Source organism: Doryrhamphus excisus, chromosome 5 (genome assembly GCF_030265055.1).
Source record: "Doryrhamphus excisus isolate RoL2022-K1 chromosome 5, RoL_Dexc_1.0, whole genome shotgun sequence".
NCBI lineage: Eukaryota > Metazoa > Chordata > Actinopteri > Syngnathiformes > Syngnathidae > Doryrhamphus > Doryrhamphus excisus.
Window position 1 is genome coordinate 3150396 of NC_080470.1, and position 117038 is coordinate 3267433.

General features: G+C 40.1%; 3 protein-coding genes across 4 annotated transcripts; 2 read left to right on the top strand and 1 right to left on the bottom strand.

Moving 5' to 3' along the window:
• Positions 1-1376: 1376 nt before the first annotated feature.
• Positions 1377-74859, bottom strand: adamts10 (ADAM metallopeptidase with thrombospondin type 1 motif, 10). The gene is made up of 26 exons (XM_058072326.1): positions 74764-74859; positions 61586-61971; positions 52601-52743; positions 52312-52521; positions 46391-46559; positions 45923-46125; positions 42022-42105; positions 36695-36840; positions 30465-30508; positions 30184-30289; positions 27884-28030; positions 27608-27749; positions 26690-26797; positions 25263-25408; positions 24895-24958; positions 23543-23645; positions 18961-19094; positions 14021-14141; positions 12541-12621; positions 10382-10545; positions 10172-10298; positions 8508-8637; positions 8218-8422; positions 5883-6059; positions 5643-5808; positions 1377-3238 (listed from the first exon to the last, which is right to left on the bottom strand). Exons 2-26 carry the CDS (start codon positions 61677-61679, stop codon positions 3129-3131), a joined length of 3324 nt encoding a protein of 1107 aa, XP_057928309.1. The 5' UTR covers positions 61680-61971; positions 74764-74859; the 3' UTR covers positions 1377-3128.
• Positions 74860-81963: 7104 nt separating this feature from the next.
• Positions 81964-99383, top strand: LOC131129141 (tyrosine-protein kinase ZAP-70). Of its 2 annotated transcripts, XM_058072341.1 has the most exons (13): positions 81964-82042; positions 88487-88929; positions 90318-90478; positions 90564-90702; positions 90811-90889; positions 92382-92404; positions 92487-92526; positions 95523-95727; positions 95807-96013; positions 96083-96275; positions 97669-97809; positions 97901-98013; positions 99045-99383. In XM_058072341.1, exons 2-13 carry the CDS (start codon positions 88525-88527, stop codon positions 99160-99162), a joined length of 1824 nt encoding a protein of 607 aa, XP_057928324.1. In that variant the 5' UTR covers positions 81964-82042; positions 88487-88524; the 3' UTR covers positions 99163-99383. The 2 variants fall into 2 exon arrangements, with proteins under 2 accessions (XP_057928324.1, XP_057928325.1); XM_058072342.1 differs by lacking the exons at positions 81964-82042; positions 88487-88929; positions 90318-90478; positions 90811-90889 and having other exon boundaries at positions 90613-90702.
• Positions 99384-102092: 2709 nt separating this feature from the next.
• Positions 102093-108228, top strand: mob3a (MOB kinase activator 3A). The gene is made up of 4 exons (XM_058072366.1): positions 102093-102321; positions 103043-103539; positions 106165-106367; positions 107849-108228. Exons 2-4 carry the CDS (start codon positions 103122-103124, stop codon positions 107876-107878), a joined length of 651 nt encoding a protein of 216 aa, XP_057928349.1. The 5' UTR covers positions 102093-102321; positions 103043-103121; the 3' UTR covers positions 107879-108228.
• Positions 108229-117038: the final 8810 nt, after the last annotated feature.

Genomic DNA, 117038 nt, shown 5'->3' on the forward strand with positions numbered 1-117038 from the left:
ATAAATCACTATTATGCTGGGTATTAGCATTCTAACATTAGCATGTTAATATTACTAGCATTCTGTAAGTCATTACATATCAAATCTAATCAATTATTATTAATTGGAGACTGTATATGTTTGTCATGTGGAACACCAGATAGACACATTATAATGACACATTATAATGACAATGTATGCACAGCTTGTTGTTCCAACTGTGTACAGTAGATGGCATCATAATTCTGCTTCTTAACCCACCTCATACATGGATACCACAGATGACTTGGTGGAGCATGATGAAGCATCTGTTTATCAGTTTAGTGAGGTATTACTTCTACAGTGATGTGTACGCCATTTTTAAAACCTTTAAAACAGTGGTCTCAAACACGCGGCCCGCATGTTTGAGACCCCTATCCTCCCTATCCGTGTGGAAGTGGTAGGTTTTTGGTTTTTTTAAGTTTAAAGGAAATAACTTGAAGGCTACCGTTTAGGTCAGGGGTCTCAAACATGCGGCCCGTGGGCCAAATGTGGCCCGCAGGACACTAGTTTGAGGCCCCCGCCTTGATATGAAAGTTTATTGTTAGTGCGGCACCGCGCAAGTTTGATATGGATGCTGTATGGTATCATGTACCCAGAAAAAATTATTACGTTTGATTAATGTTCATGTTAAAGGTTAAATAACTGTTAATAGTTATCCTCCCTATCCGTGTGGAAGTGGTAAGTTTTTGGCTATTTAAGTTTAAAGGAAATAACTTGAAGGCTACCGTTTAAGTCGCTAGCTCTCTAGTTTGCGAGTCAGCATGTGTCTCAAGAGGCTGCAGTTGCGCAATATGTTGTAAATAAAGAAAGTATAAATGTGACTATAGTCGTGTTTTGTCATGTCTACAGGGCTCTAATAATGCTTTGTTCATTTTAATCTGAAAAAAATAATTTGTCTACCCACCAACTGTATGTGGCTTCTTAAGTTTTTATTATTTGCTGTTTTATTATTATTATTATATTTATTTATTACTGATTGATTTTCTTTATTCTTGATTTGTTTATTTATTTATTTTTCTTATTTTGTGTAGAAAAATAAAAAGTAAGATATTTAAGAACAGTGGAATGTTTTATCAGAGCTTTTCTAGTAGAAAATTGGAAGTTTTTAAATTTTTTTTGTTTTTAATAAATGCGTTTTTTTTTTTTTTGTAAAACCCGATGCGGCCCAGTCTCACCTAGACCCGAGCTCCAGTGCCCCCCCAAGTAAATTGAGTTTGAGACCCCTGCTTTAAAATCATCATAAATGAAAGAAATAATTTCCCAATTAATAACACTGACGCCCAGAGAGCTCATTTTGAACCAACGCCATGTTTAATTGATTTAATATTTTCCATTTTAAAAACAATGTACAAGGGAAGAAGCTGATGAAAAGCTACCAAAGCATTCCTCCGACTTGCTCTTCACATATCGATTTTTGTGCTGGAGCAGGGAGGATAGGGGCGATTTTCAAATGATAAAATGATAACTTGGGACACAAAATGTAACAAAACAATAAATGAATAGCACCCTTCCAGATGAGAAAGCACCACAAAAAGAAAGAAAAGGACAGTCCCACGTGTACATTTGCATACATCTGTAAAAGGCCCGCAGTGGAATGATTGCGGTCAAACATGGTGACTAAATCCTCAGCAGCGTCTCCTTCATTACAATACAAACCCAATTTGACTAGTAGAAGTTCAGAAGTGTTATTAAAAAGAAGAAATGACGCACGTAGATGACTTTTATGTGTCTGCGAAAAAAAAAAAATACACTATATAAACCAGGAGTGGGCACATTAGGTTAAATAATTTGAGGTGTCTTCTATATAAACAGACAAAAACGAAAACATACACAAGTTAAGGCCTCACATAAATCAACTAAACGCTAAAAAAAAAAAACACGTAACTTAATTTTTTTTTTCAAACACCCGCAAAGCATGCTGGGTAGTCCCGCTTGCAACAACAATGTCAGCTACGAACAATAAAACTATTGGATATGACAACTTCCTCTGCGTATTTTGCAATCAGTCGGGAAAAGGAGTACCGCGAGCTACCCGGCATGCCTTGCGGATGTACTATATTGTGTATTGTAGAAAATGTCAAGTTGTTGCTACAACAGGAAGGTACCTGTGGGGGATTTTCATTCAGAAAGACAATAATGTTGGACCTGAGTGAGGGTCTGCTGGCTCCCTGCTGTTGTTCACCCTAAAGGACCAAATTGAGAGGGAAAGTAAAAAAAAAAAAAAAAAAACATTGGCCCAATACTTTTGTCTGTTTACATGTATGCAAGAAGTCCTCTCACCCGCGTTTGAATCCGGTCATTAATCATGAGACTGTGCCACAGCGGAGACAGTGTATATAATTAGACAGTGAGTCACAATGGCGCCCTCCACTCTTGACACTGAATTTCCGCTTGTATTTAAAGTCACTCAAACTGTCGACCAGGTGCTTTAAAAATAGAGCGCCTCTGCAAAAAAAAAAAAAAAAAAAATTAAAAAAAAAATTCTTTTTTAAAGGTTCCATTAAAAGCTGCCAAACACGGAATAAGCATCTCGTTAAAAATATAAAGACGCTAAAAAACGCTACAAAACGCGGCAACTTTTTACATGTGAAGCTTCACAAACACGATACATACAAGTCATGTGACTGATGACACTTAGCATAAAATAACATGTGATCAAGTAAAAACTATCAGGTAATTTTTCTTTCATAATGGAAGAGATTCCTTTTTTCCCGTGGAGGATCTGTGGAAAGTGAATTTCTTCATAGCTAAAAAAAAAAAAAAAAAAAAAAAAAGATATTTTAACATCAAGCTTAACAATTAGGCCAAAGTAAACACAAAGCGGCCATTGCGATATCCAACACCGCAACCCCCCCGTTCTGTAGCCAAGGAGCGGCTGCGGAAGTAGCACCAAAAATATTACAAGAATAGAATACTCCCTCCAGTGGAATGTAGAATTCAATTCGCTCTCACATGACAGTCATGGCATCACTGGGGTGTCTGACAGCATCCCAATCCCCCCCCCCAAAACTCGGGGTGCTGCCACAAGGCTCATTTTCGATACATATATATATGTTTATGTGTGTGTGTAGATGCTGTGAGGTTCCACCATGTCCAAGAGTCCAAGATCAGTGTCCCTGGCAGGTTTTGCAGCACATCTGCCTAAAATATGGTCGGCTGCAGAACTTGAACCTGAGCACCAGGGGGCAGTAGGCCACAGTGTTCACATCTTTGCACTCTGCAGGGAAAACAAAAATAGATCATTTTTTTAAAATGAATATTCATTCATTCATTTTCTACTGATTTTTCCTCACAAGGGTCGCTAGGGGTGCTGGAACCTATCCTAGCTGTCTTTGTGCAAGAGGCAGGGTCGCCAGCCAATCACAGGGCACACATAGACAAACAACCATTCACACTCACATTCATACCTATGGACAATTTGGAGTCGCTAATTAACCTAGCATGTTTTTGGAATGTGGGAGGAAACCGGAGTACCCGGAGAAAACCCACGCATGCACGGGGAGAACATGCAAACTCCACACAGAGATGACAGAGGGTGGGGAAAGACACAATAAGAAGCCAAAAAGTTACCACTTCCACACAAAATAGGAGGAGAACCCATTCATTCATTCATTCATTTTCTACCGCTTTTCCTCACAAGGGTCGCGGGGGTGCTGGAGCCTATCCCAGCTGTCTTTGTGCGAGAGGTAGGGTACACCCTGAACTGGTCGCCAGCCAATCACAGGGCACATATAGACAAACAACCATTCACACTCACATTCATACCTATGGACAATTTGGAGTCGCTAATTAACCTAGCATGTTTTTTGGAATGTGGGAGGAAACCGGAGTACCCGGAGAAAACCCATGCATTCACGGGGAGAACATGCAAACTCCATAAACAGATGGCCGAGGATGGAATCGAACTCGGGTCTCCAAGCTGTGAGACCATCCATTTATAGACTTATGGTGATAAGCCTGCTTGCACTGTACACAGAACACATCAAGGACATAAAATAAAGTAATAAAACACTACTATGCTTAGTTATTAGGAGTAGATCCTTTAACATGCTCAAGGATATCGTAGCAGATATTGTAATATTGGCCTTAATAATAATAATAATTATTATTATTATTGATTTGTCTTGCTCAACAGTCAAAATATTATCTTTAAAGATCCTGTATTAGAAAAACCACGCATGCACGGGGAGAGCATGCAAACTCCACACAGAGATAGCCGAGGGTGGAATTGAACCCTAGGCTCCTAGCTGTGAGGTCTGCGCGCTAACCACTCGACCGCCGTGCATGAATATTGCATTGTACAAAGTTACTAAGTGATGCTAATACTTTAGCATAACAGCACAAATCGTGTAGTCGAGTGGTTGGCGCGTAGGTCACACCAGGTCTGGAAGACCCTGGGTTTGATTCTCCGCTTGTGTTGCATGGGTATACGAATCAGTTAACTCATTAGTGCACATTTATAGGAATTGATGTAAAACGTCTTTCTTCTAAAGACAAACAACATGATGTCATATTGTTATGGGAATCAGAGCGAGCGGACCTCCGCTACGGTCCAACTCCTCAGGGGAGCATTACTCTGCTTATTATGGCGTTGGCATCGAAACAGTCGCACACAAAACGCCGTGTTCCCACACGGGCTCACTAAAAGTACTTTTAACAAGATTATGAGTAACACACTCAGAATACTCTGTTCCGAGACCTTTGACGCTAATACAGGATCTTTAAAGATAATATTTTGACTGTTGAGCAAGACAAATCAATAATTATTATTATTATTAAGGCCAATATTACAATATCTGCTACAATATCCTTGAGCATGTTAAAGGATCTACTCCTAATAACTAAGCATAGTAGTGTTTTATTACTTTATTTTATGTCCTTGATGTGTTCTGTGTACAGTGCAAGCAGGCCTATCACCATAAATCTGCATGGTGGACAAGTGGTTAGCACGCAGGCCTCACAGCTTGGAGACCCGAGTTCGATTCCATCCTCGGCCATCTCTGTGTGGAGTTTGCATGTTCTCCCCGTGCATGCGTGGGTTTTCTCCGGGTACTCCGGTTTCCTCCCACATTCCAAAAAATGCTAGGTTAAACGCCAAGTTGTTAGGGTTAGCATGGTAGCATTGCGAGCATGAAAGGGTTTGAATGACTTAAAGAATGTTAACATGCCAATGTTAGCATGCTAACACCTAGCATGATAGTGCTATTTATCTGCTTAAGTTAATATTCATGAAAAATTGCAAAAACTTAAAAATTTAATTTAAACTTAAATTTTAGCTTTAGCTTTGGTTAAAAAAAGCTAATTATTACTATGAACTTTTGCTGTCATTTCTGTAAATTTAAACTTAATTTTAATTTTAATTTTAATTTTAATTTTAATTTTAATTTTAATTTTAATTTTAATTTTAATTTTAATTTTTAATTTTAATTTTAATTTTTAATTTTAATTTTAATTTTAATTTTAATTTTAATTTTAATTTTAATTTTAATTTTAATTTTAATTTTAATTTTAATTTTAATTTTAATTTTAATTTTAATTTTAATTTTAATTTTAATTTTAATTTTAATTTTAATTTTAATTTAAAAAAATGATTAGTCAAGGCTAAGATTATGAGCACTGACCTTCGGTGTTGTCCGTACTGATAGGCAGACTGAGGTCACATTTGCTCTTGCACTGCTGCATGGAGACGGGCCGTAGATGTTCCGGACACTCATTGGATGGCATGCTGGTGTGAGTCAGACACTGCACCGATCTCATCTCTTGACCAAGTCCACACTTTGCAGAACACTGCAAGACAAAAACATACCGTATCTGAAAATACCAACATGGACGACAATATGGTTAAGTCCCATATTACCTACCTCTCCCCAAGGACCCGTCACCCACTGAGGCGGAGGGCAGCGTTTCAGGTTACAGCGCACTCTAGAGGTGGGTCTGCCGTACTTGGGGCACTTGGATTCCGGCAGCGTGTCCCCGCTGTCCCCACTCTTGCACAAAACCGCTCGGCGCCTGTAGCCGGGACCACAGCTGGGCGTACACTGCAGGCAGAGCACATGAGGACAAAAGGGAGAGAGAGAGGAGGAAACTAAAATTGAGCAAAAGGGTTCACTGCGGTCACCAGCAACACAAAGCTTTGTCCGACTGGGTTTGAGTAAATTGGTCGGTCATACATTTTTTATCGTCTCAGTAAATTACAAGTTTAGAAAAAGGAAAGGATGCAAGGGCCACCTTGATATTTTGGAAACTAAAACATAGCTAGAAGTTTTAAAAAACTGTCTTTGGGTGAGAGGCGGGGTACACCGTGGACTGGTGGCCATTTTTGTGAGAATTAATTGGTAATATTATGAGAAAATATAATAGATAGATAGATGGATAGATAGACTCCCTTTATTGTCATTGCACAAAAACACAGTAGTGAAATTGCCAACGAAATGTCGTTGCCTGGCTCCCATATAATAACAGACACAAAAGAAGATAAGTAATAATAAATAATAATAATAATAATAATGTGGAGAATAAATAGACACCAAATATGAACAACATAATGTAAAGTGCAGTGTACTTTACATTTACTACTTTATTACTACAAATTGTAATGTACTTTTAATAGAATGGAGTGGAAATATTAAAGGATTTTTTATTAATTAATTTATTAATTTTAATTAATTAAATAAATATTAAAGGAAAAATACATTATTTTTCATTGTAATATGATGAGAAACTATTCATTCATTCATTCATTTTCTACCGCTTTTCCTCACGAGGGTCGCGAGGGGTGCTGGAGCCTATCCCAGCTGTCTTTGGGCGAGAGGCGGGGTACACCCTGGACTGGTGGCCATTTTTGTGAGAATTAATTTGTAATATTATGAGAAAATATAATGTCCTTTTAATAGAATGGAGTGGAAATATTAAAGGAAAAATACATTATTTTTCATTGCAATATGATGAGAAACTATTCATTCATTCATTCATTTTCTACCGCTTTTCCTCACGAGGGTCGCGAGGAAAGCTGTCTTCAGGCGAGAGGCGGGGTACACCCTGGACTGGTCCGCCAACCAATCACAGGGCACATATAGACAAACAACCATTCACACTCACATTCATACCTATGGACAAGCTCCACACAGGGATGGCCGAGGGTGGGGAAAGACAAATTAAGAAGCCAAAAAGTTACCACTTCCACACAAAATAGGAGGAGAACTCATTCATCCAGTCCAGGGTGTACCCCGCCTCTCGCCCGAAGACAGCTGCGATAGGCTCCAGCACCTCTCGCGACCCTCGTAAGGATAAGCGGTAGAAAATGGATGAATGAGTTCTCCTCCTATTTTGTGTGGAAGTGGTAACTTTTTGGCTTCTTATTTTGTCTTTCCCCACCCTCGGCCATCTCTGTGTGGAGTTTGCATGTTCTCCCCGTGCATGCGTGAGTTTTCTCCGGGTACTCCGGTTTCCTCCCACATTCCAAAAACATGCTAGGTTAATTAGCGACTCCAAATTGTCCATAGGTATGAATGTGAGTGTGAATGGTTGTTTGTCTATATGTGCCCTGTGATTGGTTGGCGATCAGTCCAGGGTGTACCCCGCCTCTCGTCTGAAGACAGCTGGGATAGGCTCCAGCACCCCCCGTGAGGAAAAGCGGTAGAAAATGAATGAATAGTTTCTCATCATATTACAATGAAAAATAATGTTTTTTCCCTTTAATATTTCCACTCCAGTCTACTAAAAGGACATTATATTTTCTCATAATATTACAAATTTATTCTCACAAAAATGTGACTTTTTCTCATAATATTTTGACTTTATTGCTGATTTTTTTTTTCATTTTTGCTGTTTATTTTAGAATATGACTAGTCATTTTAAACATCCCTCGTATTCAACTCTCACAGTTGTATTCTGTGATAGCTTTTTGGCGGGGTCTGAGCTCGTGACTTGCAATTCTCTACTAAAAACGCTCCTGTTGCTTAGTGATGAGGTTGTCGTTGGAATGTTGGGAAATAAAAAACAAACAACTAAAGCAATGTAACTACCAAACAAAGATTCTAAACAATATTGACCAAAAGGGAGTGGGCAATTATTTGGACTTGTGGGGCCACTTTGGGTTAAAAAACATTTGGGGGCCCCGGAATGTTTATGAGTTACCGAACAGAAACAAAGTAAACTGATGGATTTTTCCAGTTTTCCCAGATTTCTTCTACCTACCTCCGTCCAGTCCAGGGCCAGCCATTCTGGGGGGCAGCTGTGGTTGTTGCAGTGCTCAGTGAATGGGGGCCGCGAAGGGGGGCAGGCCGAGTCATCCAGGACTTTCTCCTCTAATGCAGAGAGCCTCCTTTTGCATAACACCTCGCGGGTCCTCAGGCCGCCATTGCAGCTGCGACTGCACTCCGACCACTCTCCAGTCCACCAGCTAAAGACGACGACAACAAAGCTTACTGTATAAGTAATATAATAAATAATATGATAAATAATATGAGATATAACCAAACGCTCACGTCGGGGAACATGGCTCGGTGTTGCAGAATCGGCGTCTCTCTTTGGGTTTGTTCTTCTTATCGCAGAAGTGGTTGTAAACGATGGAGTGATCTGATAGCTTCCTACACACCACCTGCTGGATCTGCTCACCTGGAAAGTCCAGGCAACACAAACACGTACAGGAATATTAAATATTAGCATCATGTTTTTTTTTTAGCCCTGAATCAATGTATGGATGATGTATTTTAATGCATCTGTTTTTTTACTCAACTTTATTTTTTTCTTCACTGTAAAGCGTCTTTGAGTACTCTGAAAAGTGTTATATAAATAAAATGAATTATTATTATTATTATTATTATTTAGTTAAGCAGTAGAACATAGGTTTAAGTTACAGGGAAAAATCTGTTCCCAACAAAAAAAAAAGAGAGTATCAAGCATAACTTTCACTTTGACACATTTGTTTTGATTTTGTGACAGCTCAAATACCGAGAACTATCTACAACAGGGGTCTCAAACACGCGGCCCGCGGGCCAAATGTGGCCCGCAGGACACTAGTTTGAGGCCCCCCGCCTTGATATGAAAGTTTAATGTTAGTGCGGCCCGCGCAAGTTTGATATGGATTCTGTATGGTATCATGTACCCAGAAAAAATTATTACGTTTGATTAATGTTCATGTTAAAGGTTAAATAACTGTTAATAGTTATCCTCCCTATCCGTGTGGAAGTGGTAAGTTCTTGGCTATTTAAGTTGAAAGGAAATAACTTGAAGGCTACCGTTTAGGTCGCTAGCTCTCTAGTTTGCGAGTTAGCATGTGTCTCAAGACCCTGCAGTTGCGCAATATGTTGTAAATAAAAAGAGTATAAATGTGACTATAGTCGTGTTTTGTCATGTCTACAGGGCTCTAATAATGCTTTGTTCATTTTAATCTGAAAAAAATAATTTGTCTACCCACCAACTATATGTGGTTTCTTAAGTTTTTATTATTTGCCGTTTTATTATTATTATTATTATATTTATTTATTTATTTATTACTGATTGATTGATTTTCTTTATTCTTGATTTGTTTATTTATTTTTCATCTTATTTTGTGTAGAAAAATAAAAATTAAGATATCTGAGAACAGTGGAATGTTTTATCAGAGCTTTTATTGTCGAAAATTGGAACCAAAGCGAAGTTTTTTAAAAAATTTTGTTTTTAATAAATGCGTTTTTTTTTGTTTTTTTTTTTAAAACCTGATGCGGCCCAGTCTCACCCAGACCCGAGCTCCAGTGGCCCCCAAGTAACTTGAGGAGTTTGAGACCCCTAATCTACAACTATAATATACCTATATAAAATAAAATAAAATAAAATAAAATAAAATAAAATAAAATAAAATAAAATAAAATAAAATAAAATAAAATAAAATAAAATAAAATAAAATAAAATAAAATAAAATAAAATAAAATAAAATAAAATAAAATAAAATAAAATAAAATAAAATAAAAATAATAAAATAAAAATAATAACATAACATAACGATAATAATAATAATACAATATAACATAACTACACCACATGCAGCTAATATATGGCTACAAATTATCATCATGAAGCAAGAGTTCAGCTCCAGCAAGTAGTGACGAATAAAGTGAAAGCTAATATCAATCAATCAATCATCAATTATTGGAAATTATTGTGTGTGTACCTCCAGCGCAGAGAGCCGAACAGTGCGACCAGGACGTGTGGTACCAGGCATAACCAATCAGGGGTTCCCGGTTGACGGGGGGGTTAAAACGATAGTGGATTCCAGGGTTCTCCTCCAGGACCATCACCTACGCACAGATATTTCCAACCATTTTAATTTCTGTTTATGCTAAACAGAATTAGCACATATATACGGTATATAAATATTTACCATAACAATCAGGGTCATATTTGTTGGTCCGAGAGCCTCAAGAGTTTCCGGTCCATCTGTAGGCTGTCTATAGTGGAATGTTGTTCCAGCAACATCCAACCTGTGGGGCGTGTCGGCGGTGAGCTTCCCATTGAGGAAGTACTGATCGCTTTTGCTCTTCAGCACTGCGGCACACAAGAGAGAGAAATCTGAAATGTTCATTCAATGGATTTGGTGTGGAAGAACTTGCACAGAACCCTGACCTCTTGCACAGAACCCTGACTCTTTGCACCCGACAAATAAGAGGATATGATATTGATATGCTACATGAAGCCTGCTTTCCATGCAGGCGTTCAGTTAATAATGTGATAACATGGAATACAAGCGTAAAAGTGACTATAGGGGTGTTATCTCATGTCTAGAGGGCTCTGATAGTGTTAAAAATGTGACTTAGAAGATGGTAAATACATTTTGTATGTTCTAACTATGAAAATATTCCATCAGGCGTCTTACTTTGCGGAAATTTACGGTTGGGTTATTACGTTATTATTAGTTATTAGTAAGGATATCAGCTGCATGGTGGATTAGCACACAGGCCTCACAGCTAGGAGACCGGAGTTCAATTCCACCCTCGACAATCTCTGTTTCCAGGAGCTCTGGAGAAATTAAGTCCGGCAAAATTGACTTTTTTCTACCGCTTATCTTCACCAGGGTCGTGGGGGTGCTGGAGCCTATCCCAGCTGTCGGCGGGCGAGAGGCGGGGTACACCCTGGACTGGTGGCCAGCCAATCACAGGGCACATATAGAAAAAAAACAACCATTCACACTCACATTCATACCTATGGACAATTTGGAGTCGCTAATTAACCTAGCATGTTTTTGGAATGTGGGAGGAAACCGGAGTACCCGGAGAAAACCCACGCATGCACGGGGAGAACATGCAAACTCCACACAGAGGTGGCCGAGGGTGGGGAAAGACAAAATAAGAAGCCAAAAAGTTACCACTTCCACACAAAATAGGAGAACTCATTCATTCATTCATTTTCTACCGCTTATCCTCGCGGGGGTGCTGGAGCCTATCCCAGCTGTCTTCGGGCGTGAGGCGGGGTACACCCTGGACTGGTGGCCAGCCAATCACAGGGCACATATAGACAAACAACCATTCACACTCACATTCATACCTATGGACAATTTGGAGTCGCTAATTAACCTAGCATGTTTTTGGAATGTGGGAGGAAACCGGAGTACCCGGAGAAAACCCACGCATGCACGGGGAGAACATGCAAACTCCACACAGAGATGGCCGAGGGTGGGGAAAGACAAAATAAGAAGCCAAAAAGTTACCACTTCCACACAAAATAGGAGAATTCATTCATTCATTCATTTTCTACCGCTTATCCTCGCAGGGGTGCTGGAGCCTATCCCAGCTGTCTTCGGGCGTGAGGCGGGGTACACCCTGGACTGGTGGCCAGCCAATCACAGGGCACATATAGACAAACAACCATTCACACTCACATTCATACCTATGGACAATTTGGAGTCGCCAATTAACCTAGCATGTTTTTGGAATGTGGGAGGAAACCGGAGTACCCGGAGAAAACCCACGCATGCACGGGGAGAACATGCAAACTCCACACAGAGATGGCCGAGGGTGGGGAAAGACAAAATAAGAAGCCAAAAAGTTACCACTTCCACACAAAATAGGAGAATTCATTCATTCATTCATTTTCTACCGCTTATCCTCGCGGGGGTGCTGGAGCCTATCCCAGCTGTCTTCGGGCGTGAGGCGGGGTACACCCTGGACTGGTGGCCAGCCAATCACAGCGCACATATAGACAAACAACCATTCACACTCACATTCATACCTATGGACAATTTGGAGTCGCCAATTAACCTAGCATGTTTTTGGAATGTGGGAGGAAACCGGAGTACCCGGAGAAAACCCACGCATGCACGGGGAGAACGTGCAAACTCCACACAGAGATGCCCGAGGGTGGAATTGAACTGGCGCTATGAGGTCTGCGCGCTATCCGCTTGATCACCGTGCAGCCCTTAATTTCATTTATTGTGCAATTATTAATTATGGTCGCATGCGTGGTTGCCCCATGAGACATTTTTTTCTGAACGTGTCGTGAGCCATTAAAACTTAGGACACCAACTCTAACATCATGACATCTTACCAAGATGGTTGAGGGAAACGTTGAGCTCCTGTATGTGAATGAACACTGACCCTTTTGGGATTCGGATGACCTCTTCATAACCTGCATGGGGAAACAACAACAAGTCAAATTACCAACAAATCTTGTCACTGGACCACACAAGCTGACACAAATTCTAAACTATCACTTCTATCACAACTAACACCTTTGCAGACATCCTGGTACACACGAAAGCGAGGATGATCCCTGTTCTCTGGGTTAAGAGTAGACGTGATGGATGAGTCGTGTTTAACTCTGTGGGATGCCGATGGACTGAGCAAAAGCTTCAGATTCCGGCCACATTCCCCGGGCAACGCGCCCCAATGAATGAACCGCCTCTTCACTTTATTCCCTCAATCTGTTTTCCTGACCCCTTTTTTTTTTCACCTTCGCTTTGCTTTAAATCGGCTCTACACTGCCAACCAGGCGGCCACAGCAGCCCTGCAAAAAAACACTCAAGTGTTACTTGATGATAAAGGAATGAAAATGGAGGCATATAATAATTCCTTCCAGTGCTTCGACCATGAGAGGAAAAAAAAGAGAGATTTGGCAGGGAACCTCTTTATGGGACAGGCAATGTTGTAAGTGTCTAGATCAGGGGTCTCAAACACACGGCCCGTGGGCCAAATGTGGTCCGCAGGACACTAGTTTGAGGCTCCCGCCTTGATATAAAAGTTTAATGTTAGTTTGATATGGATGCTGTATGGTATCGTGTACCCAGAAAAAATTATTACGTTTGATTAATGTTCATGTTAAAGGTTAAATAACCGTTAATAGTTATCCTCCCTATCCGTGTGGAAGTGGTAAGTTTTTGGCTATTTACGTTGAAAGGAAATAACTTGAAGGCTACCGTTTAGGTCAGGGGTCTCAAACACACGGCCCGCGGGCCAAATGTGGCCCGCAGGACACTAGTTTGAGGCCCCCGCCTTGATATGAAAGTTTAATGTCATTGCGGCCCGCGCAAGTTTGATATGGATGCTGTATGGTATCATGTACCCAGAAAAAAAATTATTACGTTTGATTCATGTTCATGTTAAAGGTTAAATAACTGTTAATAGTTATCCTCCCTATCCGTGTGGAAGTGGTAGGTTTTTGGCTTATTTAAGTTTAAAGGAAATAACTTGAAGGCTACTGTTTAGGTCGCTGGCGCTCTAGTTTGCAAGTTAGCATGTGTCTCAAGACCCTGCAGTTGCGCAATATGTTGTAAATAAAAAAAGTATAAAAGGTAGCATTGCGAGCATTCGAACATGAGCATACTAGCATGGGTCGAAATTCAATTATCACAGCAGGGTCTGGAACCAATTAACCATAACAAATTTGGGACTACTGTACTGTATATGTAAATATCCCTTATGTTGTGTATCTTGTATTGCAATGTTTTAACCAGCGTTTCATAAAAAAAACAATCCCGATGCTAGATGTCATGTGGCATCAAGGAGATGAGAATAGAAAAGTGCTTCACCTCCTGGTAAAGAGTCATTAAAGACTCCCTCCACGGACTCGCAGCTGCTCCCGTCGCCTCCGCAGATCCGACAGCGGTCCTCACGAACATCTGAGCCGAGAATGCGGTCGCAGCCGACGTGCTGCGACAAGAAAAGGAAAGAATAAGCTGCAAGGTCACGGGTGAAAGGGGGCACAGTCGGTCAGTGAGTCGAGAGGTGTCAAGAGGCCGGATACTGAGGGGACACCTCTAATGTCTTCCAGACCCCCTTTTTTCCAAAACACTGAGGGAATCAGATGACACGTCCAGATGTGTTTTCTGATCCTGGGGCAGACACAACGCGCTCATATTGCTAAAGTCATAAGCGTCGACATTAATATGCTTCATGATGAGCAAAACAGGTGGTTTTCTTCAAAATCTTCCATAGTAACCTAAACTGCTCTTGGCCTTTATTTGTCTATGTGACACTTGCTTATCGTTGAGCAGGGGGCTTAGGTTTATCACTCATTTCATATTGATTAGGTCAGCGTTTTTCAACCTTTTTTGTGCCACGGCACATTTTTTTACATTGGAAAAATCTTGTGGCACACCACTAACCAAAAATGTTCCAAAATGTCACCAAGACCTCACACGTGCATCAATAAGTCTATCGGAGGAACAAGGTAGGTGTTGCCACACGGACCAATATTACATTGCTATGCTAGTCTTTACACCACAGACACTCCACAGTAGCCACGTTTTTACATGACCACTTTTTAAATCTATCTCTCCATCTCTCCATCTATCCATCCATCTATCTATCCATCCATCTATCTATCTCTCCATCTATCTATCCATCCATCCATCCATCCATCCATCCATCCATCCATCCATCCATCCATCTATCTATCTCTCCATCCATCCATCCATCTCTCCATCTCTCCATCCATCCATCTCTCCATCCATGTCTCCATCTCTCATCCATCCATCTCTCCATCCATCTCTCCATCTCTCCATCTCTCCATCTCTCCATCCATCTATCCATCTATCCATCTATCCATCCATCCATCTATCCATCTATCCATCCATCCATCTCTCCATCCATCCATCTATCCATCTATCTCTCCATCCATCCATCCATCCATCCATCTATCTATCCATCTCTCCATCCATCCATCCATCCATCCATCTATCTCTCCATCCATCCATCTATCTCTCTATCTCTCCATCTCTCCATCCATCCATCTATCTCTCCATCCATCCATCCATCTATCGCTCCATCCATCCATCCATCTATTTCTCCATCCATCCATCTATCGCTCCATCCATCCATCCATCTATCTATCCATCTCTCCATCCATCCATCCATCCATCCATCCATCCATCTATTTCTCCATCCATCTATCTCTCCATCTCTCCATCCATCCATCTATCTATCCATCTCTCCATCCACCCAACTATCTCTCCATCTCTCCATCCATCCATCCATCCATCTCTCCATCTCTCCATCCATCCATCTCTCCATCCATCTATCTCTCCATCTCTCCATCCATCCATCTATCTCTCCATCCATCCATCTATCTCTCCATCCATCCATCTATCCCTCCCTCCCTCCAACTGTATTCCTGTACTCCTATTTTGTGTGGAAGTGGTAACTTTTTGGCTTCCTATTTTGTCTTTCCCCACCCTCGGCCATCTCTGTGTGGAGTTTGCATGTTCTCCCCGTGCATGCGTGGGTTTTCTCCGGGTACTCCGGTTTCCTCCCACATTCCAAAAACATGCTAGGTTAATTAGCGACTCCAAATTGTCCATAGGTATGAATGTGAGTGTGAATGGTTGTTTGTCTATATGTGCCCTGTGATTTGCTGGCTGGCCACCAGTCCAGGGTGTACCCCGCCTGTTGCCGGAAGACAGCTGGAATAGGCTCCAGCACCTCACCTGCGACCCTCGTGAGGATAAGCGGTAAAAAATGAATGAATGAATGAATCTTTTCTTCTCCAACGTTCCTCCTCTACTTCTGTTTCTACAACAGTCAGAATGTTGCTGCAAAAGAGATGACTAGTTGTACTACAGTACATCAACCTAGAGATGATGCAACAGAAGACACTAAACAACAGAATGGCCAAGAGATCGAAGAAAGGACAGAGCGGAAACAAAGGATTAGAAACGAGGAACGTGACAGAGAGCACAGCAATGCAGACTGCTGAGCTCCAAGGTCACCGAGTACGAGGGAAAAACAGAGAAGAAGGGGAGGAGGAGGTTGGAGAGAACAAGGATGCACATAAACAAACTCCTCTTGTTGGACGAGCGCAGAGACTGCAGCTTGTTAACTTTAGACACACTCAGCTAAAAAATGATGGGAACAAATGGCCGAAAAGTTACTTGGTCTGACCAACGAGGGAACTAACTAAGATACAGAAACAACACAATTGGAAAGCCGCCTACTGCTTTTATGTGACTCGTTTAGCCTCTCTACTGAAACCTGCAATGACTAAGGTCTTTGGCCACTTCCTTCTGAGAACATCCTGTATGAAGCCTCACAATGGCAAGGTGTTCTTCATCTTCAAAACGTGAAGATTTTCAAAGATCTTCAAAGAGCAAAGATCTTCAAAACGTCTTAATATCAATTGTAATTGAACCAACAACTGTATTGGACCGTTCATGGTTGAGTAAAATAACAGCAAGGTGTGCATAAAGCACCAAAACTAAGGCTGCATCTGTGATTAATTGGTTGATTATTTTTCCGATTAATCTGTTTTTCAAAAATTATTATTCAGAAATAGATTTGAAATGACATGAAATATTGTTTTCATGTTCAAATTTTTCATTTTGGCTGCGCAGAGGTCGAGTGGTTAGCGCACAGACCTCACAGCTAGGAGACCCGAGTTCAATTCCACCCTCGGCCATCTCTGTGTGGAGTTTGCATGTTCTCCCCGTGCATGCGTGGGTTTTCTCCGGGTACTCCGGTCTATCTCCCACATTCCAAAACATGCTAGGTTAATTGGCGACTCCAAATTGTTAAGGTTAGCATGGTAGCATTGCGAGCATTCTAACATGAGCATATTAGCATTTCTTGTTATTTTCATGGGTAGACATACTGTATATAAACACTTACCATTATCATGCTATGTGTTAGAATGCTGATGTTAGCATGTTAGAATTTCTAGTATGCTAAAATTAGCATACTAGCATTTTAGCCATTTTCATCGGTACACAATATCATTGTACCATGCTAATGTTAGCATGTTAGCATTGTGAGCATTCTAACATTTTTTGCAATTTTATGAACATTAACTTAAGCAGACAAATAGCACTATCATGCTAGGTGTTAGCATGCTAACATTGGCATGTTAACATTCTTTAAGTCATTCAAACCCTTCCATGGTATGTTTAAATAACCCAGGAATCTAAATATGTAGATATGTACATGTGTATATGTACGGTTTCCTCCCACATTCCAAAAACATGCTAGGTTAATTGGCGACTCCAAATTGTTAGGGTTAGGGTTAGCATGGTAGCATTGCAAGCATTTTAACATGAGCATACTAGCATTTCTTGTTATTTTCATGGGTAGACATACTGTATATAAACACTTACCATTATCATGCTACGTGTCAGAATGCTAATGTTAGCATGTTAGAATTTCTAGTATGCTAAAATTAGCATACTAGCATTTTTGCCATTTTCATCGGTACACAATATCATCGTACCATGCTAATGTTAGCATGTTAGCATTGTGAGCATTCTAACATTTTCTGCAATTTTATGAACATTAACTTAAGCAGACAAATAGCACTATCATGCTAGGTGTTAGCATGCTAACATTGTCATGTTAACATTCTTTAAGTCATTCAAACCCTTCCATGGTATGTTTAAATAGCCCAGGAATCTAAATATGTAGATATGTACATGTGTATATGTACGGTTTCCTCCCACATTCCAAAAACATGCTAGGTTAATTGGCGACTCCAAATTGTTAGGGTTAGGGTTAGCATGGTAGCATTGCAAGCATTTTAACATGAGCATACTAGCATTTCTTGTTATTTTCATGGGTAGACATACTGTATATAAACACTTACCATTATCATGCTACGTGTCAGAATGCTAATGTTAGCATGTTAGAATTTCGCATTTTAGCCATTTTCATCGGTACACAATATTATCGTACCATGCTAATGTTAGCATGTTAGCATTGCCAGAGACGAGAGCTTCCTACTTTTGGGGCATTTTTGCTGAACTTTCAAGACCCACAGAATCTTGATTTTTAGGACTACATCAAGATTGTAACCATGTAAAGACTCTTCTTTGATCACAAACGAAAGTTTGTTTCTAGCCTTTTAGTGTCTTTATAAATCGGCAGTAGAACATAGTGTGGTTTCAGTGAAAACAGCTGCTTTTGAAACCAAAAACCAGAAAAGCAAATTCAAGCAGAACGGTGACGCATGTCCGTATTTTTTGGTTTGAGTGACACCCCAAACACAGGATTTTGATGACAAAATAACAGATTTAGAACATAACACAAAACATAATACAACATAATCATCTATTTCCAAATGTTTGCATGTGTGTAAACTATAGATAGATGCGTTTGTATTGCAGTATTGCACCAGGTCCTACAACAAGTAGTGGCCCAAGACTTTTGCATATTATTGGACAAGGAAAAAGAGCCCATGTGTAAAGCTTGTGACCACACTATTATGTCAAAATATACATCTGATGCCAAATGTCATTGTTAAGTAAACGACCGTTAAATGTTTTTATTTCATTACAAACCAAGACATAAATAAACCACTAATAAAAGAAAGCCGCCTTTCCTGCCAAAGGTCGTATTTTTAAGTTAAGCAGCTGTTGATGCGGATCGTCAGCAATGGCAGCTTTCCAAGGTCGGCAGAAAGTTAAGCGCGGATCCTCTCTCTTCAGCGAAATATACACAATGTCCGCTCACGACGAGTAGCTGTCAATCATAGAGAGAGAGAGCTCACCTTACACTCGCCGTTTACACACACGTCCAGGGAGTCATCTCGGCATGGCGTGCCATCCACCACCGCCGGCGCACGCTCTGTGTAGAAGTTGTATCCCTCCGCCAGGCAGTTCAAAGAACAGGTCTTCACCCCACCTACGCACCGGCACACATATTGGATTTCATTTGAACGTGCATCAGATTACAATTGAATGCATCACATAATCAGATCCCAGTTCCACATGTCCAAAAGGAGTAGGAAGAAGCAAAGCTTATTAAATCCTACCCCTCATTTCTGGTACTTTTACAATCAGTAACTGTTACATTTGTTCACTTCCTGCTTTCCTAATATAGTTTAAAGGTTTTTTTTTGTTTGTTTTGTTCTTTGTTTTATTTTTTTTTAATTAATTTTATTTTTACTATTTTTATTTATTTTTCCTCCCACATTCTAAAAACATGCTATGTTAATTGGTAATGATTTTATTTCATTTGAACATGCATCAGATTACAATTGAATGCATCACATAATCAGTTCACAGTTCCACATGTCCAAAAGGAGTAGGAAGAAGCAAAGCTTATTAAATCCTACCCCTCATTTCTGGTACTTTTACAATCAGTAACTGTTACATTTGTTCACTTCCTGCTTTCCATAATACAGTTTTTTATAATACAGACATACAGGACATATATGGACATGGAATATACCAAAATAAACATTAGACTCTCATCTTTAAACAGAAAAGTTTGTTTCTAGCCTTTTCTGTTCTTTAGTAATCAGCAGTAGAACAAAAAAGGCTTTTTTGGAAAAAAATGCATTTAAAGCATAACTTTCACTTTTGACACACATTTAGTGTGCATCGAAATTTCTCTTTGTGCAACGCGGCTAAATGGCTTTTCATATATAAACATTATTTTACAAATACAACACACACATTTGAAACCATTAAAACTTTGCAATCCAACCTACCTCATATTGGTACATGTTTGTATATTCCACAGTATACAATTCGGGTGTTAAGTTGCTGTGTGATGACTAATGACTGATGTTATTTGGTTCATTTTGAAGATGCATTAACAAGGTTCGGGGCTGCACGGTAGTCGAGTGGTTAGCGCGCAGGGCCTCACAGCTAGGAGATGAAAATGAAAAACTGCACCACATAGATGAAAAATAATGTATTTTTACTTTAATGTATTTTTCCTTTAATATTTCCACTCCATTCTACTAAAAGGACATTATATTTTCTCATGATATTACAAATTTATTCTCACAAAAATGTGACTTTTTTCTCATAATATTTTGACTTTATTGCTGATTTTTTTTTCATTTTTGCTGTTTATTTTAAAATTTGGCTGCACGGCAGTTGAGTGGTTAGCGCGCAGGCCTCACAGCTAGGAGATGAAAATTAAAAACTGCACCACATAGATGAAAAATAATGTAGTTTTTTAATGTATTTTTCCTTTAATATTTCCACTCCATTCTACTAAAAGGACATTATATTTTCTCATGATATTACAAATTTATTCTCACTTTTTTCTCATAATATTTTGACTTTATTGCTGATTTTTTTTTAATTTTTGCTGTTTATTTTAGAATTTGGCTGCACGGCTGTATGGATATTGAATTTTTTTTTTACTCAACTCTATTTTTATTTCCTTTTCTCTACTGTAAAGCGTCTTTGAGTACTCTGAAAAGCGCTATACAAATAAAATGTATTATTAACTCCGAATTGTATAACTTTAGGGGAATTCTACTTGTAATTTCCTTGTTGTGTTCATTATTTGCACTCTATAGACACGACGGAAAGGCACACACACATGAACCATGAATCAAACACTTTTGTACAAAAGCATTGAAATAGTAGTTGAGAGCCAAAGAGTATCGTAGAATTTTCATTTTGTGCAGCTCAGCGGTTCCTGTACGAGAGTGGTTGCTGACATCTGTCTACGCTGGGTTTGTTTGTACTGGCAGTGTTAAACATTTACAGTATGTATGTACCGGCACCTCGAAGAAAGTACTCAGTCCATGGAAAACTGCAATTGCCATAGTAATTTACTTGGGGGCCACTGGAGCTCAGGTCTGGGTGAGATTGGGCCGCATCAGGTTTTCCAAAAAAAGAAAAAAAAAACCAAAAAACGCATTTATTAAAAACTAAAAAATGTAAAAAAACTTCGCTTTGGTTCCAATTTTCTACAAGAAAAGCTCTGATAAAACATTCCACTGTTCTCAAATATCTTACTTTTTATTTTTCTACACAAAATAAGATGAAAAATAAATAAATCAAGAATAAAGAAAATCAATCAATCAGTAATAAATAAATATAATAATAATAATAAAACGGCAAATAATAAAAACTTAAGAAACCACATATAGTTGGTGGGTAGACAAATTATTTTTTTCAGATTAAAATGAACAAAGCATTATTAGAGCCCTGTAGACATGACAAAACACGACTATAGTCACATTTATACTTTTTTTATTTACAACATATTGCGCAACTGCAGGGCCTTGAGACACATGCTAACTCGCAAACTAGAGAGCTAGCCACCTAAACGGTAGCCTTCAAGTTATTTCCTTTAAACTTAAATAGCCAAAAACTTACCACTTCCACACGGATAGGGAGGATAACTATTAACAGTTATTTAACCTTTAACATGAACATTAATCAAACGTAATAATTTTTTCTGGGTACATGATACCATACAGCATCCATATCAAACTTGCTCGGGGCCGCGATAACATTAAACTTTCATATCAAGGCGGGGGCCTCAAACTAGTGTCCTGCGGGCCACATCTGGCCCACGGGCCGCGTGTTTGAGACCCCTGACCTAAACGGTAGCCTTCAAGTTATTTCCTTTAAACTTAAATAGCCAAGAACTTACCACTTCCACACGGATAGGGAGGATAACTATTAACAATTATTTAACCTTTAACATGAACATGAATCAAACGTAATAATTTTTTCTGGGTACATGATACCATACAGCATCCATATCAAACTTGCGCAGGCCGCACTAACATTAAACTTTCATATCAAGGCGGGGGCCTCAAACTAGTGTCCTGCGGGCCACATTTGGCCCACGGGCCGCATGTTTGAGACCCCTGCAGCTTGCAGCTGTGCTTGTACTCGTACTTGCAGGCCATCCCGTGGTGTCCGAGGGTTAAGTGTGAAGGATAATTGTTCTTAAAAAGAGCCCTCTCGGTGACGGGTCTTATTTAATGAGCTGTCCTTGGCTGTGTGAGCGGAGAGGAGACGGCTGTTTCTCGTGTGAGAGGGAGTGATTGCATAATAAATAGCGAAGGAGGTTCAGGAAGAGGAGCAACGAAGAAAACGTATCTGCAAATAGAGCCATGCATGACAATGACGGTGCGGTGTGACCTGACCTGAACACACCGCTCTCGGATTTGAACAGCTGTGAGATATTTGCATTGTAAAATCAGCTGTCATGCTACGTGTTATAATGCTAATGTTAGCATGTTAGAATTTCTAGTATGCTAAAATTAGCATAATAGCATTTTAGCCATTTTCATAGGTACACAATATTATTGTAGCATGCTAATGTTAGCATGGTAGCATTGCGAGCATTCTAATATGAGCATACTAGCATTTCTTGTTAATTTCATGGGTAGACATACTGTATATAAACACTTACCATTATCATACTACATGTTAGAATGCTAATGTTAGCATGTTAGAATTTCTAGTATGCTAAAATTAGCATACTAGCATTTTAGCCATTTTCATCGGTACACAATGTTATCGCACCATGCTAATGTTAGCATGTTAGCATGGCGAGCATTCTAACATGAGCATACTAGCATTTCTTGTTATTTTCATTTGTAGACATACTGTATATAAACACTTACCATTATCATACTACATGCTAGAATGCTAATGTTAGCATGTTAGAATTTCTAGTATGCTAAAATTAGCATACTAGCCTTTTAGCCATTTTCATCGGTACACAATATTATCGCACCATGCTAATGTTAGCATGTTAGCATTGCGAGCATTCTAACGTGAGCATACTAACATTTTTTGCAATTTTATGAACATTAACTTAAGCAGACACGTCGTGCTTACTAACATTTTTTGCAATTTTTCATGAATATTAACTTAAGCAGACAAATAGCACTATCATGCTAGGTGTTAGCATGCTAACATTGGCATGTTAACATTTTTTAAGTCATTCAAACCCTTCCATGGTATGTTTAAATAGCCCAGGAATCTAAATATGTAGATATGTACATGTGTATATGTACGGTTTCCTCCCACATTCCAAAAACATGCTAGGTTAATTAGCGACTCCAAATTGTTCATAGTTATGAATGTGAGTGTGAATGGTTGTTTGTCTATATGTGCCCTGTGATTGGCTGGCCACCAGTCCAGGGTGTACCCCGCCTCTCGCCCAAAGACAGCTGGGATAGGCTCCAGCACCCCCGCGACCCTCGTGAGGATAAGCGGTAGAAAATGGATGAATGAATGAATGAGTTCTCCTCCTATTTTGTGTGGAAGTGGTAACAGTGGTACATTGGTAAGGTCAGACAAAAAACCCATCATTCCATGCATTTTATTCCGATTATCCGCGGTCAAGCGGTCACTCACCTCCTCTGTAAGGCTTCCATGTGTAGAACTTCCCTCGAAATGGAACACTGTCAAAGGTAGAACACTGGATCTCCCGAAAGTCCCGTGAGCCTACGGGGCACTCCTGCAATAATGTGTAGAGCCAATATTTGAGTCAAATTAATCACAATTTTCAAACATCATGATTAACTCATCCACTCCCAAAGATCTATCCATCTATCTATCCATATGTCTTTTATGTCTTTTTGCACGATAGAGCCACTGTGGCGACTCTGTAATCCATCCATCCATCCATCCATCCCGTTTATGTCTTTTATGTCTTTTGTCTTTTATGTCTTATATGTCTTTTCCCATCCATCCATCCCGTTTATGTCTTTTATGTCTTTTGTCTTTTATGTCTTATATGTCTTTTCCCATCCATCCATCCCTTTTATGTCTTTTATGTCTTTTATGTCTTATATGTCTTTTATGTCTTTTATGTCTTTTATGTCTTTTCCCATCATCCATCCATCCATCCCTTTTATGTCTTTTATGTCTTTTATGTCTTATATGTCTTTTGTGTCTTTTGTGTCTTTTATGTCTTTTATGTCTTTTATGTCTTTTATGTCTTTTATGTCTTTTGTGTCTTTTGTCTTTTCCCATCATCCATCCATCCATCCATCCATCCCTTTTATGTCTTTTCTGTCTTTTCTGTCTTATGCCTTTTATGTCTTTTCCCATCCATCCATCCATCCATCCATCCATCCATCCCTTTTATGTCTTTTATGTCTTTTATGTCTTTTATGTCTTTTATGTCTTTTATGTCTTTTATGTCTTATGTCTTATGTCTTATGTCTTTTCTGTCTTTTATGTCTTTTCCCATCCATCCAACCCTTTTATGTCTTTTATGTCTTTTATGTCTTTTATGTCTTTTATGTCTTCCCATCATCCATCCATCCATCCATCCATCCATCCCTTTTATGTCTTTTATGTCTTACATGTCTTTTCCCATCCATCCATCCTTTTTATGTCTTTTATGTCTTTTATGTCTTTTATGTCTTTTATGTCTTTTATGTCTTTTATGTCTTTTATGTCTTTTATGTCTTTTATGTCTTTTATGTCTTTTATGTCTTTTATGTCTTTTGTGTCTTTTATGTCTTTTATGTCTTTTTGCACGATAGAGCCACTGTGGTGACTCTAATCAGGAAAAACCACAAAGAAAAAAAAAGAGGTGATGATGCAACCCCACAATAGAAGAGAGCAGTCTTGGTGCAGTTTTAAGCCGGAAAAAGCGTGTTGCGCAAAGAAGGAAAGGTATCTTTTCACAAAAAGGACCCATCTCTATTACGGACTGCACGAGTGATACAGCCAATGGGAAAGCAGACAAAACTCACATCAATATTGCAGGATCTGTAGCGTTTTCTCTCTCCAAGGCAGTACTTTCCACCAATGGTTGGCCTTCAAGTCAATCACACACAATCGGGGCCAGTCAGACACATCTGAGTACAATTTAACAGATTCTAAACTTTTCAAGCCAATGCTGGCTTCTCAACTCGGTGCTGCTTGTCTTCATTAAAAAAATAGTTTCATACGCACTGTCAATCAAAGGCCACAGACAGGCTATGTTACACGGCTGTATTAAACTGTCAAAAATACGCAGCCGATACAATACTCCTTAGCTTTTTCATAGCAGGAGAAGAAGTCATGTAGTCATCTCTAATAAAGTAGGTACTCAAAAGGAACATTGGACGACAAAAAGTACCTCGGGCTGTCGCAATATCTGATCGAGGAGGAGACGCCGCCTCCGCATGTTCTGCTGCATTCTTCCCAGGGCGACCACAATCCCCAGCCTCCATCGACACCTTCTGGACGGGTCCCATATGCCACGCAGACCCTCTTGTAGCACCACTGGAGCACATAAGACGCACATAAGACGCACATAAGAGATGTAAGAGACAAATATTCACATTTTACTATATTCTATATATTCGATATTCGCATTTTACTATAGTGATACATCATTAGTCCAAAAATGTATATTTAAGCAAATGTTATGTATTCTTGACCTAGGTTCAACATTTTCAAGCATAAAAATGTTCTAGGGGCGGCACGGTGGCCAAGTGGTTAGAGCGCAGACCTCACTGCTAGGAGACCAGGGTTCAATTCCACCCTCGGCCATCTCTGTGTGGAGTTTGCATGTTCCCCCTGTGAATTCTCGGGGAATTCTGGTTTCCTCCCACATTCCAAAAACATGCTAGGTTAATTAGCGACTCCAATTTGTCCATAGGTATGAATGTGAGTGTGAATGGTTGTTTGTCTATATGTGCCCTGTGATTGGCTGGCCACCAGTCCAGGGTGTACCCCGCCTCTCGCCCAAAGACAGCTGGGATAGGCTCCAGCACCCGCAGCGACCCTCTTGAGTATAAGCGGTAGAAAATGAATGAATGAATGAGTTCTCCTCCTATTTTGTGTGGAAGTGGTAACTTTTTGGCTTCTTATTTTGTCTTTCCCCACCCTCGGCCATCTCTGTGTGGAGTTTGCATGTTCTCCCCGTGCATGCGTGGGTTTTCTCCGGGTACTCCGGTTTCCTCCCACATTCCAAAAAAAAAACATGCTTGGTTAATTAGCGACTCCAAATTGTCCATAGGTATGAATGTGAGTGTGAATGGTTGTTTGTCGAAATGTGCCCTGTGACTGGCTGGCCACCAGTCCAGGGTGTACCCCGCCTCACGCCCGAAGACAGCTGGGATAGGCTCCAGCACCCCCACGACAGTATCACTCGGATACTGTGAACATCCAGCAGCAACACAACATTTTGGCATGACTACTATTTTGATAAAAAATATACTGAAGCAGGTTGCAAGGCGGCCGGGTGGTTAGCACACAGGCCTCACAGCTAGGAGACCCGAGTTCAATTCCATCCTCGGCCATCTCTGTGTGGAGTTTGGAGTTTACTATAGTGGGTTGTAGAGGTGTTAAGGTGACTATTATTGTGTATATTGTGTTATTGCATGTCTGGAGGGCTCTAAAATGTAATAATACACTTTATAAAACCATAAACAGGTTTTCTATTCAATTTATTAATATTTTATCCTTCCTGGCAGAAATTCACTCATCGCGGTCGGGTCTGGAACTAAATAAACAACGGCGGTATTTGGGTTTAGTAGAGATCATTAGTACATCAATTACCCCTTTCTCAATCGTGTTGGTCTGACAGATGGTTCCCTCTGCTGCTGGTATGCTGCTGGTGATGCATCGGTTGCTCTTGCTCATACACCAAAGCTCACTGCAGACCTCCTGTGTGGGTGTAAAGTCAAATTGTTAGAAAAAAGATTCATACTGTATGATATGATAATGATTATTTGTTTCCGACATACTTAAAGTGATTTTTTGTATATCAAAGAACATGCTGGAGCCTATCCCAGCTGACTTTGTGGGGAAGACAAAATAAGAAGCCAAAAAGTTACCACTTCCACACAAAATAGGAGGAGAACTCATTCATTCATTCATCCATTTTCTACCGCTTATCCTCACGAGGGTCGCAAGAGTGCTGGAGCCTATCCCAGCTGTCTTCGGGCGAGAGGCGGGGTACACCCTGGACTGGTGGCCATCCAATCACAGGGCACATATAGACAAACAACCATTCACACTCACATTCATACCTATGGACAATTTGGAGTCGCTAATTAACCTAGCATGTTTTTTTTGGAATGTGGGAGGAAACCGGAGTACCCGGAGAAAACCCACGCATGCACGGGGAGAACATGCAAACTCCACACAGACATGGCCGAGGGTGGGGAAAGACAAAATAAGAAGCCAAAAAGTTACCACTTTCACACAAAATAGGAGGAGAACTCATTCATTCATTCATTCATTTTCTACAGCTTATCCTCACGAGGGTCGGGGGTGCTGGAGCCTATCCCAGCTGACTTCAGGCAAGAGTCGGGGTACACCCTGGACTGGTGGCCAGCCAGCCAATCACAGGGCACATATAGACAAACAACCATTCACACTCACATTCATACCTATGGACAATTTGAGTATGAGGGTTTTTTTTTATCAGTCGTTTGTGAGGTTGGAATTAAGAATACACAGAAAAATACTCACTGCATATTTACATTGTCGAGATCTGACTCCATACTGGAAGCGGCACTGTTCGTCTGCATCATAGGCCTGACCCGGGGCTGTGGTGGGGTACACAAACTCCTGCTTGGGGGGGACGTTGTTCAGACAGGAGCCCATACCTGAGCTGAAAAAAATAAAAAATAAATACAGTAGTAAAGCTATCCAGTATCGCAAGAGTAAAAAGTGTACTTTTAACAGACATGGAGTGAGTTTTTCCACATTTTTGTGGTGATATTGATATCCGAGAGGCTGACTCACTCCAGAAAGCTGGTGATGTAATCCCTGCTACAGGCCGACCAGATGAACGGGTTCGTCTTCATGGTGATGTGGTCGGCCATCAGCTTGGCCGTCTCCTGGGTCCGGGGTCCACACGTGTTACCGATACCGTCATGGTTCATTCCAAACCTTAAGTTTGTGACAACAATGATAAAATTAATGACCCCCATGATGTGTTTGCAGCGGGTTAAGTAACAGCTTGATCGCCTCAGATTGCGCCTTCCTAATGAGCGTGATGTTGGAAGTGGAATTATAACAAGCGAGCAGTGTGGATTACGTAGAGGAGGGGAGGCTTGTATCGCCAGTAAAGATAAGTTATTCATATTTGAAAAAAAAAAAACCTGCATCTCAGCTATGTAATATACTGTTGGTCAAAAGGCACATTATTAGTATTTTACTCTTTTTTTCAACTTTCTTCTTAAATTATTAATCATTTTTCTATACATAAAATTATAACTTTTCTCCAACTTAATTTTTCCAAAAATGACTTTACTTAACAACTTTACTCTGTTTTGTTTGCTTCCTAATAACCAATTTTTTTCCTTTAATATTTCAACTCTATGCTCCTAAAATTACATTATTTTTTTATCATAATATCTTATATCTTATTAATAATAATTAATTAATAATCTAATTAATTAATAAAATATCTTATATTAATATCTAGTAATATATTTTTATCATAATATTATGAGTTAATTCTGGAAAAAAATTGCCATTTTTTTGGTGTTAGAATACAACTTTTTTCTCAGAATATTTTGACTTTATTATCGTAAAATTTCTGATCGCCTACCATTTCTGCCATTTTTTTTGTTTTTTTTGAAAATTTTCTTGAAAAAATTTTTCTTGAAAACTTTCTAATTATGATTTTATTATCCCATAATATTTTGACTTTATACTCTAGTCACATTATAACTTCTTCTGTAACCTAACCTGACTAACCTGTTAAAATTGTAACTTTATTTGTTGTTTTGTTATTTTTATATTATGCCTTAATAATATATTTTTTATCATATTTTTTTATCATAATATTATGAGTTAATTCTGGAAAAAAATGCTACTTTTTTTGGTGTTCGAATACAACTTTTTTCTCAGAATATTTTGACTTTATTATCGTAAAATTTCTGATCGCCCACTTTGTGAAAAAGTTTTTTTTTGGTGAAAAAGTTTTTTTTTGTGAAAAAGTTTTTTTTAAGACTTTCTACTTCTAATTATGATTTTATTATCCCATAATATTTTGTCTTTTACTCTACTCACATTATAACTTTTTCTGCAACCTAACCTAACTGTTAAAATTGTAACTTTATTCATTGCTTTGTTATTTTTATTATATACTTTATTATTTTTATTATTATATTATTATTACGCCTTGAAAAAATGTCTCTTTTCTTTCACATTTCAACTTTATGCAACTAAAATCATGTTTTTTTCCTCATAATGTTACATTATTCTCTTAAATAATGACTTTCTCTTGTCCGATTGATTTTTTTTTTGATGATTTTGACTTGATTTTTCAAGCCACATATACTTTTTTGGTTAGAATACAACTTTTTTCTGAGAATATTTTGACTTTATTATCGTAAAATTTCTGATCGCCCACTTTGTGAAAAAGTTTTTTTTTGTGAAAAAGTTTTTTTAAGACTTTTTTAAAGTCTTTAAAAAAAACAGCAGAAATGGTTCTGCTGATTTTTTTAAGACTTTCTACTACTAATTATGATTTTATTATCCCAAAATATTTTGACTTTATATTCTAGTCGCATTATAACTTTTTCTGCAACCTAACCTGAGTGTTAAAATTGTAACTTTATTCGTTGCTTTGTTATTTTGATATTACGCCTTGAAAAAATGTCTATTTTCTTTCATATTTCAACTTTATGCAACTAAAATGACACGTAATGTTACATTATTCTCTTAAATAATGACTTTTTCTTGTCCGATTGATTTTTTTTTTTTTTGATGATTTTGACTTGATTTTTCAAGCCACACTGATTATTGTGTTGTTGGCTATATCTGCATGGTATTTTGCAAAAAAAAAGATTAGAGAGAGTGAACAACAGCAATTGAAGAGAGAGGGTTCTGGAGCTGAATCAACCATATTGTAATCATACAAATTTCCAACAGTCACTTTTGTTGCAAATGTCGATCTAAAATTAGAGGAGAAAGATTTGGAATGGGGTAGGAACAAGCCATGTGTCAAAACTAGACATTTTTATCAATGTGATTTACGGTACTTAAGGTGTTTTCGCCTTATCAAACGGAGGGGTTGTGTGCATTTCACTAACGTATGTCCAATCTCATGGGCAATAGTGAAAGCAGTTCCCAGGCCAATGTCCTCGTTGATGCTGCAGCTTCTCTCCGGTTCACACATTCCTCCAACGGGAGCCAGGCCTGCAAAACAAACACCAACGTATGACTACGTACTCCTTGGGGAGTCATCATAAAAAGTAACAAAGCAACAGATCAGTCCAACTGTCTGAGTTATGCAACTAATGGATTTGAGACAATGAAATATGTTTTTATTTTAGAGTATATTTTTTTTAGACATAAAGTATCTTGGTGTTACCTAAGGTTTCACAGGGCTTGTTTTTCTGGATGCAGATGTCATACCTGCGGACAGAAAGACCAATCACTGGTACATATGACGAACACATTGGACGCCAATAGGGTGTGGCCAGCTCAATTTTCCGGAACGGCGCAGTTCGGCGCAGCGTGGCGCACCCATACCTCTGTCCCTTCTACCGGTACAAATGGCAAAGAGGGAGGCATGAGGCATGAATGGGACAATGAATACAAAAATGTACACGCTGGTTCAGACAGTTACATGAAATAGTGCTGTGATTGTTTATTGCATTGAAATGTGCCTGACACTCTGAAAAACCTGCCTGTGACACCTCTTCCTGGTGCAATGCCACGCTCATGTCAGCGCAGCCCCAGTCTACCAGATAACCAAATTGGCTGCGCACAGTGGTGCGCCTGATGGAATTATTACAGCACAGGGTGCGCCACGCTCCACCACCTTACGCTGCGCCACAAAAATACAAGTGGCAAAGAGGGAGGCATGAGATGGTTTATCACAGCCGAGTGTAATCCTAACCAGTCAAATGAACGCCTCTCATTGACTTTAAATACACATCAGAGGCCACAATACGCGTCACCAAGCGGACCACCTGGCGGGACACAGGTAATCAATTCCTGTGTTATGAATAAGAGTACAAAATGGAGTGACAATTGCATTAAACATAGTTCCCATTGGGAAACTATGAATACAAAAATGTACACGCTGGTTCAGACAGTTACATTAAATAGTGCTGTGATTGTTTACTGCATTGAAATGTGCCTGACACACTGAAAAACCTGCCTGTGAGTTTTTGGTGACGTGTATGCACTGTGCACGTGTCAGCTAATTTAAGGGTGCGCTTCGCTGGCCATCTTTCAGCGCACTTACGGCGCACAAAATTTTCACTGCATCAACTCCTCCTGGTGCAATGCCACGCTCATGTCAGCGCAGCCCAGTTTACCAGATAACCAAATTGGCTGCGCACAATGGTGCGCCTGATGGAATTATTACAGCACAAGGGTGCGCCACGCTCCACCACCTTACGCTGTGCCACAAAAATACAAGTGGCAAAGAGTGTTGTGATTGTTTATTGCATTGACGTGTATGCACTGTGCACCTGCCAGCTTATTTAAGGGTGCGCTTCGCTGGCGATCTTTCAGCGCACCTACGGCGCACAAAATTTTCACTGCATCAACTCCTCCTGGTGCATCGCCACGCTCATGTCAGCGCAGCCCAGTCTACCAGATAACCAAATTGGCGGCGCACAATGGTGCGCCTGATGGAATTATTACAGCACAGGGTGCGCCACGCTCCACCACCTTGCGCTGCGCCACAAAAATACAAGTGGCAAAGAGTGTTGTGATTGTTTATTGCATTGAAATGTGCCTGACACTCTGAAAAAACCTGCCTGTGAGTTTTTGGTGACGTGTATGCACTGTGCACCTGTCAGCTAATTTAAGGGTGCGCTTCGCTGGCGATTGTTCAGCGCACCTACGGCGCACAAAATTTTCACTGCATCAACTCCTACTGGTGCAATGCCATGCTCATGTCAGCACAGCCCCAGTCTACCAGATAACCAAATTGGCTGCGCACAATGGTGCGCCTGATGGAATTATTACAGCACAAGGGTGCGCCACGCTCCACCACCTTACGCTGTGCCACAAAAATACAAGTGGCAAAGAGTGTTGTGATTGTTTATTGCATTGACGTGTATGCACTGTGCACCTGCCAGCTTATTTAAGGGTGCGCTTCGCTGGCGATCTTTCAGCGCACCTACGGCGCACAAAATTTTCACTGCATCAACTCCTCCTGGTGCAATGCCAGCGCAGCCCAGTCTACCAGATAACCAAATTGGCTGCGCAAAATGGTGCGCCTGATGGAATTATTACAGCACAAGGGTGCGCCACGCTCCACCACCTTACGCTGCGCCACAAAAATACAAGTGGCAAAGAGTGTTGTGATTGTTTATTGCATTGACGTGTATGCACTGTGCACCTGCCAGCTTATTTAAGGGTGCGCTTCGCTGGCAATCTTTCAGCGCACCTACGGCGCACAAAATTTTCACTGCATCAACTCCTCGTGGTGCAATGCCACGCTCATGTTAGCGCAGCCCAGTCTACCAGATAACCAAATTGGCTGCGCACAATGGTGCGCCTGATGGAATTATTACAGCACAAGGGTGCGCCACGCTCCACCACCTTACGCCGTGCCACAAAAATAGAGCCCATCACAAAGTGAGCGATCATATAAAAGAACAATAACAGGAAATCAAGAACAGCGACTCGTAACTTTGAAGCGCCGCCTTGATAAGTAACACATTGCAAAAAAAAAACATATTTGACCTCTAATAAGCTGCAACATGAGATTCCGCACGTTCTGTTAGGAAGAATAGGAAAATATTTGTGCCAGCAGTGGTTGTGTTGTTTGCTGCAGCACATTCCTGAGGCAATAGCATCAGGTTTTTATCTGTTTAACATGCCATTGTCCTCTCGGTGTTCCTCTCGCAGTATCATTGCCAGAACCGGCTGGAAAAGAAGTAGTGAGGAAAGACAAGAAAAAGCAATAAAATGCATGTCAGTGCATTTTTACATTTTTCACTCTTTTCAATTTTCCCACCTTTATGGCTGTGCCTTTTATAAGAGAAGTTATTTTACAAGCTAACAAAAAAATACACTTACCTTGGTACAATAACACAAGAGATATTGTACCAGTACTAGGTATGAATGCGAGTGTGAATGGTTGTTTGTCTTGTTGTGCATGTAACCCACTATTTACATACACGGCAATACCTTTAACATTATTAGAGCCTTCTAGACATACAATAACACCCCTACAGTCACTTTTACACTAGAAGAAAAATCATGTAACATGTATGTAACATGTTCAATTCCACCCTCGGACATCTCTGTGTGGAGTTTGCATGTTCTCCCCGTGTATACGAAAATGCATGCATTCCAAAAACATGCTAAGTTAATTGGCGACTCCAAATTGTCCATAGGTATGAATGTGAGTGTGAATGGTTGTTTGTCTATATGTGCCCTGTGATTGGCTGGCGACCATTCCAGGGTGTACCCCGCCTCTCGCCCGAAGACACCTAGGATAAGCTCCAGCACCCGCAGCGACCCTCGTAAGGATAAGCGGTAGAAAATGAATGAATGAATGAGTTCTCCTCCTATTTTGTGTGGAAGTGGTAACTTTTTGGCTTCTTATTTTGTCTTTCCCCACCCTCCGCCATCTCTGTGTGGAGTTTGCATGTTCTCCCCGTGCATGCATGGGTTTTTTTCCGGGTACTCCGGTTTCCTCCCACATTCCAAAAACATGCTAGGTTAATTGGCGACTCCAAATTGTCCATAGGTATGAATGTGAGTGTGAATGGTTGTTTGTCTATATGTGCCCTCTCGCCCGAAGACAGCTGGGATAGGCTCCAGCACAACGAGCGACCCTTGTGATGAAAAGCGGTAGAAAATGAATGAATGAATGAAGTAGTTATAATGATATGAGAATAAAGTTAAAAATATTAGGGGAATAAAGTTACAAGAAGAAAGTTGAAATAGTTTTTTTAATATGTAAAAAAAAACATGCAGAAATAGAAAAACAGCTGTAATTTTGCAAGAATTATTAAAATTATTAAAAAATATATTAAAATTATTAAAATAATTATTAAAATCCACAACTTTACAAGAATAAAATTGTGAGAATAAATGTTATATTTTAGTAGCATAGAGTTGAAATATTAAAGAAAAGTGCTGTACTACTATGAGTAAAAAAACAAAAACATAATAGTTTGGGGAAAAAAATTATAATATTTGAATGAAGTAAAAATATTTTTTACAAAACTCATTTGAAAGTTGAAATATTTTGAAAATAAAATATGAATATGCGAATATGCTGTTTTCAATTGAAATATGAAATATGGATGCTGTATGGTATCATGTACCCAGAAAAAATGATTACGTTTGATTAATGTTCATGTTAAAGGTTAAATAACTTTTAATAGTTATCCTCCCTATCCGTGTGGAAGTGGTAAGTTTTTGGCTATTTAAGTTAAAAGGAAATAACTTGAAGGCTACCGTTTAGGTCGCTAGCTCTCTAGTTTGCGAGTTAGCATGTGTCTCAAGACCCTGCAGTTGCGCAATATGTTGTAAATAAAAAGAGTATAAATGTGACTATAGTCGTGTTTTGTCATGTCTACAGGGCTCTAATAATGCTTTGTTCATTTTAATCTGAAAAAAATAATTTGTCTACCCACCAACTATATGTGGTTTCTTACGTTTTTATTATTTGCTGTTTTATTATTATTATTATATTTATTTATTACTGATTGATTTTCTTTATTCTTGATTTGTTTGTTTATTTTTCATCTTATTTTGTGTAGAAAAATAAAAATTAAGATATTTGAGAACAGTGGAATGTTTTATCAGAGCTTTTCTTGTAGAATATCGGAACCAAAGCAAAGTTTATTAATTTTTCTGTTTTTAATAAATGCGTTTTTTTGGGGTTTTTTTTGAAAACCTGATGCGGCTCAGTGTCACCCAGACCCGAGCTCCAGTGCCCCCCAGGTAAATTGAGTTTGAGACCCCTGCTCTACAGTACTGTCTTATGTCGTTATCATGATGTCTTACTATTGCTATATTTCAGCATATAATAAAAATACAGGCCTAATGAATGAAAAAAATACATGTGTTTTTTATTCCCTCCATCCGCATGTTAAGTTATTGCCAGAGACGTTGAGCCAAGCAGAGCAGATCCAGCTGTTGTCACTGGAGAAAGGACAGGACCAGGCTAGATCTCTCAGACTTCGCTTCAGGAAAACCTCCTAGCCTCGTATAGATGCATTTGGAGACTTGTGCAGGTCTTTGACTAAGCCAAAACCAAGCAGGCTTCACTACGCTTTTTAAAGCCCTGCCAACTATCCACCAGTCAGTTAGTCAGACTTCAGCAAACAGGATAACTAAGCTGTAAGGAATGTTAGCAAGGTCGCTCTCCTAGTCAATACATATTTAATCCTTAGATGCATAAGTGGGTCAAAAATGTAATATTAGATGCTCATATCACCTCGTACTTCGGTAGGTGACAAAAAAATAAATAAAAAATAAAAAATAAAAAATAAAAAATAAAAAATAAAAAATAAAAAATAAAAAATAAAAAATAAAAAATAAAAAAATACATTTATTAATTAAAAAAATAAAAATAAAAATAAAAATAAAAATAAAAATAAAAATAAAAATAAAAATAAAAATAAAAATAAAAATAAAAATAAAAATAAAAATAAAAATAAAAATAAAAATAAAAATAAAAATAAAAATAAAAATAAAAATAAAAATAAAAATAAAAATAAAAATAAAAATAAAAATAAAAAATACAAAATACAAAATTAAAAATACAAAAGAAAAAATACAAAATTAAAAATTCATTCATTCATTCATTTTCTACCGCTTTTTCCTCACGAGGGTCGCGGGGGGTGCTGGAGCCCATCCCAGCTGTCTTCGGGCGAGAGGCGGGGTACACCCTGGACTGGTCGCCAGCCAATCACAGGGCACATATAGACAAACAACCATTCACACTCACATTCATACCTATGGACAATTTGGAGTCGCCAATTAACCTAGCATGTTTTTGGAATGTGGGAGGAAACCGGAGTACCCGGAGAAAACCCACGCATGCACGGGGAGAACATGCAAACTCCACACAGAGATGGCCGAGGGTGGAATTGAACCCTGGTCTCCTAGCTGTGAGGTCTAACCACTCGACCGCCGTGCCGCCCAACTGGTTATGTGATGCATTCAATTAAAAATTAAAAATTAAAAATTAAAAATTAAAAATTAAAAATTAAAAATTAAAAATTAAAAATTAAAAATTAAAAATTAAAAATTAAAAATTAAAAATTAAAAATTAAAAATTAAAAATTAAAAATTAAAAATTAAAAAAAAAACTTAAACTATATTAGGAAAGCAGGAAGTGAACAAATGTAACAGTTACTGATTGTAAAAGTACCAGATGGAGGGGTAGGATTTAATAAGCTTTGCTTCTTCCTACTCCTTTTGGACATGTGGAACTGTGAACTGATTATGTGATGCATTCAATTGTAATCGGATGCATGGTCAAATGAAATAAAACCATTACCATAACCAAAGCTACCGCTAGATCCATCCAACCCAACCATTCCATCCCATTAGGAACACCCCCCTTCCCCCCACACACCATGTTGGGATATTTCATCTGTTTGTGTCTCTGACCTGGTGATGAGCACTGCCGTGTCGTGGTGAGCGATGCCATTGTCAGGTATAGCGTTGCCGTAGCTGCTCCGGTGCTGGATGGATTTCTGCCACTTGCAGAAGCTGTCTAACGACTTCCCTGCATGATGATTGATCTCTAATGTGGGCTGATGGAGAGATGCACAGAGAACATTAGAACATGTAACAATGAATTTCAATATCATATTCCATCATGGGCGGCACGGTGGTCTAGGGGTTAGCGCACAGACCTCACAGCTAGGAGACCAGGGTTCAATCCCACCCTCGGGCATCTCTGTGTGGAGTTTGCATGTTCTCCCCGTGCATGCGTGGGTTTTCTCCGGGTACTCCGGTTTCCTCCCACATTCCAAAAACATGCTAGGTTAATTGGCGACTCCAAATTGTCCATAGGTATGAATGTGAGTGTGAATGGTTGTTTGTCTATATGTGCCCTGTGATTGGCTGGCCACCAGTCCAGGGTGTACTGGTCCCCGAAGACAGCTGGGATAGGCTCCAGCACCCCCGCGACCCTCGTGAGGAAAAAGCGGTAGAAAATGAATGAATGAATGAATATTCCATCATGTCAACAATAAAAACTGAACTGGACACATGATGACAGAAATTCATAATGAAAGTCAGCATGTGTGTCTTAAACATTTTAAGTGTACTCCGCGTGCCAATGTTTTTTTTTGTTTTTTTTAATGGCACGTCCTTGCCCGGGCCCACTTGGCACAAAGCAGTACAGTTGTAGTGAGCTGGACCATGTCGTTTGCAGTGGAAAAACCTAACCTGATCTGGAAGCTGCGTCGGCTAAAATAGTGTGACATCATCCCAGAACGACACGACGTAATCCACCAATGAATTATAAAGACAAGAAGAATGAGACCCAGTGCAAAAAAGGATAAAAACGGAAGACTTTCATATAGAAATAGAACAAGAATGTATAAATCAACATGAAAGACAATGTAGTGGGCAATTAGAGCAAGTCTATAACCGTAATTTACGATGTAAAACTTTTTCTCACGCTTATAATCCTGCTGGCACGTGCAGTATGATGGCTAATTTATAGCTAAAAACTACATTTGCCATGATGCTTAGAGTATAGTTTCAGAAAGTACTGAAATGGACAAGGCTAATGTTGGAGGCTAATATCACATTTGGAAATCTTACGCAGGGTTTGTTTGGATTGTTCGGACCGCAAACCGTCCACTATCGTCAGAAAGTTTCAAAAGGCTGGACTACTGTGTGGTGAAGAGGATAGCTCAAGCTAAATGGCTAATTTGCCGCGTGAATATGGAAGAGGGAGACTGACAAGGTGTGTGACAAAGGAATAATCAGGTTGTTAAATCGCGACAAAAAATAGAAAAAAAAGAAAAAAAAGATTTTTTTTAAAATGGGACCCAGAATTCCTAGAAAAAATTGGTAATTTTTACAAAATAAAAATAATTTTTTAAAAAATTAATATTAAAACAAAAAATGTAAGATTTTTTTTAATTTTTAAATCTCTACACTCTACAAGAAGCAATGAAGTCTGTAAAATTAAATAATTAAAAATAAAAAATAAAAAATCACAAAATTTTTAACTATAATGATGAAAATGGTAATATTAATGATGATTATAATGATGGTAATAATGATAAAGATTATAACAATAATGATAAAAATAATAATAATATTACAATGATAATAATAACAGGGGAAACAAGACAGTGGCATGAACATGATTATATCCTGCAAAAAGGGGTAGGAATTTATAATCTTTTGCTTCAGCCTACTCCTTTTGGGCTTGGGATCAGATAGTTGAATACAAATGTAAATAATATAAAGTTATATTTTGATTGATGTAAGAAATGCACTGTAATGTTTCACATATTTGCCCAAATAAAGGGAAAATTTTTTTTTTTTTTTAATTACGATTTTTTTTTTTTTAATGGGACTCAGAATTCCTGATTTTAGCCCTGCTATCGGCTCATGATATGAGAAATGGAACGTCTTCTTTAAGGAGACTTTGGGCCTGAGAGTACATTGGTGGAACTCTAGCAGGGGGCTCCAAGTAGGAGAACAGTCGGCAAACCCAGTGTCTTCCACCGCTGAGAGAGAGGCTGAATTCAATTATTTTTCACGTTCTGACTGCCGTCCAACCGTTTGACATCTCATCGTGAGCCTCGAAAACTTCCCCCATACTCCGTCAAATGTTTGTTCTTCAAATGCCGTAGTAAATTAAAGCTTTTTAACATGCTATATCCCTGCAAGATATTTTTCATGGCAAGTTTTGCAGGGTGTAAAATTTGGTTTGGCAGGCCCGCATAGTGTGAAGGAAAGAAAGAGGATGCTCTCTACGGGCTGCATGCTGGAATAGTACGAGTCACAGGTGATCGCGGTTGAAAGGCATTCAATGGTAATGGTAATGGTAATGGTTTTATTTCATTTGAACATGCATCAGATTACAATTGAATGCATCACATAATCAGTTCACAGTTCCACATGTCCAAAAGGAGTAGGAAGAAGCAAAGCTTATTAAATCCTACCCCTCCATCTGGTACTTTTACAATCAGTAACTGTTACATTTGTTCACTTCCTGCTTTCTTAATTTAATTTAATTTAATTTAATTTAATTTAATTTAATTTAATTTAATTTAATTTAATTTAATTTAATTTAATTTAATTTAATTTAATTTAATTTAATTTTATTTTATTTTATTTTATTTTATTTTATTTTATTTTATTTTAAAAATTAAGATATTTGAGAACAGTGGAATGTTTTATCAGAGCTTTTCTTGTAGAACAGGGGTCTCAAACACACGGCCCGCGGGCCAAATGTGGCCCACAGGACACTAAATTAAATTAAATTAAATTAAATTAAATTAAATTAAATTAAATTAAATTAAATTAAATTAAATTAAATTAAATTAAATTAAATTAAATTAAATTAAATTAAATTAAATTAAATTAAATTAAATTAAATTAAATTAAATTAAATTAAATTTAATTTAATTTAATTTAATTTAATTTAATTTAATTTAATTTAATTTAATTTAATGTAATGTAATGTAATGTAATTTAATTTAATTTAATTTAATTTAATTTAATTTAATTTAATTTAATTTAATTCTATTTTATTTTATTTTATTTTATTTAACTTTATTTTATTTTAATTTTTTTTGTCACGTACCGAAGTACGAGGTGATATGACCATTCATTCATTCATTTTCTACCACTTTTTCCTCACGAGGGTGCTGGAGCCTATCCCAGTTGTCTTCGGGCGAGAGGCGGGATACACTCACAATCACAGGGCACATATAGCCAAACAACCATTCACACTCACATTCATACCTATGGACAATTTGGAGTCGCCAATTAACCTAGCATGTTTATGGAATGTGGGAGAACATGCAAACTCCACACAGAGATGGCCGAGGGTGGAATTGAACCCTGGTCTCCTAGCTGTGAGGTCTGCGTGCTAACCACTCGACCGTCTTGCCGCCCGTGATATGACCATATATTTGTAATATAAGGTTTCCAGCTCATGTTTTCATCTGTTGTGATTAGGGATCGACCGATATGGGTTTTTTTTTCCGGCCGATGCCGATACCGATTTTTTTCCATCACTCTTAGCTGATGGCCGATTTTGCTTGGGCCGATATTTGTGGCCGATACTGCTTTTGCTCCCTCAATTTATATAAAAAATTACAATGATAACAAATATTACAGGTCTCATATATCGGCGAACCAACGCCCGTATCGGCCGATACCGATTCAAGTAAAGAATGTAAATATCGGCCCGATATATATCAGCCGGCCGATATATATGCTTAATTGTGATCCCCGGAAATGTATTTACCTTCACCTTTTCAATGTCTACACCGTCTATTTGTACAGTAAACCTGGGATATATCGGATTCAATTGTTCCCACTGGTTTTGTCCGATATAAGCGAAATCCGTTATATGCGTATACCGGAAAATGTCCGTTTTACGCATATATCGGATTTATATCCGGTATATGCGTAAATCGGATTTTATCCGTTATAAAAAGGCACTTCCTTGACTATGTTTCCAATGTACCTGGACTGGGCAATGAAAAGAGACGTAAGGTAATGAGAATTGAACTTTATTGGACTCTGAGCATAACAAATTGTTAATTAAGCTAGGCCCTGTTACGCCCGTCAGGCCTACGTTATTTCCAATAGTGAGGTTAAGATCTCATTCACTGCTGTGCTAGTATTATTGACGTCACTCACTTTTATATTTGTCCTAAATCTGGAGCCAGGAGAAAGACAATAGCCAGTGACATCAACAAGATTAGCATAACGATGCGGCCATCCGATATATGCCAGGGAAATTTAATGGAAATGCATTGGAACGGGACTGGAGATTTTGTCCGAAATATGCAAAATCCGTTATAAAAAATCCGATATATGCAATGAATTTTTATTGGAAATGCATTACAGAAAAATCGGTTCTTTTTTATCTGTTCGTTGTGAGCGAATTTCCGATATATCCGAGTCTGATATATCCGAGGTTTACTGTATTTGCTGGTACGTGTCCTTTCTGCTGTTAGCAAACTACATGATTTTAGTTTTATTTAAGTTCAACGACAATCTATTATCATCAAACTAATCTTTTTAGTGTGACCATTTCTTCTCTGACCTTTCTAATGATTTAGTCTGTACTCCCTCCGGAACAAAAATCAGTGGTATCATCCGCAAAATAATACCAGCTTTAAGTCTTTCGTAACTTTGGAGATATCATTGATGTACAAGTTGAACAGTTTTGGTTCCAGTATTGATTTATCGGTATATGCCGATCACGGTCCCCGATCAATGGGATCATTCCCGTATCGAAGAAATGTATGTAGTCACATAACTTGGAATGGTCTCATCCCACAGTACTTCCATTTTTAGACCCACTGCTTTCCTGATTTGACATTCCGGAGGCAAGAGTGCCTTTTTCCGACTTGGAAACAAGTCACAGTAGCTTTAACCAAGACTGCTTTCAATATCCTAAACCCCAACCTATCCTTGGAAGAAAGAAAGCAGTAATGATCCTAACATCTATGTCCTTACTCCAAGCCAAGTGGTAAGTTATGGAGCTAATTGCTAAGGCTTTAGGTAATGCATGAATCATTACTCTTCCGTTTTGGGTCAACAAGAGGAAACCCGCAAAAACCCCACAGTAATGACACTTTAATGCATCTTTCTAAAAAAAACTGTGAGAATGTCAACATTAGAATGCATCATCTCACCACACGCTGCTAACAGCTAGCTAATAAGGTCGTTAAAAAGAACTCAAAATGCTGGTAAGGTCATGCACAAGACAAGAGATTCCGTACCTGGTCCTCCATGAGCAGGATGAGCCGGGTTACTACGATGTTGACTGCATTCCCCAGGCTAGAATCCTGGAACAGTTTGGCAACCTGACCTCCAGGGAAACAAGAAAAGACCAGTCTTAAAAAGCTGTGGAAGAACTCCAAATAAAATACTCATTGACCACTTCAGTGGGCATCGGGATTTTTAAATGTCCTCCAATACAAAAGTGGATAAAAACAATTCAGCAATATCTTACTAAGAATCCTTCCTATCCAAGCAGGGGTGGGCAAACTACGGCTCGGGGGCCAAATGCGGCACGCTAAGCGTTTGAATCCGGCCCGCCAGTTGCGTCCAAAGTATTTAAACCTTTAAGATGCAAGCTAGCAACATGACTTTCTAGTAGTCAAGAGTCAAGTTGTAGTCAGGGATGTTCAAATACTCTTTAATAGTCAGTTTTTTATAGTATTTTGTTATTTCATGGGGTCTGATGTTTAAAGTAATCGTAATGGTAATTGCATCAGATTACAATTGAATGCATCACATTATCAGTTGAGCAGCACGGCGGATGAGTGGTTAGACCTCACAGCTAGGAGACCAGGGTTCAATTCCACCCTAGGCCATCTCTGTGTGGAGTTTGCATGTTCTCCCCGTGCATGCGTGGGTTTTCTCCGGGTACTCCGGTTTCCTCCCACATTCCAAAAACATGCTAGGTTAATTAGCGACTCCAAATTGTCCATAGGTATGAATGTGAGTGTGAATGGTTGTTTGTCTATGTGGGAATGTGGGAGGAAACCGGAGTACTTGGCGATGTGGTATTGGTGAAAAAAATTTTGGTTTTGTTGGTTTCTCATCATATTACAATGAAAAATAATGTATTTTTCTTTTAATATTTCCACTCCAGTCTACTAAAAGGACATTATATTTTCTCATAATATTACAAATTTATTCTCACAAAAATATGACTTTTTTCTCATAATATTTTGACTTTATTGCTGATTTTTTTCATTTTTGCTGTTTATTTTAGAATTTGGATGCACGGTGTTCGAGTGGTTAGCGCGCAGACCTCACAGCTAGGAGACCAGGGTTCAATTCCACCCTCGGCCATCTCTTGTGTGGAGTTTGCATGTTCTCCCCGTGCATGCGTGGGTTTTCTCCGGGTACTCCGGTTTCCTCCCACATTCCAAAAACATGCTAGGTTAATTAGCGACTCCAAATTGTCCATAGGTATGAATGTGAGTGTGAATGGTTGTTTGTCTATATGTGCCCTGTGATTGGCTGGCCACCAGTCCAGGGTGTACCCCGCCTCTCTTGTTCGAAGACAGCTGGGATAGGCTCCAGCACCCCCACGACAGTATCACTCGGATACTGTGAACATCCAGCAGCAACACAACATTTTGGCATGACTACTATTTTGATAAAAATATATACTGAATCAGGACTGCAAGGTGACCGGGTGGTTAGCACACAGGCCTCACAGCTAGGAGACCCAAGTTCAATTCCACCCTCGGCCATCTCTGTGTGGAGTTTGCATGTTCTCCCCGTGCATGTGTGGGTTTTCTCCGGGTACTCCGGTTTCCTCGCACATTCCAAAAAAACATGCTAGGTTAATTAGCGACTCCAAATTGTCCATAGGTATGAATGTGAGTGTGAATGGTTGTTTGTCTGTATGTGCCCTGTGATTGGCTGGCCACCAGTCCAGGGTGTACCCCACCTCTTGCTCGAAGACAGCTGGGATAGGCTCCAGCACCCCCCGCGACTCTCGTGAGGAAAAACGGTAGAAAATGAATGAAGTCCAGTACAACTTATGTATGTTTTTTTTCTACCTAAGTATGCATTTTTGGTCTTGTGCGACTCCGTAGCTACTTATAGTCCAAAAAATACGTTATAAACATCTCTGAAGAGGAATCCTCTGTGAGTCTGTGAAGTGTTAAAGTGCCAAGAGTGATAAAAATACCAACTGGCACTCCAAACTCCACTCTTGTCATTACGGGTGTCGACTGTAATTTGGCCCACTTTGCTCCACAACACTGAAAACAGCGTGGATAAAAACCTGCTTTCCAACAATAGCTGGTGAACAACCCTTCATTAGGTGCATTCCAAATGCAGTGTGTGTATTGCGAGGAACTACGTGGTGAGTGATTCCCAGTGGCAGAAATAGTGTCGCTGATGATACACAACCTCAGCCAGTCGGACCCAATTTTAGTATACATTTCATCATTTTGTGAATTATTGATTCTGTGTAGTTACAACATGAAGTAATATTCCGCTAGCGTTTAAGTCAGGTGGTCTCAAACACGCGGCCCGCTGGCCAAATGTGGCCCGCAGGACACTAGTTTGAGGTCCCCCGCCTTGATATGAAAGTTTAATGTTAGTGCGGCCCGCGCAAGTTTGATATGGATGCTGTATGGTATCATGTACCCAGAAAAAATTATTACATTTGATTAATGTTCATGTTAAAGGTTAAATAACTGTTAATAGTTATCCTCCCTATCCGTGTGGAAGTGGTAAGTTTTTGGCTATTTAAGTTGAAAGGAAATAACTTGAAGGCTACCGTTTAGGTCAGGGGTCTCAAACACGCGGCCCGCGGGCCAAGTGTGGCACGCAGGACACTAGTTTGAGGCCCCCGCCTTGATATGGAAGTTTAATGTTAGTGCGGCCCGCGCAAGTTTGATATGGATGCTGTATGGTATAATGTACCCAGCACGGCGGTCAAGTGGTTAGCGCGCAGACCTCACAGCTAGGAGACCAGGGTTCAATTCCACCCTCGGCCATCTCTGTGTGGAGTTTGCATGTTCTCCCCGTGCATGCGTGGGTTTTCTCCGGGTACTCCGGTTTCCTCCCACATTCCAAAAACATGCTAGGTTAATTGGCGACTCCAAATTGTGAGTGTGAATGGTTGTTTGTCTACGTTTATGTGCCCTGTGATTGGCTGGCCACCAGTCCAGGGTGTACCCCGCCTCTCGCCCGAAGACAGCTGGGATAGGCTCCAGCACTCCCGCGACCCTAGCGAGGAAAAGCGGTAGAAAATTAATGAATGAATGAGTTATCCTCCCTATTCGTGTGGAAGTGGTAAGTTTTTGGCTATTTAAGTTTAAAGGAAATAACTTGAAGGCTACCGTTTAGGTCGCTAGATCTCTAGTTTGCGAGTTAGCATGTGTCTCAAGACCCTGCAGTTGCGCAATATGTTGTAAATAAAAAGAGTATAAATGTGACTATAGTCGTGTTTTGTCATGTCTACAGGGCTCTAATAATGCTTTGTTCATTTTAATATGAAAAAAATAATTTGTCTACCCACCAACTATATGTGGTTTCTTAAGTTTTTATTATTTGCCGTTTTATTATTATTATATTTATGTATATTTATTATTTATTGATTTTCTTTATTCTTGATTTGTTTATTTATTTTTCATCTTATTTTGTGCAGAAAAATAAAAATTAAGATATTTGAGAACAGTGGAATGTTTTATCAGAGCTTTTCTTGTAGAACAGGGGTCTCAAACACGCGGCCCGCGGGCCAAATGTGGCCCGCAGGACACTAGTTTGAGTCCCCCGCCTTGATATGAAAGTTTAATGTTAGTGCGGCCCGCGCAAGTTTGATATGGATGCTGTATGGTATCATGTACCCAGAAACCCAGTATTATTATATTATTATTATTATTTATTTTTCATCTTATTTTGTGCAGAAAAATAAAAATTAAGATATTTGAGAACAGTGGAATGTTTTATCAGAGCTTTTATTGTAGAAAATCGGAACCAAAGCACTGAAAAAGTTTGTATATTTTTCTGCTTTTAATAAATGTGTTTGTTTTTTTTTTAAAAATCTGATGCGGCCCAGCCTCACCCAGACCCTAGCTCCAGTGCCCCCCAGGTAAATTGAGTTTGAGACCCCTGATTTAAGTCCATCTGTTGTGTAGTGAAACTTACAATATTCATAAGAGCCAGGATGTACTGTTCGATGTCTCGTCGACCGTGGTATCCCACCATCATCTTGTCAGCTACCACCAGCGTCTCCACGTAGCGCTCCCAGCTCACTGAACGCTTCAGTGGTAACTGGCCTCGGCCGACGTGATGCGGCGGCGTCTTCAGCGTCCTCTGCCACCATGATGAGCCTTTCATCGGCTTCTCATCTGAAGAACAGATGATACTCTCAAGTGAGATATTTCACCAGAAGACATCAGAAATCTTTCTGAAAAACACTTTAAGTGTCGCGGTTGGATACGGGCACACATGGATGTTTTTTTTTAACGTTTATTTGTCATAAAAAGAGCGCATATTTTCTCAGCAACGCCCTTGTAGCACAGACGGAGGACGTGGGGTGACAACCACATTCCATAAAGGAGCTAGCCATGTGGTCTGGACCAAAAAAATGAGCAGAATATTTCCAATTCTTACCAACGACTCCACAAGATTGGCCTTTGTACTGGTGGCGAAGCGATGAGCGCTTATAAACCACATGGGGGCGCCCCTCGGCTCTCTCCCCTCTCTCTGGATTGGATTGGTTAGCTGGCGACACCAGAGGTTCAATCAAGAACTCCTCTTCCCCAGCAACGATCACCCCGTGCTGCAGAGATACAGAATAAGAAGGGATAGACATACAATCTATCACAGGGGTCTCAAACACGCGGCCCGCGGACCAAATGTGGCCCGCAGGACACTAGTTTGAGGCCCCCGCCTTGATATGTAAGTTTAATGTTAGTGCGGCCCGCGCAAGTTTGATATGGATGCTGTATGGTATCATGTACCCAAAAAAAATAATTACGTTTGATTAATGTTCATGTTAAAGGTTAAATAACTGTTAATAGTTATCCTCCCTATCCGTGTGGAAGTGGTAAATTTTTGGCTTTTTTAAGTTTAAAAGGAAAAAACTTGAAGGCTACCGTTTAGGTCAGGGGTCTCAAACTAGTGTCCTGCGGGCCACATTTGGCCCGCGGGCCGCATGTTTGAGACATATACATTTCATCATTTTGTGAATTATTGATTCTGTGTAGTTACAACATGAAGTAATATTCCGCTAGCGTTTAAGTCAGGTGGTCTCAAACACGCGGCCCGCGGGCCAAATGTGGCCCGCAGGACACTAGTTCGAGGCCCCCAGCCTTGATATGAAAGTTTAATGTCAGTGCGGCCCATGCAAGTTTGATATGGATGCTGTATGGTATCATGTACCCAGAAAAAATTATTACGTTTGATTAATGTTCATGTTAAAGGTTAAATAACTGTTAATAGTTATCCTCCCTATCCGTGTGGAAGTGGTAAATTTTTGGCTTTTTTAAGTTTAAAAGGAAAAAACTTGAAGGCTACCGTTTAGGTCAGGGGTCTCAAACGAGTGTCCTGCGGGCCACATTTGGCCCGCGGGCCGCATGTTTGAGACATATACATTTCATAATTTTGTGAATTATTGATTCTGTGTAGTTACAACATGAAGTAATATTCCGCTAGCGTTTAAGTCAGGTGGTCTCAAACACGCGGCCCGCGGGGCAAATGTGGCCCGCAGGACACTAGTTTGAGGCCCCCGCCTTGATATGAAAGTTTAATGTTAGTGCGGCCCGCGCAAGTTTGATGTGGATGCTGTATGGTATCATGTACCCAGAAAAAATTATTACGTTTGATTAATGTTCATGTTAAAGGTTAAATAACTGTTAATAGTTATCCTCCCTAGCCGTGTGGAAGTGGTAAAATTTTGGCTTTTTTAAGTTTAAAGGAAAAAACTTGAAGGCTACCGTTCAGGTCAGGGGTCTCAAACTAGTGTCCTGCGGGCCACATTTGGCCCGCGGGCCGCATGTTTGAGACATATACATTTCATCATTTTGTTAATTATTGATTCTGTGTAGTTACAACATGAAGTAATATTCCGCTAGCGTTTAAGTCAGGTGGTCTCAAACACGCGGCCCGCGGGCCAAATGTATTATTACATTTGATTAATGTTCATGTTAAAGGTTAAATAACTGTTAATAGTTATCCTCCCTATCCGTGTGGAAGTGGTAAGTTTTTGGCTATTTAAGTTTAAAGGAAATAACTTGAAGGCTACCGTTTAGGTCGCTAGCTCTCTAGTTTGCGAGTTAGCATGTGTCTCAAGACCCTGCAGTTGCGCAATATGTTGTAAATAAAAAGAGTATAAATGTGACTATAGTCGTGTTTTGTCATGTCTACAGGGCTCTAATAATTCTTTGTTCATTTTAATCTGAAAAAAATAATTTGTCTACCCACCAACTATATGTGGTTTCTTAAGTTTTTATTATTTGCTGTTTTATTATTATTATTATATTTATTTATTACTGATTGATTGATTTTCTTTATTCTTGATTTGTTTATTTATTTTTCATCTTATTTTGTGCAGAAAAATAAAAATTAAGATATTTGAGAACAGTGGAATGTTTTATCAGAGCTTTTATTGTAGAAAATCGGAACCTGACAAGAACGGGTGACAACGCTTTCGATTCTGTTTAGATGTGCCGGCCTCCACTCGGTGCCAGCTTCTCTGTTCCATTCACCGCGGCAGCTTTCAAAGAGCATCTAATCCCATAATAAAGTTAGTGATGCTCCCCTGGACATACCACCCGCTCGCTGGTTGAATGTGTTCATGCTGGTCTGCCCAACAGTAATTAAATGCGCATTTTATTAACGCTTTGTGAACACATTTAATCCTCAGCTGCGCATGCAAGTGTTATTGCAGAGCCTGCTGTTTGCGCTGAGAGGATACATGGCTATGCTGAGATATGATTCGGACTAAGATTGATTCATTTTCTACCGCTTATCCTCACGAGGGTCGCGGGGATACTGGAGACGCTCCCATTCACACTCACATTCATACCTATGGACAATTTGGAGTCGCTAATTAACCTAGCATGTTTTTGGAATGTGGTGGAACGTTTGATTAATGTTCATGTTAAAGGTTAAATAACTGTTAATAGTCATCCTCCCTATCCGTGTGGAAGTGGTAAGTTTTTTGGCTATTTAAGTTTAAAGAAAATAACTTGAAGGCTACCGTTTAGGTCAGGGGTCTCAAACACGTGGCCCGCAGGACACTAGTTTGGGGCCCCCGCCTTGATATGAAAGTTTAGTGTTACTGCGGCGCCGCGCAAGTTTGATACCGATGCTGTATGGTATCATGTACCCAGAAAAAAATTATTAAGTTTAATTAATGTTCATGTTAAAGGTTAAATAACTGTTAATAGTTATCCTCCCTATCCGTGTGGAAGTGGTAAGTTTTTGGCTATTTAAGTTGAAAGGAAATAACTTGAAGGCTACCGTTTAGGTGGCTAGCTCTCTAGTTTGCGAGTTAGCATGTGTCTCAAGACCCTGCAGTTGCGCAATATGTTGTAAATAAAAAGAGTATAAATGTGACTATAGTCGTGTTTTGTCATGTCTACAGGGCTCTAATAATGCTTTGTTCATTTTAATATGAAAAAAGTAATTTGTTTATAGACAAACAACCATTCACACTCACATTCATACCTATGGACAATTTGGAGTTCCAATTAACCTAGCATGTTTTTGGAATGTGGGAGGAAACCAGAGAAAACCCATGCATGCATGAGGAGAACATGCAAACTCCACACAAAGATGGCCGAGGGTGGAATTGAACTCGGGTCTCGTAGCTGTGAGGTCTGCGCGCTAACCACTTATGCACCCCAAAGTGATGCATCTCCTTTCCAAATGTCCTCTTAGCAGCTTAGCAGTCCTATGTTGTGGTGTGTTGTGGGGATGACTTCATCACAATAGGAAGCAGGAGTTTAGAACATTCAGTCACCTCCTTTTTTCCTCACAAATCTTTGAACTTAATCCTGGTAGTGACAGTTGGGACTAAGAGCGGCCTGTAATGGTGATCGGTGATTAATTAATTTTCACTTCCATGATGGTGGCTTTCCTTTTCTTTGACACACTGTCGCTTGGGAGATGTAATGATGTCCAAAAAAGTTAACTATAAGTTATGATGTGGTGGTGGTGGCCTCACGGCTTGGAGACCCAAGTTCAATTCCACCCTCGGCCATCTCTGTATGGAGTTTGCATGTTCTCCCCGTGCATGAGTGGATTTTCTCCGGGTACTCCGGTTTCCTCCCACATTCCAAAAACATGCTAGGTTAATTGGCGACTCCAAATTGTCCATAGGTATGAATGTGAGTGTGAATGGTTGTTTGTCTATATGTGCCCTGTGATTGGCTGGCCACCAGTCCAGGGTGAACCCTGCCTTTCGCCTGAATTCAGCTGGGATAGGCTCCAGCATACCCCCACAATCCTAATGAGGATAAGCGGCATAGAAACTTACAAGAAGAAAGTTGAAATAGTTAACAAAACTGGAAAATTAGCTGTAATTTTGCAAGTATAAAGTCAAAATATTGAGAAAAAAATTGGCAATTTGACAAGAATAAATTTGTAATATTATGAAAAAAATAATGTCATTTTTAGAAGCAATGACTGGAAATATAAAAAAATATTCTTCAAAGTTGTAAAATTATGAAATAGATTTGTAATTTTTTGAAAATTAGGTTGGGGAAAATGTTCTAATATTATGTGAATAAAATCCTAATATTACTAAAAGAAAATTATTTCAAATATTTGGATTTTTTTTTTTATGTAGGCAGACCTCAATAAAAGCTATGTATTAAGAGTGGGTTTTCTCCGGGTACTCCGGTTTCCTCCCACATTCCAAAAACATGCTAGGTTAATTAGCGACTCCAAATTGTCCATAGGTATGAATGTGAGTGTGAATGGTTGTTTGTCTATATGTGCCCTGTGATTGGCTGGCACACATTGTATTCTTCAATGCCCAGCACGAAGGCACACAAAGCCTTCTTGTGCCGGTTTCGTGGCGTGGCGTTTCGAGTCACGTATTTACAGACCAAAATTACGTTGACTATTCATTTTTTGGTAGCCCGTTATTAACCATGAAACGTTGTAACACGGAACAGAAAGCGAGGACCATCTGTATACGCTTTCATAGTTACAACCAGCTGAGGGCAACCATAACACAGATGTGCCTCGCAATGGAAACGAGTGTGAGGCCCCTGAAGGCTTTGCTTTTTCAGTGTTTTCCGTGACGCCACCATAGAAGGGGAACCACTGATGGAATAATCCAATGATAGTACCTGTCACAGGAAGTCATTACAATATACCGTATAAACCGCCTGACTGCATGGTTGACTAGTGGTTAGTGCGCCACACAGCTAGCAGACCAGGGTTCGATTCCCCGTCTCTCTGTGTGGAGTTTGCACATTTTCCCCGGGTACTCATGGGCTCAGGGCCGCACTTTGGACACCCCTGCTTTATACACTCTTTGTAAATATCAAAAATCCATATTTAGTTAGGAGCATGTTTTGGTGTAATACGAATACAACGGAAAATAATTGTAAAATAACAAATTAAGGGCTGCACGGCAAATGTCTATACCCGACCCAAGTTCGATTCCAACGTCGGCCATCTCTGTGTGAAGTTTGCATGTTCTCCCCATTTTCCCCAGGTACTCATGGGCCCAGGGCCACACTTTGGACACCCCTGCTTTATACTTTCTTTGTAAATATCCAAAATCCGTATTTAGTTAGGAGCATGTTTTGGTGTAATATGAATACAATGGAAAATAATTGTAAAATAACAAATGAAGGGCTGCACGGCGGATGTCTATACCCGACCCGAGTTCGATTCCAACGTCGGCCATCTCTGTGTGGAGTTTGCATGTTCTCCCCATTTTCCCCGGGTACTCATGGGCCCAGGGCCGCACTTTGGACACCCCTGCTTTGTACACTCTTTGTAAATATCCAAAATCCGTATTTAGTTAGGAGCATGTTTTGGTGTAATATGAATACAATGGAAAATAATTGTAAAATAACAAATTAAGGGCTGCACGGCAAATGTCTATACCCGACCCGAGTTCGATTCCAACGTCGGCCATCTCTGTGTGGAGTTTGCATGTTCTTGTGGGTTTTCTCCAGGTACTGCGGTTTCCTCCCACATTCCAAAAACATGCTAGGTTAATTGGCAACTCCAAATATATTATAATAATATAAAATAAATATAATAAATAAATTAATAATAATAATTAATAATTATAATAAATAAATTATAATATTTTGACTTTATTGATGATTTTTTTCATTTTTGCTGTTTATTTTAGAATTTGGATGCACAGTGGACAAGTGGTTAGCGTGCATGCGTGGGTTTTCTCCGGGTACTCCGGTTTCCTCCCACATTCCAAAAACATGCTAGGTTAATTGGCGACTCCAAATTGTCCATAGGTATGAATGTGAGTGTGAATGGTTGTTTGTCTATATGTGCCCTGTGATTGGCTGGCGACCAATCACTCGTGGAAGTTGCACTCTTACCAGGCCGTTACAGTTGCTGAGAGCCACTTTGCTGGAGTGCGGCTGGTCCTGGAGGTGTCCTATATAATGGCAGTGGGGAGAGTAAGGGTGACTCCAGGCTAATCTGCCTCTTTTCCAGTACTCCACCCTGAACTGGCGGGAAAGCAGGCCTCCCTGCAGGGTCAGGTTCAGCAGAAAGTTGTGGCGGGACGTAGAGACCTGATAGTAGAGCTGAAAGAAGGAGGAATAGTTTCAATATCTGCTACATTTTATAGATATGCATAACTAAAAGAGACAAAAAATAACATACAGAGGTGTCGGCTGGTATTTTTTCTTCTGTGTTGCGTCTTTTTCTTCGATGCGGAGAGGGTCTTGTGTGCGGTGTCCCACCATCAGGTCCTAAGCGTACCGGAATTGCAATCTCATATTGGCCTAGACTGGACAGGAAGGCAGCTATGGAAAGAAACATCAAATTAAAATTAATCAAACATAGGTTGATATCACAGTGATTTTCAACCACTGTGCAATGCACGGCGAGAACATGCAAATTCCACACAGAGATGGCCAAGAGTGGAATTGAACCCTGGTCTCCTAGCTGTGAGGTCTGTGCGCTAACCACTCGACCGCCGTGCAGCACATGGCTGACTCCTATTCCTCTAAATCCTCCAGCTAGATTGATATTGAAGTTGTACTTGGATTTTGGATCAACATTTGCAATAAAACATTTGCAATATAAATGGCCGAAAATGAACATAATAGGTCCCCTTTAACACATGGCTGACTCATTCATTGAATTTCCACCGTCGCGGGGGTGCTGGAGCCTATACCAGCTGTCCCACCCTGGACTAGTGGCCAGCCAATCACAGGGCACATATAGACAAACAACCATTCACACTCACATTCATACCTATGGACAATTAAATAGTAGTCATACCAAAATGTTGTGTTGCTGCTGGATGTTCACAGTATCCGAGTGATACTGTTGTGGGGGTGCTGGAGCCTATCCCAGCTGTCTTGGGGCGAGAGGCGGGCTACACCCTGGACTGGTGGCCAGCCAATCACAGGGCACATATAGACAAACAACCATTCACACTCACATTCATACCTATGGACAATTTGGAGTTGCTAATTAACCTAGCATGTTTTTGGAATGTGGGAGGAAACCGGAGTACCCGGAGAAAACCCACGCATGCACGGGGAGAACATGCAAACTCCACACAGAGATGGCCGAGGGTGGAATTGAACCCTGGTCTCCTAGCTGTGCAGCCCTGGTTCAGTATATTTTTCACCAAAATGTTGTGTTGCTGCTGGATGTTCACAGTATCCGAGTGATACTGTCGTGGGGGTGCTGGAGCCTATCCCATCTCCCCACAGAGATGGCCGAGGGTGGGGATAGACAAAATAAGAAGCCAAAAAGTTACCACTTCCACACAAAATAGAAGGAGAACTCATTCATTCATTCATTTTCTACCGCTTATCCTCACGAGGGTCGCTGGTTGTGCTGGAGCCTATCCCAGCTGTCTTTGGGCGAGAGGCGGGGTACACCCTGGACTGGTGGCCAGCCAATCACAGGGCACATATAGACAAACAACCATTCACACTCACCATTCATACCTATGGACAATTTGGAGTCGCCAATTAACCTAGCATGTTCTTTGGAATGTGGGGTCTCATTTGGAATGAGACCTCACACAGAATTAAGGCTACAGTAACGACAAAAAAAAACAGTCATAAACAAAATAACAATGAACCCACTCCACATGGCAACAAACACACGTGAATTTAAAAGACTTTTTACATTTAACGCTATAAAAGAGTCCCATTAAAATTACAGTGTCTGTGTTGCTTTGATTCCTGTAGCGACAGATCCACACCAGATGGTCCGAGCATGAGAGTAACCATCGGGGCGGTGTTTGTTTAATTTTTTCCAGAACACCACCACCGCCGTGTCTTTATCGCGTTCAAACATTTAGTAGGAGACAAGACATTAACATGCGTGGTTAAACAGTGATGACAGCGCTGATGTTTATATATTGATGGCTAGCACATGATCCCCGAGTAAGACACCCCCCCCACCCCCTCCTGACTTCATTGCATCCATCTACAAAAACAGTGACAGTAGTCACATCTGCTGTTGTTTCTTTTCTGACAAAGCAGGGCGGCTGCGGTGCATTTTGCAGAACAAATAAACCCTTTTTGACCACAATTTTTAACAGATTTGACCGTAGAAGCATAGCGTTGGTACACAAAGTATTTGACCTCACCTGGAAAGGTTGCACATGCCAGTTAATTTGGGCCTAAATGCTAAATTGAGGTAATTTCATCTATGAGTGGAAGGGCATCTGTTAGAATAAAATGTAAATAGAATGAATATAGTATTAGTTATCACCCTTATATCCATTTGCTTAGACCAGGGGTCTCAAACACGTGTCCACTAGTTTGAGGGCCCCGCCTTGATATGAAAGTTTAATGTTAGTGCGGCCCGCGCAAGTTTGATACAGATGCTGTATGGTATCATGTACCCAGAAAAAATTATTACGTTTGATTAATGTTCATGTTAAAGGTTAAATAACTGTTAATAGTTATCCTCCCTATCCGTGTGGAAGTGGTAAGTTTTTGGGCTATTTAAGTTTAAAGGAAATAACTTGAAGGCTACCGTTTAGGTCAGGGGTCTCAAACACGTGGCCTGCAGGACACTAGTTTGGGGCCCCCGCCTTGATATGAAAGTTTAGTGTTACTGCGGCGCCGCGCAAGTTTGATATGGATGCTGTATGGTATCATGTACCCAGAAAAAATTATTACGTTTGATTAATGTTCAAGTTAAAGGTTAAATAACTGTTAATAGTTATCCTCCCTATCCGTGTGGAAGTGGTAAGTTTTTTGGCTATTTAAGTTTAAAGAAAATAACTTGAAGGCTACCGTTTAGGTCAGGGGTCTCAAACACGTGGCCCGCAGGACACTAGTTTGGGGCCCCCGCCTTGATATGAAAGTTTAATGTTACTGCGGCGCCGCGCAAGTTTGATACTGATGCTGTATGGTATCATGTACCCAGAAAAAATTATTACGTTTGATTAATGTTCAAGTTAAAGGTTAAATAACTGTTAATAGTTATCCTCCCTATCCGTGTGGAAGTGGTAAGTTTTTTGGCTATTTAAGTTTAAAGAAAATAACTTGAAGGCTACCGTTTAGGTCAGGGGTCTCAAACACGTGGCCCGCAGGACACTAGTTTGGGGCCCCCGCCTTGATATGAAAGTTTAGTGTTACTGCGGCGCCGCGCAAGTTTGATACCGATGCTGTATGGTATCATGTACCCAGAAAAAAATTATTAAGTTTAATTAATGTTCATGTTAAAGGTTAAATAACTATTAATAGTTATCCTCCCTATCCGTGTGGAAGTGGTAAGTTTTTGGCTATTTAAGTTTAAAAGGAAATAACTTGAAGGCTACCGTTTAGGTCGCTAGCTCTCTAGTTTGCAAGTTAGCATGTGTCTCAAGACCCTGCAGTTGCGCAATATGTTGTAAATAAAAAGAGTATAAATGTGACTATAGTCGTGTTTTGTCATGTCTACAGGGCTCTAATAATGCTTTGTTCATTTTAATGTGAAAAAAATAATTTGTCTACCCGCCAACTATATGTGGGTTAAATAACTGTTAATAGTTATCCTCCCTATCCGTGTGGAAGTGGTAAGTTTTTGGCTATTTAAGTTTAAAGGAAATAACTTGAAGGCTACCGTTTAGGGTTTTTTTTGGAAAATCTCATCCAGACCCGAGCTCCAGTGGCCCCCCAAGTAAATGGAGTTTGAGACCCCTGGTGTACACAAAAGATGCTCAAACTAGGGCTGTCAATCGATTCAATATTTGATCGTGACTAATCGCATTTTTTTGTCCATAGTTCACTCACAATTAATCACATTTAATCGCAGATTGAAATAAGTTTTTATCTATAATAAGTAGGGGAAATTTCTTTGTGGTAAACAATTTTGCCATTTTTTTATTATTATTATTATTATTATTATATGTATTTATTACTGATTGATTGATTTTCTTTATTCTTGATTTGTTTGTTTATTTTTCATCTTATTTTGTGCAGAAAAATAAAAAGTAAGATGTTTGAGAACAGTGGAATGTTTTATCAGAGCTTTTCTTGTAGAAAATCGGAACCAAAGCACTGAAAAAGTTTGTATATTTTTCTGTTTTTAATAAATGCGTCTTTTTTTTGGGGGGGCTGATGCGGCCCAGCCTTGCCCAGACCCTAGCTCCAGTGGCCCCCAGGTAAATTGTAGTTTGAGACCCCTGGCTTAGACAATAGAAAGTGTTTGAATGCGCTGAAGAAGAAATGTTCCTGTGACCCTAATCAGAGACCCCCAGCGACCCCAAAGGTCCTGGAGGTGCCTGGATGCGCCAACAGAAAACCCTTGCAGATGTTCATGTTAATCCTGCAAGAATGTGTCAAGATAAGAACTCGTAAAATAATAAAAGTAATCACTCTCACATATTCACACACGCATATAGACAAACAAATACAGCTCATGCAACTGCCCCCCCTCCGTTAGAGTTGCACGACCATGTAGTAGGGACCCCGGGTATGTGGTTTAACTCTCCTCGCTGCGAGTAACTTTGAATATTATTGTCTTTCTCTTCTGTATTTCTGTATTGAAGTGTTTTTAAAGTGTCACAGGAGTTTGAACCTGACAAGTTTCTCCTATCAGAAGAGGAAGGAAATACTTGACTTTGGATGGAAAAATGGTCCTCCCTACATGAGGATCATGAGGTCAGACAGACCTCAGACCGAAAGCCTCTTTTTGAAACAATTGACGAGAGGAAGATACAGTGAAAACTGATAATAAATTCATAACTATACACTTTTGTCAACATGCACTTACATCCTAACGTTAAACTATTCATGTAAAACTGGACATTACAGTATGTATGCAATGTAGGGTATGAATTACATTGTTTTTCTTGTTCCAAAGCAAACTAAAGCCCAACCTCTTGTTGAAAGCCATATTAGTCCTCTCAGGTCCCTACATAAACACACAGACACTCGGAAAATAAACCATATTCTCTGGACAACATTAGACCCTGTGATGCTGCTATTTATAATAAATAACTCCAATAATCACTGAAAAAAAATACCCATAGTACACAATAATACAGTAGTTACTGAGGAACTTGTGACAAACTAACAAGGTGAGGTAAGTTGGTTCCTAAGTCCCTAAGTGTTACTTATTTCGCCGAATGCTCTGCAAACATTCCGAAATGAGGGAAAAAAAAAAAAACAGAAATGCCAGCATCGCTGCGACGCCCGGGGCTTGTTCCTATCGCTGCGACATTATTCTCTAGACAATATTAGACCCTGTGATGCTGCTATTTATAATAAATAACTCCAATAATCACTGAAAAAAATACCCATACTGTGCTCTTGGTTCGTTACCGTGAACAAATCAAGCGTTACCATTTCTGCGACGTGCTGCAAAACGTAACTTCCCCTTAGCGTTGATCGCGTGGGACTCGTCACTTTCTAATTTTACGGTAAAGTACGGTAAAGTGTTAGCTATTTCGCCGAATGCTCTGCAAACATTCCGAAATGAGGGGAAAAAAAAAAAAACATAGAAATGCCAGCATCGCTGCGACGCCCGGGGCTTGTTCCTATCGCTGCAACATTATTCTCTGGACAACATTAGACCCTGTGATGCTGCTATTTATAATAAATAACTCAAATAATCACTGAAAAAAATACCCATACTGTGCTCTTGGTGCGTTACCGTGAGCAAATCAAGCGTTCCTTTCCTGCGACGTGCTGCAAAACGTAACTTCCCCTGAGCGTTGATCGCGTGGGACTCGTCACTTTCTAATTTTACGGTAAAGTGTTACTTATTTCGCCGAATGCTCTGCAAACATTCCGAAATGAGGGAAAAAAAAACAACATAGAAATGCCAGCATCGCTGCGACGCCCGGGGCTTGTTCCTATCGCTGCGACATTATTCTCTAGACAACATTAGACCCTGTGATGCTGCTATTTATAATAAATAACTCCAATAATCACTGGAAAAAATACCCATACTGTGCTCTTGGTGCGTTACCGTGAGCAAATCAAGCGTTACCGTTTCTGCGACGTGCTGCAAAACGTAACTTCCCCTGAGCGTTGATCGCGTGGGACTCGTCACGATCTCATTTTACAGTAAAGTACACAATAATACAGTAGTTACTGAGGAACTTGTGACGAACTGATGCTCTGCAAACATTCCGCAATGAGGGGAAAAAAAAAACATAGAAATGCTAGCGTCGCTGCGACGCCCGGGGCTTGTTCCTATCGCTGCAACATTTGTATAGTACAAAATGTTTGCAAAGCAATCTGTCATTCTCACCTCCATGTGTACGCAAACTACAATTGAATAAATTAAAACAGACCAATTTTGGAAATCTGAGGAAAATACAGCTGGAATAGGTGCAGATTCTGGAAGATTTAGAAAGCTTTCTGTGCGGATAATCATATGTAGCTGCTCTATAGGAGTCCACAACTCAATATAAGTGGCCAAAAATGAGGGTTTTCGGGGGTGCTGGAGCCTATCCCAGCTTCTTCGGGCGAGAGGCGGGTTACACCCTGGACTGGTGGCCAGCCAATCACAGGGCACATATAGACAAACAACCATTCACACTCACATTCATACCTATGGACAATTTGGAGTCGCTAATTAACCTAGCATGTTTTTGGAATGTGGGAGGAAACCGGAGTACCCGGAGAAAACCCACGCATACACAGGGAGAGCATGTAAACTCCACACAGAGATGGCCGAGGGTGGAATCGAACTCAGGTCTGTGCACCAACCACTTTACACCGTGCAGCCTGTATGTCATTTATTCATTTTCTACCGCTTATCCTCATGAGGGTCACGGGGGTGCTGGAGCCTATCCCAGCAGTCTTTAGGCGAGAGAGGCGGGGTACACCCCGGACTGGTGGCCAGCCAATCACAGGGCACATATAGACAAACAACCATTCACACTCACATTCATACCTATGGACAATTTGGAGTTGCCAATTAATCTAGCATGTTCCACACAGAGATGGCCGAGGGTGGAATTGAACCCTGGTCTCCTAGCTGTGAGGTCTGTGCGCTAACCACTCGACTACCGTGCAGCACATGGTTGACTCCTATTCCTCTAAATCCTCCTGCTAGATTGATATTGACGTTGTACTTGGATTTCGGATCAACATTTGCAATAAAAGAGTCTCTCTGAATCTGAATTAGATTTGATCAGCTCCCAAATCCTCTCTCTTCAATTGCCATTGTTCGCTAGTGACAGATGCTAACAAGCCTAAATGGAGAATCCAAGTTGTAGCCCTAAATGTGCCTCAGACACTTATTACATTCACATCTGTTGGAGGGGGTGACGGGGTCAGAGGTCAGGTTGAGGAAATACACAATCACATCCTTGTTCAGAATGACGAGACAGACACTAAGGGGATTTATGTCGTTGCCGTAGGGGATTTTTAGTCCTTCTAGCCTCAGTGCGTATACAAGAAAGGCACAGAGAGGCATGGATCCTGTATGGTAAGATCCAAGGTACCACGAAAGCATGATTTGTGGGGCGTGCAGGGGTTGGGGGTTGAGTTGCAAGTGTAGCCTAATTTAAGACAGGCAGCTCTGTGGTTTGCATGAGCTGCTCGATCAAGTGTTATTTATTTTCATGGGTGCGCTCACATTAGGTAATCTGTACCGTGCTGGGGTACGTTTAACGGGGAACTACCCAACCTGAAGCACAGTAGATGTTCTTGGCTCTAGGATGGTTTGAAAAGTTGAGCAATGTGATCGGTTTTCTGCAGCACATTTAGTGTAAAATACATGAACACACAAAGGTCGGTAGGTTGTAACTAAGGATCGATCGATACATTGGCCGGCCGATATATCGGGACGATATTTGCGTTTTTTCCTTGAATCGGTATCGGCCGATACGCACGTGGGTTCACCGATATATTTTTCCACCGCATGATTTACAGTCATGCGTCACGCTGCCGAGGAGCAGTCATCACATCGATGATGATAAAACTTAAACTAGGTAAGTCAATCACAGTCAGCCAATCACAGGACACATATAGACAAACAACCATTCACACTCACATTCATACCTATGGACAATTTGGAGTCGCCAATTAACCTAGCATGTTTTTGGAATGTGGGAGGAAACCCTGCAATGCATGGGGAGAACAGAGAACAGCAAACTCCACACAGAGATGGCCGAGGGTGGAATTGAACCCTGGTCTCCTAGCTATGAGGTCTGTGCGCTAACCACTCGTCCACCGTGCTGCCCTTGTTTAAACATGAACACTTGTAATATTTGTTATCATGGTAATTTTTTACATTTCATGTAAATTGAGGCATCAAAAGCAGTATCAGCCACAAATATCGGCCCAAGCAAAATCGGCCATCGCATCAAAAGCGGTATCGGCCACAAATATCGGCCCAAGCAAAATCGGCCATCGGCATCAAAAGCAGTATCGGCCACAAATATCGGCCCAAGCATAATCGGCATCAAAATCAGTATCGACCACAAATATCGGCCCAAGCAAAATCGGCCATCGGCATCAAAAGCAGTATCGGCCCAAGCAAAATCGGCCATCAGCATCAAAAACAGTATTGGCCACAAATATCGGCCCAAGCAAAATCGGCCATCGGCATCAAAAGCAGTATCGGCCCAAGCAAAATCGGCCATCAGCATCAAAAACAGTATCGGCCACAAATATTGGCCCAAGCAAAATCGGCCATCGGCATCAAAAGCAGTATCGGCCACAAATATTGGCTGAAGCAAAATCGGCCAACGGCATCAAAAGCAGTATCGGCCCAAGCAAAATCGGCCATCAGCATCAAAAACAGTATCGGCCACAAATATCGGCCCAAGCAAAATCGGCCATCGGCATCAAAAGCAGTATCGGCCACAAATATCGCCCCAAGCAAAATCGGCATCAAAAGCAGTATTGGCCACAAATATCGGCCATCAGCATCAAAAGCAGTATCGGCCACAAATATTAGCCATCGGCATCAAAACCGTATCGGCCACAAATATCGGCCATCAGCATCAAAAGCAGTATCGGCCACAAATATCAGCCATCGGCATCAAAAGCAGTATCGGCCCAAGCAAAATCGGCCATCAGCATCAAAAACAGTATCGGCCACAAATATCGGCCCAAGCAAAATCAGCCATCGGTTAAGGGTGATCCTTAGATGTAACCTCTGCTGTTCACATGGAACATGGGTTCATGTTTGTGTTGACCCAACCGACAACCATCCCCATCTCACCTTGTGACTGAGAGAACTCATCCCTGTGAACTCCTGCGACACCCATGACAACGACGACTGTGCAGATCAGAGCAGTCCTCCGTAGCGTTTCCATGGCTACTACGGTAGTCGCTAAAGTAACAGAATTCAGTGCACTGGTCCTCGGGCCTCTGTCCCAACATGTCTCCTGGCCTCTGCGGCGTCCCCACCCCCCCTCGCCTAGCAGTGCGACAGCTCGACGATCCGATGGACCATGGCGTGAGGAAGCGTGAGGACAGTCATAGCAGCTTTTTCTCTCTCTCAGCAAGTAATGACGATGAATCCGGGAGAAGTCTTCATAGATGTACACAGTACTGCGAGGGAACCAGCTCGGAAGCAAATGTAGAACCGGACTCGTCTCAGTAGACCTGTAGAGGAAAAAGTTGACTACATGAGAGAAATTGCATATAAGGGAAAAAATATTGCAGTATTTGTACATAAACCCAGACTAAATAAGGCACCGCTTTACCCAGATCTTAACACCAAGAGAAGGGCCACCTACTATAGTAAACCTCGGATATATCGGACTCGGATACGTATATCGGAAATTCGCTCACAACTGACAGATAAAAAAAGAACCGATTTTTCTGTAATGCATTTCCAATAAAAATTCATTGCATATATCGGATTTTTTATAACGGATTTCGCCTATTTCGGACAAAATCTCCAGTCCCGTTCCAATGCATTTCCATTAAATTTCCCTCGCATATATCGGATGGCCGCATCGTGGCGCTCCGATTCGCCGAATCGTGACAGGCCGCTATACGACGTCATTTGCAGCGTTGCCTGCGCGTCCAGATACATTGGAAACATAGTCAAGGAAGTGCCTTTTTATAACGGATAAAATCCGATTTACGCATATACCGGATATAAATCCGATATATGCGTAAAACGGACATTTTCCGGTATACGCATATAACGGATTTCGCTTATATCGGACAAAACCAGTGGGAACAATTGAATCCGATATATCCGAGGTTTACTGTATTTCATTGTCTTGCAGCTAATCAATGTAGTCTTTGGGCTTTCACTCTGATGGTCAAAGACAACAGCAAGTTCAAATCCGGGGGGGGCCTCACTCCTTAAGCCGGAAAGAGTTCAAACACAAAGGAAGCATTGATGTTGTAAAAAAAAAACTGTGTGCTTAATGCCCAAACAGGGACTTAAGTGGGTATTATGTCAGAGATCCAGAGGGGAAAATGAGCCAATTTGAGAAGAGCAGCAGGTTGCCATCACCGCTATGCTGGCTTGGTTGCATGGCTGACTGACTGACTGACTTGCAGGCTGAATGCTTGACTGTGCGGCTTATAATTTGGCTGAGATTCTGGCACTTTTTGACTGCTATTAGGGAATATTTGAGACTATTTGGGGGAAAATGTTAAGTTGTAATACAATCATAAAAAAGTCATCAACACCAAGGGGTAATTTGTATGGTTCTGAGAAGCCGCTGCCAAGTACAAAGGTGTCGTGTTTATTCACCTGTCGTCAGTTAGTAGGCTAATTCGCCGTTTTCAGAAGATAACAGGCCGGAAAAAGTGTCTTTTTTTTTTTTATCTTTTAAAGTGGACTGTTCCATTGACTCAAAAATACACCTGAATTTGTTCTTTCTTGGCTGCACGTTGTCCGAGTGGTTAGCACGCAGGCCTCACAGCTATGAGACCCGAGTTCAATTCCACTCTCGGCCATCTCTGTGTGGAATTTGCATGTTCTCCCTGTGCATTCTCAGGGAACTCCGGTTTTCCTCCCACATTCCAAAAACATGCTAGGTTAATTGGCGACTCCAAATTGTCCATAGGTATGAATGTGAGTGTGAATGGTTGTTTGTCTATATGTGCCCTGTGATTGGCTGGCCACCAGTCCAGAGTGTATCCCGCCTCTCGCCTGAAGACAGCTGGGATAGGCTCCAGCACCCCCGCGACCCTCGTGAGGAAAAGTGGTAGAAAATGAATGAATGAATATAGTGTTTGTACAGTATACAATTTGGGTGTTAAGTTGCTGTGTGATGACTCTCATGTTATTTGGTTCATTTTGAAGATGCATAACAAGGTTGGGGATGCGCGGCGGACGAGTGGTTAGCACGCAGGCCTCACAGCTAGGAGACCCGAGTTCAATTCCACCCTCGGTCATCTCTGTGTGGAGTTTGCATGTTCTCCCCGTGCATGCGTGGGTTTTCTCCGGGTACTCCGGTTTTCCTCCCACATTCCAAAAACATGCTAGGTTAATTAGCGACTCCAAATTGTCCATAGGTATGAATGTGAGTGTGCATGGTTGTTTGTCTATATGTGCCCTGCGATTGGCTGGCGACCAGTCCGGGGTGTACCCCGCCTCTCTTTTTCGAAGACAGCTGGAATAGGCTCCAGCACCCCCACGATAGTATCACTCGGATACTGTGAACATCCAGCAGCAACACAACATTTTGGCATGACTACATTCCAAAAACATGCTAGGTTAATTAGCGACTCCAAATTGTCCATAGGTATGAATGTGAGTGTGAATGGTTGTTTGTCTATATGTGCCCTGCGATTAGCTGGCGACCAGTCTAGGGTGTACCCTGCTTCTCGCCCGAACACAGCTGGGATAGGCTCCAGCAAAGCGGTAAAAAGCGGTATAAAATGAATGAATGAATGAGTCAGCCATGTGTTAAAGGGGACCTATTATGTTCATTTTTTGGCCATTTATATTGACTTGTGGACTCCTATAGAGCAGCTACACATGATTATCCGCACAGAAAGCTTTCTAGATCTTCCAGAATCTGCACCTATCAGTCCCGCAACGGCCAAGTGGAGTTTGCATGTTCTCTTCAATCCTTAAATGGGTTTTCTTCGGGCACTCCGACCTTCTCGGAGTGTTCAAATGTAATGCGAAAAGTTAAGCTATAGAGAATGACATCACACATTCTGAGTAATGGGATGTCACGCTGTTGACTACGTAATTTAAATATATGGTGTGGAGTTAAAAGCGATGCATATAACTGTCGGAGGGGTCATTATCATGATGTACGGCTTGGAATGTTAAGTTGAATGGCCGCAAAGCTGCACACTTAAATGCCGTGAAGCATGATACCGGCAACTTGAGCTTTTCAAATGCAGGAATCAAACGCCAATGTCTTAAGCCACAGACAATTACTTGTACAATTACTGTAATGCTTTATAAATACGAGTAGTATGTCTTCCAATGAGTCGATCGCATACTGAGGTTTATTCGTCATTTACTGCGCCTTGCCTTGTGAGGTATGGTTTCAAATGACCTGCTGCTTCACTCTGGGGCTGTGAAACATCAGGATTGATTTTGAAGAAAAATATGTGAAAATTCTTCAGATCTGCGGGACAATCGGGGGGGAAGGGGTAGTGGTTTTGGCTGAGACATGGAAAGGAACGCTGTTTTTTTTATGTTGTTTAGTTTGTAATAAAAGTACTTTGGTGACACTAAAAGGGTCACGGTAGTGCATGCTGTACTGAGACACCTCTAAAACGAGGGTCGCGGGGGTGCTGGAGCCTAACCCAGCTGTCTTCGGGCGAGAGGCGGGAGAAAAAAAAAAGAGTAATCTGACACCACGCTCGTTGAGATTGAGATTTTTGCAGCAGTATAAGAACAAAATAGCGGACTTAAAAAATTTACTTGTTGGTGTAATGGTACAGCTGCTGCCTTTTAAGGCAAAAGGTACTGGTTCAATCCCAGCCCTTAATGTCTTATCTTAAATATTCTATTAATTTGTTATTCATTCATTCATTTTCTACCCCTTAGCCTCACAAGGGTCGCGGGCGTGCTGGAGCCTATCCCAGCTGTCTTCGGGCGGGAGGCGGGGGGAAAAAAAGATGAGTAATCTGACACCACGCTTGTTGAGATTGAGATTTTTGCAGCAGTATAAGAACAAAAAACTTCAAATATTTACATGTTGGTGTAATGGTACAGCTGCTGCCTTATAAGGCAGAAGGCACTGGTTCAATCCCAGCTCTTAATGTCTTATCTTAAATATTATATTAAATTGTTATTCATTTATTCATTTTCTACCGCTTATCCTCACGAGGGTCGCGGGGGTGCTGGAGCCTATCCCAGCTGTCTTCGGGCGAGAGGCGGTGAAAAAAAGATGAGTAATCTGACACCACGCTTGTTGAGATTGAGATTTTTGCAGCAGTATAAGAGTGGCGGACTTCAAATATTTACCTGTTGGTGTAATGGTACAGCTGCTGCCTTTAAAGGCAGAAGGCTGGAGCCTATGCCAGCTGTCTTCGGGCGAGAGGTGGGGTACACCCTGGACTGGTGGCCAGCAAATCACAGGGCACATATAGACAAACAACCATTCACACTCACATTCATACCTATGGACAATTTGGAGTCGCTAATTAACCTAGCATGTTTTTGGAATGTGGGAGGAAACCGGAGTACCAGGAGAAAACCCATGCATGCACGGGGAGAACATGCAAACTCCACACAGAGATGGCCGAGGGTGGAATCGAACTCGGGTCTGTGCACTAACCACTTCACACCGTGCAGCCTGTATGTCATTCATTCATTTTCTACCGCTTATCCTCACGAGGTGTCGCGGGGGTGCTGGAGCCTATCCCAGCTGTCTTTAGGCGAGAGAGGCGGGGTACACCCTGGACTGGTGGCCAGCCAATCACAGGGCACATATAGACAAACAACCATTCACACTCACATTCATACCTATGGACAATTTGGAGTCGCCAATTAACCTAGCATGTTTTTGGAATGTGGGAGGAAACCGGAGTACCCGGAGAGAACATGCAAACTCCACACAGAGATGGCCGAGGGTGGAATTGAACCCTGGTCTCCGAGCTGTGAGCCGTGCCGCCCCTAAATTCAACTCAACTCAACTCAACTCAACTCAACTCAACTCAACTCAACTCAACTCAACTCAACTCAACTCAACTCAACTCAACTCAACTAAATTAAATTAAATTAAATTAAATTAAATTAAATTAAATTAAATTAAATTAAATTAAATTAAATTAAATTAAATTAAATTAAATTAAATTAAATTAAATTAAATTAAATTAAATTAAATTAAATTAAATTAAATTAAATTAAATTAAATTAAACACACGACCGCCGTGCAGCCCGCAAATCTGGGTAAGGGTACAAAAATAAAATTCAGCTGCTTTGAAGGTTCTAATGAGGACAGAGGCCTCCATCGACCTTAAATGGAAGAAGTTCTTCACCACTAGGATGCTGCCTAGAACTGGCCAGCCGTCTACACTGAGCATTCGGGGGAGGGATCAGAAGGGTGACCAAGAACCTCATGGTCACTTCATGGTCAATTTTCCAGTCGTAACTTAGAATATCTGACTATTGGATGATTCGATTCAGGAGTCCAATTCGTCGAATCTCACCATCCAATCATATAAAAATGTCATGTGATCACGATTGTACCAGGGATGCTCCTATAGATCGGCCATCAATAAAAAAAACAAAATCACATGATCAGCATACGCCTATAACTGTCTTTCCATGGCGATCACAAAAAGTCTATGCCCCGCACTATTTCAGCACGCAGCGATCCTTTCATGCGGTGTAGGGGGCAGCGCGGTCCTCCCATTTTCCTTCAAAACAAAAACAACAAAAGACAAAATGTCTCTTGTGTGAAACTTAACTGCCAACACATGCCACAAAAAAAAGTCCTTGAAGGGTAGCACGTTGAAAAGCTTTAATATGGCATTTGTAGAACAAAGGCATGATGGTGAGTATGGTGAGTTTTTTTTTTTTTTTCGTGGCTCACAGTGTGATCATCAGTCAAACGCCGGCTAACATTTGCAGGCTAAGCTAATAACACGAACATTCATTCATTCATTTTCTACCGCTTTTTCCTCACGAGGGTCGCGGAGAAAACCCACGCATGCAAGGGGGGAACATGCAAACTCCACACAGAGATGGCCGAGGGTGGAATCGAACCCTGGTCCTCCTAGCTGTGAGATCTGCGCGCTAACCACTAATCCGCCATGCCACCGCATTTTTATCAAATCTTGATCTTCATATCATGGAAGAGCTGGAAGATCGAGAAAGCTTTCTGTGCTAGTTATTGCGTGTAGCTGCTCTATAGGAAAATAAAATTAAATAAAATTAAATAAAATTAAATAAAATTAAATAAAATTAAATAAAATTAAATAAAATTAAATAAAATTAAATAAAATTAAATTATTCATTCATTTTCTACCGCTTTTTCCTCACAAGGGTCGCAGGCATGCTGGAGCCTATCCCAGCTGTCTTCGGGCGAGAGGCGGGGTACACCCTGGACTGGTGGCCAGCCAATCACAGGGCACATATAGACAAACAACCATTCACACTCACATTCATACCTATGGACAATTTGGAGTCGCTAATTAACCTAGCATGTTTTTGGAATGTGGGAGGAAACCGGAGTACCCGGAGAAAACCCACGCATGCACGGGCAGAACATGCAAACTCCAATGGAATCGAACCCTGGTCCTCCTAGCTGTGAGGTCTGTGCGCTAACCACTCGATCACCGTGCCGCCCCTAAATAAAATTAAATTAAATTAAATTAAATTAAATTAAATTAAATTAAATTAAATTAAATTAAATTAAATTAAATTAAATTAAATTAAATTAAATTAAATTAAATTAAATTAAATTAAATTAAATTAAGAAAGCAGGAAGTGAACAAATGTAACAGTTACTGACTGTAAAAGTACCAGATGGAGGGGTAGGATTTAATAAGCTTTGCTTCTTCCTACTCCTTTTGGACATGTGGAACTGTGAACTGATTATGTGATGCATTCAATTGTCATCTGATGCATGTTCAAATGAAATAAAACCATTTACCATTATCCATATATATATGTATATATATATATATATATATATATATATATATATATATATATATGATCCATATGCTGTATTTATCTACATTGGTAGTGGATACATGAATGAAAAATAACTGCTAGCCTGGTCTCTCGGTCTTCCCTCCTTGACATTGCAGCGTCAGCTAAACACCTATACTCCTCGAACTCCTTGAAATGTCAGTCCTTTACCTCCCCCTTCCTCCCTCCCTCCCTGAGAGCCGTCTGGGGGGAGAGAAGAGCGAACGGAGACGCCACACGAGCCCAGATGGCTGGCAGCTCACCAACTGCAGCCAAAGGTAATCGGAAGCAGATGGGAAACCTTTTGGTGACGAGAGAAGGGGAGCAAGTTTCCTTGTGAAAAAAAAAAGAGAGGGGGGGTGGAAGAAAAAAAAAAGAAGAGCAAAGCCCTGGGGAATGGAAGAGAGACAGAAGAGTGCGGGTTGCTGCAGCCAGCTGGGAGAGCCATTCGTCAGTGTTAATTGTTTAAATGGCGCACGGGTGGGGAGGGGGGAGTGGAGTAACGGTGTGTTGAAGGACAAATACATACATTAAAGGTCATCTATTCTAAGCAGGAAGTGGAGTGAGGGCAAAAACACTGAGTGTTCCTTGTGCTGTTTCTACTTCCTTTATAGAAGTTTGTGGAACAAGTGAAAGTCTTTCTCTCCCCCCCCCCGCCCGCCGACTTTCTCCCAGTCATTTCCTGCACAAGCCCAAGTCCTACGTTTCATTACCTCGACTCCCTCTCTCGATTTATGGTGGGGTTATTAAACTTGCAGCTTGATATCAAGTGCTTTTCATTACCTCCGACTCTCAATCTTGTTTGTTTTAGATCTCAAGGGGGAAAGATAGACCTCCCCAATGCAGACCCCCTCCCCCCTCTTTTTTTTCTATGGAAAAAAACTATGGAATGGATTGAGTAAGGAAATCAAACAATGCACAACGATGAGCCAATTCAAGAAACAATACAAGCAGTTGATGTTTGCTAAATACAAGGATGAAGAGTCTTGAACCAGTCATGATGTGCTATATATATCACTATATTGACACTTACTATGGTACCCATTATGGCATTGGATACTCATTTAAATAAAATAAAATAAAATAAAATAAAATAAAATAAAATAAAATAAAATAAAATAAAATAAAATAAAATAAAATAAAATAAAATAAAATAAAATAAAATAAAATAAAATAAATTATTCATTCATTTTCTACAGCTTTTTCCTCACGAGGGTCGCGGGCATAATGGAGCCTATCCCAGCTGTCTTCGGGCGAGAGACGGGGTACACCCTGGACTGGTGGCCAGCCAATCACAGGGCACATATAGACAAACAACCATTCACACTCACATGGGGCCGAGGGTGGAATTGAACCCTGGTCTCCTAGCTGTGAGGTCTGCGCGCTAACCACTAGACCGCCGTGCCGCCCCTAAATTAAATAAAATTAAATAAAATTGAATAAAATTAAATAAAATTGAATAAAATTAAATAAAATTAAATAAAATTAAATAAAATTAAATAAAATTAAATAAAATTGAATAAAATAAAATTGAATAAAATAAAATAAAATAAAATAAAATAAAATAAAATAAAATAAAATAAAATAAAATAAAATTAAATTAAATTAAATTAAATTAAATTAAATTAAATTAAATTAAATTAAATTAAATTAAATTACTCATTCATTCATTCATTTTCTACCACTTTTTCCTCACGAGGGTCACGGGGCATGCTGGAGCCTATCCCAGCTGTCTTCGGGCGAGAGGCGGGGTACACCCTGGTCTGGTGGCCAGCCAATCACAGGGCACATATAGACAAACAACCATTCACACTCACATTCATACCTATGGACAATTTGGAGTCGCTAATTAACCTAGCATGTTTTTGGAATGTGGGAGGAAACCGGAGTACCTGGAGAAACCCCCTTTTTTTTAAGTCAAGCTTCTTAAAAAGATTTGTGGAGACACAACAACACGGATGCACTATTTCTCCTCAGTGGGTGATAAATCCAGCGTACGGCGTCTTGAAAAAGGTGACGATGTCATCCGTCTTAAAATAAAAAAAACTATGTTTGTCACAAGGCCAAGACGGCACAGACGGCGATTCTTTACTCCAGGTTTTTTCCCTCACATGAAGACACCTGACAAAAGCTCGGAATAACCGTAGCAAGACAGGAAGTTGACCGAGCTGAAGACAGGTCACACTTTTCAGAGCAATCGCAATTTGACGAAAAGGGGAGAGAAGAAAGGGGTCGAGAGGGGGGAGAAAAGTTAGACCAATCGGGATAATTGGGTGGGAATTTAAGGCTGAGACCAGGGTTCAATTCCACCCTCGGCCATCTCTGTGTGGAGTTTGCATGTTCTCCCCGTGCATGCGTGGGTTTTCTCCGGGTACTCCGGTTTCCTCCCACATTCCAAAAACATGCTAGGTTAATTGGCGACTCCAAATTGTCCATAGGTATGAATGTGAGTGTGAATGGTTGTTTGTCTATATGTGCCCTGTGATTGGCTGGCCACCAGTCCAGGGTGTACCGCGCCTCTCGCCCGAAGACAGCTGGGATAGGCTCCAGCACCCCCCGCGACCCTCGTGAGGATAAGCGGTAGAAAATGAATGAATGAATAACAAATTAATAGAATATTTAAGATAAGAAATTAAGAGCTGGAATTGAACCGGTGCCTTCTGCCTTAAAAGGCAGCAGCTGTACCATTACACCCGCCCGAAGTCAGCTGGGATAGGCTCCAGCACCCCCAGCGACCCTTGTGAGGATAAGCGGTAGAAAATGAATGAATTAATGAATGAATAAAGCAGTGGTCTTCAAAGTGTGGCCCACGGGCCTTTACAAATTACGCAAGACACAAAAATAGACCAAAAAATAGCACAACGTCACAAGAAAAACCTGAAATATTGATACTAATGCATTTAATTGTAGCTTTTTTTACAATATGTAAGCATAATATCAAAGTGGGGTGGCATAGGCGGTCTAGTGGTTAGCGCGCAGACCTCACAGCTAGGAGACCAGGGTTCAATTCCACCCTCGGTATGGAGTTTGCATGTTCTCCCCGTGCATGCGTGGGTTTTCTCCGGGTACTCCGGTTTCCTCCCACGTTCCAAAAACATGCTAGGCTAATTGGCTAATTGGCAACTTCAAATTGTCCATTGGTATGAATGTGAGTGTGAATGGTTGTTTGTCTATATGTGCCCTGTGATTGGCTGGTGACAAATTCAGGGTGTACCCCGCCTCTCGCCCGAAGACAACTGGGATAGGCTCCAGCACCCCTGTGACCCTTGTGAGGAAATGATGAATGAATGAATAAATCAGTGGTCTTCAAAGTGTGGCCTAGGGGCCTTTACAAATCACGCAAGACACACAAAATGAGAAAAAAATAGACCAAAAAAAAGCACAACGTCACAAGAAAAACCTGAAATATTGATACTAATGCATTTAATTGTAGCTTTTTTTACAATATGTAAGCATAATATCAAAGTGGTACCCCCGATTATTTGATTTTTTTTTTGTTAGTATGGTGTTTAGACACCCCTGAAAAAACAGTGGCTCCTGTATTTTTTTTTTTTTTTTTTTTAGGAAGCCGGTGCAACATGTAAAGAGATGAGCTGTACAGTGAAGTTAGGATTTATTTCAGAAATAAAGCTAACTATGCTATCCTTGTCTTTAACTGCTGCCAGATAGTGTGCAGCTATCTGTAAAAAAAAAAAAAAAAAAACAGCTCGCTAATCAAAACCATACGACTGAATCAGAGTCTGTGTGGAGCAAACAGATGCTAAGTGCCCCCCCCCCCCCCCCTTCACACACACACACACACACACACTTTACTCTGATCAGAGAAGTCCATGAATGTGCTTTTGGTTCGGTTTATTATTGCATTAAAGTGGCGGCGCGGCTTCCTTCTAATAAGACCTTCAGGCTGCGGGATCAAATGGCACATGGGAATGTCGCAGAGCCTTTCAGACAGCTTCAGGAGCAATTATTCCCTCATAACTGTCTTAAAACACACACATGGAGATCTCCATATAAAAACCACTGAGCAGGTGATGGGAATAAAATAAAGCAAAGGTGGATTCATCACAAACTATAAACTCTGTGTCCGGAATAAAGACACAGGGAAAAGGAAGGGAAAGGCATTCCTCTCTCTCTCTCTCTCTGTCCGTTTTCCCCAAATAAACAGAGCGCAGATGAAAAGTGGGAACGTAAACAGGCCCGAGAAACTCCGACATGAACCCCTTACTCTGAAAATGCGCCTCTTAAATCTGAAATAATATTTGGGAGAGAGCGAGAGAAAGCGCTGACTCGACATGGGATCGAGTCAGTCGGCAGGTTTGCACGTAAAGTTTATTCGCTTCTGTACGGTATAATTATGTTATATTTTGTATGATTTTTAATAAATTTGTTTGTATAAATTTACTCTAAGGTCGCAACAAAATATGCGCCATAATTTCAAATAGTTGACTAAGCTTTTTCTGCAGCGTCCTCTAGTGGACAGCAGTGGCATCTCTGTTGATTTTCAATTGAATTAAAGCAGTGGTCTTCAAAGTGTGGCCCAGGGGCCTTTAAAATCACGCACGACACATAAAATGAGAAAAAAATAGACCAAAAATAAGCACAACGTCAACAGAAAAACCTGAAATATTAATACTATTGCATTTAATTGTAGCTTTTTTTTTTACAATATGTGAGCATAATATCAAAGTAGGGTGGCACGGTGGACTAGTGGTTAGCGCGTAGACCTCACAGCTAGGAGACCAGGGTTCAATTCCACCCTCGGTGTGGAGTTTGCATGTTCTCCCCGTGCATGCGTGGGTTTTCTCCGGGTACTCCGGTTTCCTCCCACATTCCAAAAACATGCTAGGTTAATTAGCGACTCCAAATTGTCCATAGGTATGAATGTGAGTGTGAATGGTTGTTTGTCTATATGTGCCCTGTGATTGGCTGGCCACCAGTCCAGGGTGTACCCCGCCTCTCGCCCGAAGACAGCTGGGATAGGCTCCAGCCTTCTGCCTTAGAAGGCAGCAGCTGTACCATTACACCAACAGGTAAAAAAATTATCTTTTGTTCTTATACTGCTGCAAAAATCCCAACAAGCGTGGTGTCAGATTACCCCCGCCTCTCGCCTGAAGACAGCTGGGATAGGCTCCAGCCTTCTGCCTTAAGAGGCAGCAGCTGTACCATTACACCAACAGGTAAAAAATTTGATCTTTTGTTCTTATACTGCTGCAAAAATCCCAACGAGCGTGGTGTCAGATTACCCCCGCCTCTCGCCTGAAGACAGCTGGGATAGGCTCCAGCCTTCTGCCTTAAAAGGCAGCAGCTGTACCATTAGACCAACAGGTAAAAATGTATCTTTTGTTCTTATACTGCTGCAAAAATCCCAACGAGCGTGGTGTCAGATTACCCCCGCCTCTCGCCCGAAGACAGCTGGGATAGGCTCCAGCACCCCCCGCAACCCTCGTGAGGATAAGCGGTAGAAAATGAATGAATGAATAACAAATTAATAGAATATTTAAGATAAGAAATTAAGAGCTGGGATTGAACCGGTGCCTTCTGCCTTAGAAGGCAGCAGCTGTACCATTACAGCGCATACATTGCAACCCCTGCGACCCTTGTGAGGAAAAAGCGGTAGAAAATGAATGAATGAATGAATGAATGAATAAACCAGTGGTCTTCAAAGTGTGGCCCAGGGGCAAGACAAACGCAAGACAAACAAAATGAGGAAAAAATTAACCAAAAAAAAGCACAACGTCACAAGAAAAACCTGAAATATTGATACTAATGCATTTAATTGTAGCTTTTTTACAATATGTAAGCATAATATCAAAGTGGTACCCCACATTATTTGATTTTTTTTTTCAGTATGGGGTTTTAGACACCCCTGAAAAAACACAAGCATCTCATTCAAATACAAGAAAGCTTAGAATAAATTAAATTAATTAATTAATTAATCTAACAGTGGCTCCTGTATAAAAATGAATTATAATGCCAAAATAAACAGAATAGATTTCCCTCTAGTGAAAGAAGTTGCTGGTTGCCCCCTTCACATGTGGACCAAATGTCAGCCACATCACCGGTCACACAAACACACACACACACACACACACACACACACACACACACTAAACCAACTAAAACAACTATCGCCGTATAATTGACTTAAAAGTACTACCTAGCCTAAATCTCGCGGTAATGCACCTTAGCAATATAAATACACCAACAGCAATATCCTACAAGAAGACACAAATCTTAGGCTAAATTAACTTCTAAAGTAACATTTGAGCAGTTTTTTGGTGTCGAGCGGTGCGTGGAGGAGCGTACCCGGGCTTGCTGACCTTAACTCCCGGTGTGAAAGGCGCAGGCTTCCGCCCCTGCTGCTCTCTGTGCTCGGTTCCCGGAGCGGAGGAGGCAGGCGCCCGGTGGCTGACTGAGGAGACTTGACTCATTCACTGTCGGCACAGCACCATTGAGCTAAACTCAAGTGGGCTATAATAACACACGAGAACTTCCGGTTGAGATTTCGAAATAAAATGTTGTCAGGAAGTACAATTTTGAAGCGAATATAACACGTTAAATCAGGGGTCTCAAACTCAATTTACTTGGGGGCCACTGGGCGAGACTGGGCTGCATCAGGTTTTCCAAAAACCAAAAAAACAAAAAACGCATTTATTAAAAACAGAAAAATGAATAAACTTTGCTTTGGTTTCGATTTTCTACAATAAAAGCTCTGATAAAACATTCCACTGTTCTCAAATATCTTACCTTTTATTTTTCTACACAAAATAAGATGAAAAATAAATAAACAAATCAAGAATAAAGAAAATCAATCAATCAGTAATAAATAAATAAATATAATAATAATAATAATAATAATAATAATAATAATAATAATAAAACGGCAAATAATAAAAACTTAAGAAGCCACATATAGTTGGTGGGTAGACAAATTATTTTTTCAAATTAAAATTATAAAGCATTATTAGAGCCCTGTAGACATGACAAAACACGACTATAGTCACATTTATACTCTTTTTATTTACAACATATTGCGCAACTGCAGGGTCTTGAGACACATGCTAACTCGCAAACTAGAGAGCTAGCGACCTAAACGGTAGCCTTCAAGTTATTTCCTTTAAACTTAAATAGCCAAAAACGTACCACTTCCACACGGATAGGGAGGATAACTACTAACAGTTATTTAACCTTTAACATGAACATGAATCAAACGTAATAATTTTTTCTGGGTACATGATACCATACAGCATCCATATCAAACTTGCGCGGGCCGCACTAACATTAAACTTTCATATCAAGGCAGGGGCCTCAAACTAGTGTCCTGTGGGCCACATTTGGCCCGTCATGTCTACAGGGCTCTAATAATGCTTTTTTTAAATTTTAATCTGAAAAAAACAATTTGTCTACCCACCACCAGTTTTTATTATTTGTCGTTTTATTATTATTATATTTATTTATTACTGATTGATTGATTTTCGATATTCTTGATTTGTTTATTTATTTTTCATCTTATTTTGTGCTGAAAAAAAAAAAAAATTAAGATATTTGAGAACAGTGGAATGTTTTATCAGAGCTTTTATTGTAGAAAATCGGAACCAAAGCACTGAAAAAGTTTGTATATTTTTCTGTTTTTAATAAATGCATTTTTTTTTCTTTTGGAAAACCTGATGCGGCCCAGCCTTGCCCAGACCCTAGCTCCAGTGGCCCCCAAGTAAATTGAGTTTGAGACCCCCTGCTCTAAATTCTCCTGAAACTAAAGCTACACAATAACGGAGGGAAGAAGCTATTCAAAGAATAATAAACCAAGGGACCAATATGTCCTTTTTGGCCGTCATTCCTAATAAAGTGTCTTCAATGTATGTGAAACCTAAGCAATTGACTTCCAGGTATGAAATGATACAGATGTTCCACATCTGTGAGGCTCATGGAGTTTAACCCCAACTTGATACTTACGTATTAGTGGATTTCAAGATTTAGCAATAGGCTGCGAGGTGGACTAATGGTTAGCATGTTGGCCGCACAGTCAGTAGAATCTCTGTGTGGCGTTTGCAGGATCTCTGGTTTCCTCCTACATGTCCAAAAACATGTTAGGTAACTGTCAACTAAATGGTGCATAAGTATGAACGATATTATAATATAATATTGTACTAAATGAACCTAAATTATCAGATAATGGAAGTGAACCTTTAAAGCAGTCCACTGATGTCAACGCAACCCAGACGTCCTTATATGGGCATGTCCAGATATAAGCTATGTGTGCTTAGAGTGTAGAGAGAATGGAGGGAGTGCTGCTCTATAGCTCTAAGTACAAAAACACAAAATAAGACAAAATAAGAAGCCGAAAAGTTACCACTTCCACACAAAATAGGAGGAGAACTCATTCATTCATTGATTCATTTTATACCGCTTATCCTCATGAGGGTCGTGGGGGTGCTGGAGCCTATCCCAGCTGTCTTTTGGGCGAAAGGCGGGGTACACCCTGGACTGGTGGCCAGCCAATCACAGGGCACATATAGACAAACAACCATTCACACTCACATTTATACCTATGGACAATTTGGAGTCGCTAATTAACCTAGCATGTTTTTGGAATGTGGGAGGAAAACCCATGCATGCAAACTCCACACAGAGATGGCCAAGGGTGGAATTGAACTCGGGTCTCCTAGCTGCGAGGCCTGCTCGGTAACCACTCGTGCAGCCAAGTACAAAAATATTCATTAATTAATTTTCTACCGCTTATCCTCATGAGGGTCGCGGGGGTGCTGGAGCCTATCCCAGCTGTCTTCAAGCAAGAGGCGGGGTACACCCTCGACTGGTGGCCGGCCAATCACAGGGCACATATAGACAAACAACCATTCACACTCACATTCATACCTATGGACAATTTGGAGTCGCTAATTAACCTAGCATGTTTTTGGAATGTGGGAGGAAAACCCACGCATGCAAACTCCACACAGAGATGGCCAAGGGTGGAATTGAACTCGGGTCTCCTAGCTGCGAGGCCTGCTCGGTAACCACTCGTCCACCGTGCAGCCAAGTACAAAAATATTCATTCATTTTCTACCGCTTATCTTCACGAGGGTCGTGGGGGTGCTGGAGCCTATCCCAGCTGTCTTTTGGGCGAAAGGCGGGGTACACCCTGGACTGGTGGCCGGCCAATCACAGGGCACATATAGACAAACAACCATTCACACTCACATTCATACCTATGAACAAGAGTCTCTAATTTAGCTAGCATGTTTTGGAATGTGGGAGGAAAACCCATGCATGCAAACTCCACACAGAGATGGCCAAGGGTGGAATTGAACTCGGGTCTCCTAGCTGCGTGGCCTGCTCGCTAACCACTCATTCACCGTGCAGCCAAGTACAAAAATATTCATTAATTCATTCATTTTCTACCACTTATCCTCGCGAGGGTCGTGGGGGTGCTGGAGCCTATCCCAGCTGTCTTCAAGCGAGAGGCGGGGTACACCCTGGACTGGTGGCCGGCCAATCACAGGGCACATATAGACAAACAACCATTCACACTCACATTCATACCTATGGACAATTTGGAGTCGCCAATTAACCTAGCATGTTTTTGGAATGTGGGAGGAAAACCCACACATGCAAACTCCACACAGAGATGGCCAAGGGTGGAATTGAACTCGGGTCTCCTAGCTGCGTGGCCTGCTCGCTAACCACTCATTCACCGTGCAGCCAAGTACAAAAATATTCATTAATTCATTCATTTTCTACCACTTATCCTCGCGAGGGTCGTGGGGGTGCTGGAGCCTATCCCAGCTGTCTTCAAGCGAGAGGCGGGGTACACCCTGGACTGGTGGCCAGCCAATCACAGGGCACATATAGACAAACAACCATTCACACTCACATTCATACCTATGAACAAGAGTCTCTAATTTAGCTAGCACGTTTTGGAATGTGGGAGGAAAACCCACGCATGCAAACTCCACACAGAGATGGCCAAGGGTGGAATTGAACTCGGGTCTCCTAGCTGTGAGGCCTGCTCGGTAACCACTCCTACACCGTGCAGCCAGTACAAAAATATCCCATTCATAAATAAGGAATTCTACTTTACGGAAATTCACTTATCAGGGCAGGATCTGGAAACAATAAACAGCAATAAATATTTGATGGCAATATTCTGATTTTATTGTATGGGTAGTAATAACTATATTCATACAATAGCAGTAGTATACTACATTTGGGGAACACCATAGTTATTGAAGGTTTTGCCACCATCTCATCCGAGTCTGAGGTCCTCACAGTCAAAACAAGAGCTATCGTCTGTTGATGTCATTTCTGGGCATAGAATTATGGGAGTATAACTCATATCTCAGATGATGCAACTTGACATTAACACCATTCCTCAGGTTTCATCACCCAACACACCCAACGAAACATATTGAAGTTTTAAGCCCTCGACTGAGACGCTTTACCATACCCAAGAAAAAGTCAGACAGGAGGAGTCCAGCTGGGATAGGCTCCAGCTCACCCGTGACCCTGAACAGGATAAGCCTAATAAAACAATGAATGAGTGACGGAAGATACCTAAAATTACACAAAGGGTGTCAAATCTTTTTTTTCCACTCGCACCCCCCCCCCCTTCATCACAGTGACTTGTTGAATGCAGCGAGTTCAAATGCAACAGCTCTTCTTCCTTTACAAAGACAACGAGAAAGCAGTCAAAGATGACATAACTTGCAGCTCATGTGAGGAAAAAGCCAGGTTTAATGGCTGAGATGATACTGTTTGATCTCACAGGAAATTTGATCTGTGGCGGGCGCATTTATTAAAAGGCTGCATATATGGAAATTTAGGGCTGCGGGAGGCCACTTTGATACATTGTGTACATCAGGGGTCTCAAACACGCGGCCCGCGGGCCAAATGTGGCCCGCAGAACACGAGTTTGAGGCCCCCGCCTTGATATGAAAGATTGATATGGATGCTGTATGGTATCATGTACCCAGAAAAAATTATTACGTTTGATTAATGTTCATGTTAAAGGTTAAATAACTGTTAATAGTTATCCTCCCGATCCGTGTGGAAGTGGTAAGTTTTTGGCTATTTAAGTTTAAAGGAAATAACTTGAAGGCTACCGTTTAGGTCAGGGGTCTCAAACACACGGCCGCGGGCCAAATGTGGCCCGCAGGACACTAGTTTGAGGCCCCCGCCTTGATATGAAAGTTTAATGTTAGTGCGGCCCGCGCAAGTTTGATATGGATGCTGTATGGTATCATGTACCCAGAAAAAATTATTACGTTTGATTCATGTTCATGTTAAAGGTTAAATAACTGTTAATAGTTATCCTCCCTATCCGTGTGGAAGTGGTAAGTTTTTGGCTATTTAAGTTTAAAGGAAATAACTTGAAGGCTACCGTTTAGGTCGCTAGCTCTGTAGTTTGCGAGTTAGCATGTGTCTCAAGACCCTGCAGTTGCGCAATATGTTGTAAATAAAAAGAGTATAAATGTGACTATAGTCGTGTTTTGTCATGTCTACAGGGCTCTAATAATGCTTTGTTCATTTTAATCTGAAAAAAATAATTTGTCTACCCACCAACAATATGTGGTTTCTTAAGTTTTTATTATTTGTTTATTTGAAAATAAACTTAAAATGCTTATTTATACCCGTATAATCAGATATATAGCTGATGGTGAAGTTGGTACCTTGCAAAAACCTTCCTAATTTGGATGGTAAACTGTATTTTTTTTAAGAAAACACTTTTCTAAACAAGTGTGTACAACTTTCCCCCTTCTAAACCAAGTCCCCCCAAGTCAAATGTTTATGTACTGGGCTACTGCCACCATGTGGCCTAATCAGGTAACAATGGCTTTTCTCAGCCATGACAATATTTCAGTCACTAACAACTGTTTTGATCAGGAAATGTGCAAAATCAGCCATTTTTACTTCAGAAAATATTTTATAAATAATAAATAAATAAATAAATAAATATAAATAAATTACGACTTTTTTCTCATAAATTTACAATTTTTTTCTCATGAACTTACAACCTTATTCCTGTAAAATTATGACTTTTTCCCATACATTTACAACGTTTTGTGACATTTTTACTTCAGAAAATATTCAGAACAATTGGAATCATAGAGGGAATTTTTTCAAATATTTCTAAATATTTATCATAGTTTTTTGTGACTCTTTCTGCACATGACTGCTATCTGACTGTTTTAAAGAAACAAAAAATGAACATAACATAACAACTTTATTCTTGTTAAATTACGACTTTTTTCTCATAAATTCACAACATTTTTCTCATGAATGTACAACTTCATTCTTGTAAAATTACGACTTTTTTTCTCATAAATTTACAATTTTTTTGTAATGAACTTACAACCTTATTCCTGTAAAAATACGACTTTTTTCTCATAAATTTACAAATTTTTTTCTCATGAACTTACAACCATATTCCTATAAAATTAAGACTTTTTCACATACATTTACAACGTTTTGCGACATTTTTACTTCAGAAAATATTCAGAACAATTGGAATCATAGAGGGAATTTTTTCAAATATTTCTAAATATTTATCATATTTTTTTGCGACTCTTTCTGAAGAAACAAAAAAAGGAGCATAACACAACAACTTTATTCTTGTAAAATTACGACTTTTTTCTCATAAATTTACAAATTTTTTCTCATGAACTTACAACCTTATTTCTGTAAAATTACGACTTTTTCTTATACATTTACAACGTTCTGCGACATTTTTACTTCAGAAAACGGGGGGCAGTCGTTTAGTTAGCGCTATGCTAACTAAACCGGTTTGATGGAGACTCAAAATATTACAACCACTAATAATCCCAGATAAATATATGATTAATTAATCCCACAATAAATGAAAATAAACTTTATCATTTTGCCATTTTGTTTTCCTAAACCCTAACCTCCAAGCAGGAAGAGATTTCAGCACCTGGTATGTTTGCTCCACAGAACAACGGCATGAACGGAGTGAGCCCTTTTGTCAGTCATACTGTGGGGGAGGGCGGTGGCGCCGCTAGCGTAGAGACACACAGAAGCAGCAGAAGAGTGCAGCCTTATGAGGAGCAATACAAGGTATTGACACACCTGTTGTCATGCGAGATGCTTAAGAGGCTGAAGTCATCGCAGCAGACACAAAGCATTATGGAAAATCCCGAAAAGGGTTTTTTTTGTTTCATTTTGTTTCACCTCGTATCGGTGCATGTTTGTATCGTTCTCAGGTGTTGACTGTTAAGTCGCTGTGTGATGAGTTTAGTGTTATTTGTAAATTGACTGATTTTTATATTGTTTTTAGGCTGTATTTTTCCTTAAAATTTAAGTTGAATTGAGAGTGTAGATTTATGTATCTGTTCCTCCATTGACAGATTTTATTTTCAATCCTTCAAACCTTCAATTTTTAAAATTGCATTCGGTTATCGCACAGGCTCGAAGCAACCATCTGGGAATTTTTCTACAGACCGAAGTCCTCATAAAAATAGTCTAGTCTTGGCGCGTTTGTAGGTTCCACGTCATTCGACTCTGCACCTGACACGGCTCACATCAGCAGTTGCATCTCGTCCCAGAAGCAACGACCTTGGTCTACTTTGAGGGAAGAAGTGAAACGTGAGTAAGCTTCATCGCTCGACGCGTTTTTCATGGCAACTTAAGTTTTATCACGTGAATCGCAAAATAAATATGTAATCCAGTTATGCTATATTAGGCATTATATTTTGTCATTGTACGGTATGGCAATTTAGAATTACATATTACATTATTATTGCTGTTGTTATTCTTAGAATAACGCTACATTAATTTAATTAATACATCAATTTATTAAGCAATACATTTAATTCAAGGATTTTTACTCATCAACAGAAATAAATTAAAACATTTTTTGTAAATATATTTATTCTCAAAATATTTGCTTTAGTTGTCTTTATATAAGCTCTTTATTTATTCCTATTGAATCTCTCCATTTATATTGTTGCTTTTATTTTCACCCTTTTTTGAAACATTTTCATCTTTTTATTTTCCTTAAAGCAACACAAGTAATGCGCCGTTATTTATGAATTCTAAATTGCATGTTGATATCTTTATCTTTATTTTTCACTTTTTTTATGTTGAAAATGTGACCATGTGTCGTTCCATAGCTTATGAAGCCTTACTGAAGTCAATAAACTGTAGCGTACATAATAATATTACAAATATTCTTAGTTGTGAAATACTGTATGTGCTGATATATGCAAATTAAACCTCTAACATATTTAATAGTGTTGAGGTCATCAGAAAAGCAGCCGTTTTCAGGTTTTAAGGTCAAATCCCGACATCGTCATTGAGCTGTGTGTAAAAACCCAACCTAAGTCAAATGGCTTTACTATTCATTTCTTTGTATTATTGTATTTATTTTTAAGGTGTTAGTATTATTATTATTATTATTATTATTATGAGAAAATTGACTCTATTTATCTGTAATTTATTTTAAATGTGTTGAAATATTTAGTTGAAATTTATGTTCCTCAAAATTGTATAAACAGGAACAAAAATCACTCCTATTTCAAGTAAGGTTTAGTAAAACGATGACCTTTGACTTTTGAAAACGAGGCCTACATGTCGTTGTCAGAGATATCTTTTTTTTTTTTTCCATTGACGTGTTTCATGCTAAAGGATTTGCAGGTGTTCTAATGTCACGGTTCCTTCATTGTCGGTGCAGTTATGGAACACAATAAAAAAACATAAAATTGCTGAGCTTATTTGTAGCTTTAATGGTTTTATGTTTTCATAAATTAAGCATTTAAAAAAACGCAAACGCCGACACGATGGAAAATAACACGACTGTAGTCAATAACAAGATTTTTATTGCAAACGATAATGACTACTCTTCGGCCGTAATCGCACCCCCGTCCCTTGGTGCATTCATGGCCACCCGGAATGGTCAGACACTCGAGAACTGGGGCCGATTAAATATTAATACTGTACAGATTTAATTGATCTCGTTCATTTGTTTTCAATAATAAATCAAATCCACTCACAGTTTAACAAGCTAAAACCTCAATAAAGTTGAAAGAATGATAACATTTTTATTAAACCTATCTTAACTTTTGCTAATAATTTATGAAACAAATCAAGCAATAAAAAATGTCGGGCTTATTAATAAAAAAGGCTAATATTTGGATTTTACTTTTAACAAAAAAGGGAGTCAGAATAAAAATCAAAAACTCAAAAATCAATCAAAAAAATAAAATCACTCAATCAATAAAAAAATGTAGTGATAAAATAAATACATTCAAAACAATATTTTTAAATTAAATAAATAATCTGTAAATAAAATTTAAATCAAGTGCAAATAACACAATAGCCTTATACCCACCAAATTAATTTAACAATTGTTTCAGCATTCTTCATTTTGTCCGTTTTAAAAACTTCTCCATTGCTAGTTGTAGTTGAATGTCTTCTTCTGATCGAGCTTGTTAAACAACTGACTGACTCATTACCGCCACCATGTGGTTGGAAGCTGCACTGTAATTTAATTTAATTTAATTTAATTTAATTTAATTTAATTTAATTTAATTTAATTTAATTTAATTTAATTTAATTTAATTTAATTTAATTTAATTTAATTTAATTTAATTTAATTTAATTTAATTTAATTTAGAAAGTAGGAAGTGAACAAATGTAACAGTTGTACAAAAGTACCAGATGGAGGGGTAGGACTTAATAAGCTCTGCTTCTTCCTACTCCTTTTGGACATGTGGAACTGGGAACTGATTTGACAAAAAAAACAAAAAAAAAACCTTAAACTATATTAGGAAAGCAGGAAGTGAACAAATGTAACAGTTACTGATTGTAAAAGTACCAGATGGAGGGGTAGGATTTCGTAAGCTTTGCTTCTTCCTACTCCTTTTGGACATGTGGAACTGGGAACTGATTTGACAAAAAAAAAATTAAACTATATTAGGAAAGCAGGAAGTGAACAAATGTAACAGTTACTGATTGTAAAAGTACCAGATGGAGGGGTAGGATTTGATAAGCTTTGCTTCTTCCTACTCCTTTTGGACATGTGGAAATGGGAACTGATTTGACAAAAAAATAAATAAATAAATAAACTATATTAGGAAAGCAGGAAGTGAACAAATGTAACAGTTACTGATTGTAAAAGTACCAGATGGAGGGGTAGGATTTAATAAGCTTTGCTTCTTCCTACTCCTTTTGGACATGTGGAACTGGGAACTGATTTGACAAAAAAAACAAAAAAAAAACCTTAAACTATATTAGGAAAGCAGGAAGTGAACAAATGTAACAGTTACTGATTGTAAAAGTACCAGATGGAGGGGTAGGATTTAATAAGCTTTGCTTCTTCCTACTCCTTTTGGACATGTGGAACTGGGAACTGATTTGACAAAAAAAACAAAAAAAAACCTTAAACTATATTAGGAAAGCAGGAAGTGAACAAATGTAACAGTTACTGATTGTAAAAGTACCAGATGGAGGGGTAGGATTTAATAAGCTTTGCTTCTTCCTACTCCTTTTGGACATGTGGAAATGGGAACTGATTTGACAAAAAAAAATAATAATAAACTATATTAGGAAAGCAGGAAGTGAACAAATGTAACAGTTACTGATTGTAAAAGTACCAGATGGAGGGGTAGGATTTAATAAGCTTTGCTTCTTCCTACTCCTTTTGGACATGTGGAACTGTGAACTGATTATGTGATGCATTCAATTGTAATCTGATGCATGTTCAAATAAAATAAAACCATTACCATTACCATTACCATTACCAAATAAATGAAGGTTTTTTAATACATTTGGTTCATTTTTGCTAGCAATAATTTCCCGTAAATCCCAAACACATGAACCATGTTGATTTAAAGTTCAATATATGATAAATTTGTGGTTGAATTTGCGGTTTTGGCTTCTTATTCTTCTTCTTCTTTGTCCATGTTGTGGCTTCTGAAGACGTTTGTTGTGGTAAAAGAGTTCAGGTCACAGTGGATCCTTTCTGCTTTGTGGCCACTTTGTAGTTTTCTCAGGTTTGTCCGATGCGAGTGTGGGCAGACGTTCATGCAGGTTGCCAGGAAAAGCATCGTCATTTCCTTAAATGTAGACATAAATATTATGTTGATTTAAAAAAAAAAAAAAAGGAAATGGAAAGTGACGCAAATAGGTTTCTTATAATCTATTTTTATGGAATGAAGTATTTTGTACATATATCCACTGCTTGTTATATTATAATATACGTATATTTGCAGTGCTTTACTGTCTGTGCAGAATAACTATTATTGATGTAACATTTGGAGAATTATTGGAGAATTATTCATAACCCAAAAAGCACCTGCTCAACTGAAGAATGACATGTTGGAGAAAGGAGGCTGTGAGAGCAGGCCGCAACTTCCTGTTGTGGCTTTTGTCACCAGTTAGTTGCAGTCATGTGACATGTGGGTGTTTTTTTTCTTTTTGCAACACTGGCGTCTCTGGGAAAATATCTTCAAAATTATGTATTTCACTTCATGTTTATTGAACATATTATGGATATATTTCATTATCTCAATTAATTAGGGCTGACAGTGCGAAAGCCCTATTGTAATGGTAATGTTTGTTATTATTATTATTATTTTTCTCCCAAAATGATCGCGATTTTGAGGGCCTTAACATGCCCGAAAACTCACCAAATTTGGCGAGCGCATCAGGTCTGGCGAAAAATTTGATATTTTATGGGTTTCAAATATAATGTTGCAAAATTGTCTCTCTAGCGCCACCTTGAAATTAAAAAAAAAATTAGCCCCCGCCACCAGTTTCACCGATCGTCACGAAACTTGGTGGATACGTCTATCATGACAGGACGCACCAAAAAGTCTCAAGAACCCATATTGCAAAACCAACAGGAAGTCGGCCATTTTTGATGGCGTCGGTGATTTTTGGGCCAGAAATTATGTATTTCACGTCATGTTTATTGAACAGATTATGGATATATTTCATTATCTCAATTAATTAGGGCTCGAGCACTGACAGTGCTAAAAGCCCTATTGTAATCGTAATGTTTGTTATTATTATTATTATTTTTCTCCCAAAATGATCGCGATTTTGAGGGCCTTAACATGCCCGAAAACTCACCAAATTTGGCGAGTGCATCAGGTCATGCGAAATATTTGATATTTTATGGGTTTCAAATATAATGTTCCAAAATTGTCTCTCTAGCGCCACCTTGAAATTTAAAAAAAAATTAGCCCCCGCCACCAGTTTCACCGATCGTCACGAAACTTGGTGGATACGTCTATCATGACAGGACGCACCAAAAAGTCTCAAGAACCCATATTGCAAAACCAACAGGAAGTCTGCCGTTTTTGATGGCGTCGGCCATTTTCGGGCCAGAAATTATGTATTTCACGTCATGTTTATTGAACAGATTATGGATATATTTCATTATCTCAATTAATTAGGGCTCGAGTACTGACAGTGCGAAAGCCCTATTGTAATCGTAATGTTTGTTATTATTATTATTTTTCTCCCAAAATGATCGCAATTTTGAGGGCCTTAACATGCCCGAAAACTCACCAAATTTGGCGAGCGCATCAGGCCTGGCGAAAAATTTGATATTTTATGGGTTTCAAATATAATGTTCCAGAATTGACTCTCTAGCGCCACCTTGAAATTTTTAAAAAAATTAGCCCCCGCCACCAGTTTCACCGATCGTCACGAAACTTGGTGGATACGTCTATCATGACAGGACGCACCAAAAAGTCTCAAGAACCCATATTGCAAAACCAACAGGAAGTCGGCCGTTTTTGATGCCGTCGGCCATTTTCGGGCCAGAAATTATGTATTTCACGTCATGTTTATTGAACAGATTATGGATATATTTCATTATCTCAATTAATTAGGGCTCGAGCACTGACAGTGCTAAAAGCCCTATTGTAATCGTAATGTTTGTTATTATTATTATTATTTTTCTCCCAAAATGATCGCGATTTTGAGGGCCTTAACATGCCCGAAAACTCAACAAATTTGGCGAACGCATCAGGTCATGCGAAATATTTGATATTTTATGGCTTTCAAATATAATGTTCCAAAATTGTCTCTCTAGCGCCACCTTGAAATTAAAAAAAAAAATTAGCCCCCGCCACCAGTTTCACCGATCGTCACGAAACTTGGTGGATACGTCTATCATGACAGGACGCATCAAAAAGTCTCAAGAACCCATATTGCAAAACCAACAGGAAGTCGGCCATTTTTGATGGCGTCGGTGATTTTTGGGCCAGAAATTATGTTTTTCACGTCATGTTTATTGAACAGATTATGGATATATTTCATTATCTCAATTAATTAGGGCTCGAGTACTGACAGTGCGAAAGCCCTATTGTAATCGTAATGTTTGTTATTATTATTATTTTTCTCCCAAAATGATCGCAATTTTGAGGGCCTTAACATGCCCGAAAACTCACCAAATTTGGCGAGCGCATCAGGCCTGGCGAAAAATTTGATATTTTATGGGTTTCAAATATAATGTTCCAGAATTGACTCTCTAGCGCCACCTTGAAATTTTTAAAAAAATTAGCCCCTGCCACCAGTTTCACCGATCGTCACGAAACTTGGTGGATACGTCTATCATGACAGGACGCACCAAAAAGTCTCAAGAACCCATATTGCAAAACCAACAGGAAGTCGGCCGTTTTTGATGCCGTCGGCCATTTTCGGGCCAGAAATTATGTATTTCACGTCATGTTTATTGAACAGATTATGGATATATTTCATTATCTCAATTAATTAGGGCTCGAGCACTGACAGTGCTAAAAGCCCTATTGTAATCGTAATGTTTGTTATTATTATTATTATTTTTCTCCCAAAATGATCGCGATTTTGAGGGCCTTAACATGCCCGAAAACTCACCAAATTTGGCGAGCGCATCAGGTCTGGCGAAAAATTTGATATTTTATGGGTTTCAAATATAATGTTCCAAAATTGACTCTCTAGCGCCACCTTGAAATTAAAAAAAAAATTAGCCCGCTCGAGCCCGCTCATCACTGCTTGCAGTTTTAATTATTTCTGTTTCTCTTACCCCTATTTTCCAAGTTTCTCCAAAACCCATCTGAGATCTCTGAGATTCCACCATGTCCACCGACCCAGCAGCAGATCTCCCTTTCTTTTACGGCAGCATCAGTCGCTACGACGCTGAGAAGTATTTAAAACTGGCCGGGATGGCGGACGGCCTTTTCTTGCTGCGTCAGTGTCTCCGAAGTCTGGGTGGATATGTCCTCTCTGTGGTGTGTGACCTGGAGTTCCACCATTACTCCATTGAGAAACAGCTGAATGACACGTACTGCATCGCAGGAGGTAAACCCCACTGTGGGCCCGCGGAGCTTTGTGAGTTTTACAGCAAGGACCCCGACGGGTTGGTGTGTGCCTTGAAGAAACCTTGCTTACGCTCCTCGGATACCACCATCAAAACCGGTGTGTTTGACAGCCTGAAGGAGAACATGTTGAAGGAGTATGTGAAGCAGACATGGGGACTTGAGGTGGGTGGAAGACTCACACTTCAACTAATTATGTTTATGTGGATGTAGTTTTCCATCCATGTATTTTCTATGCCGCTTATACTCAATAGGGTTGCAGGGGGTATGCTGGAGCCTATCCCAGCTGTCTTTCGGGCAAGAGGCCCTGGACTGGTCGCCAGCCAATCACAGGGCACATATAGACAAACAACCATTCACACTCACATTCATACCTATGGACAATTTGGAGTCGCTAATTAACCTAGCATGTTTTTGGAATGTGGGAGGAAACCGGAGTACCCGGAGAAAACCCACGCATGCACGGGGAGAACATGCAAACTCCACACAGAGATGGCCGAGGGTGGGGAAAGACAAAATAAGAAGCCAAAAAGTTACCACTTCCACACAAAATAGGAGAACTCATTCATTCATTCATCCATTTTCTACTGCTTATCCTCACGAGGGTCGCGGGGGTGCTGGAACCTACATTCAAGTGACGGGGAGAACATGCAAACTCCAGACAAGGACAGCCGAGGGTGGAATCGAACCCTCGTCTCCGAGCTGTGTGGCCTGCACGCTAACCACTCGTTCACCGTGCAACCTGCTGAGATTTCTTCATTTATTAATTCATTTTCTACCGCTTTTTCCTCATGAGGGTCACGGAGGTGCTGGAGCCTATCCCAGCTGTCTTCAGGCGAAAGGCGGGGTACACCCTGGACTGGTGGCCAGCCAATCACAGGGCGCATATAGACAAACAACCATTCACACTCACATTCAAGTGACGGGGAGAACATGCAAACTCCACACAAAGATGTGCCGAGGGTGGTTAGCACGCAGACCTCACAGCTCGGAGACCAGGGTTCAATTCCAACCTTGGCCATCTCCGGGTACTCCGGTTTCCTCCCACATTCCAAAAACATGCTAGGTTAATTGGCGACTCCAAATTGTCCATAGGTATGAATGTGAGTGTGAATGGTTGTTTGTCTATATGTGCCCTGTGATTGGCTGGCCACCAGTCCTCCTTTTCTGTGAGGAAAAAGCGGTAGAAATGTTTATGGTTTAAAAAAAGGAATTTAGAAATTCCTTATGGGCCGTACTAAAAAGCTTGGCGGGCCTGATGTGGCCCACGAGCCACAATTTTCTCACCACTGATCTAGACGCTTCATTGAATGACAGCTTTCCACATAACAACAGAGTCCGGGGGTCGCTAGCAGGTGGGGTCGCTAGCATACACACACACAGCTAAACAGTGGAGCTTCATGAGGAGCAATGCAAGGTAACGTAGTAGAAGTTAGGAGATTGTTGGATTGTCTTTATTTCCATGAGTTAAATTCCGTTTTATCCCAAAGATGGAGGAACGTTTCCATGGCATGTCATCCTGAAGTCGTGTATTTTGTTTTTTAACCCTAAAGGGAGAAGCCATGAAGCAGGCTATCATCAGCCAAGCTCCTCAACTGGGAAAACTCATCGCCACCACGGCCCACGAGAAGATGCTTTGGTATCACGGTAAAATCCCACGACAGGAAAGCGAGAGACTACTTTACTGTGGAACGCAACCAGACGGCAAGTTTCTGTAAGTGGTTGGACGTGATGGTTCTTATAAAGGTTCTTATGGTTCCTTTGAAGCAACCATATTTGTTATTTGTTGTTTTTTGCAGGATTAGAGACAGAGAGGAACCTGGTACTTTTGCGCTTTCTGTCATGTATGGAAAGTCCGTGTATCACTATCAAATACTTCAAGGCAAATCGGGAAAATATTCAGTGCCAGAGGGAACAAAGTTTGACACAATATGGCAGGTGAATCCCTTTAAGAGTCGTTTTTCATTCATACTTTGAATGACTTCTTATGTAACTTATGACCTCTTCTAAGCCAAAACAAAACATTTTTTTTTTACATTTTGCCAGTTGGTAGAGTACCTGAAGCTAAAACCTGATGGCCTGGTGACATGTCTTGGAGATGCGTGCATCAGCAGAGCCACTGGAAGTACTCCATCCCTTTATTTTCTATCACGTATTATCATTCATTCATTTATTTTCTACCGCTTTTTCCTCACGAGGGTCGCGGGGGTGCTGGAGCCTATCCCAGCTGTTTTCGGGCAAGAGGCGGTACACCCTGGACCGGTCGCCAGCCAATCACAGGGCACATATAGACAAACAACCATTCACACTCACATTCATACCTATGGACAATTTGGAGTCGCTAATTAACCTAGCATGTTTTTGGAATGTGGGAGGAAACCGGAGTACCCGGAGAAAACCCACGCATGCACGGGGAGAACATGCAAACTCCACACAGAGATGGCCGAGGGTGGAATTGAACTTGGGTCTACTAGCTGTGAAGCCTGTGTGCTAACCACCCGGACTCTGTGCAGCCCTGGTTCAGTATATTTTTCATCAAAATAGTAGTCATGCCAAAATGTTGTGTTGCTGCTGGATGTTCACAGTACCCAAGTGATACTGTCGTGGGGGTGCTGGAGCCTATCCTAGCTGTCTTCAAGCGAGAGACGGGGTACACCCTGGACTGGTGGCCAGCCAATCACAAGGCACATATAGACAAACAACCATTCACACTCACATTCATACCTATAGACAATTTAGAGTCGCTAATTAACCTAGCAGGTTTTTGGAATGTGGGAGGAAACCGGAGTACCCGGAGAAAACCCACGCATGCACGGGGAGAACATGCAAACTCCACACAGAGATGGCCAAGGGTGGAAGCACCCCCGCGACCCTCGTGAGAAAAAGCGGTAGAAAATGACTGAAATACTATATGCTGAGGTCCATAAATTGACCTTCAGGCAGTAAATTGGCCCAGGGCCACACTTTTGACACCCCTGGTTTATAAACTTTGTAAATATCCCAAATCCGTATTTAGTATATGAATACAACGGAAAATTATTGTAAAATAACAAATTAAGGGATAAGCGCGGATGAGTGGTTAGCACGCAGACTTCACAGCAAGGAGACCCGAGTTCAATTCCACCCTCGGCCATCTCTGTGTGGAGTTTGCATGTTCTCCCCGTGCATGCGTGGGTTTTCTCCGGGTACTCCGGTTTCCTCCCACATTCCAAAAACATGCTAGGTTAATTAGCGACTCCAAATTGTCCATAGGTATGAATGTGAGTGTGTATGGTTGTTTGTCTATATGTGCCCTGTGATTGGCTGGCCACCGGTTCAGGGTGTACCCCGCCTCTTACCCTCGTGAGGAAAAGCGGTAGAAAATGAATGAATGAATGAATTTCTTAAATGATCTTTTAGTTTTTTGATGATTACTTTTAATTTTACTAGTCTGTGCAGCACTTTGGAAACTCTGTTTATAAAATGTGCTATATAAATAAAGTGGATTGGATTAGATACATTATAAAAATACAAAAATATCACCGTGCCCACACGCATTGTCTGATATTTCCCGTCTAATTTGATCTAATTTCCATGCCTTTTTTTACCCAATTTTCATTTATGAAATATCTTTTCAGAAATACCCAGTCTTCCGGCAACTGTAAGTCTTTTTTTTTAACTGCATTTTATTTTTAATTGATGGAGTTTACAGTCTAGTTGAAATAGCAATGTCATTCTTGCAGAGGAGAACCGGCCCAAATAGCTACACACCGCCACCTCAAGGTCAGTTGCCTACATTACAACACCTGAAACAGGCCTGAAATACAGTAAACCTCGGATATATCGGACTCGGATATATCGGAAAATTCGCTCACAACGGACAGATAAAAAAGAACCGATTTTTCTGTAATGCATTTCCAATAAAAATTCATTGCATATATCGGATTTTTTATAACGGATTTCGCCTATTTCGGACAAAATCTCCAGTCCCGTTCCAATGCATTTCCATTAAATTTCCCTCGCATATATCGGATGGCCGCATCGTGGAGCTCCGATTCGCCGAATCGTGACAGGCCACTATACGACGTCATTTGCAGCGTTTGCAGCGTTGCCTGCGCGTCCAGGTACATTGGAAACATAGTCAAGGAAGTGCCTTTTTATAACGGATAAAATCCGATTTACGCATATACCGGATATAAATCCGATATATGCGTAAAACGGACATTTTCCAGTATACGCATATAACGGATTTCGCTTATATCGGACAAAACCAGTGGGAAAAATTGAATCCGATATATCCGAGGTTTACTGTAGTAAAATAATGCCAATAAATATACTATATATTTAGTATATATACAGTTAAGTGTCGTTATATCGATATCGGTTATAACGAATTACTGCTTATTACGATACTATTTTCATTTCCCGGCAAATTTCTAGTCTTTTATGATATAATTAGTTCCGTTAGTACGATACGAAATCCGGTTACTACGATGCCCTTTTCATCTCCCGCCAGCCATTTTGGTCTGCTTATATCGATACAAAAGCAGCTTAAATCAATATTTGCTTAAGGATTTCAATACCAAAAAAAAGAACACGGCGAACGGCTGCTTCCAGTCAACTTTATTTTTTCACACTTCCACCACCAGAGCGCAGCACACACACCGATTCCCGCACTTCCTGGTTCACAGGTCATGCTCAACCCGCCCCACATAGCTGGCCAAACACATGCCTGCAACAGAAGAACCAACTGACATAGCATACACACCTATTCCAACGAAGACACAAGCGTACAAATACATGTATTTGATTGTGTTGTATTCAGATATCTTTTTATTCTATAGACACGAGAGAAACCACGAATGTAGTTAGTTCTTCTGTTGCAGGCATGTGTTTGGCCAGCTATGTGGGGCGGGTTGAGCATGACCTGTGAACCAGGAAGTGCGGGAATCGGTGTGTGTGTGCTGCGCTCTGGTGGTGGAAGTGTGAAAAATAAAGTTGACTGGAAGCAGCCGTTCGCCGTGTTCTTTTTTTGGTGTTGAAACCCTTAAGCAAAGATTGATTTAAGCTGCTCGACATTGTTCTATACCAGGGGTGTATAGAACAAACTTTTTGACTCGCGGGCCGCATTGATATGACAAAATTTACGGGGGGGGGGGGGGCAGACTATATATTTTACACGTAACAGTCCACCTGGTATTATTGTATCTGTAAAATTGTCATGCAATCTGCTATTATTATTTATTATTTTATATTTATATTTAAATATTTTTAAAAAAAATAAAATATTATAATAATTACAATAAAATAAAAATAATAATTATTATATTATTATTATGTAAAATATGCAAATATAACAATAATATTATATATAATTAATATAATAATTAGCATTAATATAATAATTATAATAATCATAATAGTTCTAATAATAATTATAATAATCTAATAATAATTATTATTATTATGTGCTTGTGTCCCTTTTTTCAGGAGCACTTTGTAAACAACAGACCATGTCAAAAAACGAAATTGATAATACCATCAAAAAGTTCTCATGGCTCAGGCCATGATGCCAGGTTGTATGTTGAGTTTAAATGAAATACTTTGGAAAGATTGGGCGGGCCGTATTTAAACACTTGGCGGGCCGGATGTGGCCCCCGGGCCGTAGTTTGCCCACCCTTGTTCTATACTATAGACATTGTTGTATACTATAGAACAGGGGTGCTCACACTTTTTCAGCATGCGAGCTACTTTTAAAATGACCGAGTCAAAATGATCTACCCACTACAAAAATGCAAAACATCTGTTTATTTTCAAATGTATTGAGGATTATTTGTAAGTACAATGTATGTTGATGTACCTTACATAACCAAATGAGCCAATATTGCAAAACACACATAATTAACTATTAACATTTTTTTGTAATTACCTGAGTTTACTTTGATGACTTGCACTGAATTGAACCAGCCAGGGATGCATAGTCCGGACAGTAGCTGCTGATAGCCAGCCTCAAGCACACTTCCAAATGTTTATCAGTCATGGATAATATCCGTATCATAATATCCGTATAATATTCCATATCCGTATGGAAGTGATGTGTTTTTTGCCTTTTTACTTTTTCTTTTTTTTTTTTACAGTTTTCAGCTCCTTCACTCATTTTAGTGACCATAAACTTTAGCGAGGGCTTTAAAATCTCGCAATTCGCCGACTAGCTTAGCACTTTGCATCGTTGTTTAACGCATGAGCGGTGACCTAAAGGTCAAAATTCAGTTGTCATCTGACTGGTTGTCCTGTATGTCAATCAAGTAACGTGGATGGATGATAGGCTGACATCGTAAGTTCTGCTGCACTTAGAGACGTCGTTTGATTTGATTGGTCGCCCGAAGGGCAACATTCAGTTGTCATCTGAATGGCTGCCCTGTATATCAATCAAGTGACGGCATTGATGCTGGGATGATATTTTTTTAATGTCACGCCGCGATCGACCAGCGATCGACCAGTACCACCTCCGCGATCGACCGGTAGCTCGCGATCGACTTAATGAGCACCCCTGCTATAGAACAATGTCGAGTGCATTATTGCCCACTTTTAATGCAGTTCAGCGCAGGATCGGATATATCGACAGTCCAGTTATATCGATATTTTTTCCGACTCCCGACGATATCGATATAACGAGACTTTACTGTATATATCTAATTGAATAACCTTGATGTAAAAATATATCATATTATGTACGTTCACAGTTACTAAATTCACCTTTTTATGTGTTTTATGCTCAGTAGCTGCAAATGTGACATCGATCGCATCCTCGGATGTACCTGGAGATAACGTTCTTCCGATGGATTGCATTGGCTTCAATCCGTATCATGACCCCAACGATATTAAGAAGTTTAACATTCGTAGGGATCAGCTCCTCATCGATGAGCTGGAGCTTGGCTCCGGGAATTTCGGCTGCGTCAAGAAAGGAGTCCTCAAAGCCGACAAGTGAGAAAACTTCTTACTCAGCAGCGATAAAGTTCCAAGCGTCTTTAATGCCCGGAATGTTTCTGTTTTTCCCGGTCAGCGGTCAGATGGACGTCGCTATTAAAGTGCTGAAGAATGACAATGAGAAGATGGTGAAGGAGGAGATGATGAGGGAGGCGGAGATCATGCACCAGCTTAGTAATCCTTTCATTGTTCGGATGCTGGGGTTGTGCAACGCTGAGAGTTTGATGTTAGTGATGGAGATGGCCTCCGCCGGACCTCTTAACAAATTTCTCTCCTCCAGGAAGTATGATTACGTTCATAAAAGGAGATATATTTTCAGAAATGAGGTTAAAAAAAATTATTTGTTTCTCAGAGACACCGTAACGGTGGAGAGCATCGTCAACATGATGCATCAGGTGTCCATGGGAATGAAATACCTGGAGGAGAAGAACTTTGTGCACAGGGATTTAGCAGCTCGCAATGTCCTGCTGGTGAACGAAAAGTTTGCGAAAATCAGCGATTTTGGATTATCCAAGGCCCTGGGAGCGGATGACAACTACTACAAGGTACAGAGGTCCAACTAGAGCTTTGTTGGTGTTGTTTTGAGACATTTTAAACCCCCTATATATATATATATATATATATAGTATATATATATATATATATTCATTCATTCATTCATTTTCTACCGCTTTTTCCTCACGAGGGTCGCGGGGGGTGCTGGAGCCTATCCCAGCTGTCTTCGGGCGAGAGGCGGGGTACATCCTGGACTGGTGGCCAGCCAATCACAGGGCACATATAGACAAACAACCATTCACACTCACATTCATACCTATGGACAATTTGGAGTCGCCAATTAACCTAGCATGTTTTTGGAATGTGGGAGGAAACCGGAGTACCCGGAGAAAACCATATATATATATATATATATATATATATATAGCGCAATATATGTGTGTGTGTATATATGTGTGTGTGTGTTAGAAATGCAAAAAACGGCTGTAATTTTAGGAGAATAAAGTCAAAATATTAAGAGCAAAAAGGTGTGATTAAGTTAGCTTGTTAGAAAACTAGTTTAGGGAAAAAGTTGTCATATTTTGGAATAAAATCATAATATTACAAAAATAAAATTAACAAATTTTATTTAATAAGGAAGTTGAAATATTTGGCAAACTAAAAAAAAAAAAGAAGAAATGGGGGGAGAGGGGAAAGAGCAAAGACCAAAGTTCTCTCAGTGGCCCTCGGTGGAAAAAGTTTGGAGTGTTTCAAATGGAGTTGGGAAGAAGGACAAAGTAAGAAGCTAAAAAGTTACCACTTCCACATTGGATAGGAGAACTTTTTTTTCACTCTATCATGTCGGACATGACATGAAGGTGTATATATATATATATATATATATGAAGGTGTATATATATATATATATATATATATATATATATATATATATATATATATATATATATATATATATATATATACATATATGTGTTAAAAATGCAAAAAACAGCTGTAATTTTAGGAGAATAAAGTCAAAATATTAAAGGCAAAAAGGTGTTATTAAGTTAGGTTGTTTGAAAACTAAAAAAATTAGGAAGGACAAAGTAAGAAGCTAAAAAGTTACCACTTCCACATTGGATAGGAGGAGAAATTTTGAATTTTTTTCCTTGTTCATAGAAGTCCCGCCTCACAGGTGCGGCATATCAAGATGCTGATTGGCCAGCATGATTATTACATAGGCGTGCCATAGGTTGGCCACAATAAAAGGTCACTCTATAATATGCAGTTTAACTATGAGGCCCATTGTTGTCATCATGTTGCAGCGTGATCATGCCCGGCCCCGCCTTGCAAGGCCCCGTACACAATTCCTGCAAGCTAAAAACATGCTAGTTGTCATGCGATATTTGAGGCTAACCACTTTTTATTATTATTATTAACTTTGACATATGAACCCCAATACAGGCCCGTTCTGCAGGACCATGGCCGCTGAAGTGGTACGCTCCAGAATGTATAAACTTCCGCAAATTCTCCAGTAAAAGTGACGTGTGGAGTTACGGGGTCACGATGTGGGAAGCCTTCTCATATGGGGGGAAACCTTACAAGGTACCGTGCACGGAGCTACGGATATTCACAATATTCATTATCGAAGACTCAGAGTTCATATTCAGGTTGTTTTGTCTTCAACCTTGTCTAGAAAATGAAACAGATGGAGGTGACGACTTTCATCGAAAGTGGGAAGCGCTTGGCGTGTCCCACTAAGTGTCCACAACGAATGTATGCAGTCATGCAAGAATGCTGGACATACAAGTAAGAAAATGATTGGCATTCATCAGGGATGTCCAAAGTGTTTTTTTTGTATTGGTCCACAGCACATTCTAAAAATAGAATTTAACAAAAACATATAAAACAGCAAATAAAAATTAAAAACTAGCAGTGATTTTACAAGAATTACATCATTTTGGTAGCATATAAGTAAAATATTATAGAAAAAATATATATTTTAATTTCATAATATTATGAGAAACAAACAAAGCAAATATTAAGTTGTCATTTTTGGTTGCAAAAAAGTTGTGCTTTTGTGAAAATAAAGTCAAAATATTATGTGCAGAAAGTCATAACTAAGAAGAAAAAAAACAAAACTAAACATAAAAAAACTGCTGTAATTTTAGGAGAATAAAGTCAAAATATTAAGAGCAAAAAGGCATATTCTAAAACAATTTTTTATAGTAAACATGCAAAATTATGAAGACAAATAATGCAATTTCAGTAGCATAGAGTCGAAATATTAATCATTCTGACTTATATGACTTATATTTTAATTTTTTACTTGTATGTCATAATGACTTATTTTTTCATTAGTATTTAAACTCTTTGCCATTATTATATAAAACAATAAGTTGTAATTTTTGGTTGCAAAATTTGGTTGCAAAAAAGTTGTGCTATTGTGAAAATAAAGTCAAAATATTATGTGAAGAAAGTCATAACTAAGAAGAAAAAAGAAAACTGAAAAAAACTGCTGTAATTTTAGGGGAATAAAGTCAAAATATTAAGAGCAAAAAGGTGTTATTAAGTTAGGTTGTTAGAAAACTAGTTTAGGGAAAAAGTTATCATATTTTGGAATAAAATCATAATATTAAAAAAATAAAATTTACAAATATTTTTTAATAAGGACGTTGAAATATTTGGCAAACTAAAAAAAAAAAGAAGAAGAAATCGGGGGCGGGGGGGGGGGATGGAAGAGCAAAGACCAAAGTTCTCTCAGTGGCCCACGGTGGAAAAAGTTTGTACATGTTCAAATCCTTTCCCATGCTTTAAACGCTTCGGCCTCTTCTCTCCAGACATGAGGACCGTCCCAACTTCAAGAAGGTGGAGGAGTCCGTGAGATCTTACCATTATTCCATATCAAACAAGGTTAAAACAGAGGATTCTGCCACTGCCGTTGAGCCTAACGAATAGACGGAAGAACAAGGCACATTCTGTCCCACGGCTGCACAATGTAGCCATTCAGCTAACCATTAAACAACCAAAACAAAGAGCTATTTATGAGGCGTGCACAACGCCCGGCCGTAACCCCGGCATTGACAGCTAAACAGGCCTCTGTGACGATAAGGAAACGTGTAACATCAGTGTGTCGGACATTTCCGTCTGCTTCAATGTCTGCATCTACCGTGTGATTTTTTTCAGTGGTCAAGATATTAATGTTTATACAGCAAATTTTTTTTTCAGTGTACTGTAAGAAGTGATTTTTTGTATGTAAGGTCTGAAAACTGAATAAACGTTACTTGTATCCATGAAATTGCAGTTTCTGTATGTTAGTTCCTTGCAAATGTCTTAAATCCGGGATGTGAGGTGGGTCCATCTTGAGAAAAATTGATTTTTTAAGCTAACATGTTAGCTTCTTAAGCTAACATCATTTTTTTAGTGACTACAAACAAATTCAAATTCCCATTTAAATTAAAAAAACGTGTGTATTTAAAAAGAATTAGAGCTCTCTAGACATGAAATAACACCCCTATAGTCAACTTTACACTTACTATTACCCAATGTAGTAGACATGATATCAGAAAATAGCAGATGTTCGTGCAGCATCTTGAGAGAAATTGATTTTTTAAGCTAACATGTTAGCTTCTTAAGCTAACATCATTTTTTTAGTGACTACAAACAAATTAAAATTCCCGTTTAAATTAAAAAATGTGTGTATTTAAAAATAATTAGAGCTCTCTAGACATGAAATAACACCCCTATAGTCAACTTTACACTACTATTACCCAATGTAGTAGACATGATATCAGAAAATAGCAGAATTGGGTCACATAGATTTTTTCCGTCATAAAATCTGGTCTGAAAACTGAATAAACGTTACTTGTATCCATGAAATTGCAGTTTCTGTACGTTCGTTCCTTGCAAATGTCTTAAATCCGGGGTGTGAGGCGGGTCCATCTTGAGAGAAATTGATTTTTTAAGCTAACATGTTAGCTTCTTAAGCTAACATCATTTTTTTAGTGAGTACAAACAAATTCAAATTCCCATTTAAATTAAAAAATGTGTCTATTTAAAAATAATTAGAGCTCTCTAGACATGAAATAACACCCCTATAGTCAACTTTACACTACTATTACCCAATGAGAATGAAGTCATAATATTAAGAGAAAAAGGGCGTATTCTAAAAATAATTTTTGGATAATAAACTTGCCAAATTATGAGGACAAATAATGTAATTTTAAAATAAGTCAAAATGATTAATATTTCGACTCTATGCTACTAAAATTGCATTATTTGTCTTCATAATTGTGCATATTTATTATAAAAAATTGTTTTAGAATACGCCTTTTTGCTCTTAATATTTTGACCTTCTAAAATTACAGCATTTTTTTTCTTCAGTTTTTTCTTCTTAGTTATGACTTTCTTCACATAATAGTTTGACTTAATTTTCACAATAGCACAACTTTTTTTATGACATTATGACATACAAGTAAAAAATGAAAATTTATGTTTTTGTTGTCGTGATATGAATTGTCGTTGTTTTTGTGATCGGCTTTGCAAGGCATTTATCTGCATATTTTTGTAATAAAAGTGACTATAGGGGTGTTATGTCATGTCTACGGAGCTCTAATAATGTTAAAAACTGTATTTAGAAAGTCTTTTAAGCTAACATATTTTTTTTAGTTACTACAAACAAATTCAAATTCCCATTTAAATTCAAAAATGTGTGTATTTAAAAAATAATTAGAGCTCTCCAGACATGAAATAACACCCCTATAGTCAACTTTACACTACTATTACCCAACGTAGTAGACATGATATCAGAAAATAGCAGATGATCATGCAGCATTTGATGCAGAAATTGATTTTTTTTCAAACCTCTTAAGCTAACATCATTTTTTTAGTTATTACAAACAAATTCAAATTCCATTTAATTAAAAAAATTGTGTATTTAGAGCATCGAAAACCTGTTCAAAACCGTCTAAATGCACTTTAAAAAAATAATTAGAGCTCTCTAGACATGAAATAACACCCCTATAGTCAACTTTACACTACTATTACCCAATGTAGTAGACATGATATCAGAAAATAGCAGATGATCATGCAGCATCTTGAGAGAAATTGATTTTTTTTCACACCTCTTAAGCTAACGTCATTTTTTTTAGTTACTACAAATAAATTCAAATTCCATTAAAATTCAAAAATGTGTGTATTTAGAGCATCGAAAACCTGTTCAAAACCGTGTAAATACACTTTTAACAAATAATTAGAGCTCTCTAGACATGAAATAACACCCCTATAGTCAACTTTACACTACTATTACCCAATGTAGTAGACATAATATCAGAAAATAAGGCACCTGTGTTGCTATAAATGTGTTTCGGTGCCAGGGGAGCAGAAACAGGAAGTGACGCCAGGGGTTCAGAGTTGATTTTTAGCCTGGCGTGGGTCACGGCCACAACACTAGACTGTGTTTTTATACTGTACCAATCATTACAGTAACATTACTGACACCTAGTGACCAGTGTAGATATTACAGTGTATTTGTATCTTCTGCCTTTTATTCGTTAATTCTTTTCATATTTTGTTGTGATTCTAAACAAATTGAGCAGGCAAAAATAACCTCATAGCCCCTATATGAGACACAAATGTACATGTCTTTATTATATAGGTACCACTAGCCATGTCTGACTTATAAAATAAAAGATTAGACTTCTGCATATACATAAATTGCGTTCCATATTGTTATATTATAACCCTATATCAGACAGAAGAACTGCACACGTGACTCATTAGCATGTAAACAAAGAAATCCCTTTATGCCGAATTAGTCAATTCTCAGAGCAGAGGCGTTCTGATTTTTATTTTGAAAAGTCATCACCGGAAGTCCAAAGACCCTTACAGTCGCTTCCAGCCGATAGAAGCCTTGCAAGGGAGGAGCCTGACGGCAGTTTTACTAAACTGTCATGTTTGTGGAATTAACAGTACATTTTGCAGCATGAATAGCAGTTCCGATACATATTTTTTTCAGTCTTTCGATATTATCGACGTAACGCTGGTAGTCGGCGGCTGGGAACTTTGGATATAAAAAAATATATCGAAGGACATTGGCGGAAGAGGAAGGCGGAACAAGTAAGTTTGGTTAAAAAGTAGCTATTTCGCCATAGCTCGAGCCCACGTTTGATGTGCCGACTGTTATCAGTCGACGATGTGTACAATAAATTAGTTGAAAAGTAATACATTTGTTGTAAATATTTCGAATTTGGATACGTTTTCTTCAATCAACAAGTCCCAAAACCGGGAGGGGGGGTTAGCAAGCACCGACGCATAAAGTTGGTAGTCGTCACTGTTTTTAATCTCCTGCTTTCATGTCGGAAAGAAACATGGCCAATGTCGCATTTGAATTCAAATGCAATACATTCATTTAATGTGAGGTTTGGTTTACGTTTTAAAACGTCGAGATGTGGGCTCGGCTTGGTTTTATTGTCATTCCGAGCATTCTTTAGTTTCACGGCAGGATTAAGTGCTTGAAATAGGAAATGAGTCATGGCGTTGAACGTCATAAAAGCTAGCTTTCACTGTTTACTATTAAAGTTTGTTTTTTTTTACATTAGTAGAATGACTGATTGTATATATTTTTTAGTGCCTAAAACAAACTTGCTAGATTAGGCACAAGTCTGTGACAAAAGTAGGACACAAATGCTGATGTTGTGTAATTTAATTGCCCTGCGGCCTACTCTGCAGCATTACGGTAATAATAAGATGGATATTATATAGGCCGGAATGATCCTGTATGTATGTATTATGCACGGCAACCCATTCTCATCACCCCCCCCCCCCCCCCCCCATTCAGATACTCAACAGGCTGCAGTAACCGCACTGGGTTCGGCTACTGTAAACATTTTACCCCCCCACATTCTCCGCTCGCAACCATGTCCATGGCACTGAAACAAGTCTTCAACAAAGACAGGACATTCCGGCCCAAGCGCAAGTTTGAGCCCGGCACGCAGCGCTTTGACCTGCACAAGAAAGCCCAGGCCTCCTTGAACGCAGGTTTGGACCTGAAGCAGGCCGTGCAGCTCCCTCACGGGGAGGACCTGAACGACTGGGTGGCTGTCCACGTGGTGGACTTCTTCAACCGCATCAACCTCATCTACGGCACCATCAGTGACTCCTGCACCGACAAGACCTGCCCCGTGATGTCCGGCGGGCCCAAGTACGAGTATCGCTGGCAGGATGAGCACAAGTACAAGAGGCCGACGGCGCTGTCGGCGCCCAAATACATGAGCCTGCTCATGGACTGGATTGAGGTACAGATCAACAACGAGAACATCTTTCCCACCAATGTCGGTAAGTGCGGAGGCCAGCTGCAGATGGTCTAAACACGCAGAATTGGGTCACGTAGATTGTTTCCGTCATAAGCCTTGTTTTGATGTGCAACTTAAACACATTGCTGTCAGGCTGGAATTCATGTTGTCACCAAAATAAAAGCGCAGTGGAACGTCTAAAAGTTAGGAGTCGGTACAGTATGGAAATCAGGAAACGCGTGACAATAAAATATTCAGTTTGCTCAACTGTCATGCATGATATCATGCAAAACATGGCGTCTTGGGCTTGTTATGGCTTCTTTGCAGCGTGTTAAAGATGAGTAAGCTTTGTTGACTTTTTATTGCTTTGGTGACTTACTGTAACTGTGGTTAACTACCCCCTATGGCGCAATAGTTATTAGTTGTCAGCTAATGATAGCATTCATTCATTTTCCACCGCGGGGGGTGCTGGAGCCTATCCCAGCTGTCTTCGGGCAAGAGGCGGGGTACACGCTGGACTGGTGGCCAGCCAAACACAGGGCACATATAGACAAACAACCATTCACACTCACATTCATACCTATGGACAATTTGGAGTGGCCAATTAACCTAGCATGTTTTTGGAATGTGGGAGGAAACCGGAGTACCTGGAGAAAACCCACGCATGCACGGGGAGAGCATGCAAACTCCACACAGAGATGGCAGAAGGTGGAATTGAACCCTGGTCTCCTAGCTGTGAGGTCTTCGCGCTAGCCACTCGACCGCCGTGCCACCCCTAATGATAACTAATGATAGCAATTTGACAAAAGTTTAGCTCCTAACATTAGTTGTCATTGAATATAGAGGCGGCACGGCGGACGAGCGGTTAGCGCGCAGGCCTCACAGCTAGGAGACCCGAGTTCAATTCAATTCCACCCTCGGCCATCTCCGTGTGGAGTTTGCAAGTTTGCATTCTCCGGGTACTCTGACTTCCTCCCATATTCCGCCAAAAACATGCTAGGTTAATTGGCGACTCCAAATTGTCCATAGGTATGAATGTGAGTGTGAATGGTTGTTTGTCTATATGTGCCCTGTGATTGGCTGGCCACCAGTCCAACCCCGCCTCTCGCCTGAAGACAGCTAGGATAGGCTCCAGCAACGCTCGTGAGGATAAGCGGTAGAAAATGAATGAATGAATGTGAATAACATGAGCTGCACGGGGTACGAGTGGTTAGCGCACAGGCCACACAGCTAGGAGATCTAAGTTCGATTCCACCCTCGGCCATCTCTGTGGAGTTTGCATATTCTCCCTGTGCAAACAATACGCCGCTGCTATAGATAGATTAATAAAGATACAGTATTTGATAGCCCAATGAAGGGATATTGGATAATATGTGTGTGTGTGGTAATGAGTGGGCACGAAACCTTATTCTAAGTACAAATATTGCCGTTTAAGATGAGATAAGATATGCCTTTATTAGTCCCTCAGTGGGGAAATTTGCATTGCGCAGCAGCAAGAGAACAGAGACAGTTAAGCAGTACACAATATAAACAAATAAACAATATAAACAACCCAAGTATTAACATTCATTCATTCATTCATTTTCTACCGCTTTTCCTCACGAGAGTCGCGGGGGTACTGGAGCCTATCCCAGCTGTCTTCGGGCGAGAGGCGGGGTACACCCTGGACCGGTCGCCAAGCCAATCACAGGGCACATATAGACAAACAACCATTCACACTCACATTCATACCTATGGACAATTTGGAGTCGCCAATTAACCTAGCATGTTTTTGGAATGTGGGAGGAAACCGGAGTACCCGGAGAAAACCCACGCATGCACGGGGAGAACATGCAAACTCCACACAGAGATGGCCAAGGGTGGTATTGAACCCTGGTCTCCTAGCTGTGAGGTCTGCGCGCTAACCACTCAACCACCGTGCCGCCCCAAGTATTAACAAATTAACAATTTTACCCAGTTATGTACAAATACAGTTTGCAAGATAATATGAAATATGAGATGAAATATATGACCAGTATATACACTATGAGATCTTGCTAGTGAGATAATATGAGGCATTATAAAAATATTGCACTTGATCAAATGAGTTTATTACTAACAATGGAAAATGTCTAAATAATATATTGGCAAAGCACAGAGGATAACATGAGATACAGATACAGTTCTGCGAGTCAGGGATTTTTTTTTTGGGGGGGGGGGGTCTGGAAGGTCACATTCATTGAATTGCTGCCTCTCTCCTCTGTTGCCATGGCATTCCTCTTTCTGTATTACTGCAAGTGTGTTTTGTTGTGTCCGTGCAGTTGAATCCACAGAAACATCTCAGTAAAGGATTTATTAAGTAGGTCACACAATGTACAGCGGGTGGTGATTAGGCGGGGGGGAAAAAAAAACTCTGACACTCTTGCCCCCTGGAAAAGATTCCAGAAATATTATTGGATGGGTCAGAGAAACAGGGCGGCCTAAATGAATCACACAGCTTCTTTGGACCACATGTTTCCACAGTTGCGTGTGGCCTGATGCAGGCTGGGTCTTTTTTTTTTTTTTTTTTTTTTTTAGCATGCAAGGACAAACAATGCGGTCATGAAAAAAAATAACATGAAATATGCCGACATGAGTCAACATGGATTGACCCCGGTCTCATCCCATCTCCCATCTGTCTGAATCCCAGGTACTCCTTTCCCTAAGACCTTCATGCAGGTGGCTAAGAAGATTTTGTCGCGCCTGTTCCGGGTGTTTGTCCACGTCTACATCCACCACTTTGACCGTGTGAGCCAGATGGGGGCCGAGGCTCACGTCAATACCTGCTACAAGCATTTCTATTACTTTGTCACCGAGTTCAACCTCACGGACCACAAAGAGCTGGAGCCCCTGGTACGTTTAAAGGACACGACAGGATATCTCATTATCTCATTATAGTGTTTCTCGGGCATACGTTTGGACACATAGATTTGACGTCCTCACTCATCAATCAAAAAATACATCACAATGGGACTGTAGCTAGTTGTTCCCATGGCATCTTAACACATCTTGTACGCACTTGGTCTGTCAGAATAAGAACACGTAGCAGGAGGGATTAATGTTACCAACTTGGCAACTTTGCAGATTTATTTAGCAAGTGTCTTATTGGACTCTTAACATGGAAAAAAAAAAAAAAGTGTATCGCTCGATACGAGTAGCGGGTCCTGCTGTGTCCTCAGCTCTGATATTAAAAACTAAAAAAAGAAGCAGCAAAAGAAACAGGGCTCCAGACTTGACTAAATGGTCTAATTTTGCGATTAATATGATACACTGTGAATTAATTTTTCATTTTATCACGCATGTGTGACCATACGCATGTGAAACAAAAACACAATGGAAAAATCGTGGTCAATATTATGGATCATAAGTCGAGTTTTGCAGCATTTATGAACCCATATGCAGTGCGAAGTGCCTTTTTTTGAATATTAGTAGCCACAACTGTGTTTCAAATGTACTTCTTCCCTGAGATCATATTTCTCCTCTCTTGTAGAGAAGTATTGGATGACATTTTTAGCTAATTGGTTATTTTTTTAGCCTTATGCATTATTTTAGCTGTTTGAAAATGAACTATATCAGCAGGTTGAAGTATTTGTGATTTTAGAAATAAGGAGTTAGTATGTTCTCTGTAGGCGGCATTATGAATTATCCTTACTGGCCTTTTTTGCAGTACATTTAGCGAGTGTCAAAAGTGCATCATTGTTAGGTATGGGTGTTTACATACGTCGGTGATTAGCTTCTGCTACTGTTGTCATTATTTTCACTGACCTATTTTTTACTTAGTTTTAATTTCTAGATAATATAGATAAAATAAGGAGTTAGTATGTTCTCTGTAGGCGGCATTATGAATTGTCCTTACTGGCCTTTTTTGCAGTACATTTAGCGAGTGAAGCTTGCTTTTATAGTTATTAGCCCATATTTCCACACAATAAGTAAGATATGGTTAGGGTTATTTTTAACCTTATGCATTATTTTAGCTGTTTGAAGATGAACTATATCAGCAAGTTGAAGTATTTGTGATTTTAGAAATAAGGAGTTAGTATGTTCTTTGTAGGCGGCATTATGAATTATCCTTACTGACCTTTTTTGCAGTACATTTAGCTTAGTGAAGATTGCTTTTATAGTTATTAGCCCATATTTCCACACAATAAGTAAGATATGGTAGAACCAGAGAGCAAATATGTGTGGATTGTGAATGATGGGCAAAATAAAAAAAAAATGCAGTTCCCCTTTAAGCCTTGTATGATTATGCTTGGTTTGCATCTATTAATTTTTTGCCCGCATTTTCAGATGTATGGAACTCACCAGATGTTTGTGTGTTTTTGTGCGTGCAACAGAAAGAGATGACCTCTCGGATGTGCCACTGAGGGACCGGAGTTGATGTACGGACACGCTTGCAGGACTATCCCATCCGTCCGGCTCAAAACTGCAAGCTGAGATCTTAAAATGACAAATACATTCACAAAGAGTCTATTTTTATATTTAAGTACTGTAATCTATTTTAGCTACAGACTGTAGGTTTTACCATCTCAGAAGATTTGTTTCTTTTATGGAAAACATTCTATATAGACAAATGGATTAAGAGGTGGTCTCCATGTTGGTGTTTTTCTTCTTGTTTTGATTTCAACCTGAATTCATTCCAGCATGCATTTGCTTTGTTTTTTGTCGAAATGATCACTTTGTTGTTGTATTAAAATTCCCAAACTATTATAATCTATGTGAAGATGTCATGTTTGGCTAAAAGCATTCTAGATATATTTTTATGATACATCAATGTTGCTTTCAACATTTTAATGGAATTCTGGAACAGTACAGTACCTCTGTATTGGCAGACCAGGGTGGTGGTCCCCCTTGTCAAGAAGGGAGCTCACTACCCAGACGGGACTGTTAGTCGAGCCTCAGCTACAGGATTTGAACAGTCGAAATGAAACACGGGACCGGCTCTACACCCTCGCAGTGAGTTTGCCCAACCGGTCCAGATGTGTTTTGTGGACTTGGAAAAGGCATTCGACTTTGTCCCTTGTGGCGACCTGTCGTGGGTGCTGTGGTGGTACCGGGTTGGCGCCTACCGACAGTATGTGCCATTTGGTTCTTGGAGAATTGGAGCAAGGACCTGGTCCTCATGCCAGCCTTTGTCATCAATTCTTTTCATTTTTGTGGACAGAATGGGGGCCGTTGAGGGTCCTTATGCTAGGAGTCCACTGGGCCGAATAACAACAACATGGCAACATTCCGAATGAGCATTAATCCAGCGGCACAACGAGCCACTACGTGACAATCACATGATCTTTGGCACCAACTGGCGCCGGCCCAGTGGACTCCAAGCATCATTGCCACAACTTGGCTCACCCCATTGCATTCCAGTGGATTCCAATAGGCGGATTGTTTGCAACATTTGGTTCCACTTGGTGGACACTTTGTGCCGATTGCTTAATGTAATGGTAATGGTTTTATTTCATTTGATATGCATCAGATTACAATTGAATGCATCACATAATCAGTTCACAGTTCCTATAACAGGGACAAAAAGAGGGTGAGGATCTCAGCCATCCAGGAGGGGAGCCAGCATCTAACATCTAGTCCAGATGCCTCCTGGAAGCCTGCCTGGTGAAGTGTTCCGGGCATGCCCAGATAGGAGGAGCGCCGGGGGAATACCTGGGAACGCCTCGGGCCTCCCGGTGGAAATGGATTAATTCATTCATTTTCTACCGCTTATCCTCACAAGGGGTGCTGGAGCCTATCCCAGCTGTCTTCAGGCGAGAGGCGGGGTCCACCCTGGACTGGTGGCCAGCCAATCACATGGCACATGTAGACAAACAACCATTCACACTCACATTCATACCTATGGACAATTTGGAGTCGCCAATTAACCTAGCATGTTTTTGGAATGTGGGAGGAAACCGGAGTACCCGGAGAAAACCCACGCATGCACGGGGAGAACATGCAAACTCCACACAGATGCCCGAGCGGAGAATCGAACCCGGGTCTCCTAGCTGTGAGACCTGGAAAAACAGCAACAGAGTCAACTATAATGGGTAATATGAATGGAAAGATGACTGTAGGGGTGTTATTTCACGTCTAGAGGGCTCTATAAATATTCATTCATTTTCTACCGCTTATCCTCACGAGGGTCGAGGGGGGTGCTGGAGGCTATCCCAGCTGTCTTCAGGCGAGAGGCGGGGTACACCCTCGACTGGTCGCCAGTCACCAATCACAGGGCACATATAGACAACCATTCACACTCACATTCATACCTATGGACAATTTGGAGTTGCCAATTAACCTAGCATGTTTTTGGAATGTGGGAGGAAACCGGAGAAAACCCACGCATGAACGGGGAGAACATGCAAACTCCACACAGAGATGGCCAAGGGTGGAATTGAACCCTCGTCTCCTAGCTGTGAGGTCTGTGCGCTAACCACTCAACCGCCGTGCAGCCCCTGGAAATGGATTCAGAATTTTGCACAAACTTGCATGACAGTGTCTGTTAAACTTTTATTTCCTGTATATTAATGCTGGGGCCCTGATATATTGAATAAAAACGGTTCATAATTCAGTCATGGCTGACATACGTGGAGGCTAACCTTATCAAGTTAGGGTTATTGTACACTTTGGGCCTCAACCGGCAGGCGCCTTCTCAGATGTCAAAGCCACTGGCGCATGTTGCACATTCTCCCGGCAAGAGAAGGTCACACGAGACTCAAAGTCACACGAGACTCAAAGTCACATGACAGCAGCACCTGCAGCCAACAACATAAACACGTTGACACGAGCGTGATTCAGAACGGCCACTAGGTGGCATCAAGACGCTGGAATGCAAGTCATCCTATAACAGGGGACATCATTTCCGGTGTTCTACTTGTAAGAAGCAAGGAATTTGCAGGCTATCTGACGGCAAGATTGGGGTTAATGGTTTGGACTCAGCAGCTTATGTAATAAAGAGGCCAGCCTGTACCCACTGTGGTCCATCCGGGGAGGAGGGGGCGGAGGAGGAGGGGGGGGGGGGCTTATGAATGAACTCCGTTTTGTAGAATTGTGTCGACAACAGTCAGGAACATGCTGGAGGACAACTTCGCTGGTTAGGCCTAGTTTTATATGAGGATGACGTCACTAATGAGATTCTAGAACACAACAACGACCAGGGAAGTACTAGTAATACTTCACAAAAGTGTACAAAGTAGCGTCAATGCATCGATACTAGATTAGATTGCCTTTTTTGTTTTGGCTTGTTTGCACTATTTTTGCTCAAACAGTTATACATACGTAATAAAATGGAGTAACTACATTATTTTGTTGATATTGTAGCGTCGCTGGAAACACTTCCTGGTTTCGAGTGGGAACACTTCCTGGTTTCGAGTGTGGAACACTTCCTGGTTCCCATCGTGCTTTGCGGTCGATGTAAATATCGCTTTAGTTTGTAGTTTGAAGTCGCATAGTTGTTCATTGTTGTTCTGCTCAACCGGTAAGAGTGTTTTGTCAGTTTTTATTTGTCTGTTGTGATGTTTTGGGGTTTTCTTATTATCACACCATGATTGAAATTGTTACTCCTAGCGGTCAGGTCGTGGAATCTGATTAGCTGTGTGTCTCTTCAATGCTAGCTTTCGTCTTTTGCGCTAAAAATAAAGCAAGTTTTCTGTTACAAGACCTTTTGGGCGCCATAATATTGTTATTGCCTGATAGTCGTCTTTAAATATTTAATTGTTGGCACCATCAACACATCAATCAATAATCTTGATCAGTATCCAGCAACTGTCAGTACACAAATATATAGCAAAAAAATATCGAAAGTTTTCGTCCCACAGCCTGTTTTTTAATGGCCGTCGACATATTGTTACAGTAAAATGAATTCTTTGTTGAGATGTATTATTAGATATTACACTACAGTGCGACCTTGGTTAGCATCTGCCCCGGTTAGCATGTTTGCTTTTTTTTTTCTTTTTTTTTAACGCCATAATTGCATGTATTCTCCGGTTGCCGTACAACATAGCACACGTCTTCTCGTGTTAATACACTGCATAAGTCCGACTGTTCATTTTTGGATCATAAAACATCCTTTGAACTGGAAGACGTTACGCTACATTACGCTACGCTACGATACATTATGTTAGCCAGCTTAAAGGTCCTGCTTATTTTTTAGGTATTCTTTCATTCATTCATTCATTTTCTACCGCTTTTTTCCTCACAAGGATCGCGCGTCCCAGCTGTCTTGGGGCGAGAGGCGGGGTACACCCTGGACTGGTAGCCAGCCAATCACAGGGCACATATAGACAAACAACCATTCACACTCACATTCATACCTATGGACAATTTGGAGTCGCCAATTAACCTAGCATGTTTCTGGAATGTTTCATATAAGGATGACATAATGAGATCATTCTAGAACAACAACAACAACCAGGTCAGTACTATGCTCATATTGCGCAACTGCAGGGTCTTGAGACACATGCTAACTCTCAAACAAGAGAGCTAGCCACCTAAACGGTAGCCTTCAAGTTATTTCCTTTAAACTTAAATAGCCAAAAACTTACCACTTCCACACGGATAGGGAGGATAACTATTAACAGTTATTTAACCTTTAACATGAACATTAATCAAACGTAATAATTTTTTCTGGGTACATGATACCATACAGCATCCACATCAAACTTGCGCGGGCCACAATAACATTAAACTTTCATATCAAGGGGGCCTCAAACTAGTGTCCTGCGGGCCACATTTTGCCCGCGGGGCCGCGTGTTAGAGACCCCTGCATTAAAGCATCCTGCACCCTGATCGAAGCATCATATGTTAGAAATGCAAAAAACGGTTGTAATTTTAGGGGAATAAAGTCAAAATATTAAGAGCAAAAAGGTGTTATTAAGTTAGGTTGTTAGAAAACTAGTTTAGGGAAAAAGTTATCATATTTTGGAATAAAATCATAATATTACAAAAATAAAATTTACATTTAATAAGGAAGTTGAAATATTTGGCAAAGTAAAAAAAAAAAGAAGAAATGGGGGGGGGGGGTGAAAGAGCAAAGACCAAAGGTCAAATGTGGCCCGCAGGACACTAGTTTGAGACCCCTGCCTTAAATGTTCACTTATCTCTTTCATTCATGATCTATATGTATTTATATGTATTTCAGATTGTTATGTGTGTGTGTAATACTATGAAAACGTGTTTTGTGTGTGTGTTTCTTGGCTTTCTGGAACTGGAGCTACATGATTTATTCTGGGTTACAGTCTGTGGAAAAGGATTGGACACTTACTTCCGGTTTAAAAAAAATATATATATAACACTGACATGTTCATTTGAATTTGAATACACAAACATGACGTAACTGCGTGCTACATCAACGGGAGCAGAGAGAGCTCAATGGCTGCCGCAACCCGATCCTCTCTAAAAAAGGATCAACCCTCCCCCCCTCTGTCATTACGGCATGGTACGTGCCGGATGAGCTGTGCGTGCCCCGTGCTTTGTCCTTCCCCTTTGTGCGCATGCGTGTATTTGTGTAGTAGTTTCATCTTCAGTTCCGCCCTGAGGCTCCGCATTCACAGGACATGAAGTTAAGAGCTAGCTAAATGCTAAAGCCGAGTTGCAGAGCGTGTCCAGTTCTTCTCCAGATGTTGTTTTGATGATACGGTGTGATTATTTACACGTAAGAGAAAAGTTGTGGTCTTTTTTTTGTGACTCAGCATAACAGGGGGAACTCGCACACGCCCTAACGGTTCCACTGCTGGGAAGCCATTGCCAAGCAGAGCACATTTTCAGACCATAACAAGATACTGAATTTGTTCCAAAAGATGCACAAACATAAAAAAAACACACAAAAGTAGCAAAATTTTTGTGGAATTGGCACCCATTCAGAAAGATAATCCAGGAACACGTGATTGCTGTATTGCTCAACCTAAAAAAAGATGTTCTAGGACTGAATCATTTGTTTAAAAAAAAAAAAAGCTTTGTCGTACCATACGTGATTATATAACAAGAGCAAAGTACAAAAAAGGGAAGAACGCCAAGTGTTCTCATGAGTGCAAAGTCAAGAGAACACTGAATAAAAAAAAGTAGAGCGAACCGGTGTCCAAAATGCGGCCTCTGGGCGACATTTGGCACACATAATATAACATAATATGGATCTTATTTTTGTTCAATTTTGGACACGCCTGTTCTGGATGAAATGAAGTACTCTTGCAATACCGCACATTTTCTGGCACGGTGCAACTTGCTTCTGAGAAGTCTCCTCCGGGAGTGCTTCTAAGAAAACGCACATGTTCGTGAGCGCTGTGACCTTACTACTTACTACAAAAAAGTATGCACGGTTTTACTGCAGACCGCTTTTAGCGTCTTTGGCAGGTTTATTAGACAAGCTAGGCATGTATATGCATCATGTGTATGAATTGCAACATATTATATCTGATGTGTTGTACACTTGTACAGTATCTGGATGGTTGATATTTACACACAAAACTACCCCCCCCCCCCCCTCTCTCAAAATGTGTGACTTGTGTAGTTTTGGAGCTGCACACTGTTAGTATAATGTGATAAGGAAGTCACGTGCATTTGTTGATATTAGCAGGCTGCTAACTGTACATAGTATTGTTACATACAGTATATTATATATAGACATGATATATGGAAAACAACAACAGGTACACACATGACCCCCCCCCCCCCCCCCCCCCCATCTATTTATGATGGCCCCGTCCCATTTCCTCTTTGCCCTGTAGTGACACCCTCTGCACTTCGGGCTTGTGATCTTGTTTTTCCTTCTAAACCTTCAACGACAACATGTGCTGCCAGAAAGGGAGGGAGACCGTCGGCCATATGCTTGCGTAATGTTTTGCTACCGCCGCCGCGGCGTACGTCGGAAAGGGGTGGAAGCTGAAAGGGATGAGGAGAGGCAGGAAGCCTCCAGTCACAAGACAGCAAAGGTCCCCCCTCCTGAAAACAAACCGTACATGGATTCGGTTGAGACTCCCTTGATAAACAATGATGTGTTTTATGTTGTATGCACTGCAGGCTGGGACAAAAGTTCAAGATTAAGGGCAAGGTGCATGGCTTTACAAAGCATGCATTCAACAAGTTATATAGTCATTTTATATATATATACCCAGAAACAGGCATTACATAAGAAATACATAACAATAAGGTTTTTTAAAATCAGAAAATGTGTCCTTTGGAGGACTAGTTTCATTAAAGGATGACATAATGAGATCATTCTAGAACAACAACAACAACCAGGTCAGTACTAAGCTCATGCACAAAATTAGCATGCTAACACCTAGCATAATAGTGTCTACGAAAATGTCTAAAAATGCTACTTTGCTAATGCTAACATGCTAATGTTAGCACGCTAAGACCTAGTGAACATTCGAAAAATGTTAGTATAATTGTGTTAGCATGTTTTATGTTAGCATTTGTGGCTTTCTGGATTTTTATTTTATTCTAGAACAACAACAACAACCAGGTCAGTACTATGCTCATGCTCAATACACAAAATTAGCATGCTAACACCTAGCATAATAGTGTCTACGAAAATGTCTAAAATGCTGCTTTGCTAATGTTAGCATTGTAGCAATGCTAACACGCTAATGTTAGCATGCTAAGACCTAGTGAACATGCAAAAAATGTTGGTATAATTGTGTTAGCATGTTTTATGTTAACATTTGTGGCTTTCTGGATTTTTATTTTATTCAAGAACAACAACAACCAGATCAGTACTATGCTCATGCTCAATACCCAAAATTAGCATGCTAACACCTAGCATAATAGTGTCTATGAAAATGTCTAAAAATGCTACTTTGCTAATGTTAGCATTCCAGCAATGCTGACATGCTAATGTTAGCATGCTAAGACCTAGTGAACATGCTAAAAATGTTAGTATAATTGTGTTAGCATGTTTTATGTTAACATTTGTGGCTTTCTGGATTTTTATTTTATTCTAGAACACAACAACAACCAGATCAGTACTATGCTCATGCTCAATACCCAAAATTAGCATGCTAACACCTAGCATAATAGTGTCTTTACCCCTGCTTTAAAATAAGGCTATACAGAGGACAATAATGTATTGACATATACCATCTCTCATGTGCCAAATTACCTATCCTTTTAATATCTAAATACAACACATGCATGTTATGTCCCCTGGCATGTCACAATTAGCGGACGAGCCAACAGAGCGCACGTTTCTTCATCAACAGACTTCTTGGATTTCTTTCATTAACACAAGTACGACACAACGTTTCCATTTTGGAGCCTCATCAGCAGGCTCCAAAATGTGCCACGTCCACAGTGTCACACATCGCAAAAAAAGCACGAGGGTGGCAGTCCTTAGCGCTCACCTTCCTGCTTAGCGCCTTGAGATTAGTGCTTAGAAATCACACCTATACTGTAACTCAGGACAGGACGGCACTGCATGCATGGAGGACATTTCCTCTTTTTAGTCAACCATTCCAGGGTGAAATCCAGGTTCCAGATCTCCTCAACCCACATGAGGACAAGTAGTCTTGGATGGATGGATGGATCATGTTAGTGCGGCCCGCGCAAGTTTGATATGGACGCTGTATGGTATCATGTACCCAGAAAAAAATATTGCATTTGATTAATGTTCATGTTAAAGGTTAAATAACTGTTAATAGTTATCCTCCCTATCCATGTGGAAGTGGTAAGTTTTTGGCTATTTATTTTTTTTCGCATTCTTGCGATATGAAGATAGTCATTGTCTAAACTGGTGGATTTTGAGTGGCCAATTAAGCTAGCATGTTTTTGGAATGTGGGAGGAAACCGGAGTACCCGGAGAAAACCCACGCATGCGCAGGGAGAACATGCAAACCCCACACAGAGTTGGCCGAGGGTGGAATTGAACCCAGGTCTCCTAGCTGTGAGAGCCTATCACCTAAAACTATTGATTATACTATTGACTTTTTCAGAGTCTTTAAAACGGGGGTCTCAAACACGCGGCCCGCGGGCCAAATGTGGCCCGCAGGACACTAGTGTGAGGCCCCCGCCTTGATATGAAAATTTAATGTTAGTGCGGCCCGCGCAAGTTTGATATGGATGCTGTATGGTATCATGTACCCAGAAAAAATTATTACGTTTGATTAATGTTCATGTTAAATGTTAAATTACTGTTAATAGTTATCCTCCCTATCTGTGTGGAAGCGGTAAGTTTTGGGCTTTTTTAAGTTTAAATGAAATAACTTGAAGGCTACCGTTTAGGTCGCTAGCTCTCTAGTTTGCGAGTTAGCATGTGTCTCAAGACCCTGCAGTTGCGCAATATGTTGTAAATAAAAACAGTATAAATGTGACTATAGTCGTGTTTTGTCATGTGTACACAAACAAACCTGATGTCACTCCTATCATTATTTCATCAGACAGATTTTTTAATGATCTCTGCATTTTCTTCTTCTATTCCTTGCAATTGTACGCAGCTAAAATAGCAACATGATTATTCCCGTGTGAGGAAATAATAGCTTGTGAGAGTCTGCAAAATGTCATGTCTTTCAATGCCAGTTGTTGAGAATTTGTTCGATTATGTGTTGATTA

What these genes read in the sequence shown, in the direction of transcription:
- adamts10 (XM_058072326.1), bottom strand. Translation starts at nt 61,679, where the DNA reads ATGGAAACGCTACGGAGGACTGCTCTGATCTGCACAGTCGTCGTTGTC. An exon ending in TAATGACTCTTTACCAGGAG is followed by an intron (nt 12,622 to 14,020) that starts GTGAAGCACTTT and finishes TTCCCCATGCAG; the next exon opens with GTTATGAAGAGGTCATCCGA. An exon ending in CGTTTCCCTCAACCATCTTG is followed by an intron (nt 10,546 to 12,540) that starts GTAAGATGTCAT and finishes TGTGTGCCGCAG; the next exon opens with TGCTGAAGAGCAAAAGCGAT.
- LOC131129141 (XM_058072341.1), top strand. Translation starts at nt 88,525, where the DNA reads ATGTCCACCGACCCAGCAGCAGATCTCCCTTTCTTTTACGGCAGCATC. An exon ending in CAACCAGACGGCAAGTTTCT is followed by an intron (nt 90,479 to 90,563) that starts GTAAGTGGTTGG and finishes TGTTTTTTGCAG; the next exon opens with GATTAGAGACAGAGAGGAAC. An exon ending in CATCAGCAGAGCCACTGGAA is followed by an intron (nt 90,890 to 92,381) that starts GTACTCCATCCC and finishes ATATCTTTTCAG; the next exon opens with AAATACCCAGTCTTCCGGCA.
- mob3a (XM_058072366.1), top strand. Translation starts at nt 103,122, where the DNA reads ATGTCCATGGCACTGAAACAAGTCTTCAACAAAGACAGGACATTCCGG. An exon ending in CATCTTTCCCACCAATGTCG is followed by an intron (nt 103,540 to 106,164) that starts GTAAGTGCGGAG and finishes TCTGAATCCCAG; the next exon opens with GTACTCCTTTCCCTAAGACC. An exon ending in ACAAAGAGCTGGAGCCCCTG is followed by an intron (nt 106,368 to 107,848) that starts GTACGTTTAAAG and finishes TGCGTGCAACAG; the next exon opens with AAAGAGATGACCTCTCGGAT.